Genomic DNA, 112,755 nt, shown 5'->3' on the forward strand with positions numbered 1-112,755 from the left:
TATTTCGAATCAACATCACGCATTTTAGAATATTTGGCTGCTATACATTTCCACATTGGGCTATCATTTGTGGCCAGGTCGCTTCTGACAAAAGAAGAAGCTACATAGCTCTGTGAGTCTTACCTGGTAAAATGAAGAAACCACAAATCTTAATATTTTAATACATTTAACAGACGTTGATGAGCAAGTGACACATCCTATTTTATAACCGCGTCTGCAGGGACCCCTGGTGGACACGTCCCGCTAAAGCCACCACGCTGGTGAACATCCTGGGCATTGACCCAGGATGTTGATTCCGTGCCTGCCGAGGACTCTGGGATGGTCTCATTGAAACGTTCAGCCGGCCCGTACACACACACACGCTGTATGGGGCAGCCGCTAGCAGTTAGCGAGCACCTATTAAGGAGACCGGAACGAAGCACGTGGGAGTGTGGGTTGTGGCCAGCACCAAGCCCGGCAGCCTTGGTGTTGTGATACGTTGACCTGGATTCGAACCCAGGTCACGTCAGCCACGTGTGAAAAGCGCAATGCCCCTGGCTGATCCAGCCGTGAATCATTGATAACTTCAGTGGGCTGTGATTTACAACGCTGCGGTTTGGGCTGTGGTAACAGCCCAATCATCTTCACCGCCCTAAGCCAATGTCTATCTACTGCTGGATGAATGCCCCTCTCACTGGCCCGTGCTGCTTGCCCCCTCCATCTCAACTCCTGCGCGTGGACCGAATCCGTTCGCTCCATCTCCGCTGCGGTGGTGCCTTCTTAGCTCCTGGATGCGTTGGTGATATCAACGCAAACTCCCGAAACTGAGCGTGGTACGGTACTGTAGAGTAAAACGTTACTAACCATTACGGAATAAGGTAGTCTGTGCATGTTGGGTAATTGCATAATAACTCTGTAAATCCACTTCTGGATGGAGACCTCTCCCACGCCACAGTGTTCGAGGTCAGTGTGAGTTGTTTTGCCCATATTTCACCGCCGGTCAGTGTGTTTTTTAAACATAAATTGGGATTGCCCTGGACCGGTTGGGATATCGCTTGCCACTGATGTGAGCCTTGGACAGGAATCGAACCGAGTTGTCCACGGGGGTCAAGTAACGGTAGGCATGTCCATAGAACTCTAACAGTGTTCACGGTGATGATTAAACCGGCTGATAAGTTGAGGCCGATTTCGACTCGGCACTTTGTAAACATTGGCTCTGGCCCCTATATATGGTCACACGAGTCTTGCCTTATTATAGGCACACACACCACCACCACCAACAACAACCGGGAGGATAGTCGCATCAGTGTTGTGCGAGGGCATGCCACGGGCAATTTATAAGTTGGGTCTGAAAATGTAAAGATTGCATGAATGTTGGCTCCTCTCAGCCCTCTCTCTCCCTGTGGCCGTATCCAAATTCTCTCCAGAGTTGGACTCCTGGATGATGGACAGGATGTCGCTAATACCACCGCTGCTCTGCTGTTTGCTGTCCGTGCTGGTGGTGGTGTATCGTGAGTATCTATTGGACACGCTGAGACTAGCAGGTGAGTGAACGTGATTGGGGAGTGTGCACACGTTTCATGAAACTTTAATTAATGTGGCGTTCACTTCGGCGCGATGGGGGCAGATATGGGCGGAAACCCGTTTGCTGTATGTATGTATGCTGAACTTATTTCGCACCGTACGTAGCCAACCATGCGAATCGGAGGTGCTGTCTCCAAGCTAGTATTCCCTTGAAAAAAGATACTCTGAGGCTGTGGTCTCATTGGGTGCTTAGCTGGACCTGAAGCAGCATGGTTTATCCTGGCATGGGTGACCAAGCACGGCTTCATATTCTTGGTTCTTTCGGTAAAGTCACGTAGAAGGGAAATAATAAAATAATAAAATATAATTTCCCAAGAATATGAATCCCTGCAGTCACGAAAGCTTTAAATCAAAATTCAAGCAGGGCTTATCAGGTGTTATAGGCATGGGGCTGCGATGTGGCAGGGATATAGTAATGCTGAGTGTCACTTCCTCGTATATGCGGTGGGTTTTCTCTAGGTTGTCTGATTGTAAATGGTAATTGTTTACCTATAAGATACTCGTGAATTTAACCGCTGCTGTCTTTCATTATGGATGAATAATTTTAAATTCGCAAAGTCCAAATTTCTTAGCCCAGACTCATTACAGTTATGCACAGGCACTGATACAATGTTTGGTTGTGTGGGTTGTTACTCAATGTGTTTAGGTCTGTGGTCGTTACAGAAATGCAGCTGAGTGTCTTTCGCGTTTAATACAATTCCATGCGATTCTGAAATATTATCGCCAGCCATTATCTCGCCACTGCTGTATGAAGGTTCTTTCCCAGACATTATTTTGTTTGGCTGCCATTACATGACCCGTCCCATCTATTGACTCCCACCCCTTCCAATGATGTGTCCTGCATGAACGTACCTACGCATATTGAACTTCTTTCGTACCGTACGTAGTCCCGCCCAAGCCAAATTGCAATTATTCACAGTGAATATGACGTCTCTGATTTGTGTTTGTCTCATGTGCAACTCTGTCTTATTGTGATGCCAAGTGTACAAATATTTTTCCGTGGTTCTTTGCTCACTTTTCAAGTTTTTCTTTTTTCTCTGTCATTGTCCATGTCCCTGACCCTGACCCATATGCCGTAGCTGACATTATGAACCGATTGAAAATATTATTGTTTAAAATTTTAGTTTTCCAAACGCTCGATCTTGCTATTGTTCACCTCTGATGTTTCATTGTGGATTTAAACCACATTCAATGTTTGCCCTGACATTGTATACACATTCTCCTGTATTTTCCACTTGCGTCCCTCCAATAATGATTTATTTTGTTGGGTAAACTTATTTTTCCATCACTTTCATTTTGCCCGTATTGATCTTGTGCCCAAATGTGGTCTTTTTCCGTTTAGGATGGTGATGTCATCGGAAGATCTGACATGGAGTTTCTTAAACATAAAAAAAAAACTTTTAAAGTGATTCCCAAGTTGTTGTAAATGCATTGTTTCGGTATTTTATACAGGACCGCTGATGTTGAACTGGAATTTTCCAACTTAACATCGCGTTTACGGAACTTGTGTTGAATTATGCCTTGCCAATTGAGGTGACACGTTTACGTTTGGAAAATTTATGCCGCTGACTTATTTGTATACACTGTACTGTACCTACACTTGTGCATAAATGGCCAGTGCATGCCTACTGCTCACCTCATAAAAAATGTCTGCGAATGTAACAGTAGCATAGCGGGCTTATATATTTGATGGTTATAGTTCGTGTCACTTGGGATAACGATCAGCGCGGTATTGTGGTTCATTTGTGGCGAGCACTTTGTGTGTGTAATGAATATTGTACGATATATATTGTAGTATCCCCATATCGAGGCAAAGCCAGGCCTCAAGCGGTATTTGCGCCGACTGACGGACGAGTGGTTGCAGGATCACGAGCGGGATCGGTGGCGGTTGGTCGCTACGAGCTCGTGGTCGCCATCCTCTCCGCGAGGGACAACTGGGTGCTCAGGCAGGCTGTGCGTGACTCCTGGCTGCAGGCCGTGACGGCCAGCCCCTCACTGAGGAAGCGGTGAGTGTGGCCATCTCCTTTTCAATTGCCGTGGGTCAAAAGGCAGTAAAGTCGGTGCAGGTGGCTGGGTTTAAGTTTCAGCTTATTTTGATTTGTTACATGGATGATCGCGTTTTGTAGAGTTGCCCGGCTGTTGTACAAGGAAGATGCGTGGTGCGTGAGCACAGCAACAATAAAAATAAAGACAGAAACATCAGTACGGTATTGCAGAGAACGAGTACAAGGAATAATGGGGCATCACGGTGGCAAGATGTTAACTACCTCGCCTGTATGCACGAGGTTGTGGGTTCAGTCCTGACCCTGTGGTCTGTATATTTAGAGTTTGCATGTTCTCCCCATGGTCGTGTGGATTTTTCTTTGGATTCTCTTCCCTCCACATTTAGAATCAACATGCATTTAAAGTGGTTGCTATAAATGTCCACGTGATAAGCCACTTCGTTGAGCTATCATTTGTGGCCAGGTCACTTCTGAAAAAGAGCTACATAGCTCAGTGGGCCTTACCTGGTAAAATAAAAAAAAGTTAGTTATATTGTGGCTCAGGGGTTGGAGGACTGAGCTGGCACTGCCGAGATCCCGAGTTCAAATCTGGAAAATGTGTACGCAATACAGCAAATGTAATAACCAGAATATTTAGAAGAATGTTGTCCAATCTGTTTCTAGACAAGAGGCAAAGCAGTGGCAGCAGCAGCAGTGCTGGAGGTGCGGTAGTCATGTGATTGTGTGCGGTAGGGTCCTGCCGAGGTTTGTGGTCGGAAGCCGCGCATGTGACATTCACCCTGAAGACAGAGAGGACCCATACTCCTGCTCTTTACTCAACATCACTCTGCCTGGTGAGCTCCGACAAACTTACATCGCTCCGACAAACTTACATCGCTCCGACAAACTTACATCGCTCCACTTAAAAGTCAAAAGGTTGCTTTCTGGAGGTCATCAGGTGGCCCAGAGGTCAAGGCCTTGAACTTGCACCTCTGAGATCATGGCTTTAAAATCCAGCCAGTCCCTTGTGATTAAAACTGCCTTCTCAAATCTAGTGAGTTGATGGTGTCAGCATGGTCATGCATTACTGCACGAAATAAGCCATCGTATTCGAGCAGCACGTTAAATGCGACAAGCGTTGCCCACGGTGTCCAGAGCGGGTAGGCAAGTGCTGCCCCTTTCTGTGTGGACCACGGGATTTCAGAGGTAGCTCTGTGTTATCTTTGTTCTTTGGGCCATTTTCTAACACCAATGATTGCACTACTCTATGAAATATGCGAATGGATTCTTTATCTCATTACATCGATAGCGCAATAAAAAGACAATTGAGAAAAAATACAATTATTTTAATGGGCGTTTTATTCCTTTATCATTCTAATGTTGTTTTGCTTGTTGTTTCTCTCATGCCTACTGTCTTTATTGTGCTTGTTTTACGTGATTGATTTTGTCATATTTGTGACACAGGTCACTCTTTTAAATGAGACTCTCTTGGTCTCTTGATGTCTCAGCAGATTGAACAACAAAAACTTTTATCCCACAGGTTCGGTAGGATAGTACATTTGTATATGGTTGCTGCTGCGGGTGTGTTGACCATAGAATATGCGCCGTCGCCTTCACAGTGGATAGTACATGTGTCCCCTGGCATCTTTCGAAATGAGAGGGCCATTGTGTGCTGGCGTCATGGTCCGCAATTGCCGAATTAAAAAACAACTCCCCGCAAATGGCCCAATTGGGGTTACACACGCAGCAGAAATGTATCGCCCCCCCCTACAGAGTAATGTCCATTTGCAGAGCAGATGCTGAGTTACTTTGCACCCGCAAGGGCAGCTGCCACTGAGGGTGCCCTTTCCATAGTTTTAATAAGTATTTTCATAGTTAAAATTTGTTTAGATGAGATTTGATGTAACTTGCATATAATGTGTACAGCACCTTGAGGTGCCCCGGTGTAAAGGGCACAACATAAAAAAGAAAACCACGATTAATTGCTATTATTATAATTGCCATTATTAATATTCACGTTTTCAACGTGTTTTTTCGCCCCGTCCCACGACCAGCGAGCGAGCGGGAAATCGAGGCGGTGACTTGGCTGGAACCGGGGTCGGCGTCGCCGGGGGCCGGGCCCCGGACTCGCGTGGCACGGCCAACGTTGCTGGGGCTCGACTTCCGGGTTCGCCACCCAGTGGTGGTGACGGCGCTCGGTGTGTTCGCCTGGGACGGCACCGTCCCCAACGTCACCGTGCGGCTCCACAACGCGGCCACCAGGGTGACTGCTGCCATTGCCACCACCGCCGCCACCACCACTGCCACCACCGCCGCCACCACCACCGCCACCACCACCACTTCCGCCGCCACTACCGCCTCTGCCACCACTGCCACTACCGCCACCACCACGAGCTACGCCGCCACTACCGCCGCCGCCACCACCGTAATCTTAATTTGGACTGGAAGTACAGAAAAGCACAAGGGTAATTCAATACGAATCTTATATCGGCGTCAACCGTCATATCGTGAATATTTATATTGTATCTTGAAATATGAAATCGTTGAAGTTGTTGTGGTGACAGCCACCCAGTAAACGTACACCATTCGGCAAACGGTCGCATGTGGTCGGAACCGTTTGACCAACGTTTGCCCAAGGGTTCCATGTTTACTAGGCAGTCATTATTTTGTTCCTTGTCGAAATTACAGATCAAAGTATTCTTTACCCGAGCGTTTTTTTTTCTCCGGTCAGCAATGACCTTGAGCGGATGACGACTGATCATGGAGCCCGATGATGGCCACGGCTGCTGGCCCGCCGTCAAAGATCAAAGCGCGACTCCTATCTGCGTGACAAAGACGGAGTCAACGGGCCTCAGTGAAAGGCGCAGTCGCAGGCCAACGGTCGTGTCCGTCTGTTCTCAGGTGGTGCTGGCCGTGGCTCACTTCGGAGCCCTGAGCCCCGGCGTGCGCGTGCGAGCCTGCAGGTACAAGCCCGTGCAGCAGTTCGTGCTCCCCAAGGTGAACGTCATTCCGCTCGTTCACCCATGAGCTCTGTGACTTTGTTTTTTTGCAGGGGTGGGGGGCGGGGGGGCGGGGGGCAATTGTTGCTGTGTACGATCCCCAATTGAGTAATTTTTGGATAGGTTTTAAAAAATATATAGACTGTGACGCCGACGCACAATGGCCTGCTCCTTTGAACGACGTCACGGGATGTTTAACGTCCGCTGTGGAGCAGACGCCACGGCTAACACACCCGCAGTAGTAACCAGATACAAATGTACTATCCCTATCGTAACCTATGGAATACCAGTTTTTTTTATTGTTTTAATCAGCTGAGATCTCAAGAGATGACGGATAGTCCCATTTACAAGAGTGACCTGTGTCACACATGTGACAAAAGCAATCGCATAAAACAAGTACACTGAAGACAGTCGGCATGAAAGCAAACGCAAGCAAAATTAACATTAGTATGGTAGAACCTAAAGGAATATAACGTGCATTAAAATAATTGTCTTTTTCCCCAATTTCATTTCAATTGTGCTATCCGTGTCATGTAATCAGATAAAGAATTCATTCACATCTCTCATAGAGCTGTGCAACCTTTGGTGATGGAGAACGGCCCAGTAATAACCAGGGCGGCCACTGATTTTGAAGAGGATAATAATAATTATTAGAAGTACTTAAGAGTCTATATAAATTCGCATTTCAGGCACGAATTTGTAATCCACCGCTGTGAAGGCAAGGTTTAGGGGATCAAACTAATGTGAAGCGTCATTTTCTGTGCGTATTGAGGTGCCGTACCCTCGACTAATCTCCATCTGTTCCATCTGTATGGGATAGTGTTGCCCCCTTGCATGCATGGGTTTTCTCTGGTGCACCCACATGTAAAAAAACTCAATAATTGGCTGAAGATATTTTAACATATATATAGCGGACTGCAGAGCTTGGGCATGAAGCCTTGCTGCCTCCCCGCTTGCCTGTGACCACGTGTGATGTGCAGGGCTTCGAGGGCACCGTGGTGTGGGACGGGGTCACCCCGGCGGACATCGTGCTCTCTGAACCCGGCGACTACACGCTGGACGCGGGAGGGGGCGTTCTGAAATTCGCAGCGGTGCGCTCGCGCGGTCCCCCGCTCCCGATGTAACGCCGCCCGGCTCGTTCATCTCAACTCACGTGGCTATCTTGTGATGTCGAGAGCGCCGCGTCCGCGTCCATGCACCGTAGCAAAAGATTGTGTCCGCGAAGGCAAAGGACCGGGGAAGATTGTAGCTGCGTTATCTCGTGTGTGCGCGGCCAGATCGACTCGACCGCGTTAAACAAAGCGTGACCATCGATAACGCCGTGTTGCTGCATATATTTATAAGGGCCAGCTTTAATGAACTCCGGAAGAGCTTCTTAATCAAGTGCCCACTTTGTTCAATGCGTTTACGCAGGGTAACTAGCGGACTGCGCAAAGCCGCCGTGTTTATCTTGGGCCACCCGATATTGAGTGGACGGATCGATCGATCGATTACTTAATTAACGAGTGGGTGTATTTACGAATGTGCTGTTCAGACGGGGCGGTACGGAGAGGTGGGGGACGAGTTCCCGGAGTTCAGACAGGAGCGGGCGGCACTCGCGGGGTCCTTCACCTTCGCCGTTCAAGGTTAGTGACAGAGACGCCGTCGGGGTGGGGTGTGGGGGGAGAGGACGGGGGGGGGGAGCGGCGGGGGGGTGTGGGGGGAGAGGCGGGGGGTGTGGGGAGAGAAGCGGTGGGGGGTGTGGGGGGAGAGTTGGGGGGGGGGTGTGGAGGGAGAAGCAGGGGGGGGGGGGTGTGGGGGGAGAGGCGGGGTTTTTTTCGATAAAATATGACGTGTTTATAAATGTTTCTTTATTAAAAATGTTATCCTTTCAATTTTCCAAGTAATCTTAAATAAACGGCAATTATACTTTATTTTATCAACCTTCGCAGTTGATAAAAAAAACAAGAAACTTTTCACTCGGTAAAACAGTGGTCACCTACACATGGACTGGCCTCCACTTGGGGAACGTGGAATTTCCGCCACTGGCTCAGTGCAGCCAGCGAGTTCGAGCGCAGCCCCATCGCCCGATTGAGCGAGGCGCCACTCGGACTCTCATCATTCGCCATTTCTTTCCGCGTCTCTCTCCGCGTGCCGCATTTCACCGGCTTGCACATCCAACCCTCCCGCTCTCACCTGGCCCCTCGTCCAGACGGCGGCTCCCTCGCCGCCCACGCCTCCGGCCGGGTGCGCCGGAGCGCCGAGTGGGCCGAGACGGCGCGCCGGGAGGCGGCCGCCCTGCGCGACGAGTCGGCGCGTCACGGCGACCTCGTCCTGGTGAACGTCACCGACGTCTACCGCAGCCTGCCCAGCAAGATGCTGCTCTTCTCCCGCTGGTGGGCGGTGCGCACCGCTCATTCGCGCGTCGTTATGCACCCCCCTCGTCATCCATCCCCTTGTCATCCCTTGTCTGTATCGTTGAATGGATTGACTATGGCTGATGATGATTTATTATTCATTATTACCTCTCTTTCAGGAGGGTCCTGCCGGTTTTACATGGGGGTGGAGGGTGGATGGGGGGGCATGTTGCCGTGTGTGATCCAAATTGAGTAATTTGCAGGTACTTTTTCAACCCATTGGGATGTTTGGCCAATACCAATGTCACAATGTGTGATTGACGCGATGGCAGCAGCACAAGTGGAATGTCGTTGCTTGCGTTAACAACTCTTGTTGCCCATTGCGCACAGCGCTAGGACGAGTGACCTCTTATAACGCCACACGTGGTTCTCATTGTTCCAGGGCAGCAGCATCTCTGGACTTCAGGCTGCTCCTGAAGACGGATGACGACAGCTTTGTGGACGTGGCAGAGGTGCTGAGGAGCGCGGTGCTTCAGGGCTACGACCAGACCCCGGGCCTCTGGTGGGGCAGGTAATGGCAGCTCACCCCACCACCCAACTCAACTCACCCCACCACCCAACTCAGCTCACCCCACCACCCAACTCCGGCGGTGACAGCGCCAACTTGCTTTGAGGTACATATGTGATGAGTTATTCATTAATTGTCATTTTTTATTCATGACGAATCTAAAAGATAGTTTCATGATATCACGGCCAACTAATAATGGAGGAGGCAACTGCTCCTTATAACTACCCCCCCTCTCTGTATGTAAACTCATTGAATAGTTTATTTTATGAATGCAGAACCCTATTTAGAAATCTTCACATATCAGGACCCCTGCCTCCCAGGGAAGCTTCTAGATCCACCTCTGCCCCATGCACCTCTGGTTGCCTGCAACCAGAACTGCCAATGCCACACCGTCCGGCGGTTGCACCGTCGATTTTACAACAACGACGACGACGACTACGACTGTGACGACGACGAGAGCGTTCGCTCTGGACGATCGCTCACTCGCTCGCTCACCCGGTCCGCCGCACGCTCGGCAGCTTCCGTCGGAACTGGGCGGTCGACCACGCGGGGAAGTGGGCCGAGCTGAGCTACCCGGGCCCGGCGTACCCGGCCTTCGCGTGCGGCGCGGCGTATGTGCTGTCCGCCGACCTCGTGCGGTGGCTGTCCTCCAACTCCGACGTCCTCGCTGCCTACCAGGTACGCTTTAAGTCAAAATTTACCCCTTAATCCTTTGCGAAAATCAGGATTTTATCCGGGTTTAAGTGTTTCTGGCCTCATGCTCGACTCATGACAATGGATGGCGTTGGCGGAGGAGTAGACTGGGGCCTATGAGCAGGAGGCGTATAATCTATGGAAACCTATAATCCTCATGTAACAGATATGACTTTGCTGATGAGATTCCGCAAGTCGAAACCAGCCCCAGGTTTGTCTTATTTAACAAATTCTGCTGGAAGACGTTCGTCCGGAAGTCCCATGATAGGCTGATTGATTAAGTTATTTTATTTAAATGTGCAGAAACATGGTCATTGTCTATTTATTATCAAACATGATAAGCCAGAGTTGAAAATAAAGTGCATTAGTTGCGAATGATACCTGATGCATTTTGTTGAGCCTCGTAGTGTTGTGTAATTTACAAGCTGCTTCTTGAAAAAAATTTTTATTGCAAGTTGGATACATTCAAGGTCAAGAGGTCATCATGGCCAATGCCAATGATGCCACCTCACCTCGCCATCGGTTCCGTTTGCTGGATGCCATATTTCTCGTGAAGTCGACACCCCGACCTTCAAGTCCTTCTCCCCCCAGTCTCCCAACGGGTGGCCTCAGCTCTTCCCCGTGGTCATTGACCTGTGGGTGCTTCTCCAATGGCCGTCACATTAACCTGCCCTCCAAAGACAAAGATCCCCCGTATAGCCCGAACAGACTGCTGGGGCAAGTGCCGTTAGCGAACACCTATGAAAGTCGGCTCGGCGCACGAGGGGGTGGGTGGCCAGCACCTCGCCCGGCCGTCTTTGTCTCCCCAGTGGCGATTTATACACACCGCACCGGGTACTTATTCGAGGCTTAGTCGACCTTGGGGGAGGCCATTATATAATCGTCACTGGTGCTGGCCGTGAGCGGGAATCGAACTCGGGTGGCCGGGTTCGTAGTGCAGCGTGATAACCACTACACTCCACTGCCCTCCTCCACCCTGCACAATGTCCCACCCTTCACAACCCCCTTTTCCTGATTACATCTACAGCACTTTCCACATTCGCATGATGAACTTCCAAGTTGCTTTACCCAACCAAGTCTTTCCATGGAATTCCTGTTTTCAAATTCCAGAGGTTAGTTTTCTGCTTGTGTTCTGAAAGCATTATCAGCTAAGCGATGACGAGTACATTGTGTTAATTGGGTGAATGGCGTGTGCACGTACAGGGTGAAGATGTTTCCATGGGCATATGGATGGCAGCTTTGGCACCAACTAGGATACAGGTAAATGGTGTTTACACAGAGAGTGTACAAGCAAATGGACAGAATTCTCTCATGCCACTAACGTCGCCATCTGTGCCAGGTTTGCCAGGATCATCTTCGTGTAAAGGTAGCTGCCATGGGAATTCTGTGAGTCTTCCTGGGATATTATAAAAGTCCCGGATTTTGTCAGTTGTGTAAAAACCACCTCTCAAGACAATGACTTGACATGCAGTTCTCCTCTCTTCAGATATTTAGAGATATTTTTCCCCGATACGTCTCAATTGTTTGTGCTTCAAAGGTAGCAGCGCTATACGCCACTTATTGTAAGAAAAGATATATGTGAAAGCGTCTGTGTTAACATAGACCTCCCCCCGCACCTCCGATTAGCACGGTTGGTTGCATATGTTGTGAAAGAAGTTCAACACGCATACATGAGAACCAAAAAACATATCCTGATAGAGGTGTATTGCAAATGATTATGGATCCATTGTATTTTGAAAATGTTCATTAAAGTTAAATATTTTCTTTGCAAAAGTATCACAGCATGCACACGATTGTATGTAAAGTTTCGTTTAAAGCATTGTGCACCCGAGTTATTACAAAATGAAGTATATTATGGATTCTGATGATTAATGAGAGGATTGCGTAACAAAACTAGACGACTCAATGTGAAGGACACGTCCAAACACATCGGCAACAGCGTGGAACTCATCCCTGTAGGCAGCCCTGAGTCCACGGTGGAAATTCCACGTTGCATTCTCACCACAGGACAACCACCGTCGACGTTCAACAAATAAATTGCCGCTCGTTGTCGTGCTGCCCTGCAGGACGACCGCTGGTGGTGCGACGCGGCCTGCGAGCGCGGTGCCCTCGCCTCCTCGCAGCACTCGCCAGCGCGGCTCGCCACCATGTGGGCGGCAAAGCAGCGCTGCGGTGACGCGTGCACGCCGTGCGACGCGCCGGACGGCTAGGACGGCGGGCGCTCACTTACCCCCCCTCCATCACCCTCCCTCGCTCTCCTCACCCGCTCTCCTCGATCGCCCTCCCTCGCTCACCCTCCCTTCCCCTCCTCGCTCGCCCTCGCTCGACCGGGCCCACTCGTACGGGACTCCCGCCAGCGTCTCTGCAACTCGCACGCGTTCGTGCAGCGTCCGATTGCGACTGCTGTTCAGAACTGTGGGCTGGGACAGGACCTGGGCAGGACGCGCCGCTTGAAGGGGGCGATGGTCCGAGGTCGAGAATAAGCACCGAGCGGCAGACGAAGGTGGGGAAAGCGCCCGAGAGGACGTCGACCGTGGAGGCGGAGCGACGGGATCGCCTCCTCGAGTGCAGGCGCCGGGCGGATTGTTGTATTGCAGCACAGTAAAGAATGACGGCAACTTGCGGAGGCCGTTATCCAGCAGTGGATCGATTACAGCCCGGTGATGATGATAATTAATGCGACTGCATCTCTGAATGTTGCTGTGAAAATTAGGTGCAACGTGTGAAGAAAGTAGATCGGCAAAAAAGTATTTTTTAGAGGATACGGTTAAGCAGGGCAGGGAAGTGAGATGATGGCACGCTGGAGTGTGACTGAAGACATTTCATCGAGAAGAAACGGATGTTCGCCGGCTGTACAGGAAAGGAAAATGTGAAGTCTGGATGCGAACAAGGAAATGATCTTAGCAGTGTGAATTATTTGAGCAAGAGATTTCCAGACCATGAAGAAAGCTGTGGAAAAGGAGTGATCTCCCATTGAGCGGTTGACTGCAAGCTGATGCGTCCGTTTAGATTGCACGTTCGCATGGAACGGCTTATGTGGAGCCTTGCCAAACCATTGTCATGGACTTCAGAAGCCCGAGCAGGTTACCAACAACCACTGTGGCACCGAGCCAGAGAAATTCACTGACGAGACCAAGAAGAACTTGTATTGAACTTGGCATGAGCCGAACATGAATTCCCCGGCCAGAGCACCTATGCTGTTCTGTTACCGATCCTGCCCACGACATACATTACGTAAAGTGAATGAAATAGAAGTACAGCTGATCGCTCGTGAAGAAAGTGGCCGTGAGATACGATCCGTCACCAACAGCCGAGTAGTAGCACGCAGGCCCAATTCCGCCAGCTTTTCTCTTGGTGATTAAAATATGTATATACGTAAAAAACGAACAGCTAATGAAGCAGGACTTTGAAACAAGTTTTTATTGATTAAAACGACAAATACTGGAACAAAAAACCCCGATATATAGCTTTGTGTGGCATAGTGAATGTTGTGTCGTGAGTGCCGCGTGCCACGAGCAGTATTAGTGAGTGGCAGCTGTTGTGTCGTCAGTGTCGTATGATGACAGTGGTTGTGTTGAGCAGCGGCTCTCGGAGTGTGCTCCCTGGGCTGTGATGCAATTGCACGTTGATCAGAAAATAATAAAATAACTCATTCATATTTTACCCATATTTAATTTCAAAATGTAGTTGGGTAAATGACCCTGATTAAACTACCAGAACATCTAAATGCCCCTCCCCCTAAAAGAAACTCCTTATAGCCGGTAATATGAATCATTTAGTATTAGTGGTATTTAGAGAGATAAGTGAAATGCGTTTTGTCACCAGGGGTGCGGGGGCTGGGTGGTGGTCCGTGGAAAAGTTTGAATCGGCTGAGTGTCTCACGGGTGGAGAGCGAGCGTGCGAGAAATGTTTAACAAGTAGCGAGTGTTGTATTGTGGAATAAAAATTGTGGGTGGGTGGGGAGGGAGGGAGCGGACTAAAGCAGGACTGTTTAAAACCAAAAACTGACTGAAAAAAAACTTTAAACAAAATCCCGTCAGGTGGCAGCCAAACCGTGCCCGCGTCCTCTCGGGCGACCATAGCCACCTCCCTGCAGACCAGTGGGTGCTCGATCAATTAAGTGTTTTGAAGTGCCAAACTCCACTTAAGGATGGGTGTTCCAAATCAACTAAATGCCTCTTTACGTTGTGCATCCTAACGCCCCATTCACCCGAGTCCTCGCGACAATATTTACATTATCACCGCACCAGGAGAAAAACAATTGTGTTATATCAGCAGAATGATTGCAAAATAAAACAACACAGGATTATTTAATGTATCCTTTATTTCTCATGCACAAACATACAAGTTATTTGTAATTTGAGTGTTCACAAGTATTGGCGTCACAGGATTTTATTGTGACATTGTTTACCGACAATTTTTCTTCTCGTAAAAATCTACCACGGTAACCTTGATATTATACGTCATTGTGGTCTAAAGAAAATATTTTCAAGAGAAACGTTGGCATATATCACCTTGAGTGTTACCGAATCGTAGTGTGACGTTAAAGGTGACGTTTTTGCAACAACAGTTTTAGAACCATTTAGCAGAACTGATAATAAAGACGATGGGAATAATGAAGATGATTGTTGATGATTTTATCACCGTTACCAGCGGACCACCAGGTTGTCTCCATCCTCGATAGAGTAAAATCTGAGTGGCCGAAGATCGTTGTCCAATTCAAACTCCTGCCCCTCCATCTGAATCCGCGCAGAAAGAACAAACGTTATCATTAAACATTGCCGTAGCTAATATATAAAGCCACTGTCAATTGGACAAAGCCAGGGTACATTCAAACAAACAATTCGTGTCTATAATGTGCACGTGCACGTATAGTCCTCGTGTGATTCACTGCTGAATGAGGGCCTCCACAGACCGTGCAGGTAGTGGGGATGACTTGACCATACTTCAAGCTGGTGAGTATGGGTTGGTGAAGGTGGGCAGCATAGACATGAGAGCACAGAAGTACAGTACAGCAATGGACTGCCCTGTGCTGCCTGCGATGTAGCTGCTGTTTTATCCATCCAGACGCTGTCCATGGCTCAGTGGACATCACCGATCTATTCACAATCTCTGTGACCACCATAACCTCCGTGTCAAAACTGTCGCCTTAATTATCGATCACGATAAAGTATATTGACAACCCAAATCCGGGGCGTAGAGAGCGGTAGGAGAAAGTAGTCACTCACCTTGTGGCTCGTGTATGTCAGCACCAAGTCTGACGCCTGCACCTTCAACAGCCTGCACAGCATTCCTTTAAGGTTCTGTACCGTCATCGAGTCTGCATGGAGTGGTTATCATTGCTCGTTATCATCGTCAGCATCACCAGTGGAATAGTCAAGGCATATCAATAAGGCAATGTATTTATTCCAACGTGGGTTATGTTTGCAGTGTTTGTTTAGCATTCTTGTATCTGTGCGCTATAATGGGATCCTAGTCTTCTTCGTACGATGGGCAGTTGACCAGCAACATTTGTGTGTTCAAGGCGAGGTTGATGAGTGAGCCAGTGGGTGGCTACAGGAACAGTCTGATGAATATCTGAAACGCTTTCCACATACGACCAAAGCCAGCAGTCGTGTTACTGCACGGCCTATGGTTTGAGATATACTCATAGATAGATGTATATAGAGACCCATAGACTCACACAGACACAGTAGACTCCCTAACCTGATGAACATCTGATATGTTGCAAAGTGAATCATTCAAGTAGGCAGTTGCATGTGGTCCACAGTTTGCGATTCGTGACCGCAGTCCCAGTGTGCAGTGTGGACCATTCTTTTGTTAGCATTTTTTATTGGTTTTTCAAGAACCCAGAATACAGTGGGAACATAAAAAGCCATTGGGGACTATTCTTAGTTGTATCATCATTGGTGTAATAGATCGCTGCTTCTGCCTTGCCATGTTCTGATGTGATTCAGTAAAAGACCAGAGATTCAAGTAAACTGGATTCACTAGGTCTACTTATCCTAAACAGAGTACCCAGAGAGGACTTTCACTTTTGACTTGGGTCCTGGTCATGATGGTTGACTACTCAAGTCTTATTACTCTTGCATGAAGGTTAAGTAAATAATTCCTGAAAGGTAAACGGTAATTGCACCTTGCATTGTTTTAGTTCACGCACGTTCCAAATACTTGTCTTCGCAGTGATGGCTACGGGAGAGTGTCAGTGGCACTGCATTGCGCAGACACGAGCGGCCACAACAGACAAATCATTTCCGACCCCACAAAGGAAACCCACTGGCTTCGATCTGGCTCGAAAAAAAATGGGACTCATACACAAATGCATGAAGGCATCACATGGGCCTCTGCAACCATCTCATGCACTAAGTGCAAAATATATTTTTTAAAAATCTCCAATTGCGACTGCTGCTCCACGTCGCACACCGAGGACCACGTCCTGAACCACTGCCACACAACATCGTGCAGCGGAGGAGAGGAGCTACACACGGCCTCCATAAATGCCAGAATTCGGCTCAATCGACTGGACCTCGATATCTAAATTGCATTTTGACGATTTACATTCAGCCACGCGCGATAAGAATAAGTGGCCGGTGTACTTACTTGGCAGTTTTTTCTCTACAGTCTTGTGGTCCGCGAGGTCGGGGCATGTGATGTTAATTGCTGCAAATGACAAAACGACAAAGATCCCCTATACAGTCTTTTACCAGACTGTTAGAGCAAGATCTATTAGCGAGCACTGATGAAGGTCAGCACTTTATGAGAGGGAGTGGGTGGCCAACACCACGCCCAGTCGCCTTTGTCTCCCTAATGGCGATGTTTACACACCGCACCAGGTATTAATTTGAGGCTGAGTCGACCTAGGGGAGGCCCAAGACCAGTTCAGATCATTGTCACTGGTGTTGGCCGTGAGTGGGAATCGAACTCGGTTCGCCAGGTTCATAGCGCGGCGCGCGACCGTTCCTCTGACACACACACACCCGGGTAGTTAACCCACATTTGCACAAGTGCATACATATATTTTATGTATTCAAATATTAGTACAGACCCCATCTTCTTTGGCTAAAATACGACAAATACTTGGTAAACTAGATGTTGATAAGATATACAAAATGTTTAATTGTTCTTACGTTTTAATAGGAAATACAGATCGAATAATAAAAAATATATATAGAAGTCAGTTTTCTCACCGACAAGTTTGCTCTTCAAAGTGAAGACTTCCTCCTTTAACTCTGAGTCTTCAGGAGCTCCATGCTCTGAGAAAAAAAAAGTCAAAGATGTAACAAGGCATAAGCTCACAATGCCCTACATGACCACACAGCCTGTGGCCAATGGAGACTGGGCACATTCTTCATAGTTTAATGCACCAAAACTACCAGTAGAGCAAGCAGGTTCCCGGCAAGTTATCTTTGCGTAACTTGAGTTTCATCTCTACATGAGTGTGTTTTCTCACGTCCCTCAAGTGTATTGCTGCATGCAAAAATACTACCTTAGAGATTTTTCTAAATATCCCAAACATTATGCTGCTACAAAAGTCCATAGATCAGGGCCGTACCCAGCTTGCGACTTCATTTCATACGGCCCGCTGTCACTTTCAAATGGTCCGTATACAATATTTATCAATATTTATCAATCGCTACAAGCATCATAGTCATGCTAATCAGGTACGAGAGGAGAACATTTTTGACCTGCAAAGGCTACATTTTAAATGTTAGCGTGCTCAGTCACTTCAGCACACATGTTTGTTTGCTGCGCTGGGATATTAAAAGCTTCACCGTATGTTGCGCGCGTGCCTTTAGTGTTTGTGCATACAACATGGTACAGCTTTTACATTCACAGAACAGCGCAAGTAACATATGCATCAACAGAGTTGTTATTACTTGGTAACGTGAAGGTGTGTGTTAACGTGTGGCCTGCCAATGATGTTTAAAAGTCATATTTGGCTCACAGTAAGGAAAAGGTCTCCCCGCTTTGCTTTGGATTCACAAGATGTTAACTACCTCGCCTGGTATACAGGAGGTTGTGGGTTCGATCCCGACACCGATGCCTGTATATTTGGAGTTTGCATGTTCTCCCTGCGGTCATGTGAATTTTTCTCCAGGTCCTTCGGTTTTTCCCTCCATATTTATAAACATGCGTGTAGATTATTTGACTGCTAGAAATTCACAAGTGATAAGCCACTTCTTTGAGCTATCATTTGCGATCGCCAGGTCGCTTCTGAAAAACAGCTATGTAGCTCAGTGGGCCTTACACCTGGTAAAATAAAAAATAGTTTGTAATTTTAAAAGTTTACTTTAAAGCTCTCTTGGGTTACAGATGTGTTGTTGTAGAGAGAGTGTGACGGATGGTCTCACTGTGTACGATGGACATGTAGCGTGGGTGAGCCGCCGTGAATTCCGTGCTGGCGATTGCCAGCTCTCCATTCTGGCGGCCACCGGCTTCGAGCCAAGCCAGGCCGTAACGCTTCAAGTAGTCACGCTCTGCTCCGCTCCGCTCGTTACTGCACACCTGAACCCACGTACACGTGCACGCACACGCGCACGCATCAGTTCCAGTGTGTCCTCAAATTATTGCACTAACTCAGAATCAGAATATTTATACTGGAGGAATCCGATGAGCCGTAAAGCACTTTTTCACAGATGTTCAGTCGGGGTGGGTCAGAACGTTATCACAACAAACAGGGCAACAAACATGATAGTCGTGCCAAGTACAAGAAAGGTAAACAAATCACCCAAACACATACAAATGAAAAAATCAACATCCTCATCCTACCAGGCAAAGCCCATTGAGGTATTAACTTATTTTTCAGAAGTGACCTGGCCACAAATGATAGCTCAACAAAGTGGCCCATCAATTTGGAAATTTAATACGCAGGCTTTCACGACCAATATCCATAATATAGGTTTTTTGGGTTAGATCGTGTAAATATGTGTCGTTAAACCCGCCATCACCCGACACAGCCAATTAGTAAGGTTTGTCACGTTAACAGAACATGCCAATTCGTTACTAGTACGCGATCTAACCCAAAAAGCCGATATTATGGATTTGGAAATTTATAGCACCAAAATAATCTAAATAATCTCAATGTATGTTTCTAAATGTGGAGGGAAAAAACAAAGGACCCAGAGAAAAACACCACTTTTAAACTTTATCATTACTCATACAAGAATAAAATAAATCAAATAAGAACCTTGGAGTGGTTGAGCACCCGCAGACGTGCGATTTTGGCGATGATGATCTGCCAAACCGTATTTGGATTTATCTCGGGCGTTTCAAAGTATTCCAGACTCAGATTCACCACCTCCAGGCTCTGCAGCTTGTCCAGCTCATTCATCGAGCTCCACTGCACAGAGAACGTTGAGAACAGCGGTGGTGGCATCAGGGCATGAGGGCATGGGAAGCAGCAGCACACCACAAGTAGAAGGAAGCAGCAGGGAAATCAGGATATTTATTGACACTGCGGAAATCCGATGAGCTATAAAGCCCTTTTTCACAGATGTCCAGGAGTTTTCACAAATGGCAGAACAACGAGAAAGCTAGATTTGACGTTTTCGTGACTGCAAGGATCCATACTCTTTGGTTCTTTCGGTAAAGTCACGTAGATGAAAAATAATAAAAATAATAAAATGAAAATAATTCAATTCAATCACGACGTTTCGGAGGCAACACAAGCTTCCGTCATCAGGAGGAACAGCCACAGCAAAATTACTGGAAATTTACCACATAGCAAAATTACTGTGGCTGTTCCACCTGATGACGGAAGCTTGTGTTGCCTCCGAAACATCGTGATTTAATTTAGTTATTTTCATTTTATTATTTTTATTATTATTTTTCATCTACGTGACTTTACCGAAAGAACGAAAGAGTAACGAGAAAGGTGTTGGTAAAAGTGCAGCCCTGCAATTTCTTGTTCATGTCACTGCGAGCAGAAGGGCCTCCACTAGCAGGAGCTCTAGAGCCCTTCTGGAAGGTATTTTGGACTCCTTTTACAGATGTCTCGGAAGATGTGAGTTTACCCACATTTTACTCCACCAAGCGCGCCCCGCCAATCTACTAATTGTGGTGTACCCATTTACACTGTGCAGGGGTTGTGGAAGGAGGCTGCGGTGGGGGGGGGGGGAATTTAAGAATGTTGCTTCAACTTCTGCACCCACAAGTCCAATGTGCTCACCATTACACCATGGCAGCATTCCCAGGAAAGGAATAGGAGTGCAAAAATGTGTAAGAAATAACATACAATTCGACACGTATCGGTATTTTTAAATGTCTTCTACGTCAATTGGATGGAGCTAAAACAATAAAAAGGCACCCCTGTTGAATAATATTCGTGGAAAGCATTGTTTTTATTGGTGACCACATACATACAATCGAAACACAATTGGGGTAAAACATTTTTTTTTATTTGTATGTGTACGCACTGCATAGTGTAATCTAATTTATTTGCAGAAGTTATTGCTGTATTAGAATGAATGGAATGTACCTCTGAAACCTTATTGTTGTCGAGTGATAAAAATTTCAGCTTGGGGAACATACTTGTTTGGCAGCCTGGAATGTCAAAGCAAAGTAACAAAAATCAACGTATACAGAAAAACATGTTATGTGAACACAGTTCATCAACCACAATAAGGAGGAGCTATTGTCTTTTTTTTATTCTACCAATGAAATAAAATCCAGGCTAAATCTTAACTGAAATTCCACAAGTAGTCGTCATCGAGATTAAAATGCTGACAAAATTATGATCACACACAGTGGGCGGCGAATTCCACGGTGGAAGTTATATTCGCTTGATTCGGACTCACCGCACTTGACGTCGTCAAAGTGAACGCTGGTCAAGCCACAGTCATTGAGCCGCAGTGATTCCAGGCTGGAACAGGGGACAGGAAGAGGTCAACATCGTCATTATTGGAGACCATCGGCAGCACTGTCACCAGCATAATTCCACAACGTGCGTCGCACACATCTGCAGTTACTAATCGTCCATAATAAAGGTTTTTTGGGTTGGATCACGTAAATATATAAATGCGTCGTTAAACCCGCAACCACCCGACACAGCCAACTAGTAAGGGTTGTCACGTAAACAGAACAAGCCAATTCGTCACTAGTACAGCACACCGGTGTGTTGGAAAGCCAAGCCACAACATTTACAATCTTGAGTACGACATTTTGCCAGTAGTTACAACGACCTTCATCACGCGACAACCAGATTTGTGGAGAAGTCCACAAATCATCACATCTACGCCTCTATATAAGGAACGAAACAGGTAGCAGCACAAATGATAGCACTCAAGTTATAAACCCCACCATTATTTTCTTCATGTGCACAACAATAAATCAGAACTTTCATCATGAAAATGATATTTTAAAGATATATAAACTATGATCATAATTTTGGCACTACATCCTAAAACAGGAGTGCCTTGTGAATGCTGAGATATTTGTTGGTGTATGCCACCCATGGAAATAAATGTTGTTTGGTCATACAGTAGTATCCCGATTCACATCTTCCCCTTTCCTGTCATTTTGAAAATACGTCGTCACTTTATGAATGCCACTACTGGATTTGCGTCGCCTCAACCTCACACTTACGTAGCTGACAGCATCGTTCGTCCTTTCTCGTATCCGTCGCCTCTCAGCCTTCGCTGCCACCTACAGCCTGTAAATCGCTTTGATTGACGTCGTTTCGATTTTCGCCGTCGCACCTTTCAGGAACGCATCCCCGACGTAAACCGGGGTATTACTGTATACAGATTTTGGTGAAGTCCGTTATGTCCCGCCTTCAGAGCAAAGAGGAGTTGCTGCCAGACATGTTAACTTACAATATAGGTATTGGTATAAAGCAGTGTTAATGAATGAAGTGGCAATAGTTTTTTTTATTCTAAATGTACACTACTGCCTACACGTCCTCTTCATTTAAATGATGTACTTTGAATTGTCTGGGTTTGCGCCATTCAACATGGGTGTTGCACCTTGCCCCACCTCGGCAACATTGCGATGTGATTGATCTGCTCATTGCCCTCCAAGCTGTTTCCTTCCAAATTCAAGCTGCGCAAGGTCTGCAGCACGCCCACCGGCCTGCAGATCACACAACCATCGTAAAACCAACAAGTTAGATCTTGCCAAAACATACGCATGGATTATGTCACGCGCTTGTCTTCGGAAGTATTTATTTAGCAGTATGGACACTGACGGGTAGCTGTCAGGGTAAAACACATTTGCAAAGTCCTTTTTTCTATGAAATGTTGAGAAAACCCTCCATCAATTTGGTTAGTTTGAAACAGGGTAAGCCCCTTATAGGAATGCAACTTTATACCAACGTTTTGTTTATACTGAATCATCTTTAAGTTCAATATAGTGCCCCCCCCCCCCCCATTACAGATGGACAGACAGGGATAAAGCATAGACCCTTTCAACCTTAGCTGGAAAGTGTTAGAAATGTATTAGTGTAATATTATAATGGGTGATTCAGCTTAAACACTCTGTCCTTCCAATCCTCACTTCTCGAGAGTAGTGATATTGTTCTTCAGCAACTCAAGGTGTTCCACATTTGGCCACATTTCGGCACACACCAGCACCTGCCGACACACACACACACAGGAGACACAGACATCACAGCGCTGGAATTTATGATGTTCACATCCTCTCCACTGCTTACAGGAACATCCAACAATAATACGGCTAACCCCGCCAGCTGTTTCATTTAGTATGTTGGTTAACGGTGAATAGCTACATTAACCCCCCTCTGGTCTTCGCACCTGATAGGCTCAAGGTGATGGTATCACCTTTACCCCCTCTATTTAATAGCAAAACAGGAAGAAGTATCCACAATTCTGGCTATTGCCTGATGAAGCTGGTTGTAATTACCAGAGAAACATCGTACTCGAATTGTAAATGCTGTGGGCTTACTCTCCAACACACCGGTTAGTGCTGTACTCATAACGAATTGGCACGTTTTGTTTACGTGACAAACCTTACTAATTGGCTGTGTCGGGTGGTGACCAGGTTTCATAACGCATTTATATTTACACGATCTCACCCGACAAAAACCTCAATTATTTTTTTTCACTTCACAGTAACGCGATAACCACGGTGTGCGTGGTGCACATGCAGGTGATTGCGCGCGTATGCACCCACATGCCCACCTGTGACCAAGTTAATGAGCAGGAATTGAGGACCAGGACTGTCAGGTTGGAGAAGCAGGGGGACAGCGATCTGGGTGTCTCAGGAATGTCGAGACGATTCTTGCTGCATGCCACGCAAATAGAACAAATACACTTAGTGCTTAGTCCGTTGCGTGCAACTAACACGTCGAGCAATCCAACTTGTTGTGGGTTTGCGCCATGTAGAGCAGCTGGGCTTTGTTAAAATGTCCATTTGGGTAAAGCAAATGCAGGAGCTACCATAAAGTACTTTGCTGTGCTGAAGAAGTTGGCCAAATACCTCACACAGAACCCTCCTGAAAAAGTACTGAGACTCATTGAGGCTTCCCTGGATTAAGTGCTATCACATGTATGTTATACCATTAGCCTGTATGTAATACTATGCATTGCATGTTGCAAGCCACATGAACAAAATGACTCATGTAAAATATTGGTTGTTTTATAAAAAAAGTATCGGTATGCGAAAGCAATGTGTAGACTGACTTCTTGTTTCGTTTAACAGGGTGATTAGCAACACTATATGTTGCTATTGGGGTTGGTGAGCCAGTTGTACGTATACTCTTGATGACGGAGACTTGTGTTGCCTCCGAAACGTCGTGATTTTATTGTTTTATTTTTATTAATTTTTATTTCATTTTTTACCTACGTGACTTTACCGAAAGAACTAAGAGTATGAATCCTTGCAGTCACGAAAGCTTCAAATCTACAGTTGTACGTATGTTGAACTTATTTCCTACCATATGTAGCCAACTGTGCTAATAGGTGCAGGGGAAGAACAATAAAAAAAAGTTGAGTGAATGAGCACTCATCACCGCCCGATCTGTAATTCAAGCTCAGCAAAACAATGTAAATACGTTTACTATATATATTCAAAAATTCCAACTGAGTAGATGAATGCATGTAGGTTCACCTGAGGATCAGGATGGACAAGTTGCACAGCTGCCCTGTGATGAGGGCCACCTCTTGCCACGAAGGCAATAAGCTCCGTGAGATGTCGAGATCTCTGATATCTGATGCCATTTCATGAAGGACCACGAAGATTAAAAGCTTTTACAATCATCGGATGAAGTGTGATATGTGACCCGCTAATGTCATCGCAATTGTGTCACCTGAACGTTTCTCTTATGTTTTCAATGATAATCCGTTTTTATGTATTTATGTAAACCGCAGGACTGAATAAAACAATAGTGATTCGATGCCCCAAGCATTCAACTGTGAAACACTATCTTTATCTTACAAAGTTAAAGAGTTAGGAGTGGAGCTGGAGCACAGTAGCCATCGCACTGTGCGATGACCTCGGCGACCTGGGTTCAGCTCCTGGCACCAGCTAACATCAGTGGCAAGCGATACGTGTGTATGTTGAACTTGTTTCGCACCATACGTAGCCAACCGTGCTAATCGGAGGTGCGGGAAAGGACAACAAACTAAACACAAAAAAGCAGTTTGAAATAAATGAGTTTTCAATCGAGATTTAAAAGTGCTAAACTCAAGGGGCTTCTTAATATTGGAAGAGAGTTCCAAATGGCTGCAGAAGAACATCTGAAAGTGCGCGATGCAGATACCGTCTTTCTTCGATGGCTCGCCAAAAGCCGCTGCGGGATGACCGAAGTTCGCGTGATGATTTATACTACTTGACGAGATCAGCAAGGTAGTGCGGTTCAATTGTGGCAAGCACTTTGTGTGTAATGAGTGTGACACCTGCCACCCCGCCCCTCTTCAATAACTGGCACTGACCCGTCATGGTGATGTGTGCTGAAATAACCCCCATAACCTGACAGGGCATGGAGAGGCCTTAATCCAGAAGTGAATTGACAATAGGCTGTACATCATTATTATTCTTAATGCGTTAAGCAAAAACTGCATTGATAGCCAAGGATACTGGGACATGCTTCTCGGATGGCCTCTGCTGGGCCAGGACTGTTCACCCCGAGTCCAGACAAGGCCACAATCTTCAGAGTCTCAAGGCAACTGCACTAGCACACAACGTACAATGCATCACAATCATCGCATCATCACCACCATCATCATCGCCACGTCAGTTGTCACGCCGCTGAATTCAATGTACAACGGTTTCCTCACCTTTGTTTCTGGAAAATCTTCTTCATTCCCACAACCTGCATGGGAATCTTCTGCGATGTGGAGCCGGCGGAAGACGTGTACTCCTGAGGGAGTTCTCCCGTGTCATCCTCTAGCTGTGCGTACTTGTCCCGCACAGCCGATAAAAACGGCACCCCTAGGTCTGCCTTCTTGGGCCGGATGAAGGAGCCCCCCGTCGGGTGTCTGCGAATGATGCACAAGATAAATGTGTGCAGAAGCATTCAATCACCTCTGTTTGCTCTATGCACATCTCAACAAACCTGCATGTTTTCTGGCAAACATTCCTAATCTCCATTGCTCTTAATGACACCACCAAAATGCACCTTGCAGTCTTTCAATTGCATCCAGTCTTCTCCGTTAGATCACATTTGTTTACATGATGGAAACCAAAATTCAAATGATTTAACAAAAATAGCCATGCAAACCAAGGTGAAATCAATTTCTCAAAGTGTTGCAAATTCTAACTCACCTCCTCAATGAGGTTCTTTGTATTATTATAAAACATTTTGGTCAACAGCGATGTTTTATTCTCGTGTACAGCGGGGCACATGAGTGTTGAGCAATGCTGTGATGAATAACTGTGGTGTGGGACTGGGTCGCTCCTCACTGGCAGTGGAAGTAACGAACGCCGCCGTGGCTCCCGTCATGTTTGCCGCGTTCCGGGTTGTCCCACTCCACACCAAACCACAGTCCTGTCCAGCAGCCAATACCAAAGCTCATGAAACATAATTTTCAACCAGCACATGAGAGTATCAATTCATAAACCATCGCAACACTAGCGCATCTCGAGGTGCTATATAAAAATGTGGGAAAAAACCATAGGGGCAACATTACGGCATGTTCCGGGGCACAAAAAGGTCTGGGCAGAAGCCAGACCCACGTAGTTAGAACAGGCTGTTGACTGTGCAGGCAGTGTAGCTGCACTAAGGGCCCAGTGACCAGATGGGCCTCAGGCAGCAGGTTACAAAGAGGGGTGAAATTGGACAGGGAGCCCCAGGGCCAGCGGCGATATTACACAAACTCTGCCTCAATAGAAACAGCTTTGTACATACAGCCTGCATGCAAAGTCATGCTCAGCTGTATGTTTAGAAGCTACAGGAGTCACCCAATACACATCACTCACATACGGTCCACGGTTCATATTTGGTACTGCAGGGGAGGGTTAGTGGAGGCCTGGTGTGGTGAAATCTTCTTTAATGAGGGCTGAAAAGGACCTTTGGTGGGCCACACATTTACACCTAAGCATCATTAAAAGCTGCAACAAAGTAAAACATTATTAGGGCTTGCATTTACTGAGCATGCTAACATAAGAAGCACATTGTTACTAGGTCAAAAATATTCCCACCGAGTACCCCATTAGTGTGTATTCTTGCAGTGACTGATATAATTATTGTCTGCAGGCTGGATCGAAGTGGTAATATCATTGGTCCGCGAGCCTTATAAAACGAGGTTGCGGGCTGTGGGTTTCCCCAGCCCTGGGCTAGCGGTAGTGGTATGAGAGATGAAATCCGGGTCGATGGGTCAGGACTGCGATCAGGGACGCGTACGGGCTTGAGACGGGAGATGGCAAAAAGGGGTCTTTACCCTGTGTCGGAGGCACCTCGCCTACGAAGCGCACCCTGCCGCACTCTCCATCGCTGAGCACTCGCCTCCCAAGCACATCTTCAGGCACCTCGTCCATCGCCCTGGAATGACAGTAGATGTGGATCGTCTTGGGAGTTCTTAGATTGTGACCAAAGCACCTTCAGGAATGCCCCTGATCTCGTCAAGATCTCTGGGTTGTTATAAGATTGCTCCCAGGATGCACGCAGTGGTTCCTCGGCAGGGCGGTGCAGCAAAATCCATTGCTGTCCTGTGCTAATGTACTTCTATGCTCCCCGCCTGCGACAACCTGGCATTGACCAGCGTGGCGAAGTATGGTCAAGTCACCCCCAATGACCTAACACACACCGTACGGGGGGAATCATTTCATCCAGAAGTCGAAATGACAGAGGGACGTGATGAGAGCAGTATGGTTAAGCAGGTCTTGTGATTCCCAGCGTCGAGACTGGACATCTGTGAAAAATAGCTTCATAGCTCATCGGATTCCTCCTGCAGTCTAAATAAAGATTCTGATTATGTATGCTCATTTGCACAAGGACGCGCGTCCCACTGTTGTGTGGGTGTCTGCTCTGTGAGTCACTGAAAGACAGGTCAGGTACACGAGGCAGCATCATCATCATAATCCACGATCAATCCACTGCTGGATGAAGGCCTCCTCCATCAGCCATCGCAGTGTCTCTTGAAGGGCCTTTTAAAGAACAATAAACTTGTGAGACCATGGCATCATCATCATCAACCTCATCAATCGCGATGTGTGTCACGTAATTCAAACAATACTACACGCGAAAACACTGTATGGAGATCAGTCGTTAAGTGCTGAAGTGTACGTGTCTGAGCTATACGATGATTGTACACGTTAACAACTGTTAGCAATACAATCAATACAATCAATAATAATTGTGCTGCCCGAATGCCAATCTGCTGCTGGATGAAGGCCTCGAAAGCGCGATGTCAACTCAAGCGGGGGGGGTCGTTCGACCATACTTCACCACGCTGGTCACGGAGCGCATAGGCCAAGGCGACTGCGAATGTTATCACGAACAAAAACAATTAAATTGTAACGCGAAATGTTAACAGCGGTAGGCGGAGGGCAACGCCGCCTTCTACGAATACTGAGACGGTGCCTTGCGTGTGACACAAATATAGAGAAATATGATGCGACGTTTATGAATAGTTGTAATTACAAGCGCGATCATGTAACGTTTGGTAAAGTAACGTTGTGTAAAGTAACGTTTTGCAATGTAACGTTATGTAATTTTAACTTACAATGCAGAGCCCGCGAGAGTCGTCGGTGGTTCCGGTCACGGTTTCCACCCGGAAGATGCGACGGGCGTGAGGTGAATAGCATAGACCGCATAGGCAGTATCGGCGCGTGAGAGCGTTTGCATTTCATAGAGCGGAACGATCTTTTGATTTAAAGCTTTCGTTGACTGCAGTGATTCATATTGTTGGTTCTTTCGGTAAAGTCATGTAGAAGGGAAATAATAAAATAAGATAAATATTTTTAAAAATGTGTTATTGTTTTATATTTATATAAAATAAAACAATAAAAATTGTTTAATAAATAATAAAATAAGATAAATATTAATTTTTTTTAGTTTTATACTTAGATAAAATAAAACAATATATATTTTTAAATTTTTATATTTATCTTATTTTATTATTTCCCTTCTACGTGACTTTACCGAAAGAACCAAGAATACGGAACGATCTTCCTTCCGATATGGAGCTGTGCGCTTGCGATTACATCGATAGATAACCCAGATTGAGAACTTGATTATTTAGAACTGCTGCTTTGTCTTTAGTTTGTTGTCCCGATTATTGCAAGTTGGCTACGTACGGCGCGAAAGAAGTTCAAATAACTATTGCAGGCCCTGGTGCCGGGTCACATTTTTGTTTTATTTTGTTACCCAAAAGCTGCCACTGGGGGTGCCCGCGATGAGATGTCAACTACCTCGCCGGGATTGCAAGAGGTCGTGGGTTTGATCCCTAAATTATTTTGTCAGTTTTCAGTTTTTCATTTATTTTGTATTGCCCTGTGAGCCATTCGGCTCTTGAATCGGGTGCAACCGTAACAACAAACAAAAGACAAAAACATGAACAAGAAAACATCTTAAAGTGAACATGTGTCATTTTGCACGTCTCATCTCCCCGTGGATTTTTCGCCGGGTCATTCGGATTTTCCCCTTCGCGTTTAGAATCAAGGTCACCCACGAGTTTGAACATTTGTTTTTTGGCCTCTTCGCCGAGCTATCGTTTGTTGGTGTATAAATTCGTGTTTAGTCTAAATATCCGAGATCAGCATGTACAAGGCATACCTGTCAACCCCTTAGCAGTGCCTAATTACAGACCAATTCAGACCTTATTGGTCACCCCATGCCCTTTTAAAATCTCAAAGTTAACCCGACAAAGTCCCATCACAAGGGAGAAACACAAAGACATTTTTTGCCCGTAAACTCAATTTCCCTGTACAATACGGGTACACCGTATGAGTTGACAGGTATGTTATATTAACATTTATGTTTCCCACACATCCGATTAGCACGTACGGTGCGAAAGAAGTCCAACGTGCAAGCAGTCTTCTACTTACGAACGATAGACTTCCTAACGGGTCTCAGGAACGAATTCGTAAACTGAGGACTGCCCGTACATAAATGTAACACCTCTTGTGTTTGCAGGAGTCATGCAAACCAATTAAACGTGTACATAAGTATTATAACACTCCTAGATGCGGTTGTTTGACCATACTTCACCACACTGAAGGGTGTGGGTTGGTAGAGGGGGGCAGAGCCGATTCAGAAACCATTAATCATTGAGGTTAGGCATGGCTGAGAATCAAATTACCTCCATACAACAGACGCATTGAAAATAAACAATTCCATAAAATAACTTATAACCGAAGAAAGATGTGAAAATGCTTCCAATAACTTTAAATATCCATACAGGTCATTCCAAAGGGTACACACAATGCAATGAGGCTTTATTTGCAAACAAAGATACACAAGTGAAAACAAAATCACGAACATTTGTGTACATTGCATTTATCACGTTGTATTTCAAAGCGTTTATTTAACTGTTTGGCATTCAATACAAAAAAGTCGTGTTCTGTGTAGAAAAGTTGCACAAGTACACCATTACACTCCAACACTAAAACGTAATTAAATGAAATATTGCAAAGCTAAACCATACATTTTTCAGTGTAAACAATTGTAAAAAATTCCAAATGTAATTGTTGCGGTATTGACTGAATCACAAACGCCTGTGCGTTTTCATAATTTGCACACAAGGTGTACACTTAACACTTATTTATGTAAGTGTTACATTTACGAGTGTACCAACTCTTTCCCTTTCACTTGAAAATGAGGCGTACTGCATCAAACTGGGGTATGTTTTCATCAGCAACGTTTAGGAACTAGTTCTGGCAACAGCAGACTTAAGTGGTTTTATGAGACTTCTCCAGGCAATGGTGAATCTCATATTAGTATGTGTCAACTCAGACAAATGCTAATTAAAGTCTGGCAAATGCAAGCATCCTGCGTGTGTATAAAATCAGTCGCGACAATCTGATATATCATACACCCCATGCAAAATAATGCAGTGTTCTTCTTTAGATGTTACGTTTTATCTTTTAGAATGGTGAGACTACCCTTCTGTTCCCGTTTTGCAATTACGTCTACTCATACAAGATGGATATTAAGGAAATTTGCTGCACTTCCTCTTAATGTAAGACTGATGAAGGGTGCAATTAACATTTGGCTTCCGTGTCACCATTACATTAAAATTGATTTTGCTCAATAATTGTATCGACGTGTGGAGTGGCAGCGCCGCAGTTTGTGGCGTTGCACTATGAACCTGTGAACCCATTTTCAATTCCCAGCCTTGGCTACGATCAGTTATTTTTGTAACTAGTCCTAGGCTTCCTCTTCATCAAGCGACTGACCAGCATAGCAAAGTCTCGCCAAACAAACCCCATGATTGATGTGGTGTGGGTTTACCTGCATGCAGCAATGAATTAACAGGTTGGAATTGTATTCATCATTTAGTCGATTGCATTGTCAATTGTGCGCCTCTACTTTTTCAACTTACATTTATTATTTCAAAAACATCCACTCATACAATGCCCTGAAGTACTAAACAAGAGCATGGTCAGAGCACCAAAGGGCAGAAACACCACTGGCATTCGAATAACGTTACCCTCCATCCGTGTTCTGTCCAAGTGCATTCCGCACGATTGCGTGTACTACTGCAATAGCTCGCACAGTGCTGCTTCTTCCGCGAAAGCCTTGCGCCTCGAGAATGGACGCGAACACCACATGCACTGAATGTACAGTACCAAGGGGTTAGTGCAGCGTTCCCTACTCCTGTGCATTTGGTTCCTGCTGGAAAATCTCCGCAAGGTGTTTGACCAGCGCCTCCAGGAGTGGATTCCCGCCCAGCTCGGCAATCTGCTTGTACGCTTGCTTCTCCAGTTGCAACAAAGTCTGCCTCGTGTACTCGAAGGAGCCCAAGCGTTCCAGATGCTCGACGCAGTACCGCTTGACGTCGATGTCTTCTGTCCGCTTTCGCAAGATGCTCAGCACCTGTCGGTGACGGAGACAATTGCAGGTTCAGGTTTGTGAAGGCTGAAAAAGTATGAAGACTAACCGTCAAGATGGGAGATGCAAGCAGAAAAACTAGTAGCTCATGAAGGTACATGGCGAGTACACATCCAACGTTTCAATTTGGACATTTTCCATCTATTAAATTCAATATTTTAGAAATGTTTCCAAAGAGACACAAGTAAGACCCTCAATTACCTGTGTGCAATTAGGCTCCGATTGTATGGCGTGGATGAGCGGAAATGAAAACTTTCCCTCAGTCAGGTCCTCGCAGTAACTTTTGTTCTCCATGTACTTTTGCGAGCGCAGGTTGGCGTAGTCATCCCGAATTTGGAAGAGCATCCCCAGCGTGTCAAGTATTGGCCGCAGGTTGGCTTTGTTCTCGCTGAACAGCTGCATAAGCCCCACCGCAAGTCCAAACAGACCGCCCGTCTTACGCAGAACCTACCAGGACAGAGAAACGCGTTCAGCATGTCAGGCAACCTGCACTAATGCTCTTATCACGGCACTCTTCTAAAAGGAAGATGCGGCAAAAAAAATATCAGCTCTTATTCTGTGGATACAAAGCAAGGATGTCAAACACGAGTTTTAACTTTTGTTAATGAGAAAAATAAATATAATAAAATATAGGAAAGCACGCCATTATGGCATTCTAGTGACATCACCCCAATAAGTGTTAATGATACATAATAACAAATGTCTAACAATGGACAATCCAGGATGCAGATCCTATATATCTACATAATACTAAAGACATGCTGTCGATTCTCTCTGGTTGGTGATTTTCGAAAAGTTTTTTGGTTTGGCCATGTTTGTTTGTTGTAGTACAGAGTTAGACTGATGGCCTTAATGTAAGTTGTCTTGTGGTTGTTGTTGTTTGACTTGCATCCCACTGGGATATTTGCACAGGGTTGGTGTATGGTGATTTTCTGCAATATTTTGCTGTCTTTTCCTGGATTTTCTGTTTGCACATAGTCACTTTAAGATGTTTTCTTGTTCATGTTTTTTGTTTGTTGCGGTTGCACCCGATTCAAGAGCCAAATGGCTCACAGGGCTATACCTAATAAATGAACTTTGAACTTGAACTTTGAAGTCCTCTCGATCTTCCTTTTTATATTTGCCTATGACTTTCTCTCTACGATATAAATGTTCAGTTTGTGCGCAGCATCTTGTGATTGACTTGCATTAAGATGCTATGGTGATCCAAATTGTATAAGAAGTTAATTATTTTTGGTCGGTGGGGGAAGGTTTGTATTCCTACGTAAAAAGACAATTCTTGTACCGTAAAATAACAACTGGAAGACACAGAAACACAAGCCATGCTACACAGGCGTGAGTGTGATGCCCAAGGCAACTTCACCATGCGTATGTAGTCCTCCTCGCTGGGGCAGGTGTAAGAGTCACGCCAGTAGATGTCCATGCCCTGGCCGCGGTGCAGCTCCAGCAGCTGGTTGGTGAACAGGGCGACGGCGTCAGCGTGGCCGAGCGTCAGCACCTTCTCCAGGCCGAGGAAGTAAACGTAGTTGGCGGAGTTGATGACAGAGGGAATGCCGTAGATGCTGTGCGCCACGGGCAGGCCACGCCGCAGCTTCGAGTTGTCCTCGATGTCGTCCACCAACAGACTCGCATTGTGCAGCATTTGCGTCACCTCCATTATAATCTGCGGCGGATGGGCGACGTGAACATGGACGCACGCAAAAATATGTTATAACAGCGGACATGTAAAGATTCACTGTGGATTTTTGAGGATGTGCTGTATGGCTCTGTGATGTATTTTCAGTTTGTACCGCATGCGTTGTTTGGCACGATGTCCGATGTTTTGAATTCAGTTCCTGAAGATGCTCCCAGCATGTGCAGCCAAATGTGAGACATCGTGTCGAACAACACGCGGTACACAACCCGAAAACAAATCACGGAGCTGTGTAAATATTCACCCCTCGAGGGATCAGATGAATTGTCACAATATACAGTTACAATCTCACTTGTACTGCGTGGCTCGTGTCTATATTCGAGCTTTCGTGACTGCAAGGATTCATACTCTCAGGTTTTTTCGGTAAAGTCACGTAGGTAAAAAAATAAAATTAATAAAAGTAATAATATAAATAAAATACATTAAACCTAAGAGTATGAATCCTTGCAGTCACGAAAGCTTCAAATCTAGAATTGTATGTTCTGCTTTCGCATTTGTACCGTCTACCCCGTAAATTATCTCATGTTGTCTTGTTTGTTCAGTTTATCCCGTACGTGTTTTTATTTGTGCTGTCTGTATTTTGTGCCATATGATTTGCTCATTGTCTTGTAGATACCATTATTCTCAATGTATATTAGCACACATTTGCATAAATCCTGAATAATCAACTCTTAAGCCCATGATTTAAAACATTTATTTGGAGCGTAAGAACCAATGTCAATTGCGGAATTGATGTATCTTTACATGTTTAGTAGACAATGTTTGCCAAACTGATAGCGAATAGAATGAAATACAAAAATGCATTGAGAATGCAATATAGTAATAGAATGGTGGTGGTGTAAGGATTATCAGTGGGGTGGAGCAGTGGCATAAGAGTTAGCAAACTGTGCTATGAACCCAGCAATCAGTTTTATTCCCGGCCCCGGCTGATATTAGTGGTGAGTGATAGCTAACTGGCCCTAGTCCTAGATACCACCTTCACCAACCCATACTGACCAACATGGCACAGTATGGTGAAACATCCCCTTGAGAAAAAAGACTTGGGGAGGCCTTCATCCTGCATTTATATAGGGCTGTATGACAAACGACTATCATACTGTGGTTATTTAACTCTTAATTGATGTGTCTGCCTACCAGCTGTATCAATACATACATGGACTTTAGACTAATAATTTTTAAGACTGATAGGTATGTTTCCGTGGTGACATTTTCCACCTGTAATTTGTCTTCAGGGATGTGTAGCCAATAGTTGAAAGCCTTTGAGAGCTTGGTCCTTATTTGCGCACCTGTATAAATGCAGCACATTGTACAATCCCATGCCAACATTCGTTGACAGTACAAGACAGTAATTGTAACAGTATTATTATATGGTCAATAAACCCCAACAATCCATATGGCACTCATCCAGCAGTGGACTAATACATGGCTGTACATTTACATTCAAGATCAAGATGTAATCATGGCCAAAGAGGGTGATGATACTGCACCATTTCAATGCGTTATACCCTCCGCCAAATCCTACAGCTGCTGCACAGTAGAACTGTGAGTTTCATTATTCAAGTGTGGCAACTTAAACTTTCTCCTCCATGTGAGAAATAACATTGCCAACTCAACTTTACTCACAGTGACATTAAATGAGCCCTTCCTCTCTCCATTACCAGTTCACTGGTTTGCCATAGTCTGACTATGCATTGCCAGATTTGTTAACGTGAAACCCAGCAATGCCTTCAGGACCAACCTGGCAATTGAAGCAAGTAGTTGTACGGCTCCATGAGGATTCTCTCTGTTTGATCTTCCTTTACGCTCTCCGCCATGCTGTCACGTCAGAGATTTAGTTGTGTCCCAACTGCAAGTACTGTAAGTACGAAAGGTTCAAAGCAAATAAAACGCAAGAATAACAGTACTTGTTTACAGGTGAGGAGTAAACCATTGTAAAACATATTCCAGTCCTACCACCTAAACTAATGAAATAGTTAACCAGCACTGAGCACTATTCAAACCTCTAAACCCACTTTGTCAGGTCCCTTTTTCACATCTTTGTTATACATCATCCCACCCCATTTGCGCTGATGCCAACTTTATAATTGGGGCGTTGTTTATGTGACAAACATTACTGGCTGTCGGGTGGAGGGTTACGACGCATTTATACTTACGCGATCTAAACCAAAAACCTTTATTATGAATATACAGATTGTACTCAAGACTTAATAAAATCACTGACCACCACTAAATAATGCCCTACACGAGTTCGATTCATGGCCACGGTTAAGATCAGTGGCAAGTTGATGCCTCAACTGAACGTCAGCATCCAGAAACCAGAACAAAGAATTCATACTCTTAGGTTTTTCGGTAAAGTCATAATAATGATTTTATTTCTAATATTATTTATTTTTTACCTGCGTGACTTTACCGAAAAACCTAAGAGTATGAATCCTTGCAGTCACGAAAGCTTCAAATCTAGAACAGAACAAAGAAGGCAGCATGAATTGAACATCTGAGCACATGACAGTTTTTAGTTTACGTGAACTTTAAGCAATTCATATTCAAAAGTATTGAGGTTAAACCATTCAACTTTTCCTGGAATAATATACCTATGAATACAGCACAATAACAGCGAGAGCAGTGATGCAATAACAGTACACTTCCCAATGAGGATAGCCACCTAAGTTTGACTCCAGGTCCTGGCTATCAAAATGTCCAATGCGGCACGATGCAACCGACCACCAACAAACCCGCATTGACCAGTGAGCATATCTATGGGACCCTTTTTACCCGTATCAAAGTGATACACAAAGTAAGAATAGACTTTACCCTTTCCGGCAAATTGTCAAAGTATTTTCTTATTGTTGCATTTAGTTTGGTCGTGACTGCCTCGTGACAGCTACTTATTAAACTAGATTTGAAGCTTTCGTGACTGCAAGGATTCATACCCTTAGGTTTTTTCGGAAAAAGTCACGTAGGTCGTGATTTAATTTAGTCATTTTCATTTATTGTCATTTTATTTTATTGGAATAATTTTTTTTACCGAAAAAACCCGAGAGTACTTATTAAACGTTGATTTTTTTTAATTTACCGAATCCGAAAACAAAAACCGGCTTGGTTATTTCTGCCTGCTTGTGACGAGCGACATCGCACCGCATACACCTCCAAGACATTCGCTCTTATCACGCCGCAACCCAGACCACCACCCACTACACCACCTCAGCCGGGTAAAGGGACGTTTATAAATGACCTTACCCCCCGAACGACCGCGTCCTCCCGCCTTGTGAACAACAACAACAACTGAGATCGTCTCAACAAATCGCGACTGTCGGCAACGAGTCCATTCACAATACCGGCACCGAATTTCATACAACGCATAGGCAGAGGCCACCCTCCCCCCATCCCCTGCCCGCGACTCCGATTGGACCAGAGCCGGCCACGTGGTGCGTCCGGCAAAATAAATTTGCACCAATGAGGGTGGCCGAGCTGCTTATGCGTGTTGGGAAATGCAACGCGAACACCGGAACAACAAAACAGCAACAACCCTCTAGCGGCTACCGGGGGGTTGTTGTTGTTGTTGACTCCGGGGAGGTTCTTCTTATTCCTCCTCCGGAAGACATCGCCGCCAGTTACAATGTTACCGACGGACGTTTTCTAGAGCTCCATGGGGTGTGTGTGTGTGTGCGTTAGCTACGGCGTTATTAAGTCGCATACGTTCACGCGGGGTTCCCCGTTGCGCGAGACGACACCTCTTGTACCCACCAACACCCATCACCACCCATCATCACCTCCACCACCCACTAACACCACCAACAACACCACCACCACCCATCACCACCAACCAACACCACCACCCATCAACAACCATCACCACCATCACCCACCACCAACCAATACCACCACATATCAACCACCCACCATCAACAACCACCAACCAACACCACCGCCCATCAACAACCATCCACCACCACCACCACCACCCAACACCACCCCGCTTCAGACCACTCGGCGATGTTCAAACTCACTGCGGATTATTTTTCTTTTTGAGTTTCAAATTTTGAAGATACGACAGCAACAACAGAGTGAGTTAAATAAAAGCGTGTAAGTAATAATAAACACTTATCGCGCTCCTCAACAACGCCCCTCGTGGCCTGAAATACCAGTCAATACAAAGTCGTCACGTAGAAGTTTGTGGGGAGTTGACGACCACTATACATGCGATAAATATTTTGGGGCATGACAAAAAAAAAGTGAATTTTTTTCCCGATCGTGTAGAGGTTGGTTTTAATTCGCACGAATGGAAGTTACACGTTTAAAGCCTAATGAGGGGAAATAAACGAAATTTCTGGAAATGAGCCACGTGTATGTCCTGAGGAATCATTGCCCGAAACGTCGCCCATGACTGTATCCTCAATATGCCCCCTCCCTTTAAAGCCACAAGCATGCACGGTGTGGTGATACTGTATGTGATGAACTGTGTGCTTTCAACACAGTACCGTATCCCAATACAGTACTGTCAATGCAGTACTTTATATCAGCACAGTACTTATATATACAGTGTTGTCAGCACAGTACTGTTAGTTTTGTTAGCCTTACCCAAGATGGCGGCGCCGGCTTCCGGCGAGCGGTCACGTGGCGGGCGGGGCTCCACCAGGAAGTGGCGGCGGCGTAAGGTGGGGTGGGCGTGGCTTGGTGGGGGTAGTAGGGGCTGGGCGGGTGGTAAAGGGGCGTGGTCTGGGGCAGAGGGGTGTGGTCTGGGGGCGAAGGGGCGTGGTCTGTGGGCGGAGGGGCGTGGTCTGGGGGCAGAGGGGCGTGGTCTGGGGGCATAGGGGCGTGGTCTGGGGGTGACGTCACGCGCGTGGTGTTGTCATCACGCCGTTGTTAGTTACTGGGAGCCGCCGTGGCCCCGCGGCCTCCCCTCCCGCCTTCTGTGTTGCCACTCGGCTCCCTCTCTCCCTCTCTCGCTCGCTCCGCTTTAACGTTTTGCGTGTTGACGACTTTGCTTCGTGTGGCGGGGGGGGGTTGTTTTATTTACGAAGGCGACGTTGTGCAAAGAAAGCCAATACACTAGCAATAGTCATAATCGAACGCGATTGTTGCAGCCCGCTGCTGCTGCTGCTGGTGGTGGTCGGTAAATAATTAAATAATCGCAGCCCACGAAGCGGTTTCGACTGAAATTTGTTGAACATTTTTGTTTGTTTTTGCTCGCAATCAGTCGTAGTTTTTATTGTTTTAATTCCCTTGTTATGGTCATCGGTTCAGTTTTAAACGGCGATTATTCTAAATCGGCAGCGTTTGCAGGAGTCGTTCGCCCCCGTTAGTTACAACGATGTAATTATTTATATTAATAACAACACGATTAAAACGTGTTGTGACGTTCTTTAAGCGCTGATAAGTTCACTCCGTATGCATGGAGCCAGGGAAGTGGATGGCCTGACCACGGGTAATTATTACTGCTACATGTGTCACCCCACACGAGACACTCACTCGTTGATTCATAAATATCATCACCACCCATTCATTGTTACAAATTATCATTGCAATGTGTTATTTTCGTGTTGCTATTATAGTTTAAAATATCGTGGTATGTTTCGTGACTGCAGGAATTCATCTTCTTGGTTCTTTCGGTAAAGTCACGTAGAATCGAAATAATAGTATTTTATTACGTTATATTTTTATTATTTCCCTTCTACGTGACTTTACCGAAAGAACCATGAATATTATATCGTGTTATGTTATACCTTACATCACCATGCATAAACCAGCACACTACCCCATTCATTCATCACTGATTCCTCATTTTTAAAAATAATTGCATTGCTGTTACATGTCTTTAATGCTATGATAGTTTATAACATGTGCGTTCATCTCTGTGTCCTCATCACCTCCCTATCCATTCATAATTAAATCTGCCTTGCAGTGGTTTTGCTATGAGCATGCATTGTTGGTCTTTTGTGTTGCAACGCTGTGACCTCATCCAGCAGTGGATTGATTGATCGTGGCCGATGATGTTGGCTATGTTTCGGATTTGTCGATGTTATTGTTTGTTCCGCTGTGGTTTGGCATCGCTGTGGGATTTATCGTCAAGGATTTCAGGTGATCGCATGTTCATCTTTCTTTTATTGCTGCTCCGTTGCTGCTCCTGCTACCACTACGGTATTATTTAAAGTATTTTTTAAAAGAAAAAAAAATCAAGATGATTACGGTGTATCCATCCATCCATCTTGGTCGTTTCGTAGCAGTTGTGCGCTGCTTGCTTTGGACACAAGACGTCGGTGGAAGGACGTGGTGAATGCAAGTACTGTGTACAGTGCCGTGTATTAGTAGTATTAGTAATAAGAAGGGTAATAACGTTCCTTTATTTACACGGGAAAAAGCCTTGCCGAGTCTCAGCACTCGTTCACTTTGAGAGCATTCGGTGGACGCTAAGCCGCCACGTGTGTTTGGAGGAGAGAGAACGTGAGAGGTTTGGAGGAGAAGGATGAGGCCGTACACACAAGTGCCGGTTCACGATCGAAACCTCCACACAGATACAATGGCCACCTGTGTGTGTGTGTCTCTACGTTCAGACACGTTCCTCATACGTGAGATTCTGAGATTCTGCGTGTCGCCCGCGCAATAATCTTGCACGCTTCGCAAGTCCGGAGTTGTATATGGTCGATACTATCTATCCCTGCAGTGAACACGCATGCAGGTCAACGCGCCACGTGTGGTATTAGAATGAGACGCAGCATGCACACGCAATGTCTGATTACAAAATAAACAAAAGCTAAAAGATATTTAGATATTGACACGTCGTAATCGGTTGCTTGCTCGAGTACTAGGAGCGTGTTGCAGCGTCAGGATATGGCACCGGCTCGGGAAGGCCTCATTCAGCAGTGGATTGAGCATGGCTAATGATGAGATTGCAGCAAGTACTACAACATCGTATGCACTGTAATATACACAGGACAGTATACTGTGTATTGTGACCATGAGTGCATCGGTCTGTTCAGCGATGTTTAGCATTAGTGCCTTACAGTGTCAATGTTTAACCCAACAGGGCTTCTATACCAAACATAGGATGACGTGTACGTGAACGCGAGACATTGTGTGAATCTCCTAAAGTATAAATCCTACTGCAGTATGCTACATACAGCCTGCGTTTGGTGTAATGTTTCACTTGCATAGTGTTTCACACATTGTACAACAGTGTGGAGGAGCATATTGGGTGGTAAATAACCATCCCACAATGTTATGGTAACACATGCATAGATCATAATGGCACAGGAACACTTGATAAAAAAAAAAACATGCATGTTGTATATTTAATTTGGTGTATCTGTGCATATAGTGGCTTTTCGAAGCATTGTTATTATCGTAAATGCACAGTCCGTATAAAACACTCTTCCACCACGTATCAGTTGTATCAACGACTCCTGCTCAAGTGCACTTGAAGCCATTGCAAATGTTTCCCTTTAAATTGTGAGTCAGATTTTTTATTCTCAGTCTCGTCTCGTTTGTAATCCAGGATTTAGAATCCTCCCTTTTTCCGTGCTCACTTTTCATTCGTCTGCTGCGTAACGCGTGTCGCCTTTTAGTATGCAGTGAACATGTGTCGGATAAATCTATGATTCGGCCAAAAGAAAATGTTCGTCTTGTTTTTGTTACATGTGCTTTTGTAGTTCGTGGTTGTAGGTATCCCGTGTGGAGACCCATCCATCATCTATCTTTTACTTGATAATGGCTCACTAAGATTATATTGTGGTTGTAGTCTATTTGGTCGTACCCAATTGTAGTTGCTGGCAATAAAACATATTTTATACCTACATGACTTTACCGAAAGAACCAAAGAGTATACTAATCAGAATCTTTGATTATTAAAAAAGGGTTTTGGTTTAGATCGCGTAAGTATAAATGTGTCATAACCCTCCACCACCCGACACAACAAGTAAGGGTTGTCACGTAAACAACGCGCCCATTAGTTACTACTTCAGCCCACCGGTGTGTTGGAGAGTAAATCCACAACATTTACTATTTGAATACGACGTTTTGCTGGTAATTATATCCAGCATCATCGGGTGGTGGAGGCTTACGGCACGTTTATATTTACGCGATTTAACCCAAAAACCTTTATTATCAATATAATATTGGTCGCGAAAGCCTACGTGCTAAACTCTTTTATTTATCCTGGAAAAATCCGATGAGCTATGAAGCTCGTATTCACATTTGTCCAGGAGGGCAGGTCAGAAAGTTACAGCAACAAACAATCACAAAAACGATTGTATTGCAAAGTATAGGAAAGGTAAGTACATCTAAAAAAATAAGCACGTAAAATAAATAATGTAAGCTAAAATTGCATAAATACACCAATCCCGCAACTCCGCTTAGCACGGGTGCTATGTATGGTGCGATAGAAGTTCCTGCATACAATTGCCAAGTTTGGGTAAGGCAGAAAAACAACAGCAAAAACAGTCCCAGACCACACAAAGACAACACACAGCCCCGCAATAAAATTGCACATCAACATTTAACTATCGATACTGGTTTTGGTCGTGAGTGGGAGTTGATACATGAGAAAGGTTAAAAGTTACAAATCACATTTGCAAATGCAGTCGTATCCAGCACTAATCTTCTCCTTCAGGATATATTTTAAAGGAAGATTTACGATGTTAAGGGAGGAAACAAGGTTGTTCCAAAACGTTAGTGCTGTATTGGAAAAGGTTTGGTCAACGTTTCTTGTTCTTGGGGTTAAAAAGCAAATAAATGAACGTCTTAGGTTTCTTGGCTTTGACAACGGGGTTAATAAATTAGCGAAGTATAGTTCCTATTTGCAAAGTAAGATTTTATGGATGAACAGGGCCCAGTGTATATTTATTTTTGCACCACGTGATGTCAGATTGGATTTTAAGTAGGGGTCACAATGGTGGGTCCTGTATGGTACATCCAGTGCAAATCGAAGAGTAGAATTATTTAAGCGGGTTAGTCCGTTTTGTGTTTCATTAGTAGCTGATCTATAAGCAGTGTCGCAGTAGCCAAGCAGTTGTAGAATTACGGCTTAAACTATTTCCATGTGCAATGGAATGAGAAAACAATGTTTTTGTATAAAAACCCTATTTTTTATTTTATTTTAAGATGTGCTGATTATGGGATTGGAATGTAAGTTTTAAAATCAATCCATAAACCCATTTATATGAAGCACTCTGTTCGTTGATGTTGTTTCTGATATCCGTAATAGGTGTAGGCAATTAAAGTGGAGTTTTATTTGAAGAAAATGGCATGATCTTCCTTTGGGGATTTAGGAGCAATTTTAGTGATGATGATACAGCTCGACTTATGTTGAAGGAATTTGAATGATCAAGTGGTTTTCCTGTAAAAGTGGCTGTTTCTGTGGATGCTGGAGTTTTCTGCCACATGTAAAAACATACTAAAGAATAAGTAGGCCAAAGATCAAAAGAAGAACCTCAAAGAATAAAAGATGATTGAGTCTCAGTGAGGCTTTCCTGTATAAATGAGAAAATTCACTACACAAAAATGGTCAATGAAATTCTCGAGTTGAGAGCATTGACAATTTTAAAGCATATGTTTATCAGTTGTTTTTGTAGATGTTTCGAGTAAATTTATTTTAAGTAGGTAAGAGCTCTTTGAGAGGCAGCATCTTTTTAAATTACAAGTTTAAATTGCCTGATGGTACTTATTTTGGCTATTGCCTGTAACATCCAGACAGCACTGCCAGTTATGTAGTCATTTGTGGCACGCCAATGGCTCGTTCAAGTACAAAATCCGTGTCACGTTAAATAGCCGAGAGCAGAAAATGTTGACCTTGAAGGCATTATCAGCTCAACAGTTGATTTTTTTTTATCTTTTACGATGTTGAATGCACAGGATATGCTGAGTGATGGCACAGTGCGTAGTGTACTATGCTATGATCACGGTAGCCTAAGTTTGAATCCTGGCCACAGCTAACATTAGTACCGAGTTATATTTGAACCAATTCTGGCCCCACCCATTCACCATCCTGCACTGACCAGTATGGTGAAGTATGGCTAAGTAACCTCCGATGACGGAGAGTTCTTCATCTAGCAGTGGATTGACAAAGGGCTGTGAATTATTTCAGGCTATGCTGCGTCTGCAATGTTGTATTTAACAGGGGACGGGACACTGCAGTTGTCCGAGGTTGTGAACAGCATTGTTAAAAATTGTGATGGGGATTCTGAGCATGGAGAGAATTGGGTGCAGCCTGTCTGCGCCTTCCTTTAGCCCTGGTTGCCATCACGCCAGGCAGCACATTGTCCACATAGTGTGTGTGTGTATTTGAGCGTTGTGGGTGACGAGTTGTGTGGTCTCAGCAGATGGTGTGCGACATATTCTTGTAGTCATCTGCACACTTGCACACACGTACAACTTTGCCATTTTCCTTTGTTCCTTCTGACCAAGTCTTTGTTTTCATTAGGCAAATGTGTTACATACTGTGTGTGTAACATGACAAATATTTACTATTTTTTTAGAGAGATTAAAAAACCCTCTGAATCATAATTAAACCTAATAGAACAACTATCTATTGCAAGGGAGATCCTGGAAAAATTATTATGCCATGATAATGTAAGAGTGAATGATAAGGTGTGTCTGTAATCACGTTTTTTTTATTTTTGCATAAAGGAAAAGAAGACATTTAAATGAACTGACCTTCAGGCACAAAGACATGAAGGTAAATGAAATGCATTTCTCTCTTTGTCACCTTCTCCCCACCTAATGCAAGTTTCACTTGGTTCAAAAGGGGTCGTTCCAATCAGCAAATTCCTTGTAAACAAGAGGATATGCTGGTAACACCACCAGCATTGCAGTGTTGGGAAAGTGTCCACTGTACATGCTCACAACCTAAGGACTATAGCTAAATGAGTGGTGTACATTTTCAATAATTTAATGGAAAAAGGACCTGATAGATTGCAGGTTTTATGTTAACAAAATGATTGGCTTAATATACGAGTGGGATGTCTCTAAATTGAAAACTCATTTCTTGATAAATGCTTTTTGTGTTTAGTTGTCCTTCCCACACACCTCCGATTATCACGGTTAGCTGTGTAAGGTGCGAAAGAAGTTGAACACACATACATACGTTGCTCGGCATGTGGCAGGAGGGAAGGCATGGGGCGGCCTTCATCGAGCAGTGGATTGACAAAAGGCTGTTGATTATTGTTTTTTGTAAAATTATTAAACAGCATGGTATTTACACAGACATAATGTTTACAATATTTGCATAAATACACACTACATTTTAGATGCATTTTTTATGCATCAATACATGACACATATATACTTCCTGGAATAAAAGCTTCTGAGATTAATATATTTTAATTCCGCTAAATGAGTACATATTTAAAATACTGATATTTCCATTGTTACATTTCCATAATGACCAGCACTTTAGCATGCTCCTGTGCAGTTTTAAATGGCGCCTTAAAATTGACACTCGTCATGTTCACTTAATTCGAGATTGTGAACATGGAATGGCATTTTGGTAATTTTACGAAACAAGTTTTGTGAGCAAGAGCATAAAAAACGATTTTGAAAGCAAAAAGTTTGGTTTTGTGTGATCTTTTAATTTTCTTTGTGGTGCATTGCTTATTGTGTGACAGACAATGAATGAACCTGCCTACCTCCTGGTCGGCACAGATGTGAGTGCCAAGTATCGGGGGGCCTTTTGCGAGGCCAAAATCAAAAGTGTAAAGAAGCTGGTCAAAGTGAAGGTGAGTCAATATATTTCTGTATATAATGGTTTAATATTTGGCTGTCTCTGGCTGTCTGATGAGGCTGGTTGTAATTACCGGCGAAACATCGTACTCTCATTGGAATTGTTGTTGGTTTACGCTCCAACACACTGTTGTGCTGAATTAGTAACGAATTGGTGTGTTCTGTTTTCGTGACAAACCTTGCTTATTGGCTGTGTCTTGTGGTTGCGGGTTTAACTACACATTTATCTAACCCAAAAACCTCTATAGTTTTGTATATGTATTACGCGGTCCTAGTACACAGTAAAAATGGACGTAAAGATGTAGTATACTATGACAGTGAAGGCGGCACACTGCTGTATTCTTAACGCTTTGGAGGCAAGGGTTGGTGGGTCACAGTTGGTCGACCACTTAGAGCGATGAATGAACTGGTCTTGTGAACCTATCTGTGTGGATTTGTGCATGTTGTCCTCCTTGTGTGCGTGTATTTCCTCCAGGCGCTCTGCTTTCCTCCCATGTGCAAAATACTCCCTAAATACGAATTGGCCAAATAATCCTAATGCAGCAAACATGCTTTAAAAAAATGTTTGAGGCTGTCTTGGATATATAGCAGCATTTATGTATCATATATAAATGATGAAGTGTGTGTTCTTTGGTTCATTGTTTGGTGTCTCTTTAACCGCTTTAATAACGTACACGTTATATAATGCTTGTTTGCCCAGGAAAGTCTCGCTTCTTATTTCAGAGGGTCCTGTCAAGTTTTTGCAGTAGGGGGCCAATGATTGTTCTGCATAATGCATTTGAGTAAGATGTACCATTTGAATGCTTTTACAATTGGTTAATTTGTTATATAACTTATTGATTCTTCCTTTCGTTCTAAAATATGGTCGATAGATACATGACGATTCTCTGAACCCTTTCCGTTATCTTGTGGATGATTACTTCTGGATGTATTTTGGTCATTCAGGAAATATTTTCTGAAAGAATGTTAGCCATTGCAATCACTTCCCTTACTGATGATGTAAGAAGACATCTGGAGGACATGTAGACATTCATTCGTTAAATGTCTTTCGGACGGTTGTTACAAATGTATTTACATTCACTTGAGAACGAAGATAATTTATGGATGACGTTTGTGGTATTCAGAATATACTTCCATCTAGATTTGAAGCTTTCGTGACTGCAAGAATTCATACTCTTAGGTTTTTTCAGTAAAGTCACGTAGGTAAAAAATAAAAATAAAATTAATAAAAGTAGCAACCTCAGCCGCACCAACCTTACCATAAAAAAAGCTCCGATCCAGGGGCCTACCCTGGCTCCTCCCCCCTCAACCAGTATATATACAAGGTCGGGTCTCTTGCAATTTCTCTTTACTTGATATAGCAATCGTGCTGTGACGGTTCCACCTGAAGACGGAAGCTTGTGTTGCCTGCAAAAGTCGTGATTTTTTATTTAACTTTTATTAATTTTAATTTAATTTTTTACCTACGTGACTTTACCGAAAAAACCTAAGAGTAAAACTTACATCATCTTATTCCAAATGTCACATCCAAATGGTGAACTTCTGGTGAGTGGCCCCTGGAGGAAGGGTTAACAGGGAAGGAAGTTTTGGGCCAAGCCGCGCACAACGGCTCACGGAGAACGTCCACTTGGTAGCACGGGCTACATTTGACTCTAAATATTTACAGCCTTTCCAAATCCACTGTTGAATGAAGGTCTCCCCATGTAATGTCGCTCATGGGGATCGTTTGATATTGGGGTTGTTTGACTGTTCTTCACCACTCTGGTGAGTGTGGGTTGGTGAGAAGGGTGGAAGGGCATGACTGTTTCAAATATTACTCGCTAATGTTGTTAGTCTTGGGTGGGAATTGAACTCTGTTGCTGAGTTGATGCCGCATTCCACTCATAACTGCAGCACGGAAGCTCCACCCCATTCTTAGGTAAATAAATCACTTTATTAATATTGAGTGAAAAAGTGTCAAATATAATTTTCCATATTTCCCACCTTTTGTTTTGATGGCAGCTCATTTGCGCCTGCCCACATTGCGAGACCGTTACCTCTGATGCATTGTATGCACGCTTATCTCAAAAGAAGGAAGTGTCAAGTCACCATTGTTACTCCACTGCTTTTCTGCAGGCTGCTAAGCCGTGCGCCGTTATTGAGTCTCGTCTTCGTGTGACTTTTTGCCAGGTCCTGTTCAAGCAAGACTCCTCATCTCACGTTGTGCAGGACGACCAGATCAAAGGATGCCTCCGGGTTGGTCCCTCGATATAACGCACGCGCACACACGTACGTACGGACACACGCACGTACAGGGCGGTGACCTGGCCGAGCGGGAGCACTTTCCCCGCCTGTTGTAGGGGTTCGCGGTTTTAATCCAGCGGCCAAGCCTGATTATATTATCACTACTGGCGTAATATTAGAGATCTCCTAACATGATTCCCGAGAGTGGGCCATTGTATGCTGGTGTCAGGATCTGAATTTTTTAATATAAAATTGCAATCATTGCCCCCTACTGGCAGGCTAATGCCCCAGGTCATTTGCAAAATGGACTCGTTTATTGAAAAATAAACTTAACTTGAACCCACTTACACACATTCAGCTGCTAATTCAACCCGCTTTGAATTTGCCGAGTGCAAGTTCACACTTTTATAGTGAGCTTTTAAAGTTTTGATGGGATATAATGAAATCATTTAAAAACATCGTTTAATACACACACTCTCATAATATAACTTTACGGCCCTGGACACATTGTTTCGCACTGTGAGCCTTCGACCATTTGGCAAAAAAAAAAGAACGGGATATTATAGGCTGCTGTGGGGTTACGTTGTGGCAGCAGAGGACATTGAAGTAAAAATGCATTGTTGTATTGTACTATGCTACTACATTTGTTCTCACCTTTAGTAGCCCACGTAAGGCAGTGTGGTGAAGTATGGTCGGACAACCCCCATGGACTGCAGGGCTCGGGCTGGCTGTCTGCCAGCAGCAGATTAACAAAAGGGTTGTACGTGTACATATGCACACGTACATTGATAATTAGATGTGTACCTGAGCATTTTGTCTCTGTATAGGCATGTGTTCACATATATGGTACATGCATTCGATGCAGTATGAACCTGGACTTTGTGGTGAGAGACAGATGTGGAGAAATGCGATCGTGTTGTTCTTAATAGCTGGAGAGCACATGGATGGTCACCTCACCTGACCTAGATGCGGTTCATGTACGTACGCAATACGTAACTGACTTTAAGTCATGTGTCCTGTTCCTCCTGATCCGTCCAGATCGGTGCTGCAGTGGAAATCAGGATGTCAGATGGAACTCTGCAGGAGGGCATGATTAGCAAGCTGACAGATGCAAGCTGGTACACCGTTGGTGAGGATGTCATGCAGTTGCACGCATATCTTGATTATTTTGTCATGGTTTATTTGTCTTTGTCCCCAATTATCTTCTGATTGTGAGATGAGCAATACATTCATACTGATGTTTTTTTTATTCTCAGAACTGGAATTAAGCCAGACAAAGTGCCAAACTGATTTAAATGTGGTGATATTTTATACAATGATTTGGTGACTTGGCTGAGACCGCTAACTCACTACATTTTAGGAACCATTTGAATAAGAATCGGCTCCCTGGATTCGAATCCAGGTGATGAGCGCTCTGAGCCACCACGTCACTGTTGAATGAAGGAAATTAGCAAAGGCTGTAAATGATAATTATTAGCCGAGGGCAGTTCGTCTTATTGATGATGACTCGTTTCTCTGTCGGCTATGCTATCCACCACTTGGCCCAAAGAACAATGATTAGAAGCACTCCAAATTGCACGTAAACAAGACATTCTTACACGGACGATTCTAACGCACGTGTCAAGAGCATAACGCACGATTTTCATTGACAGCTTGTAGAATAATTACATCCCGAGTGTTGGCACTCCAACTGCTGCTTACTCACCAACCCCTCCTCTTCTGTATTGTCCCAGTTTTTGACGATGGCGACGAAACTGTGCTGCGACGATCTTCCTTGCGACTCAAAGGAGAGCGACACTTTGCCAAAAGCGAGGTAGGAGCTTGAGCTCGTCTGTCGCCACTCCGTTGTTTGTTTTTTCGATGCGTAGCCACTTGCGTTTGATAGTGGTACGGTTACTAAAAGTGCGCACCAACATTTTTTTTTCTCTCTCCCACCACCCCATTGCGTTGTGCTTGGCACTGCAGAGCTTGGACCAACTCCCGCTGACACATCCGGAGCACTTTGGTACGCCAGTCCTTGGAAGAAAATCCGTTAAGGGCAGGAGGTCGGGTCTGACGTAAGTAATGCACAGTGCTCCGTTGCTAACCCCCAGGGTGTGCGCATGCTACTGGGTGTCTACTCATGTAAAACTGTGTCAATTTAAAACTGGTCATTTGTCAAATTTCTTTTAAACGGTTCCAGTTTACTCAGGGTGTCACCAGTTTAACTTGCGAGATCTAAATGGATGTGAAAAGATCTTTCTGTCCTCTGGCTCTGCTCTGAAGATGGGGGATTTGCTGGAAATGTTAGCCTGTTATTGAATTTTGAATTTAATAGGCAGTCCTTGCGTATGATGGCAATGCGTTCAGGAGCTAAATGCCATTGTCAAGGTCTGCTAGCTACAACAGGGCTTCAGGGAGAGAGTTACGTAGTTTTTCTATTCCTCCATTGCAGGGGCAGTGTTAATAATGAAATCATAATAATAAATGCGCTCAGATTTGTTTACTTTACTCCAGTAAAAACGCATTGTAAAACAGACTTTTATTCGAATGAGTCAACTCTTTTAAATGCTCGTACTATATTGGCTTGCAAATTGTGGGCACACGATAATTGTCTATCTCACAAAAAAGTAAAATAACATTGTAAAGAGGTGAGCACTTGTATTTTTTTCATATCGCCAACAGCACTTGCCACAACAGCCCATGCAGACTACATGAATGATTTGTGTGTGCCCTTATAAGTACAGCAGTGCATGGTTCCAGTACCGTTAGCATCAGCAGTCTGCTGAACGACCTTCATTCATCCACAGGCCATGTAAGATGTGAGCGAAGTGGATAAAGAAGTTATACCAAATGGCAAGAGTCTGTAATTGGCAGATATGAATAGATCAAATGGCCATGTGAGGGTCCACTCGGAATTCAGTGCACAACACTAGTTGTGTACTTCAATCTTAGTGTCTGGTAGTAGAGCATTCTGCTTGTGATGTAACTGTCTCTCATTGCTTTTGAAACAGCCTGAAGAGCATTGATTTTTTTGATCCTGTGTGTTTAATGATTCAGTATACCACCACATTAAATAACAAGTCTGTCCAAATGTTTAATAAATGTGCTTGCAAAGCGTGGCATGAAACGAAATGCAAATTTCGGTTTGTTAAAATAGATGTACAGCATTCAGCAATGCTAATTCAACTTTTGTTTATCAAAGTACTGCTCATCATATGAAATGTGTGTTTACATTCATTGCATTGACTTAGAAGTGCTGTACATGCAGCTCATTCACATGAGCATTGAGCCTTCTTGGGGAGAATACATCACCAAATTGCCCTTGGCAAGATATTGACAGAATTGGACCCTTGCATTGGCACACAATAGATTGTTGTAGAAAATTGTTGTAGCGCCTTCATGGCTCACTCCACGGTAGATGCCTAACTTAGCATAATGCCCTTCACGGTTGGTGGATACCAGGTAGGGTTTTATCCAATTGGCCAGGGGTGGGAAGGTTTTTCCTTACCAAGGACATGAATACGACTTTCATATACCCATATGTAAATGAAATAAGACTCATTCTGCTGTGGGTGCTTTATTACACAACCATAGCTCTTGCTGTTGTAGCTCTTTGGACAGCCTCACTCTGTTTTTTTGCAATACTAAGTTTTACATCTCAGTGTATATTAACTGAGGTGGGGGGGGGATCTACATTGATTTATTTCGTGATTGCATTGCATTGCATGAGAATTTTATAATAATGTTATTTTCAATTGCTACTGTATAAAAGCCAGTTGAGTGCTCTCAACCACAAATAACCACTGCACTGTTTACTTCAGTGTTTGAAAAATGGTCAGGCATTAATGTAGTTTTGCAATTTGTACTTATATGCTTTATATTTAGTGACTTGCTTACCTTTCCTATACTTCGGACTCCGATGGGTTTTTATATTGTTTGTTGATGCAATTTCCTGACCCGCCCTGACTGGACATCTGTGTAAAAGAGCTTCATAGCTCATCGGATTCCTCCAGGATGGTTAAAGATTCTGATTCTGTTTCAAACATGGCCGCAGGCAGCATTTTTAGTTCAAAATTGCACACGAGCATTTTATCCAGCAAAACAGTGGCACGTCCATCTAAAAGCATATCCGTTATCGACATCTGCTTGCGAGGCTGCCCACACAAGATGAACATTGCTAATGTTTACGTATAATAAGAGAGAGAGGAAAAAAACTATCGCTGTTCACTGGCACGTTGGGAATTGGCATGGGATTGGTGTTTGAAGGAATTGTGGCCAAAGGTTGGGCTAAGGCAGGTGTCGCCGCAGGGTGCGGTGTGCGTGCCAGCATGCGTACTCTTTGTCATGCGCACGCCTGGTTCTTCACTCGTGCGCAGGTTTGGTCCTTCGTGCTTTCAGTTGGTGTTTGTGCAGAGGCTCGATTGAAGCGTGCGCACGAAGTTTAGTTCGTGCGTGTTGGTGTGCGTGTTGGTGTGCGTGTTGGTGTGCGTGTTGGTGTGCAGTGCCGGAGAGGAGAAGGAGGTGGCGGAGTGGAGCGAGGAAGACGAGGCGGAGCGAGTTGTGGCCGACGACGGCACAGTGGGACACGTGGTGTGTGTGGAGGGTAGCGCAGACGACAAGAGGAAGGGCTACCCGCTGTTCCCCGCCCTGGTCAGTTTCTACGGCAGTCATTCGAAATATTTTGGAACTTATTGCAACAGTTTCTTGATGAATGTAATACAAAAATTGTACCTTCCTTTGTCAATCCCCTTTTGGATGAAGGTCTCCCCCACACCATCTGTGATCATTTATAAATAAAACATTTGGTTTTACTTTGACGGGATAAAACGTGACTGCAACAGAATGTTCAGGAAAGTGCATCGCCCACAGTGTGTGAATAAGAGGTCACTTGAAGGGATCTCAGACAGTAGTCCTGTAATGCCACCTATTGCAGTGCATTCTCTAACACATGGGGATGCACTGCTCCACGACCATTTCAAAAGGATATCTTCCGTCTCATAACATGACACCAGTGGCACAATTGCAATACAATTTTGAAAAAAGACTAACACGTGCAAAATCCTAATCTACAAGTAAGTTCCAGGAAATGGTTTTCACACGTTCCAGTTTTTGCCACAAGTTGGCAGTCTTAAGCAAATCATTACAACGTAGCTGCTTGGTGTTGTCGGAGGGTTATAATTTATTGTGTATTTTTCTAGAGGGAAGCAGAGCGATGCAGTGTATCATCCTTCAATTGGTGTTTATTTTTTAAACTAAATTACTGCATTTTTCTTTGTGCATGATAGGTCGTGTCCCCTGACTGCAACGATGAAGTCACAGTGAGAAGAGACCAGTGCTTGGTTCGATCTTTCAAGGACGGAACTTTGTAAGCCGTTGTTTGACTTTTCGTTGGTTCCTTTTGCAAACCCACTCGTCCTGAAGATTCCTGTTTGGGTTAGGGTTCAAAAGACCGCGCCAATTTACTATGCCATTTGGTCTTTTGTGCAGTCACTGCGTGGCACGGAAGGACATCCGCGTAATGGACAGGGAGTCCTTCCCAAAGCCAGAAGCTGCATTGAAGCAGGGTGAGTGACAGCTTTAATTAATGCCAAGGTCAAGTATATATATATTATTTCTTATTAAGCCACTTTAGCCTCAACTGTCTCACTTATTTTGGTTCCAGCTTTGTTGTTTTAAGTCTTAAACATGAATAGAATTGGCTGTGGAAATAATTGAACACTTCATCTCACCTGTAGGTGGTTCACAAATTGTAAGGTAAATATTGTAAATAGGCTAGATCTGCACCACGTTGTTTATGCTCACGCGAGGTATGCAATGCAATTTTTATTTTTCTCTAAATTTAGTGGTATGTGCTCACTCTTCCAGTATTTCTCGGGCCCAATGTTTAGTTACGCTATAAAATGTTTGCTATGATTGGACTACGACCTAGTTAAAATGAATAAAAACCGGTTTAAATCTGGAATAAACAAAAAATCTCCAAATAATATTTCACTGGGTTTCCATGAATGAGTAGAAAAATAACTTGGTTGAATCAAAATATATTTCTGGGAATTTAAATAAGTTGAGTAGCCCTTGCCATTTTCAAAATAGCCACTGATGTCTTCATGGACTGTGATCCATATATTTTGTTTAGAGTAAGTCTCCCAAAAAAAACATGTATTCGGATAGAATCGATCACGTGTATCTTATTCGTCTTATGATGTATTGACTACATTCTTTTTATTTTGATTCAACAATGTACAAAAGATGTATAGACTCTTATTTAAATAAACAATATGTAATTGGAAACTCAGTAATTTTACCACTCGTAACACACCAATGTGTAGATGTTATTGGGTATGCCAGCTCATAACACTGGTCAATAAAAACAAAAAGCATTTTTTTCTGGCCTGGACTTTTGCAGCTGTTTTAGACTAATTTCAGGGTGCTGATTCCAAATCTGATCTCAGATTTACTCTATCACATCTCATTTTATGCTATCGGCATACCCCATTTTCATTGATTCTACCAGAAATTAACTCTGTCACTTATGATTGCAAGTTGTTGCGAGTCAGTGACTGCTTTAGTGTTAAAATATGGTGCTGTATTTTTATGATGGTGTGTTTATAATATAATTTTATGTAGATATCCACATTCATTTAATATTTTCTTTTGCAGTTTTTATTGAAATTGCAATATTTGATATCTCAAAAACCTGATGTGATAGACAAAAACTGATGCCAGATTTGGAATCAGCACCTCAAAATTACTTTAAACCCGTTGGAATACCTTATGCCAGAAAAAGTGTGTTGACCGGTGATTGCCATTCATAACGATAGCATTTCTTGCATCTGTTTTGTGGTGTTCATGGTTTTCACAGCCTTTGAAGATGCCCTGGGCTTCTTGGAGGGCAAGGAATCTCCTGCCTCCTGGAAGAAGGATCTCAGCTCAGTCCACCAGGATGACTCGGGCAGTGAAATTGGAGGTGATGAGCAGACGGTGGAGCATGAGGAGGAAGAAGAGGTGAAAGACCATTTGCCTCATTCAGTCACATCCGCAGCCTCCTCCTCCTTGTTGATAGAAGCAAGCCTACTTTGTTGGGTCACGTGATTATGGCGGATTCAACTATACTTTAATCGTGCTCTTTATTTAGTAACGCCTCTGAGTCTGTGGACTTTAAGGTCAGTTTCATTAATAAGTGTAAACTGTGCGGAGAGAAACCATCTATACGAGGGGATCAACACTGTGTTCTGCACAGAACCAAGAATGCATTTGCGGTACTTCCCTTCTCCTGGCAATCTCGCTGGTGTAAGGGTTGGGGAGCTTCAAAAGTCTGACAAGCGGTGGATTATAGCCATGTGCCACCTCTCCTTGCTGATCTGACGAATAGCCATTGCCAGCGTTACACAAAGCTTGTATGATTTACACCAAGATTTTGTATCGATTTAGTGTGTTTGTTTTGGTAGATACACTAAATATTCAAAGCACATTTTTTTATAACTTTGTTTCCAACGCAAAAATAACTTAACAAAAATAACTGTCACAAAAAAACCACTTGATTCAAATGATTTCCAATTTGCTTGGGGCAATATCTTTTGTTTTGTTGTGTGTCATTACAAGAGTTGAATTTCTGTCTTGTTAAAGGCTGAAGATGAAGAGTCTGATCCTGAAGAAAGGGATAACTTTCTTCAGCAGCTCTATCAGTTCATGGAGAACAGAGGTAATATAAATGCTGTCTTGCAATCTAGAATGTGTTCACATATAAATGTGAGGACCGTTCGTTTCACCAAGTGTTTAAACAGGTTATTTTATATTTTATTGTCGATCCTTTGTAGTCGTTACTATTAAGTAAAATGATCTACTCTTAACCAATAGACAGGGTGGAGTGGTGGTGCAGTGTTTCAAGCACTCCGCTATGAATCCGGCGACCTAAGTTTGATTCCCGGCCACGGCTAGCATCAGTGGTAAGTGATGCTTGAACCGGTTCTGGGTCCCGTCCCTTCCTCAACCCGCACTAATGAGCGTGGTGAAGTATGGCAAAACAACCCCTGCATCGGGGATGCTCTCATCCAGCAGTGGAATTTTTAAAAGGACTGCAGGATATTTGGATTATTGAGATGTCAGTCTAGCCATTTGTGCTGTAACAATGCATTGATTTAACATTGATTCTTAAACATCAATATATGCATCGAATCACATGCATAATAATTCATGCTTCCAATTTGTATGCGTTGTATGTAAATGGCTGCGTGTGACCTGCATCCACTTGAGGGTGCTAGAGTTCTCACCTGCTTAAACAAAATACACTTTCTATATTTGATGATTATCTTTCGACAATGGGGTTTGCGTCATTGTTATCGTCTTGGCTGGTTTTGACCGGAGGTTCCATGTGTGTGCTGTAGGGACTCCGATCAACAGGCCCCCAGTGCTCTGCTATAGGAGACTCAACCTGTTCAAGCTGTACAGGCTGGTGCAGAAGAGAGGAGGATCTACCGGCGTGAGTTTACACTGGCAGGCAGCCGAACCACAGTGCCACGGTTCGTACACTGGACTTGCGATTCGGAGGTCGACTGTTCAATTCCATCTCCCGGCGCGGCAGATTAAACAACTGTGCAAGTTTATTAAAATGCCCCCGGCTCAGTCTACCCAGCGGTATAAATGGGCACGCCGGAGTTAGTCAGTCGGCAGAAGAGGTGGCTAATCCCACTTCTTCCCAGACGTCTGGCCAGCCTGGAAGAGTAGGCCAAATACTATGTAGAGCTGCCTCTATTTGATGCCCGACAGCTAACTTTAACGTCAGCAAGAAATTGCAAGGACTTTATCTTACCGAACCCTCGGGTTTCCGTCGGTGGATTATTCTGGTTGTGTAACAACCAAGCTTCTGAAAATATAAATAAGGGGTCACTGACTCGGTGCCCATGTGACCACAAATATGTCAGCAAGTAAACCGCTTACTTTGAAGGAATAAGAACATGGCATAGTCTATGTTTTTAGATGTACGTCTATGTAAACATTAAGTAAGTATGTTTTAATTACATTATTTACATTTTTAGCATTATCTTTTATTTGTTTTATCTTGGCCACCATATCCCAACCCCATTACCATGGATAATTGAGCATTGGCTATAATTCTGTTTGTATGCATCATTGTCAGCCTTGCTACGCAGGCATTAGTTATTCCTCGTAAGCTCTCAAGTGTTTTAGGGTTTAATCCACTTCATGGTTCTTTTTTACAGATCCATACCCTCGTCTGTCTAAGCCACTTGGTCAATGCTCATTGCTCACGTGGTGATGCACTGAGGTTATCCACCAGCTTTAAACCACCGTCATTGCGTTCAAAATAATGTTGTCTCATGAAAATCCTGGGGTGGAGCTTTGGCACAATGGTTCAGGTACTGCTCGATTGACCGAGCGATCTGAGTTTGATTCTTGGTCACGGCTGACATTGGTGGCGAATGATATCTGAACCGGTGTTGGCTCCCCTGCCACTGCTGCCCTTCTCTAACACGTGCTGTCCAGCGTGGTGAATTATGGCCAAACATCCCCCATGGCCGACAAGGCATGGCAAAGCTAACATGCCGCAGAATATTGACAGGGATGAAAGTTATTATTTTATTACTATTAAAACTGCTGCCTCATGTAAAATAGATAATTAACCGTGGCTCAATTACCTTAATTTGGTGTTCAGTGTTTGAAGTTGGATGTTATTCAATGGGTAACACCATTCGCTGATTAAGTAACCATTCTGAATGGCTTTGTGCCTGTATCATCTCTGCAGCTGTTGTCGATCAGGTCATGGCTAAATGTGCGTGATTATATGAACGGAGTTTAGCCTAGACGGGACAGTTTTGAAAAGGTGCCTTCGTGTGTGTGGGTCCCTCTACAGATAAAGAGTGGGACCACGTGGAAGCAGGTGTACAAAGAGCTGGGGGTCCCAGTGTTAAACTCTGCTGCTTCACACAACATCAAGAGCACCTACAGGAAGTGAGTGACCTACGCTGTCTGTAATAACAGTGTGAGTGCAATTGCAGCCTCTTAAGTCGGGGGTTGGGGAGCCTGTTGACTTCGTGGCGTATGGACCCACGGCCATATAAAGCCTACCACTTGGAGGCGGCCCTCAAACGATTGCTTTTATCAATCGCTGCAATCATCTTGGTTGCATTTATCAGGTACTCGAGGGGAATGTTGTTTTTTACCTGTGTTTCTATTTTTAGCACACTTAGCCACTTGCAGTGACAGATGTGACAGAGGTCTGTCTTTAATGCGTGGGCCGGCAAAAGTATTTGATGGTCATATTCGGCTACGTATGGTGCGAAAGAAGTTCAACATAATATTCAGCTCTTGGCATGGAAAAGGTTCCCCATCGTAGCTGTAATTCACGCTGGGTATGGTTGCCTCGGAGCGTAAATGTGTGTGTGCTCACATACCTGTGCATTGGTAGACTTACACTGCAGGAGATGAGCAGCTTGAAAGTTAACGCTGTGCGCTGCACGCCCACGGATGTAGATTTCATTTTTAGAGATGCATGTAACAATTCTCGTACCTCTTGTTCTTTAGGCCAACATAAATTGTAATAATTAAATAAAAAAATGAATTAAATTAACCGGTAGCCCGAGCAAATTTTCCCTCATTCCATGGTTGAACTTGCATGTCGAGTGGTATCTGAATCGACTTCAGCAAAATAACCGTGGTAAAATGCTTAGCTAGATTGCCAGGTAACATCTGTATGTGGGTGCTACATGTAAGACAAGACTAATTTCTTGGGAGATTCCCTCCCTTTGTTTTTTTTTGACGGCCCCGTTCCTCTGATCGATTGCGGTCGCAGGTACCTCTTCGGCTTTGAGGAGTACTGCCGCTCGGTCCGCATCCGTTTCCGGAGCGTGGAGTACGCAATGGAGGCCGAGGGCCGGCAAGTCGGACGGCGCACGGGGAGGAGGAGGGAGGCGCCCGCACCCCAGCCCGACCCCGAGGAGCCATCGGCGGCAGACGAGGCCCCAATGTCCGACAAGAGAGAGGCGACGACGACGACGACGAGGAGGAGGACCAAGGCTTCTCCTGCCGCTGTTGCCTCCGAGGAAGAGTGCAGCGACGAAGGCACGGAGAAAAAGGAGGAGGAGGAGATGGATGATGGCAACGCGGCCGCAGTTGAAGAAGGAAGCGAGAAGAAGGAGGAAGAGTCGGGCATCAAGGAGGAGCCCGACGGCCAGACCGTGGCGGCGGTGGTGGCGGCAGCGGCGCCGGTCGAGGAAATGGAGGAGAAGCTCGTGGAGGTGGAGGAGAACGATGAGAGGATGGAGACGTCCGTGGCAGAGGAGGTGTCCCGCAGCGAGAGCGAAACCAACGTTGCGACCGGCAGGCTGGTCGCCAGAGCGGAGTTAAATGCGACGCCTCTGCGGGTGAGTGATTATTACAGATGTAATGTTTGCCATCTAGTGATTCTCGTGCAAGAGGTTTTTTCGGGGCTCAATCGGCTCTCCTCTAGGTTTTAAGTATATTTTGTATACCTACATTCCGTGCAATAATTTTGTCTCTTCCTAAAAATGGCCATGGTCAGCTTCAGTATGGTGACATCAATATGTGGGATGCATTTTTCTACTTTTTAAAAACATGCTAATTAATGTCGGGGCATTGAGGTGCATAGATTTTCGTACACATTTCCCCGTTGCATTTTAAGGACCTCTTATTATTTGTTCCATTTGTTTGGCCTATTACCAAATCGCCATGACCAAATGGAATGGGCCGTATCTTATCAGACCTTGGAAAGCTAACCATGGTTTAGCCTAGGATAGTGCTCGGATTGGCGGTTGTCATAGGCTGCCGTGGGGCTACCTATTGAGTAACGTAGGGCAGTGCAAAAAATCTATTGTACTGTACTTCTGTGCTTCCACATCTATGCTCCCCGCCTTCACGCCACACTAACGAGCTTGGTGAAGTATGGTCAAATAACCCCCGTGCCCCGCACGGTCGGGGGGAGACCGCATCCATCAATGGATTGAAAAAAGGGCAGTACATTTCCGCATGCACGCTGTACAATGACGCTCTTACCGTGTCTGTATGTGCATCTGTGCATTCTCAGATATACACGCAGGATTGTGCTTGTGCATGTTGAAGCGTGTGTTGTGCCCGATTTGCTCACAGGGACGCCGTCGGAGTGGCCGAATTCCCTCACCGGGCCTGCCGAAACCGACCGAGATGACCGAGACGGCCGAGACGACTGACACGACCGACACGACCGAGACGACCGAGACCACCCAGACAACCGAGACAACCGAGACAACCGAGACCACCCAGACAACCGAGACAACCGAGACAACCGAGACAACCGAGAAAACCAAGACCACCGAGACAACCGAGACAACCGAGACAACCGAGACAACCGAGACCACCCAGACAACCGAGACAACAGAGACGTGCGAGACGGAAGAGAACAAAGGCACACCGAGAGACGTTAAACCGAACGTGGAAATGACGGATGAGCGGTGGACGGGATCGGAGGGTGGTGCCAGCAGCAACGGCGGTGGCGACGGCGGAAACGCCAGCAGCACCGCAGCGACCGCCGTCGCTGCCGAGGCTGTGGACGTCCCGGACGATGAGGACCGCGAAGAGGATGACGACGAGGCCGACGATGACATGGAGGATGACGACGGAGACGAGATGTCGGAGCGGAGCGGGGAATCTGACGCCCCGGGGGTGCCGTCGATGCGCGCGGTGCACCACAGGGTGGACACTGATGAGCAAGGCGATGAGAAGTGAGTGCTTCTCCGTCGTGTCCACCACCACCACCATCGCCACGGCACAATCATCATTACCATCATCATCACCTTTCACGTTTATCATCTTCAGAATCGTCACTGTCACCATCATCATCACTGTCTGCATCATCATTGCTGTCATGGTAGTTATTGGCATTGCCAACAGTCATCGTCATCAGCAACGTCATAACATTGTGGTTAATCTCTGTACGAAAATTGTGCGGCTTGGTTCATAGGATGGGAGCCCAGGACCGGTTCAGATATCACTCGCCACTGATATTAGCCGTAGCCGTGGATTGAGCTCAGGTTGCTAAAATTCACAGTGTAGTGCATTAACTATTGCACCATCTGTGCACCCCTTTAATTTTATACCACACATTTATTGGCTTGAGGATTGCAAACCGTAATTTTATTATTGACAGAAAAGTGATATGAGCAAGACGTGTTTTGCCAATGTTGGCCATCAACCCGAAAATGAAACGATTATGATGTGAAAATAAATAAAATAAATATACATCCTTTGTGTATTGCCAGGACTACAAACACAATCTTGCTTTCAAGCTGTGTAAGATGATGGACTGAGGCAGTCTGAGGACTCCAAGCCCAATATTTCAAATCTTTTTTTTCTTATGTTGCAATATAATTACGGAAATGAATAGGTCGCTGCCGTATGCAAGTTACAAAGCGATAAACCTTGAGAGAAAATACGGGAGTGCACATAAGTGCATGTTTGGACAGTGCGAGCAGAGAGAGAGGGGAATGCACACTGTGATCACCCAAGCATCGAGGGTGGGAAACGGACGACATTTGCAGACTCTGCTACCCTAGTGAGACAGCGTCAAAGATGGCATGTTAGCTTGTCGGTGATGGGTGGCTTGATAGGTGGTATGATAGGTGGCATGGTCCTGGTTTGGCTGTGGTCGTCAGAGCCGCTGGCTGTCGTTGTAGCAGGGACTCTGATGGAGCGGACGATCTGGAGGGCTACCCGCTGGGCACGCGGCTCCAGGTGAAGTACGGCCGCGGCAAAACGCTCAAGGTGTACGAGGCGAGCATCCGCAAACGTGGCGTCGAGGCCGGGGAAATCATCTACCTTGTGCACTACTTTGGCTGGAATAGCAGGTATGTGCGACTTGCAAGTGTGCGCCTCTGGGTTGATGTGTGTGGGTTGATGTGTGTGGTTTGATGTGTGTGGGTGGATGTGTGTGGGTGGATGTGTGTGGGTGGATGTGTGTGCATGGATGTGTGTGCATGTGTGTGCATGGTTTTAGCCCACAACCACCCTCTTGTGTGCTGTGTTGGCCTAAAAAGCTGCTCGCTAATAGCACTTGCTCTTTGTCTTGTGCAATTGCGCATCCATATGTGCGTGCAGGTGGGTGTGTGGGGGCATGTCGGTGTGTATGTGCAGGCTTAGGTGTGTGCCAATACAGGGACGTGTCTGTGTGTGTGTAAATATTTGTGTTCCTTTGTGCACCTGAGTGTGTGTACATATGTGCGTGTGTAAGTATGGCAGAAGTAGTCGAGCAATGGTGAAGCACACTGTCCTGTGATCTCAGCTACCTGGGTCAATAATGGCAAAAGTTAACTAAATCTGTCCTGAGCCTCCTCGAGGTCATCTGTTCATCTTTTGCAGTGTGAAAACATCATCATTGGGGGGGGGGGGGGGTACTGACCATTACCCACCACACCCCCCTTGTATGCCAATGCTTGTCTCTTCATAGGTGCTCGACCAGCAGCACTTGCCCCATTAGTTAGTCTTTAAACTTTGGGTGATCCTTTTGCGCAAGCTTGAATGTTACTTTTTTTCACTTTGCCATGTCACGTAATTTACACGCAAATTTGTGTTTTGAGATGAAGTTTTAAAGGTTGACTATTTTATACCTGAATTTAACATCGAGTGTCATTGTTATTTTTCGGAGTGTTTTTTTTTACCTCTTGGCTGATTTTAACAGGTATGACGAGTGGATTAGGGCCGACAGGATTATTCGGCCCATTGATAAGAATGTTCCCAAAATAAAACATAAAAAGAAAATAAAGGTGAGATTTTACACAACTTTCCTGCCCCGGTTTTTGTTCAATTATAATAGACATTTTAAGACGTAACTTTGATTTCCTGTTATTTTGCCTTCTATGTGAGGGGAATTTTTTCTTAAAAGTAACAAAAAAAACACGCGCGATTTGATGCCCGCTTGTTTACGTTATCCGCAGCACAAGCATGACAAGGAGGAAGAAAAGGGGGGCGAAAAGCAAGAAGAAAAGGCCCTCACGCCGGCACGCCGCGGACGCCCTCCTTTACACGCAGCCAATCGCGTGCCCGGGTCCGGTGTCACGAGGACCCCCTCGAGAACCCTGGGCAGTGGCGGCCGTGGCAGTGCCCGAAGCACTCGCAGCACGCCAACGTGGGACTCGCCCAGCGATACGTCGGAAGGTAAGACAATTGGGATCGTGAGAAAAATTGTCCGTCGCTTAGAAATATTTAACATTTCAAATGCGTACATTTTATCAATATTTATTCTTAAATGCTTTGCCACAGAAGGTTAAGAGTGTTGTTACGTGAGCTATAGTGTCCGTCTGTCTCTATGTCCATCTGTGACGGTGATCCGGTATGAATGAGACTTTCACAAAGTTGCGTGGCCCGTGCTCCCCCAAGCAGAGCTGCCCTCCGAGCCACGTTGTCTCATTGCGGCATACAAATGTCGCACGAGCACGACTGTTATTTGCGCGAATTATTTGCGTTGAAAATCATTACAGAAGCCATGCGTACGCACGATTTTTCTCCCTCGTTTAATAACCAATGTTTTGCAGGACATTTGAGGAGGCATCGTGGACGTCAAACCGCTACAGAATCAGAGAAAGGCTCAAATGGTGAGTACTTATTTTCTTAATTCAATGTCATTCTTTTTCCCCCCTGTCATGAGCAAAATGTGTGTCTGCTCTTGAATATCCCGGGGTAATGACGCCGCTCGCCTCTAATCCAACACTTTGGAGATAAGGGATACATGACGATGTCAATTTAAATATCATCTAAACGTGACCACATCTCAAGATACTGTACAGAAGAGGTGGGCATATTTATTTAAAAGAGAGAGGCAGTTGGTCATAGGCCATGGTGAAAAAGATATGGATGAGTTAATCTCTCCTATATGTCATGATTTTTGATTTATTAAGAAAATAAATACATTTCTGGTCCATGTTTACAAGCTTTGAAACCAAACCACATTTGATTGTCATAACCCTTAATTTACGCTCGTGTTGAATGTATACCACACTTCCGATTAGCGCGGTTGGCTACGTACTGCGTGAAAGAAGTTCAACGTACATATATTCGTTGCTCAGCATGTGCCAGTAGTGAAGGCATGGAATATGAACATGGGAACATGGGAATGTGTCTGCGATGAACATTGTCGTGCGTGCCCAGACTCGGGGAGTTCCATGGATGACAGCGAGACGGAGGAGGATTATTCCACGACAGGCTCAGTGTCGCAGGATGGCGGCGGAAGCCGCAGCTCCCGTGGGCCCTCGGAGGGCGGCCCCCACAGAGCCCGCTACGCCGAGGATGGCGCCAGCGCGGCCTCCAGCGAAGCCGGCACCGCCGCGACGGACGCCCGGGGGTCGAGCGCCGAGAGCGGGAACGCCAATCGCACAGAGGAGGAGGAGGAGGATGACGATGATGAGGACGAGGAGGAGGTGATTACCGCCGAGGTGCGCACGCAAGTCCCGGCCTTGAACTGTGCCTGCTCCGAGGCTGAGCCGACGGAGGTCGTGGAGAAAGCCGATCCGTCTGACGAGCCGGCTGTGAAAAATGAAGTTGAGGTCGAGGCAGAGAGCGAAACACAGGAAGAGAAGGTGCCAGAAAAGGTGCAGGAGAAGGTGGAGGAGGAAAGTGACGTAAGGGCTCTCGACATAGATGATGCCCCTGATGCTCCGTCTCTCACGGAGGACGAGAAGAGCCTTGCGCTCATTGAAACGTCGGCCCAGGTCGTGTCTGCCAAGGGTCAAGAAGAAACTGAATCTGAGGTTGCGGCAGCCAAATGTGAAAAAGAAGAGGATTTGGAATCGAAGCTGCTGTGCCGCGAGGAGTTTTCTGACATTTTGGACGACAAGCGGGACAGCGAAGATGAGCGAGCTCCGTGTAAAGAGGAGGCCGTTCAGAAGAAGACTCCAAAGGAAGAAAGGAGGGGGAAAAGGAAAACGGATCAAAGCACAGTTGCCAAAAACCCCGTCAAGAAACCTCGAGGGGCTATCCTGGACGATGAGAAAGTGAACCGCAACAGCATTCCAAGTGAAGATGCCAAGATGCCGCTCTTGGAGGAGGAACGGGAAAATGTCTCCGATCCGAGTGATGTCGGGCCGGAGAAGCCACCAGAATCGGGAGTGGACGAGAGCCCTCCGAAACTCAACAAGGCAGGCGGCGGCGCCAAGGCAGCCGACCAAACGGCACAGGCGAAGCAAGTGACCTCGCTGTCCTGCGTGAAGAAAGCGTGCGCCGAGGAGAAGCAGGCGGGGGAGGAGAGTGGCGTGGGCGCGGACGCCGCTTGCCCGTCGTTGCCGGTTTCTCCTGCTCACGTGCGGGGAAGCTCCCCGCCGAAGAAGCGCGTGTTTGTGTCGCCGCCCCAGTGCGGCGTGCTGGGCCTCTCGGCTGGCCAGGACTCGCCCCTAGAGGTCGTTGGCGACGAGAAGGACAGCGTGGATGAACCCCGGGCGGACGACAAGGTCACCACGGAGGTGGACACGCCCGGCGTGATGGTTACGGAGTCGGCCTCCACCAGCGCTCACGAACCCGAGGCTCAAATCGAAGACGCTGTAGACGTCAAAGAAAGCGGCGACGGTTTGTCTGAGAGCACGGGGACTCGGAAAGCTGACGAGCCCTTAACCGCGGCACAGGATGAAACGAGCGCTCCGAGTTCCGCCTGCGCAGACGAGCAAGAGCAGACCACTGACGAAGACAGCAAAAACTCTAGCGGCGGCACTGAACCCGAGAGCCGCAGCGACGCAGCCGAGAGTGAGAAGGAAGACTCGAGTCCCACGAATGGCCAAGAGGCCGGTAAGCAGAACTGGGAGGTCCGGGATGACAGCGGCTTCACCAGCTCCGCGGCGGAGACATCCCCGCCGGCTGACGCAAGCGCAGCCACGCCCGCAGTCGCGCCCGCAGTCGTGCCCGCAGTCGCTGTCTCGACGGCTCCATCTCCCGTGGCATCCCCGGCAGCCGTGGTGGTGGTGGCGGCAACGGAGACAGCGGGGCGCCCGCGGGAGGCTTCCCCCCCGCCACCGCCGGCACGCGAGACGACGACGACGACGACGATGGGCACGTCGTACGGGCGACGCGACGTGACCGGTGCCAGCTCCAGCTCGAGCAACACTCCCGAGCCAGAGCCACCACAGAGAGGTGAGAGGATGGAGACTCCAAGGGGGGGGGGCAGTGTTGTATGTGTTTTGAGTTGTGATAGGTCGCGTGTAAAAAAAAAAATTGCCAGTTATTTATACACGTCACGATGAGCCATGGCTTCGCCGCCACCTCGATGAAGGCCTCCCAATAGGAGCATCATCGTTCATGGTACTGCGGTGCCTGAAACCCATCTCACTATCTGCACGTGAACTGCTCTCATCACTTCATCTCCATGGTGGCTGTCCTCTGGGGCTATGTTCTCTCCGTTGGCTGCCATTCCATTGCCAGTCTCCCCTGTCAGATATTCCTTCTGGTGCCTTCTCAATTCAGTTTTTTTTGTCAATGCCTTTGCTTCTAATCGGTGTCATAGCAGGTAATATGCACCGATTTAGTACTTCTTTAAGCACATTGTAGGATGCTTTTCATTTTCAAGTTAAGTTTTTCAAAAACACTCCATCCTGTTCTTATCCGCCTACTGTTTGTATCATTTTTAAACCAACCCACCTTCAATAACTGTGCTAGTTGTACGTAATCTTACGTCTTGTTTTACAGTTCTTTCCCTTCAACAGATATTTTTGTGTATCAATTTTGTTTTGCTCATTTATTGAATAAGTTAAAGATGGAGCACTCTCTTTACTTACTCACAACACTGCTCACGGCAAGGGCCTCCACTAGAGGGAGTTCGAGACAGCCCCTCCTAGAGAATATCTTGGACTACCTTCCAGACATCTGTAAAGAAGTGGAAGTGCCCACGCTTTAGCCGACCACATGTGAGCTGACGATCGACTAACTGTGGTGAACCCATGTACACTTCTGGGTGGATAGAGGCTGCAGAGGGATTTAAGAAACTTGCACCGTTGTTTCAACTGCATCACCCGGAGAACGAATCGAACCAGCGACCTCTAGATTGCAAGTCAAGTGTGCTCACCATTACACCACTTGTGCCAGCATAATTTATTGTTTACCTGCAGTCAACAACGTGCATTAATTCATTCAAACTTAACTATGATTCTACGTTGCCCGGTGGGTGTGGGGGGGTGGTGGTGGTGGTGGTGTGTCCGCACGACCCCTTGCAGAAATGCTGCGCGGCGAAGTCGTGAGCTTCAAGCCTTCGTTTCACCAAGTGGACGCGGTGCCCCGGGGCGGACCGGCCACGTGGGGCATCTCCGTGCGCATGGGCTCCAGGCGGCGGGTGTACGTCGCGGGACAGAAGCGTGCCAAGGTTGGCGCTGCTGCAGCGGCCGCCGCCGCCGCCTCCGTCGCCGCCGCCAAAAAGCCGCGACTGAGCCCGAAGCACACGAGGAACAGCCCGAGAACGGAGCGCCACAGAGTCGGTAAGAGCGACGCGAGCGCAGGCACGGTGGTGGTGGTGGTGCTGGCCGTGTAGCCGTGTAACGATGTAACGGTGCACCATTCCATCGACTAGGGCCACTTGTTACGTACGCACATATGTTGAACTTCTTTAGCACCGTACGTAGCCAACCATGCGGAGGTGCGGATTACACTCGCAATGTGTGCGTTGAATCGTGTGTGTGTGTCGGTGGGTTCAATCGGCCAATCAATCTTTATTTTCCGTGCCAGCATCGCCCTGGGTAAAGTAGGCGTCAGTGCAGATTGCAGCAAAACGGGCATGGTGCAGCGATAGCAAAACGAATGCCAGATCAAGCCGCTGCTGGCCGCAAGGCATCCCCACTAGAGCGAGCTTTAGAAAGCTCCTCTAGTAGAATTGTGTGTGTGTAAGAATCGGCAATTTGTGAGTCAGAACACGGAGCAACCACTGCTGAGATTCTGGGTTTGAATCGAGGGAAGCCAATCGTGGCCCCTTCCGCCAACCGTTTGGTGAGCAAGTAAATGTCGGTCTGCACCGTTAAACAATAACGGTTGTGAAGTTTAACGAGTTGACGATCTCAATCCAGTTACCAATGGCTGCACCAAAACATTTGAATCCGTTCCATTTTTTTTCATGTAATTAAGCATACTTGAGGTCTGAGAACCAACAAATATTTGGTTTTATAGCAGGGTATGTGGAAACATGCATCACCTATTAATAATAATAATAAGAGCCAGTTAAAGTGACATACATATTTCCGTGGTGTAATTGTATCGATCGTTCTCTAGCATGGGATTATGCACTGCTTTCTGTGAGAGTTGCAAATGCTGCACACACAAAATCCGTGTCGTGATGAATGAGGTATGAGGACAGTGGACGTTACTAGAGAATAGACGCGGGTTATACGCACGTGGAGAGAGAAAATCCAAGCAGCCAGACACATGCACCAATAGGACTTTCTGCTTTAAAGAAGAGTGAAACTTACAGCAATTTTTTAATATTATTAGGGGAGAAAAACATTAACATTTTTTACTCTTGGTCCATGGCAATAGGAATTTTTTTTCCTGTTCTTGCGAATGATAATAAGCAGGATTTAACATCCACTTGGCTCATGGACGAAACAAAATAAGACGTGAAAACTGAGACGATACAAATAAGCTGCTAAAAATGAGACAAAATAAACTAAGAAAATGAAATGAAAGAGTCGATATTTGAATTGAATCACAGCCACGAATCATAACGCTTTGAATCAGTCAGAGAGGTGGGGGGGGCAGTGAAGCATTCCATGACTGACCAATACCAGTGTAACAAGTAAGGGAAATCATGCATAGGCAGGGTTTATTTAATGCATTCCAGCAAGCATTTGTTTTCAGGAATACTTAATTAATTGTTGGGGCAAAAACGCATTTGCAAATTTACAAATAGTATTTTATGCTATGGTTTTGGGTCTACAAGTTTTGGGCAACAATTTGATGAATTTGGCCGGTCTTCCAAGAGGGCAAGTCCCTAACAGCAACACGTTCTTATACGACATCTCAGTCCGTGTTCGATCGTCTGTACGAGAGTTATCGGGTCCCCCTCTCCCGCAACGGATGGACGGAGATAACAACAATAATAAAAGTACACTCCACCCTTTCCAGCCTTCCGTTTAAAAACGCTTCTCGCACGTCGACGACGCAGGCCAGAGCAGCGACAGCGAGGAGCTGCCGCAGAACGAGCCGATGGGGGGCAAGAGTGCGGCGTCGCATGGCAAGCACGCGGCCGCCGGCGCGGCGAGCAGGAGCACCCGAGCCGCGCGCTCTCCCCCGGGGGGCTCCCCGCCGTCCCTGCCGCTGGCAGGGACCGCCCACGGCCGATCGGGCGGTGAACGCGGGGCCGGGGAGAGGGTGGGACGACCGCCGCGCCTCAGCCTCCAGATCGGTATGCTGCCGCTGTCGTGCGGCTGACCGCGGCGGAAAGTCGAAGCTTTTTTTTTTGCCCTTTCCTCTGCTGAATCTCGGAACGCGCAAACGGTTAGAGCCGTTGTTTTCTAAAGGCGTACCGCAGAGAACTGCAGCAACGTGAGCGCATTGTATGGAAGCTGGGGCCAAACTGCGCCACACGCCCTCCCGCATGGCTTTGTGGTACGTCTTCAGGTCGGAAGACGTACCGATAAAGTTGTTAGTTTTAAGGGACTTGCATCCTTTGAGTGACCAGCTTGAAATAAGCTTGACTGGTAACACGTGAAAGGTAAAGTTTATGCAAGGATGTGGCTGTTGATCTCATACGCGTATATAGCGTTTGTGTCTGCACTGTGTGGGGAGCGGTAGTGTAGCGGCCAACACCAGTGACGATTATCTGAATCGGTCCGTGTCTGCTACTCGGTCGACTCGGCCTCAAATGAGTACCTGGTGCGGTGTGTAAACATCACCACTGGGGAGACAAAGGCGGCTGAGCGTGGTGCTGGCCACCCACCCCCTCGTGTGCTGTGCCGGCCTTCATAAGTGCTAACAGCATTTGCCCCAACAGTCTGTTAAGGCTTTATGGGGGGGTCTTTGTTTCGTATGCTTATTAGCATTTCTCATTTCTCTAGAACTGGTGGGGATGAGCGGCGCGGAGAGGATCTCGTTCCTGCAGGAGCGCCTGCAGGAGATCCGCACGTACTACCTGTCCCTCAAGACCGAGGTGGCCACCATCGACCGGAGACGCAAGAAGCTCCGCAAGAGGGAGCGCGAGGGTGAGCCCCGTTTACACCCCCATCGCACCACATTTGCCAACGTCAGCACATCCACTGCTCCACCGCTTGAACTGACTGCAGGACCACATCCAATGCAGCATCTCTTCTTCTGCTGCTGCTGCACCACTTTCACTGCTGCACCACAATGTCAACTGCAGAACAACGTCAAGTGGAGCACCACATCCAATGCAGCGTCTCTTCCACTGCAGCACCACATTTATCAGCCGTGGCACATTCATCCGCAGGAGCACGTGCACCTGCAATACATCATCCACATGAATGTTTATATTTGGTTAAGCAATTATGTCAAAATGGCCTTAACCACGAGGTTTCCTGTACTGTCTGCCAGAGAAAAGGAAAGGGGAGAAGAGAGGGAGTTGAGTTGACGGCAACAGGGAAATAGTAAAATACTCGCACTCGCGTACAGGTGTCTGGGTCAAAGCTCAGGCATGTGGGGGAAGCTCCTCATAAATATGGGTTTGTAAACGTGTGTGCATCTACCAATGTGACACCGCTTTTATATCAGCAGTGCCACATCCACTAGAGCGATCACCTTCTGCTTGGGGCACCACATGCTTGTTGTGTGTATGTTTTTTTTGTTTGTATTAATCCTGCCTTCTTTCGGCAGCTACGAAGTCACTGACGTCATCCGAATCGTGCACAGGATCCCTGTCACCGGCCCGGCCTGCCCTGGCGTTGGAGCTCAGCTCGTAGCCGCGGCGTGTCGTCGCTGGGATATGCGAAAGGAACAAAAAACTCTTTAGAAGTGACCGTATCAAACGACGACAGCAACAACTATATCTATGTGTGTGTGTGTGTAGCATTTCGGGTGCGTGGTTCGTTGTTGCCAGAGACGGTTATCAGTGCCGTGGATTCTTTCACGGAACGTGCTGGAAAGTTAAGTTAAGGTTCAGAACAGCCAGTTCATTAAAATGTGACGGTGACAACGCTACGTTTTCATATCGCGCTCATGACGCCGGGGGGTGTCACCGGGAGCGCTTTACATCCACGTCTAATTTAAAACATTTGAAAGAGGGGACCCCCCACCAGTGGCAGCTGTGTCCCCTTGTGGGCACAAGGTGACTTCAGCACCTGGCTTGCAAACGGGCATTAGTCTGCCAAGTATGAGGGTGATGATTGCTTTGTGTAATCCCAATCGCGGTAGGTGGCAGAGATGAATTCAAAAGGGAGCGTTGTTGTGGGCGTCTGTGTACGTGCGTGGTGTGTGTGTGTGTGCGTGTACGTGTGATGTGTGTGCCATGTGCATCCTTCAGAGAAGGTGGTGCAAATAAGCAAACAGCCTCCAGCCAACGACAACCTGTTTCACCCGGTATGAATATGGCTGTCCCAACTAAGAGCGCGGAACAAACGGTGACGCAAAAGCTGTGCAAAGCAAAAAAAAAAGGCCCCTTTCCCTGGTTAATGCTACTGTGCGAAAGCTTTTTAAATAAAATGTGACATTTTTATCACGGTGGAACAAAACGGCCACGCAAGTGTTTAGTTGGTGCTCTGTCGCCTTCGAAACGTTCCATTGCGAGCGGTTCTTTGTGTTCGTGTGCACCTTTTGCAACTGCCATGTTTGATTTTAGTGGGGGGGGAAATCAAGGCAAAGTGTGTCTTCCTGATTACGGTGTGTTTGTATATGTATACAATGTGCAGCTTGTGGGTAAAGCGTTATGGCAGCTTCGTAGCCTTACCCGAAGACGAAACTTAAACCAAAAGTGTGCACACTGCGATTTCGGACGGCACCCATGGAACATTTTACACGCATTAAAGTATGGATTCTTATACACTATTTATACCCTAGTATTTATACAAACCAGTCTGGAAGCTAATTATATGAACCTTACATTTCTGAGGCTTACAAATTTGGTTAAATATAGATAGTTGGGGAAATTAAATGACACATCGCAAAATCCCGCGTGTTAAATGAAATGCGTTTTGGTTGCTTGATGCACTGAGATTCAGAATTGTTTTAAAAAGTTTGTTGAATTTTTTTAAATATCTAAAGTGCCACTGACCATTTTGGCTTAGTCTTAATGTGTTGCCTCTTTTGCAATTAAGACCAAATAGCAGAATATTTAACAGAATAGTATTTTTCCCATAATTCATGAGCCTAATGTTCAAAGCATGTGTTTTTATCCTAAGTTCTCAAAGCCATAATTCATCCCGTTGTTTACGTTGTTCCAAAGCTTGGATTTGTTCATTAAAATAACACGCAATTTATCATGTACTGCAGTAGATTGTAGTCCGAACGTATGTAGGCTTTTTTTTAAACATGTACTTTTTAATTGTTCAGAGTACCCGCTTACAAGTACCGATACTTCACCATCAACCCGTGTGCGTTCGTGTAAGCGTAGGAATTTCGGGGAGTGAAATGGTGACAATGAAGTGCTCATAAGTAGATCAATTAATTTATGAAATTGTATTTTTTAGCAGTTTATTTTTTGCGGTCCTCAGAGCCTGCTGGGTCTTATCGCGACGCGTTATTTGAATGCACTGTCGGCCTCTCAGATTCGTAACGACGTGCCGCGTCTTAGGGCATCCGGGTTGGTGTAAGGTGCCATCGGCAAACGAACCTAGTCAGGACACCGCAGCTGTTTTGCAAAACCCAAAACGTTACCAAAAAATAACACACAACTCAGATTGTTTGCATTACCAGGGTTCATTACTACCAACGATGCTTTATAAATGCATCGTTAATCCTTACAAAACCCAAAGTTCGCTGCATTTCAGTCACGGTATGCCGATAAGGAGTGGCATATGCACGGTCTCTACATTTCTGTCCGGTTTTCGTCGTGTTCTGCTCCGTTGATGTTACTGAACCATCTCTTGGTTTTATCACCCCAAGGTGCATTTTCCGTTCTTCTACAGGGTCCGGCACTTCGAGTGACTATCAGAACCACACGCCATGCCACCCATCCCCTTTTATTATCTGAAAACCGGCCTGAAAGCAATTATTTTGATACGTATAAGTATAAAAAAAACAAAAAAAATCAATTCTACAAAATTTATGACTTGAAAATGTTTCTCTTTCTATGGAGAAATGGTTTGATACATTTATTAAAAAAAAGTTATGAGAGATGTAAATGAACATTTTAACTTGCCTACGGTGAAATCTACTATAACGCATATTTATTCTAATAACGGTATACGTGTGTTGTTAGTGGTAGGGATTTTTTTCATGATGCTGTGCCGAGTATTATGTGGCTTTTTTCAGGTTCTTCCACGTCTTAGTATTGCATGTCCGCTTGTGCATGAAGCGCCATAGAGAGAGGTGGTCGAACATAGCCGGTTTTCACATCGTGTTGTGGACAAAGCCTGAACTATTCTGACATCAGTTGTTAATGCAAAAAAAAACCATTGTACTTAATCGATGTGCCCAAGTCATAGTTTTCAAATAAAACTATACTTAATCATACAAGAGGCCAAGTGGGGTATATATGACTTGTAAATAATAGTTTAAACTAGATTTTTTGTAAAAGGCCGGACGTCCAAGATAGCATTCATAACATATTTATCTAAATGTTGCGTCTGTTTCGATTACGGCATGACATTAAAACTGGGGAACTCCCAGAAAAGTTTTTTCAATAAATTGCCTTCCCAGTTAAAAAAAAAATACACTTGCAAAGTAGACAAGAATGCAATGACAGTATGGTATAGATTGAGGGCTTTTATTAACAATTCGAGCAGCCAAAGGCATGAGAACGTAAGGGTATTAAATTTAGTGGCGAGTCTGTGTGCTGTATACAGACGGACACATGCTTGAGATGATGCCTGCAGTGAACAGACTTAAGGAACCGTGGGACGTTTTAATTTTTTTGCAAGCAGGTTTATTATAGCCAAGACAAAAAAAATGTTCACGTTTTTGTACTATCATTGTATACTGTGATTTTGATGGAATTTCGTTGCTAGTTTTTTTACTGGTTTTGGTTCATTTTTTTTCATCGCGTACGATTTTCAGGTCGTTGATGATACAAGCATTTGTTTTCCTTCCATGGTGCGTACAGCAGAAGAGATCCACAATGGTACTTAAGCCAGACCTTTTAATCTTTGAAAATGCAGTTTGTAAACGAGTTTTAACGGTGCGTGTACTCGAATGAAGAGATAATGGGATTGTTTCATTTGCAGTCGGCGCTTGCCAACATGCTTTCTCATGCCTAGTCTCCCTCATGGGAGATGACAAGAGTGTCTTTATAGCTGATTGTACCATTTCCTCCGAAGCCACGGGCCAGAATTGTGACTTTTGAGCCAATGAGAAAGAAATGTTGTGCCTCTGTAGAATGCGAAGTCGTAGAGTGTTGTGATCCGTTTGTATTTAAAGAGTGGGGGCGGGGGGGGAGTTTATATATGGTAGGTGATTGAAACAATACTGTAATTGCAGTGCAATAGGCTTTTGTTCAAGAGAGAATGATATTAAGTCACACATTGTGGGCTCTGGAAGTATAGAGATGGTGGCATATTGTTTGAGTAAATAAAATCAGCAATATACAGCACCGCAATGTATTTTAAATAAACATGTACAGTATAAACCAGCAGACGATGGACATTTGCAAAAAAAAACCCAAAACGTTGTATTTTTATGTACATTATGACATATGAACCGAATGTGCATTTGAAACAATCCTTGTTGTAATCAGTGTTTCGACTTTGAATGGTTGCTATATTAAATGTGGTTCCCCCCCAATGCGACAAAGTAATATCAGCTTGGGACGTGTTGTTTTGCTGTCGTTGAGATGAACGCATTAATTTAGTAGATTCTAGTAACGTTTTCTCTGCAGCGTACGACATATTTGTAACGAGCGTAGGTTCATATTAAGCACAATACATATAATTTTTAAAAAATACATTTATAATTCCTGCTGTAATCGGGAATAGCTTAACTTATCAGTACACGAAATAAAAAAAAAGAACGAGATGACATTGTGTCGATGCGACTCGCGTTTATTCAGCGCCGTGATTCGCTTGCACTTGCCACCAGAGGGCGCCAACGCGATTTCTCTGGTCACCTGGTCCACGTGGATTTGTGAGTGCTCCAGTTGGTTTTGTTCAACCAGGCGAGTTGTTCAATGACGGCAACAAGAGCATATCTGTCAACCCCTTATCAGTGCCATACCTTATTACACACCAATTCAGACCATGTTGGTCACCCCGTGTCATACATCTAAACGTTCAAACTTCAAAGTCCCATCACAAGGGAGAAACAAACAAATTGACACCTTTTTTGCCCGTAATGAAACGGCTGTACGCCGTATGGACCTGTAAATGCATTTTTCCTGTACAAGAATACGGGTAAACCGTATGGATTGACAAGTATGCAAGAGGCCCTCTGTTTCCACTCTTGTTTCACATCTGCAATGTATTCTCGCGAAGTCTGACTCAAAAAAAAGATATATCTCTACAATTCACCCGGAATCAATCGGGTTTGAGCGTGTATAGTGATGGGTTGGGTGGCCACGATGCATCAAAATACGTGCCGTGGGTTTTTACAGGGCCACACGCTGTCAGACGAGGGCAGTGCAACAACATGTACTGTAGTTTGCTCCCAACGTCTATGCTCCCCGCCTTCACACCACCCGACACGAACCAGCATGGTGAATGATGGACCAGGCGCGATCAGAATCGGTGTCTACATTTGTATTGAAGGAATCCGATACGCTGTGAAGCTCGTTTTTCACATATGTCCAGCACACGGGCGGGTCCGCAACGCTACATCGACAAGAAATGCAACGAAGGGTACACGAGTAAGATAGAGAAAATGTAATCAAGACAATCATGAATATAAATTAAGCGTGGAAGTACAAATTGCACTCGGTACATTCCTGCACATTTGTCAATTTGAGCGCAGGCTGACAATCCGCACGGCGTGGGGAAAGAGGTCCTCGTTCAGCAGTTGATTCACAAAAGGGCCGCACTTTTACACAGTGCAGCAATTCGTGCGGTGGTGCGGGGGGGTATGAGCTGTGCATGCTCGCCGTCGACTCTGTTCCGCACCGACCACGGAGGGAGACGCATACCGGCACCACCACTCCCGTATTTGTGATGCACTCCGCGTTTTAACAATCCCGCCTCCCACCGGGGGTATTTTAACCGCAGCATTTCCGCTCCATGCACGCGGTAAACATTCGGCAGCTGCAGTGAATTTAGTTGTGGCATCGCTGAGCCACGCGCACCGACAAGCCCTGACCACCGTTTTTTTTTAAACCTTCATCTCTCCCCCGGTTTAACCGAGCTATTGTCTATAGTCTATAAAATGAACAAGCAGACACTCCGCCTCATTCACACGTGCCCCCTTCACACAACCAAAGCAAGCACCAATACACGAGTGTGTTTTACACATCCCATCGGCTGCACGTTTTCTGAGCAGGAAAGTCTGGACCGGTTTCTGATTTCAATGACTCGTCAGGCTTGCTTGTCCCAAATGCTGGTGAACTGCCAGATGTTTATACTGTATATCGGCAAGGATCCTCGCTTAGATACGAGCCCTTAGTTCGATGTAAAACTATAATATTTAGCATTTCACGATAGAGTATGCGTTTAATATGAGCAAGTGTGTGTGACGTTCTGCGTACCGAGGGTGTATTCGCAGTCTTTTGTAAACTTGCTGCTGGACGGATGAAAGCCTTCCCAAATGCGTTGTGTGACCATACTTCACCACACTGGTCAGTGCGAGTTCGTGAAGGGGGCGGTGGAGTGGGGGGGGCATGACCAGTGTAGACATGAACTCGCCGTGGCGGGGAATCGAACGCAGGGTATAGTGCTTCGAACTATCGCGAGCAGGCTACACTGAAGCACCCACCAGGAAAGCCCACGTGGTATTGACATAATTGACCGAGCGCTCAAAGAAAAATATATTTTTTAAACGGCGTCGAAAACGTGGCACTCGAGTACCCGATTCGTGCGGCTAAGATGCGGTGACGGACACCCATCGAAGTTGTGCGCCACGGCGCGTGGGGTTGTCGGGTTTATTTGACCATCCATCAGACGCGATCAGAGTGAATTGGGGCTGGTGCGCTCATCATCTACAATTATTCATGAACTGGTATACGTACAGCGCAACAGAAATTGGTTGTATGGTACTGCCCACAACTTCGCCTAGGCACGACGCAGACACACCACGGACATAACCACACTTACAAAAGACAACGATACCCCGTATATAGCCTGCAGACTGTAGGGGAAAATGCTGTTAGCGAGCACCTATGAAGGCCGGCACGGCAGACGAGGGGGTGGGTGGCCAGCACCACGCCGGGCCGCCTTTGTCTCCTCAGTGTCGATATTTACACATCGCATCAGCTACTCGTTTGAGGCTGAGTCGACCTAGGGGAGGCACAGGACCGGTTCAGATAATCGTCGCTGGGTGTTGGCCGTAAGAGGGAATCGATCCTTGGTCGCTGGGTTCGTAACGCAGCGCGCTAACCGCTACACTACCGCTTTCCACAGCAAAGCTCCCCCGTATAGCCTTAATAGACTGTAGGGGCAAGTGCTGTTAGCGAGCACCTACAGCACACAGACAGACACACACAGACAGACACACAGACAGACACACATAGACAGACACACAGACACACACACAGACAGACACACAGACACACATAGACAGACACACACAGACAGACACACACACAGACACACACACAGACAGACACACAGACACACACACACAGACAAACACACAGACACACACACAGACACACACAGACAGACACACACAGACACACACAGACAGACACAGACAGACACACACACAGACACACACACAGACACACACACAGACAGACAGACAGACACACACACAGACAGACACACACAGACAGACACACACACACACAGACACACACACGTGCGTGCATCGCGCGGTGACGTCAGGGCTAGGCGCTCCGGCCGACCCTACGTCACGTCTCCTCTCATCCCGAGCGCGAGACGCGCCTTGGCTCGCGAGAGCCTCAACAGCGAGCGGCGAGAGACGAGGCGGGGAGGATTAGACGGCAGGAGTCGCACCGACAACAATAACAACATCAGCAACGGAGACACGGAGACAAAGAGTAGAATACCAATTGCAACAATAGCGACAATATTAAGCATTACAGTCATCATTGCCAGCACCACCATCACCATCACCTTCATCACAGCAAACACCACCACTTTTTTACCATTTGCCCAGTGATGTTATTATTATATTAATCTTGGGCTCGTTCGTGTAAGCGAGTGGCTTGTCCAGCCGTTACTGTAAATCGTCACCATCGCCTTCATTAACCCCGTGTATATTTAACGAGGGTGATGATTTCTTGGTGAAAGATAGCCACCCGTGCATCCATTCACTGCGCACGATCGACAGTTTACATAGACTGTACAACTTTACACACACACATACAGACCATTGTGGACAATCACCATGGTTGTAAATCAATTAGAAGACACCCACGAATCGGAACGAATAACAACGCATCGGTGTTGCCATAGCCTAATATAAGCGACGATACTACACCGGCATCGATAATAATATCGATATATAAAGTCGGTGGATGACACGGACATCGACCGGACAACACATCCCCGCCGCCGCTGTTAAATCATTCGAGGCGGAGTGTAGCAAGCACGAGGATGTCTTCGTCTCCGCGGAGGCAGTCGTGCTACCTGTGCGACCTTCCCCGCATGCCGTGGGCCATGGTGTGGGACTTCACCGAGCCGGTGTGCCGAGGCTGCGTCAACTACGAAGGAGCCGACCGGGCCGAGCTGGTGATCGGCACGGCCAGGAGGTTGCGACGTGCACACGGACTCCCTGTCCCAGGACCTGATCTCTCTCATCATCACCACCATCAACAACAACATCATCATCAGCAGCAGCATCAGCAGCAGCACCAGCAGCAGCAACATTCAAAAGCGGAGTCGCCCGAAGCTACGGCGGATGGAGCGGAAGCAGCGGAATCAGGACGAGAGGATGCGCGGAGCAGCAGCAGCAGCCTTCATCATCATCAGCAGCAGCATCACCAGCATGCTCAGCAGCAGCAACATCGGCAGTCGCCAGCTATGATCAGCAGCAGCAATTGCAGCTACGGCGAGGGACGTGGTGCCTTTGTGCTGCGCTATCCCAGCGTGGAGCGCGGTGGTGCGGGTGGTGGCACGACCATCGCCACCACAGCCCACCCACGCCAACACCCGCTGCACGGAGCCATGCCTCTGGCGCTGTCTGGATCTGTCGCCTGCTCTTCGTCGACCTCGTCTTCCTCCGTGCCCTCCCCGCACGCACACGGCCGAGCTTTCAGCCACGCTGCGGCCGAGATGGAGGAATCTTCACCCCCGAGGGACTCAAGCCTGGATCAGTCGAGGAGACACCTCCTACACGCGGCGAACTCGACCAACAGCGGCAGCAGCAACTGCGGTATCAACTCTTCGAGCGCTGCCGCCACCACCATCACCACCACCACCACTTCCCCCTCCTCCTCCTCGTCGACTATCCTCTCTGCACAAGCTCCAAGCGGAAGCAACGGCTCTCGCTCATGCTACTCGCTGATGATCAGACGAACCGGCTCTCAAGGCCAGTCTCACTACAACACGACCACCTCCGCCAGCAGCAGTGGCAGTGGTGGCGGTAACGCTTTGGGAAACAGCAGCAGCAGCAGCAGCGCCGGCAGCGTTGGCATCAACCCGGAGATGCTTGTGATCGGCGCACAGGAGAGGACATCGGCCAGGGACAGGCAGAGGAACGCCGAGGTGATGGCCGAGCTGTGCGAGAGCTTGCGCAACCGCGCCGAGAGTTGGGCCAGCAAGCCGGCCACGGTGCGAGACACCTTGATGGCGCTGTCTCGGAGCTCGCCGTTCGAGGTGCGCTTCAAGAAGGACCACTCCCTCGTGGGCAGGGTCTTCGCCTTCGACGCCACCGCCAAGCCGGGCACGGAGTACGAGCTCAAGATCTACATCGAGTACCCGAGCGGCTCAGCCAACGTGTACTCGAGCGCGTCCGGCGTGGCCAAGCAGATGTATCAGGACAGCACCAAGGACTTCGGACGAGGCCTCTCCTCGGGCTTCAAGTACCTGGAGTACGAGAGGAAGCACGGCAGCGGCGACTGGAGGCTGCTCGGAGACGTTCTGCCCGAGTCGGTGAGGTTCTTCAAGGAGATGGTGGCGGGTGACCTCTTGCCGCTGCCCTTCCTGGACAGCAGGTGGCCCGTGCTGCCCTCGGCACTCTGCGAGCACCCGCGGTCGATGTCCGCTCCGGGTAGGGGCGCCGGCTCACGCAAGCGCAAGTCGTCCGTCCACCTCCACCTCAGCAGAGACGGCAAGATGCAGGCGGGCGGAGACGACCATCAGCAGCAGCAGCGACTGCGGCAGCACTGGCTGATGCAGCCTCAAGCTGACGTCCTCGTCAAGGTGCACGGGTGCAGGACGTCCGGTTCTGGCTCGGCAGGGTTTGGGCAGCAGCAGCAGCCGCCGCCGCCGCCGACCTCATCAACATCGTCATCCTCATCCCCGCGGCCGAACTGCTCGCCGGAAGTCACCGCGTGCAGCAACCTCACGGCCACCACCACCACCACCACCACGAGCACCACCACGAGCACGGGCGCGCTGAACTCGTTCGCTCAGCCCACGATGGAAGACGACGACGATCCGTCGTCGACGCACTCGCAGCAACACGCGGCGTCCACGCGCCCTCAGGGGGCCGGCTCGGAGGCCGAATCCGGAGGCCCTCTGCTCATCATCTCGCCACCGGCATGGCGAGGCTCCTCCCTGCGCAATGGGGACCAGGGTTCGCCGACCCCCGACGTCGCGTCCCAGGTGTCGCTGCACGGAACGGATCCGTCGGCGCTCACCCCGACCTCCGCTACGGCCTCGGCGGGTGCCACGGGCCCCTTGCACTGCGCGCTGTGCCAGGAGCGGCTGGAGGACACCCACTTTGTCCAGTGTCCCTCCGTGGCCGCGCATCGCTTCTGCTTCCCTTGCTCTCGGGGGAGCATCAGATCCCAGGGGGCCTGCGGCGAGGTGTACTGCCCCAGCGGGGAGCGCTGCCCATTGCTGGGATCGAGCGTGCCGTGGGCCTTCATGCAAGGGGAGATTGCCACCATCCTCGCCGGCGATGTGAAGGTGGAAAAGGAGAGAGACTGAAGATTGAACTTGAAACGTTTTGCTCCTTTGCGCGCGCGGATGTCTGGTTTATTAAAAAGCGACGTGTGATAATGTACAGCCCACATTTGTCAATCAATTACTGGATTAAGACCCTCACCACCTCATGCTGTATTGGTTGTGCGGGGTTGCTTGATCATACTTCACCACGCTGGTCAGTGCGGGTCGTCGGGAGTGCGGGTTGCAGACAATGTACAGCCGTTCGTCAAACTGTTTCTGAACGCAGACTTCTCCCCACTCTGTATCGGTTGTCGGGATTGTTTAACCGGACATCATCATGCTGATCACTGCCGGTTGGTGAATATTGGGGGATGTGTGTCCAAGACCGATTTCGGATATCGGTCAGGTCGCTGGATTCACAGTGCAATGTGATAACCGCTGAGCCACTTCTCCACCACCTCGCCGACAAGTCCAATATCCATGTCTGTGTAAGTCATGGCATCGGCTTTGTGCTCAGTTGAACCCATATCTGGGTTATTGATGTGACGCGCTCGCTTTGTGCAGCTTTGCTAAGGCTTACTTCGTGAGAAGGTAAAACCATGTTTTTTGTTTTGTAAAAGTCAAGGTTTGTTTCCCTACTCAAAACGGATGATAGGGAGGGGGGTCAGCCCTTGGCTCAGTTTGCGGGCATCAGTGGCTCGGTGGCTTGAAACGCATGGAGGTGAAACGCTCCCTCGGTTGGCAACGTGACTGTGTGTGGACGCTGGGGGGAAGTTCGCCTAAGGAATTGCAACAAATGGCCACAGACATCAAGGAGGTTTTGGGGGAAGAAAAAAAAACGTGTAAAGTCCCCCCAGCGTCCACCCAGTTGTATACACACGACGCAATGGCGCATTTATGTATTAATGTTCGTTTAAAGGCAGCGCTAATTACGAATGCGGTGATGGGGTTTTTGTTGTTTGTTCATTTGTGCTTGAGCACCACTGCCAACGCAGTCACTTCAAATAATTTTTGTTTATTTCCCCGTGTCTAGTGATGCAGTTATCAGAATCAGTCGGTATACTGGAGGTATCCGATGAGCCGTAAAGCTCTTTTTCCACGGATGCCCAGTTATGGGCAGGTCCAACCCCGACCCTGTGACTGAGGTATTCCCCCAGATCATAAGAGTCGTATAATACGTTTCTTTAAATTGCGCAAGGTCGTACGAATTCGGGGAAAGACACGATTGGAGGATATTCCAAAGCAAAGCAGTGCTGGATATCATGGCTCATCGGATTCCTCCAGGATAAACACAGATTCTGATTCTGAGAAGCAGAACGAGCAGGGGTGTGATCTGCAGGGTGATGGTGGTGGTGGTGGTTGAACGCAGTGTGGATGAGACGAAACAGTCCGGCTGACAGACCGAGTCCTCAACATGGGTGGAGGAATCAAGGAGCGAAGTTTGCGTGAACCGCACCCACGGTAGTAGCCATAGAAGCGTTACTAGAAAGGGGGGTGGGAGAGACTGGCGTCGATGAGTGTGACGAGAGTGCAGCGGTGAGTGCCGACTCGGGCCAGACGAGAGCGAGAGTCGTGTGTCGGGGTAGAGTTGACTCTGTGCGCATCCAGGAATTCATGGACTCACCCTGCTGGTCCCTTGCTCCCCATGCCGTACTCGTGTCAGCGTGCGGGGTGACGAGAGGTGACACGTGCTGGCCACGCTAATTGACAATGCGATAGGAGACAGCGGCGTAGCTTGCTTGGTAGGCAATAGGTCCTGGTGCCAGGATTTAAATGACCCCCCTCCCCCCACCACCACACACTCCACATCACTTTTTTCACCCAGAACCTGGACCCCCCCCCCCACACCGGCACGTGAGTTCCCGGTGCAGTTGCACCGCCGGCGCACTCAACAGCTAACGCCGCTGTAGCTGCATGTACGTGTGTGTGTGTTGGACTTCTTTCGCACCGTACGTAGCCAACCGTGCTGATCGTCGGTGCGAAATTTCACTTCATGCAAATCATTATACTCTCGATGATACTCAATTTCACACACAGAGACAAAGCTCTCTCCCATGTAGCCTCCAATAGGCTGTTGGGGCAAGTGCTGTTGCCGAGCACTTACGAAGGCCGATACGACAGAGTAGGGGGTGGGTGTCCAGAACCACGTCCGCGGCCGCCTTTGTCTCCATCGTGGCGATGTTTACACATCGCGCCAGGTACTCACTTGAGGCTGAGTCGACCTAGGGGAGGCCCACGAGCGGCTCACCGCTCCTCATAATTCCATGCAGACACAACGAAGACGACATCCTCAAGCGCGCTCAATTGTAAAGTGGCACTTTACCTGTCCCCCTCCCCACCTCCAAAATGTGAGCGATATAATGGTATATATGGTGCTTCATGTACACACGTATTCATAAAGGCTGCAGTGCCCTACTTACAACGTTGTAGTGTACAAAATATATATATAAACCGAGTTGGGGAAAACAAAGTATGTGTGTGATATGTCAGTGCAGTGGGAAAATGTTCACAAACCACGTGGCGGTATTGAAATACATACACGGGAGCTTTGTGTCTGTGATCATTCAAATGGGCTGGCTCTAATTAACGTTCTTATGCTAATGTTGTTAGTTATTTAAATTAATTACCCGTGTCTGTCGGGTTATAGTGATTCGTCACCTCGCCAGCACTTCCACGAGACGTTTGCGATTTGTTTCAAGGCTCGATTCGGGTTTTTTTTTTCCTCCCTCCATGAACATTGTGGGCGAATGTAGCGGCCCCTAGTGGCTGGAGGGGATCACTTGAACCCAATAAATACCAATGTATACGAATCGAAAAACATCGATTACTGCACAAGAGATACGACACATGGTGAAATCGATAGTAATCGATGGATTGCGTAAAGTATTTACACCCACCACTGTTCCGTTACTTTTACGAATACATCAACAGACGTGCTCACGATTGAGTGTACTGTACAATACAGCCCTTTTGTTGTCAATCCACTGCGTGATGAGAGCTTCTCCACGCCGTTGTCGGTCGTGGCACTTAGTTCGACCATACTTCACCACCGCTTGGAGCGCAGTTCGAGTCGACAAAGCAGCTGGGACCCAGGACGGGTTCAGGTAGCGCTTGCCAGCTGATGATGTTCAGCCGTGGCAGGGAATCCAACTCGGGTTTCGATGGGATCGTGTACCGCAGTGCGATAACTACCGCAGTACGTATTAAATAATCGAATGCACTCGTGAGAATAACGTACACAACGTGGATACACAGGCGCGTCTCGCTTAACGAGCCTTCGTTGTTTTACGAGAATTCGCCATAACGAGCAATTTTCGCGGAACGCATCTCGCCCGTTGAACGAGACGCGCCTGTGCGGAATTGTGTTTCGTATGGGTTGCGCGCACGGTGATGTCTGTGGCGAGTTGATGGGATTCACGGTCCCATTGTTGTACATTTCTGCACGAATCATCACAACACACGCATTTGCTAAATGACGTCGACGTGTCGCTGTTTTATTTGATGGATCTTACGAACGAATGACTGTTAAGCCGAGCGATTCTCATGTTTGTACGATACCTTGTTTTTATTTGTAGCGGTCGCCAATGTTGTGTTTTGTTATTTTAAATTGTCAGTGTGTGTGTGTGTCTTGAGAGTTAAATTTGATATTTTTTTTCATGATTTCAGAACATTGCTGTTTACACGTTTTCTCCTTTTAACGACGATGTTTGGTGCCTTGGAGATTTTTAAAAAAGAATAATAAACATTTACCAGCCTCCGTTATCCCTTGTGAATTATTTTTAAATCCTTTATATTAAGTTCACTTGCTTGCTTGCTTGCGCGCTTACGACCGTGCAAATCTTTCGGTCGTTTTTAACCCACTTCCCGTGATCCAATCGAGCTGACATTTTGCACACAGACTCGTTGTGCGTGACAATTATTTTCGTTAAAAAAATTTCCTAAATTTTACACTTTTTAGGAAAAAATTAATTATATTTAATTATCAATTGCTTAATGGTGGCAGGCACTCATCTGACCCATAGGTGGCAGCCATCTCAAGCCAGAGGACGAGAGGACTCTAGCCGCCACGCATATAAAGGCTTTATAGTGAAAAAGTTTGTTTTTACGGGTTAATTTTTTACCGTCTGATATAGGCCACGCTTCCACGTATACTGTACAATAACAAATAATACGACTAATTACATCAGAGCTGTAATGTGCAGGCTCATTGTTTCCAAAACTCCAGACCCTCCCCCATCTCCTCTGTTGAGAGAGAGAGAGAGCCGATCCAAATTAAGATTGATAGGTCAGTGCGTGTGTGAGCACGTGGTCCACGTGTTAGACGCAGACGCAGCGTTAACCGCGTCGCGCGCGTCACGTGGGAACGTGTTTAACAAGCATCGGGCGCGTGCAGCGTGGAACGACTGTAATTTGTATTTCATTGACAGCGAATTCGCTTGGAAGCTGAAGAGACCTGTGTCGTCATGGGAGACTGCTATGGAATATCATTGTTATTGGCTTAGGCTGAGAGGAGAACAGCAGATGGTAGTAATACAGAAGTTGATTTTGGAATCTATCCGCGCGGAGCATTGAGTGTCCCACCCCTTCAATTCCCGCTCCCTCCCCCCTTCCCCTATGCATCGGTGGGTTTTGTTCTGGTTTTAAACGTATTGCTTCATTTGCTCATATCATTAAAAAGACAATTACGTGTAAAGACTTGAAGATAGTTCGCAGTGTATTCCAGTGCACTCGAAACTCTGCAGCGTGCATGCGTTACACGCGCACTCCACAGAGAAGGCTGCAATATGCGAGCGATTGAATCCTGGCATTTGCAAAGCCAAGAGTGGGGTGGGGGGAGGCTTCCAGACTTCCAAGGATGCTCGACTTTCTGCTGACCTCACCGCCACAAAGAATGCCCCCGTTGTGTTTATAACCTCATGCTTGGCAGCTCAAGTGGCAGAAGGACACCGCTTGCATGCAAGCCAGCGAGCGCACTTGCACACTCACTCGCCTTAGCGGACATTGCTTCCCAAATGTACAACGCAGACACATCTTGAATGACTAGGGAGAAGGGTTTGGCGGAAGTGGAAATGTGAACATTATAATGATCATCAGCATCCACGGTCCATCCGCTGCTGGATTAGACGCCCACCTCTTGCACGCATCCGCCAGACACTCACAGCAAGGTATTAGTTGTAACAGGAATGCTCATCATGTCGCAATATTTCAGCGGCAGTCACCAGCAGCAGCATCACCAGCAGCATCAGACGTGGCACATCTACTGTTGGATGAATTCCTCCACAAGGCACCACTACTACCTCTTTGGAAATATTTGGAGAACAAAAATTCAATTTGGATTGCATCTTGAGATGCAATAATTTACTTAGCACCTGCACACAAACTGATTTCGTCGCTCCATCTCCTTTGCGCATGTGCTCTCGGATGCGTTCCACTCGTTGAGAAAAGACAAGATTTTGTCTCTGGACACAAAAAAGTGAAAATTTACTTTTTTTAGTCCAATAGTTGATCGGTCTCTCTGGATTTGGATTGTGTGCGATGGGGTAAAAACGTCTGGCCAGCATGGAAGAGTAGGCCAAAGTGCCCTCCAGAAGCCATCTTTATAACGCCCCCTCCTCCGGTGGAGGGGTTCGCTCTCTCTCTCTCTCTCGAGTGGAGGCCCTTCCGCCGACAGTATAGAGAACCACCATTGCAGAGCTGCACCTTCATGGTTTATCAAGCGACGTTTGCTGGTGTTTGGTATCGGGCTGCTCTGTGCTTTTGCATCACAACTCCTCGGGAATCTATCGGTGATCTGATGACGGGGATTGTATATTTCTGATGACGGGGATTGTATATTTCTGTACGTGTTTCGCAGGAGACGTGACACTATGTAGGCCGTTGGGTTTGGAACTCGTGGGAGATCCTAATTCTAGAAAAATACTTTCGAAATGTTCTCATTGTGAGCACACACAACATGAGAAGGGCCAGTGCCCGAAACGACGTCTGTGATATTATTTTTCTGTTAAAGCAGGGGTGCCACGGTGGCGAGATGTTAACTGTCTCGCCTGGTATACGGGAGGTCGTGGGTTCGATCCCGATCCCGACCCTGACGCCTGCTGCTGTATATTTGAAATTTGCGATCTCTCTCTCCCCGTGGTCGCGTGGAAATTTTCTCTGGTCCCTTCGGGGTTTTCCTCCACATTTAGTAACACGCGTTTAGAGTATTTGGCCGCTATACATTTCCACACGCTAGGCCACTTAGTATATCTATCATCTGTGATAACCAGATCGCTTCTGAAAAAGAGCTACATAGCTCTGTGGGCCTTACCTGGTAACAAAAAAAAGGAAACGGTTTAGTTATTGACGAATGTGTTACATCGTTGTGTGTGCTTGTGTATCACTACCAATGCAGGGTCACTAAATAAATGTTGTCTTGCCCTTCTACAACATCATTACATCAAGCCATCACTCAGTCGCGATATTCATCATTTCAGCCCGGAACTACCTCGGTCAGTGGCCCAAAATACATATATTTACGCACCCGGCATACCACATCAAGTATCAATTTCGCTACGGCCTGTGGCTACTAAAAACCCGTGCCACTTTATACTCCGGCTTTACCAGCCAAGGAAAAATTGCAGACACGTTCGCTGTCTGTGTGCATCAGCTATGCACGCAGGCGCGTCACGGACTCACGTGGATAGTAAGAATTCACTGCAAAAAATTCACTGCTAAGAATTCCTCGCCGGCCTCCCACCCCCTGTCTGCTGATTGTGCACATTTTTTAAGAGGCACCATTCTCCCGAAGCGGTAAATCCACTGTATGGGGCGTTGTGTGTTCCCACCCCTCGGGAGAGAAGCGAAAGCGAAGAGCGAAGGGCAGAGAGAGGGAGAGAGAAAGAGAGATGCGTGGATTTGAGAGACGGGAGATGGTGGAGAGTTATGCATTTATGTTGAACTTCTTTCGCGCCGTACGTAGGCAACCGTGCTAATCGTACTGGGGATGGGAGGAGGGGTGGTGGGGCAGGCAGACTTGGCGAGGCGGGGGATGGTGGAGGGGTGGGGATGGTGGTGGAGAGACAGACGCGAGGGTGGAGAGAGACGGGGAGAGGCGCATCAATGTAGACGGGTAAGCATAGAAACGGGAGGATGTGGAGAGAGAGAGAGAGACACGGAGGGGTAGAGAGACGGGATATTGTGATGGAAAGAGAGAGTGGGGGAGGGGAGGGCAAGAGACGAGAGCGAGACAGGAAGACACCCCCCCAGTGAGCAGGCACCACCAGTGGCCACACTATATTAGTATGACCCGATAAAGCAATTTCACCGTGTACTGTACGGGGGGGGGGGCACAGACGCTCCGTGCGTTCAATAAACGGAGCCGCGCGCGTCGTGAGCTGATTGCGCGATGACTTTGCAGGACTCCAGCGGGCATGCGTGGGATGCTTGCTGCTTGCTGCTGCTGCTGCGTCGTGCATGCCAAAGCGATCCCGTTGCCAGCACGCACCGCCCCGCCGCTGCTCACAGCCGTCTGCCTGTCCAGCAAAGGGGGCTGCTTTAACGTCCAGGAGATATCGTGTTAGGCGGAGCGCCATTCCCGCAGTGATTTTCGGCATCCAGAGACATCCATCTCGCCTGATTTTGTCATCATCTGTTTTTTTTGTATGTATACTGCATGTGTGTGTGTCTGCAGGATACACATACATATGCTCGCCGGATTATACAATAGGAATATAGTTATATAGTTATATATATGTATTTGTAGGGTCATCATTAGCATCATCACGGTGCATTGCCACATAGCCCGTCGGTGTCCACTGGGCATCTCGTCACGTGTTTCCACTCGCCTCTGTCTTGCCAATAGTATAGCGTGCAATGATATCTATGAATGGTATGGGTTGAATAGGCGTGTCTCGTGCTATAGTGATAGTGCCTTACGCCGATAATCCATACTCCACGCTAGCCTAGCGGCGTTGCGGGAATTATTGAGTGAGATATTAAGTCCTGGGGATATCGACGCACAGGGTAATGTTTTCAATACGAGCTAAAGGTGCAGCCCTGCACTTGCTAGCTCACGCCCCTGCTGGTGAAAGAGTCCCTATGATAGCGAGCCCTCAAGTGCCCATCTAGAAATTCAATAAAGGTGGAATTAAATAAAAAAAAACTTAGTCAAAAAATATAATGAATGTATTCATTGACGTAAAAAAGGGAGCGTCATTGAGTTATCACGCCTCTTGCAATGATCATGATAACCAGTGAGCACTCGATTATCCGTCATCATTTTATTATCTGCACCTGACCAATCGCATTTATATTAACCACGTGTCGAAAAAAAAATTCCACGTCAAAAACTATCAACGTAAAAAAAATGGTTCGTTATTTAATTACATATCATATCTGTATCTCTCAATCAGACATCCATTTGGTCACATACCAACAGTCAACATGAAGATCATCGACATCATTAACATCTTCTTCATCATCACTATCACCATCCTGATGACGATCAGCAATCACTCAACATCATCTTGGTGATCCAAAAAAATAAACAAAACCCGGGAGTGATCATGAAGCAAATCCTGCACGGGAACAAAACTCCCAAGGAATAGATAAATGAGCGGGCACTGACAGCACTCAGTCTGCAAGTAGCCGAGAACGAACGAGACCTCGACTCCTGCACGGACACGCGCCGGCCCTCTCTGTGCCCAAAGCGCGGCTCTCTGTCTGTCTTGGCACCTGGCACCGGAGTGCGCTGAGATCCCGCTGTGATCTCGCCTGAGTGGTGACCTCAATTCCAGGCGCGCGCGTGCGCGCAGAGCTGCGACTTCGTCTCGCTTCATCCGGCGCCACGTCACTCTGTGCCACTGCGTGCGGCCGGCACAGATAACGTCTGGAATATGTAATAGCCTGGCTGACTGGCTGCCTGGCTGCCTGCCTGCCTGCCTGGCTGCCTGGCTGGCTGGCTGCCTGCCTGCCTGCCTGGCTGCCTGCCTGGCTGCCTGGCTGCCTGGCTGCCTGCCTGCCTGCTTGGCTGCCTGCCTGCCTGGCTGCCTGGCTGCTTGCCTGGCTGCCTGCCTGCCTGGCTGCCTGGCTGGCTGCCTGCCTGGCTGCCTGCCTGGCTGCCTGGCTTCCTGCCTGGCTTCCTGCCTGCATGTCTGTCTGTCTGCTTATCTGCATGCCTTCCGGCGTGGCTGCCCAAGCTATCACATGCCTACCTACCTGTCTGGCTAATTAGCTGAATGATTGCTTTCCCAGCTGGCTAGCCAAGTGGCTGATTGGCTGCCTGCTTAAATACTTTCCTGTTAGCCTGCCAGTCTGCCTAACAATTCTCCCGTCTGTATAGTTGTCTGCGTACCTGACAGGCAGAATGTCTGCCTGCCGACCTAACTGCCTATTTACCTGCCTATTTGATGGCTATCTATCGATCTACCTCCCCGACTACTTGCTTAATTAATTACCTATGTCCGACTACCTATCTGCATACCTGCCTGCCTACCTGCATGCCTACCTAGCTATCTACATGCCTGACTATCGGTCTGACCTAAGTGCCTGACTAACCTGTGTGCACGTTGCTGCGGTTGCATGAGCAAGGCGCTGCTGGAAAGTCCGTGAGTCTCTGCGCTACATCTTACTCAGCCGCCACCCCCGTCTAAATGCCTGAGAACAATCGCTGAGATCTTGTGATCACCCCCCCCGAGCCCCCAGAGTCCCGCCCCGCACGCCGTCTTCATTTCTGGCGGTCGGTGCCAAGAAAAGGGCAGAAAAGCACAGCGAGGAGAGAGGCGAGGAGGGTGGTGCGGGGTGCGTGGTGCGTGGTGCGTGGTGGGTGGTGCGTGGTGCGTGGTGCGTGGTGCGTGGTGCGTGGTGCGTGGTGCGGGGTGCGTGATGTGTGGTGCGTGGTGCGTGGTGGGTGGTGCGTGATGCGTGATGCGGGGTGCGTGGTGCGTGGTGCGTGGTGGGTGGTGCATGATGCGTGGTCCGTGGTGGGTGGTGCGTGATGCTTGATGCGGGGTGCGTGGTGCGTGGTGTGTGGTGCGTGGTGTGTGGTGCGTGGTGCGTGGTGTGTGGTGCGTGGTGGGTGGTGTGTGATGTATGGTGCGTGGTGTGTGGTGGGTGGTGCGTGGTACGTGGTGTGTGGTGCGTGGTGCGTGGTGCGTGGTGTGTGGTGTGTGGTGGGTGGTGCGTGGTGCGTGATGTGTGGTGCGTGATGTGTGGTACGTGGTGTGTGGTGCGTGGTGTGTGGGGGGTGGTGTGTGGTGCGTGATGTGTGGTGCGTGGTGTGTGGTGCGTGGTGCGTGGTGCGTGATGTGTGGTGCGTGATGTGTGGTGCGTGGTGTGTGGTGCGTGGTACGTGGTGTGTGGTGCGTGGTGTGTGGTGCGTGGTGTGTGGTGCGTGGTGTGTGGTGTGTGATGTGTGGTGCATGGTGGGCACGAGCTGTCGTGGCGGACGCGGCTGGGAAGACGATTTGTAGGCTGAGGGTTAGAGAACAGACTGTGCACGAAGCTACACAGAATGATCATCATCATCGTCAGTGTCATCCCACAATCATTATAATAATATATACATATAAATGCATCATTCATCATCACAATGATCATCATCATCATCATCAATTCATCCATGACTCATTCATCGATCCGCCATCATCATCTGCGATATGAACCAACGTTAACATGACGCGCTACTGTTGTGGATGTGTTTTTATTTAGGCCATTGGCAGTATGTGCATCTGGCTTTGCTGCTGATCCATAATTAGAGCGGAGCGCGTCTCCCCGTGCTGCACGCTGAGGACGAATCCGTGACTGCCGTGGAACGGTTCGGCTGTGTTTGTGAGTAAGAACACATTTTTGTAGAAATACAGTCGTACCCCGATTTACGTCTCTCCCTTTCACATCGTTTCGCAAATACGTCGTCACTCTATGAACACCGCTACCCGATCTGTGTCGCCTCAACCCCACGGTGACGTCGTACGTCCTGTCTCGATATCCGTCGCCTCTGAGAGTCTTCGCCTCCATCACTCGCCCTGTAAATCGCTTCTTTGATTGACGTCGTTTCTATATTCGTCATCGTACCTTTCAGGAACGCATCCCCGACGCAAGTTGGCTTATCGCGTGCACGTTAAAAGCAGCCAACTACTCTAAACGCGTGTTGTTGATTCTAAATGTGGAGGGGAAAACCCGGAGAGGCCCGGAGAAAAATCCACACGACCACGGGGAGAACACGCAAACTCCATAATACAGGCGTCAGAGTCGGGATCAAACCCAGGGCCTCCTGCATACCAGGCGAGGCAGTCAACATCGCGCCACCGCGGCTCCCATGGTAGGTAGCTGCCTGAGTACAATGGTTTAGCATTACACCAAGATCAGCAGTAGGCCAAACACCCTCGAGAGAAACTATCCAGAGCTCCTCCTAACAGAGGCCCTTCCTCCAGCAGTGGAGTGAGCAAGGTTTAAATTTGTCACTCGATATTTTCCGCAAGGCTGCTATGAATTGCCTTGGCTGAGTACGGATTATCTGTGTAAGGCCAAGCCTTATGCAAAGTCGTTCACGTTAGCGTAGCCGAAATTCCTCCACACCGAGGACAACGGAGTGCGAGCAAGATGCGGAGTGCTCTCAAACAATTAGTGGAACGGGCGTTTCGGACTGCAATGCAATCCGTGAGGGCTGATGTACCCCCCACCACACCAATACCCCCGTTATTATGTCGCTTGCTCACCCAGGGGACAGCCTGACCGGGTATCGCGACTCTTTTTCATTTCTCCCGCGAGGGAGTTCTGGCTTCACCTATTGCAGCGGCAATGGATCACCCGGCGCAGTCCATGGTTGGAGGCACTCTCACTCCACCAACGAATGAAGGATACACACACACACCATACATCAACGGGCACTCCCCGTAAGGTCCGTGAGTGGCTCGCCGTACATACTGAGTGGGTGGCAGTGGCTTCCCATCGCCCTCGGTCTCCTGCCCGCGTAGCGACTGCGCTCCCAAGTGACTCGGCTGCATCGTCAAAGGGCCTGTCGGTACTCGGCGCGCGTGTCGAGCCGTCGGTACGGACGCGTCGTTGTGTGTGTTTTTGGAATTATTAACTATTTAAAGAGATTTCAATTTGGGAACTCGCCCTCCACCACCCCCCCCCTCGTCTATGCGGAAGATTCAGATCCGCTGCTGTGGCCACCGATGTCCTCACTTATATTACACCCAGCGAAGTCACAGGATGGATGGCGCTACATTATAATTGGGACCAATAGCACGGTATACTTTTTGGCTATGGGATAAATAAGAGCCCAGGGAAAAACTCCACAGCGAACATACAAACTGCACCGCAGAACGGCCACCGCCGAGTCAGCAATGAGACCTCCCCTAGGTCGACTGAGCCTCAACTGAGTATCTGGTGCGATGTGTAAACATCGCCACTGGGGAGACAAAGGCGGTCGGGCGTGGTGCTGGCAACCCACCCCCTCGTGCGCCGTGCCGGCCTTCATAGGTGCTGCTCGCTAACAGCACTTGCCCCGACCGTCTGCTCAGGCCACAGGGGGGATCTTTGTCTTTGTGTGTGTTGTGCGCGCACGAGTCATCGTTGCGTGTGCGCGTGCGATCGTGATGGTGGCCGCCGCTTTCAAACACGGCCTCAATTGAGCCGCACGCCGGGCAAATGCCCTCGTGTGCGATGGGGAGGGGGGCGATTGGAATGCGGGCATCGGGATGCGTGGAGCGGTCTTCATCCGGAAAGCGAACAGAACAATGGCTGGTGATTGACGCGTGCCGTACTTGTGCGTGTTTTTAATAATTGATTGGTATTATCATCATCATCATCAATTCATTGATCAGAGACAACTATTGTATTGTATTCATCGTGTAATCGGCATGAGTAATTGCTCGATGAAGACGAATTATGACGATGATTACGGTGGTCAAACGGCATTGAGTAAACACCAAAAATCGGAGGTCGGCTGTCTGTCCGCCTGCTGTCTTTCGCCGTTGTGTTTAATATCAAACGATTTTGCATCACTTAACACACACGCAGCCCTCCTTCCCTCCCTCCCTCCTCCATCCCTCCTCCCCTCCCTCCCTCCTCCATCCCTCCTGCAGCTCCTTCACCCCCCACCCCCATCCGTCACCCTCCGTGCGCCCGCGCGCATGCAAACATCTTTCTCTCGCTGTCTCTGCTCCCTCCTTCGTCAGCACCAAACAAACTAAAACCCGCCCCCCCCTCACCACATCCTCTAAACAACCACTCCACCCTCCCACACACACAAAGCCCCCACCCGCCATCCCATCCCGTCTCTCTCGCTGCTCCCAACCATCTCGATCGCCGTTTGATTTGTTTTTATTCAAACGGCCACCATCAGCGCCATTCCCGCACACGCGGTGCGTGCGTCCCAGCTTGTGGGGGTGTAGGTGGATGTGGGTGGGGGGGTGTGTGGGTGTGTGGGTGGATGTATGTGTGGGGTGTGGGTGTGTGTATGTGTGGGGTGTGGGTGTGTGTGGGTGTGTGTGGGTGGATGTGTGTGTGTGGATGTGTGTGTGGGTGGATGTATGTGTGGGGTGTGGGTGTGTGTGGGTGTGTGTGGGTGGATGTGTGTGTGTGGGTGTGTGTGTGGGTGGATGTGTGTGTGTGGGTGGGTGTGTGGGGGTGTGTGTGTGGGTGGATGTGTGTGGTTGTGTGTGTGGGTGTGTGTGTGTGGGTGGATGTATGTGTGTGTGTGTGTGGGTGTGTGTGTGGGTGTGTGTGGGTGGATGTGTGTGTGTGGGTGTGTGTGTGGGTGGATGTGTGTGGGTGTGTGTGTGGGGTGTGTGTGGGTGTGTGTGTGTGTGTGTGTGGGTGTGTGTGGGTGGATGTGGGTGGGGTGTGTGTGTGTGTGGGTGTGTGTGTGGGTGTGTGTGGGTGGATGTGTGTGTGTGGGTGTGTGTGTGGGTGGATGTATGTGTGGGGGTGTGGGTGTGTGTGGGTGTGGGTGTGTGGGTGTGTGCGGGTGGATGTGTGTGTGTGGGTGTGTGTGGGTGTGTGTGTGTGGGTGTGTGTGTGGGTGTGTGTGTGTGGGTGTGTGTGTGGGTGGATGTGTGTGTGTGTGGCTGTGTGTGTGTGGCTGTGTGTGTGGGTGTGTGTCTGGGTGTGTGTGTCTCTGTGTGTGTGTGTGTGGGGAGCGGTAGTGTAGCAGTTCGCGCGATGCTGCGCTATGAACCCGGCCACCCGGGTTCGATTCCCGCTCACGGACAACACCGGTAACAATTATCTGAACCGGTCCTGGGCCTCCCCTAGGTAGACTCAGCCGCAAATGAGTACCTGGCACGGTGTGTAAATGTCAACACGAGAGGGGGGAGACAAAGACGGCCGGGTTGCCATCGATGCTTTCCGCTCCAGCACCCCCCTCGTTCGCTGTTGCAAACATTAATTCGTAGGCGGTGCTCGCTAACAACAGCGCGCTGCGCTTACCGCCGAACTGCCAACGCGAGTCGGCTTACACGGCCGGTGGGTGGGGGTGGGGGTGGAGGAAGGGGGGGAGCTTTGTCTGCTGTGCGCAAGAGTGGCCCAGCCAGCGATGTGACACGCGTCCCGAGTGCTCGTGACGGCACTTGTCAGCAGAGACACGTACGGCGCAGATGCCGACGCCGCGTGGAATCAGCGGATTTGCGGCGCGCTGGGAGGGAGGCGCGCTGAGACGCCCCGCGTCTTGCCTGCACGCATGAACCACACGATCACGCGCAGCAAGCCATCCGGTTGCAACAGGAATGCGTATTTTAGTTGTGTGTGTGTGTGCATATAGTGGGGAGCGGTGATGATTATTTGAACCGGTCCTGGGACTCCCCTAGATCGAGTCAGTCTCAAATGAGTACCTGGTGGCGATGTGTAAATATCGCCACCGAGGAGACAAAGGCGGCAGGGCGTGGTGTTGGCCACCCACCCCTTCGTGTGCCTTGCCGGCCGTCATAGGTGCTCGCGAACAGCACTTGCCCCAAACAGCCTGGTAAGGCTATACGGGGAACCGTTGTCTTTTGTTTTATCTAGCGCAATATATGAGCAGCAGCGGATGTAGCAACAGTAGCGGAGCTGCAGCCATGGTCAATCCACTGCTGGACGAAGCCCCCCCCCCCTTAAGCAGCACGCCGCCGTCAACTCATCCCACGGCGATCCTGTTGAGATGAAAGCAGCCAGCGCCTCTGTCGCCAACTGATTTGCTAGCCGCATTTCATCGCTCCATCTCCTCTGCCGACGTGCTGTCGGACGCGTTTCTCTCACTGTGTGTGTGTGTACAGTGTACGCACGTGCGTGTTTATCGTTGATGCGAGCACATGTGGACTGCGGCCCGGATAATGCCTCTTGCGTTGCGTGATGTTGTCGCATGTTTATTTCATTTTTCTTGTTGCAGTCCGCTGTGCATGCAGACATATTCGGGAAATATAAAACAAAATTAGTCATTAACGGCCGCTTTGTCATTCTATTGTTGGGTGAATGGTTTTTTCTTCTTTCTGCGATGTGTGGGCTATATGGAGGTTGTTTGCCTTTGAGCAAACTTCCCCACAACTTGTCAGTGATGGATGGTGAAGCTTAGTTGGGGGGGGGGGGGGTGCGGGACGGATGTAGAAATTGCTTGCTACTGATGTTAGCCGTGCCCGGCAAGTATCCAGCTGTAGAGTTCAGCACGTTCATCGCTGCGCCCTAATGCATTCACGATTTTTTTTCCATCAATTAAAACCATATCTGCGTGTTTGTGTACGATGATGATTGCGTAGTCATGCTGCCCGTGGCCTGTAATCATCCGGCACTGTGGATGCAGCAGCGGGGGTTAGTGGATCACCGCACACAAGGAGGAGCCGTACCCAGGCTTGGCCACGAGAAAAATCAAATGTGGACTCCACTTGTTCCGCCTGCACGTGTGTTGAACTTCTTTTGCACCGTACGTAGCCAAACCGTGATAATCGGAGGTGCGGGATAGAGTGTTTCCCCCTCGCACTCGTGGCCTTTCACTGAGTGTTCCGGTTTCCTCCCACAGGCAAGCACTCGTGAATTGGCCATTAACAACTTCATATGTCATGTGGAGGACCGCAGAGCTTGGGAAATTGTTGGCGCCGGCTCACTGCGTGGCTGGCAGACTTCCCCCTCATCTGACATTCCTCCTTCCCGCTCGTCTAAGAATCCTCCGAGCGCATATGAGTCGTTCTCTCTCGACCAGAACGAGCGAATATTGTGCTAGCACGAGTTGAAACTATTATTAGGTTCACGGTCTGTGTGCAGTAATTACCATAGTGTTGTGTATGCACTGAATGCTGAAGTTCTTTTGCACCGTACGTAGCCAACCACGCTAATCAGAGGTGCGTAATGAATTATGAATTCATAATCGCTGCGTATGCATACGGATACGATGATAACTTGCACATATTAAATGTTGCAATAAAAAACAAATATTCCGGCACTAATTTTTACGTTAAGAGGAGCGCATCTCTTTTCGTGTCGCCTGTGATGGGTGAACGCGTCTGTTCACGCGTTCACATTCTCCATCGTTGTGCAGCAGTTACTTTGGCGATAGACAAAACAAACAGAGCAATTGCACTGCCAAATCGTCTCGCGGTCGCCGGATGTTTCAATGCGATGATGGCAATTGTTATCATTGTTGTACTATTTCACGTGGGAATGATGTCCCGTGCAACAAGGCTAACAATTGCATGCAATGCCTATCGCGCAGACAGTGGCGGGGCGCATGCATCACTTGTTGAATGATGCGTGCTGGTGTGGGTACCGTGTGTTTGAGCGACGCTCACAACAACGAGGGAGGGTAAAACACAGCAAGTTGGCACAGTAGGGGCCAGAGATGGTGCATCTACCGGTCATCTCAGTCAGTCGACCCATGGCACGTGCTGGGTCTGTCCCGCGACCTCCTTCCAGCGGGCGTTCGACACTCCACGTAGTTTTAAAGTGGTGCACCTCGCCTGGCACAAGCGCCGTGGGGACGTCACCGCTACTTAGTGGCGAATTGCGCTTGTTGTTGATTCTCGCTCACGGCCAACACCAGTGACGATTATTAGCACCGGTCCTGGACCTCCCCTAGGTCGACTCAGCCTCAATTTTGTGTCTTGTGTGCTATGGAAACATTGCCATTGGGGAGACAAACGTGGCCGGGCGTGGTGCTGACCACCCAACCCCCATCGTTTAACGCACTGTCCTCCATACGTGCCTCGCTAACAGCACTTGCCCCGAGAGTCTGTTGAGGCTACACGGAGGAGGATCTTTGTGCGCGTGCACTTGCGTGAGCCGCGCTTTACTTATTCATCCCGACGCGCTGCTTGTGAAACCTTCCACGTGCGCTCGGAGTGCGCGCGTTGCCGCCCCCCCCCCCCAGTGAAGCAGAGTCGTGGCCACGCCCTGGGGAGCATCTCATCGACAGGCTCATCCCGTCGCATCCTCCTCCTCCTCCATCTCATCCTTCCCTCCATCCCCTCCTACCCTCTTCCTCCTGCTGCTACATCTCCTCCCTCCCCTCCTCCCTCCCCTCCTTCTCCTCCCGCCCTCCCTCCCTCCCTCACTCCTCCCTCCCCTCCCTTCCTTACCTCCCTCCTTCCCTCCCTCCCACCCTCCCCTCCCTCCCTCCCTCCTCTCCCACCCTCCCCTCCCTCCCCCTACCACTCTCCTCTCTCGCGCCACCACCTTGTAGCACGTGCTACGCTGTCCTCAGCTGCGCCTGCAGACAGTGCTGGATGAGCGCTCTGCAGCGGCAGCACCCCCACCGCCTTCCTCCCCAAGGTCAAGGAGACATCGCGGTCAAAGTCGTTGATTCATTTATCGCGCGCATCGCTTCCTTCCTCCTGCCAAATCTCTCGGCTCGTTTGCTCAGTTGACAATCGACCTCCCCAGGTGCGCGCTCTCGCCGTTGTGTGGCGGCCGTCATCATCGTCAGCACCGCCTGACCTGACGTCTTCCCCTCGTCACACAGTGCACGTGTCCTCTGATGACCCCCTCCCCCCAGTCTCACCACCACCACCATCATCATCAACGCCGTCTGGCTTAAGGCGTCGCCTTTGACATAGGCGACGCGTCCTTCAAAGAGCGCTCCCATAGCGCGATTACTACTACCACTACTACTACCACTACTACCACTACTACTACCACCACTACTACTACTACCACTACTACTACCACTACTACAACGACTTCTATCACTACCACTACTACTACCACGAATTCTATCACTACTACTATCACTACTACTACTACTATCACTATCACCATTTGACTCGGCGTTGACCTGGTTACTCTGTTGATACCTACTGCAAGGGCTGTTGTTATTGTTGTTGACACCTACTGCAAGGACTGTTGTTGTTGTTGTTGACACCTACTGCAAGGGACTGCCGTTGCAGGTCTTCTCGTCCCCAGGGTGCCACTCCAATGCCCCGTGCCGGTAGCCTGCCCTGCTCCACCCAGTCACACGTGTCCCACCCTACCCACGTGTCCCACCCAGTCACACCCTCCTCTCTCTCCCTCTCTGTGTGTTGAACTTCGTTTGCCCCGTACGTAACGAAGCGTACTAATCGGAGGTGCGGGGCAATATCGACGCTTTTTTGCCGCATTCTGTTCCGAAAGCCAGAGTTGTTCGCCCTGACATGTGCCACGACATCCCCATACCTATCTGCGCTCGTGTGCCGCACCTCCGATGAGCACGGTTGGGTACGTACGGTGCGAAAGAAGCTCACTTAAAATCCCAAGCGTGAACCACAGCGCTACGTCTTGACCTTGGTCATGTTGTTGATATTGTTTATTTAATCGGGACACCATCCTTCAATTTAACAGCTTCGACTTCACAGTGTTGGTTGCCATGATGAGGCTTTCACGTTTCCGTCACGTCACAATTGCGCGGTTGTTCCTTAGCCCGACATTTGGTTCCTTGCTCCAGGGCCCATTCGAACCGGCCAACACCACTCCACCCACCTCCCCTCCTCTCCTCTCGCTCCACGTCGATTCCCATCCGCAGCCACAGCCACCGCAGCTCGCAAACCCTTCCGGGACCGGGCGGTAGCTCTCAACGTCGCGCCCTCGTTCGACATCGAGTCGCACACCGAGAGCACCGTGGGACAATTGCCAACGTCCCAAACAAGACCCATCACCAATTCCATCACATAACCGCCCCCCACCCCCCATCAAGAAATGAACCTACCAAGGAAGACCTTGGTCCACGTTTCACCAAATCCCCCCCCCCCCCCAGGCCACCTGTGACTGCCACAGCCGGGCTGCATCGTCCACCGATGAGCGCTTCTCTCAACTTCGCTGGCGGCATCTCAGAACATTCACAGAGGGCGTCGCTCCCCACTGGCTCCACAAACCTCTGGGCCACCAATGTTGCACACCGACTGATTTATCGCCCAGGCGTAGGACGAATGGAGGCCGCCTTCTCGACCGCGCTCCAGTGGAGCGTGCTGGTAGCGTGCGGACCTCGGTACTGCAGCTGCATTCACACGCCGAAAACTACAGCTACGAACATGATACCAACCCTCGGATGCAACCTTGGGTACAAGAGACCTGGAGTGATTAGAACTGCGTACATGGTTACAGGAAAGATATAAATCATTGAACATATTTGTACATACCGGGATCAATAAGCCATCTTCTTTGTGTAAATGTTTGTTTTTGTTCCGCACGGTGACATAGGAAAGCCTTGCCGAATCTCGTGACTCGTTAAATAATCAAAATCTTTCGTTGTTCCGCAGCAAGAATCCGATGAGCTATGAAGCTCTTTTTCACAGATGTCCAGTAGGGGCGGGTCAGAGCGTTACAACAACAAACAGTACAACAAACACGACAGGAGTGCGAAGGATATGAACGGTAAACAGATAACTAAAATACAGATAAATAAACAAAATTATTTTATTTTACCAGGTAAGGTCCACTGCGCTGTTAGATTATTTTTCAGAAGCGATCTGGCCACAAATGATAACTCAGCGAAGTGGCTTATCACGTGGAAATGTTTCGCTGCCAAATAATATAAATATCCTAAAGGCGTGCGGCCTTACCTGGTAAAATAAATAAAAATTAGTACGTATAAAATTAGTGAATTACAACAATAGAAGTACAACACAGTACCGCCATGGTGTTATCGGCTTCAAGGATACGTATAAACAATACGTGGATATCTAATTATCTATACAGCATTCGAGAGAACGTGTGGAAGGACTTGCATTGTTTTTATTTCCTCCTAAGAATTGTTATTTTATTTAAATTGATTTCAAAGCAAGTCAATACAGCTCCTATGACCGTAGCGTGGTGTGAGCCGGTCGTGCACGTGGGGGAAATCTCAGCGTCTGCCATGCTGCCACGAATATGATCATTGTTGACACTGGCAAACAATACCACACACACACACACACGATGATTACTTCAGGTTGATGAAGGTTGGTGCAGTACAACAATGGAGTTTGCTGCACTGGCCTATGCTGCATCTCATAACGCCGATTACGTTTGTCTTTTTGTGCAAGGTTGTAACCAATCAAAAGCACCATCCAAGCTAAAACCTCGCTTAGCTTACTAGATCTCACGAGATCGGGCCCATTCCGAGTGATGTCGGTGACATCATCATACTCCGTGTACAATGCGTTGTGGAATTCCGTTGGCGTGAATTAGGCGATGTAAAAGCGCCAGTATTAGTATTAAGGCACACCGACCTTGGTTTGGACCACCACAATTCAAAGCGGTGGCCACGTTAGTTGCATTACTATTAGGAATCATCAGTACGGTGTTGTCATCATTGCCTTCTGCTGCCCCGTGTCTCAGGGCTCCGTGTGGACAAAAGCTCCCTCATCGACGCTCTCCGATGTGTGTCCCGGTTGTGCCGCCGCGTGTTGTTCGGCATGTTGTCCGACGTTTCGCCCAGCCTGCTGGGAAGGACTTGAGAAAGCACGCTGCTCCAGTCGGCTCCTGCAGAGGGTCCCAGCGCTTGGCGTGAAACGGCGGACAGCATCCCGGACCACACGCAGTGCAATCCGACGACACAGTGGACATCGACAGAGGCACAGCCGCAGCAAAACAACAACAACACGCGCTTAACCGCTCCTGATGAGTGTCGTTCAGAAGGGGAGGGGGTGACGGGGGTGGGGGAGAGGGGCGCCATCGGGGCTGGTGGTGGATGTTCGCACCTGATAAGAACAGACAATTATCGCTCATTGCGCCTCCATCACAAGCACGCACGTGTTTTTTTTAATTAGCGAGTCGAAGCGCGAACATTTTGGAGCGATTGTCGAGTCGAAGAGTCAGCAGTGGTGAGGGTGCAGCCCTGCAAATGCTTGCTCGCGGCACTGCCGGCGGAAGGAACTCCAGTCGACGGAGTTTTAGAGAGACGGCCCTCGCTGGAGGGAGGGTATTTTGCCTACTCTTCCACGTTGGACGAGATGTGAGTGCCCACGCTTTATCTCACGACGCACGACTTGCCGAACGGACGAACTGTCGTGAACAAATTTACGCGGTGCCGTTGCGGCTGAACAGAGACGGTGGGGGGGGGGGGGAGCAGAGGAGTTAAGAAACCGATCGATCGTGTCAATTGTCGCACCTGGAGATCGAATCGGCGGATTGAAAGTGCAGAGCAACGCCACACGGTGTCCCGTGTCCGGGAGGAGAGGAAGGGTTAATACAACGGCACCACGGCGCATGCAGCCCGTCCCCACGAGCCTCATTCCGAGTCTCGCTCAAATTAGCCACGGGCGGAACGGACTTGGTTTCGCGCCGTGGAAAATGCCAAACGTTTTAATCTCGAGTTGTTATAGAGCCATTAAGCCGTTAAATAACCGCAGGTATTTAAAAACAAAAACACACATTCTCCAGTGTTTGCCAAGCGATCTGTGTCGTTTAACACGTAGGAGGCTTTTGCGATCAATGTATCATCCATGATAGAGGGTTTTTTGGGGGGAGTTATTTCGCGTAAATATATAAATGTGTCGTTAAAACCCGCCACCACCCGACACAGCCAACTAGTAAGGGTTGTCACGTAAACAGAACGTGACCAATGTTGTGGCTTGGATCTCCAACACACCGGTGTGCTGTACTAGTGACGAATTGGCCACGTTCTGTTTACGTGACAACCCCTTACTAATTAGCTGTGTCGAGTGGTGGCAGGTTTTAACGACACATTTATATATTTACGCGATCTAACCCCCCCATAAAAGCCTCTATTATGGACGATCTGTGTCGAATGCACGAGGAACCACGACGAAGGCGCGCCGCGTAGTCGGGTGGTGAACTCTGTCCATGCCCGGGTACCAGTTTTGTCGTGGGCTGAAGCCGGCGAATTGGAGTTTGCGTGTCTCTCTCTTTCTCTCTTTCCCCGTGGTAGCGTGGGTTTTTTTCTCCGGGTCCTCCGGGGTTTCCCTCTACATTTGGAATCCACGTCACGTGTTTAGAGTATTCGGCTGCTATGAATTTCCACTTGATAAGCCGCTTCGTTGAGCTATCATCTGTAGCCGGGTCGCTTCTGAAAAATAATTATGTAGTTCAGTAGGCCTTACCTGGTATAATAAAAAAAAAATCGAGATTTCTTGCCTATGACATACCATCATCTATTAGCCATCAAACAAAGACGATCACTGCGTCGCGCGCTTTCAGATGCGCTTCTGCGGCCGTCTGGAACGCTCTTCCTTACGATGTTAGGAATCTACTGGAGCAATGCATTTTTTAAATCCAGATTGAAAACTCATTTATTTAGAAAAGTTGTTTGTGTTGGTTGGCTACGCACGGTGCGAATGAAGTTCAACATATATATATAGAGGCTAATACAAATCTACTCGCTGTGCTGTCTCATGCGTGCGCGTGCCAATCATTTCACTGCGTCATTGTTGGCGTTCAATATCCCCGCGCCATCTCGGTGTGAGCCACCAACCAGACCTGCTCTCATTGAGGACAACAACAACAACAGCAACTCGAATACTCACCACTGACCCGAGTCTCGAGACTCATTCTCGGGAGGGCACTGCCGCATTGGGAAGTTTTGGATCAATTTCATTCAGGATCGTTTGGTTTTACCTGCCAGGTGGCCGGAGAGCGAACCCGGAGAAAACCCACCGATGTGTCGAGATAACGCTGCAAACTCCACACAGATGGATTCGATCTGAAAATTCGGCCCGTACAGTCTACGTAAACCAAACCCTGTCCTGTGCTGCCATCTGCCGCTCCGTGTCTGCCTCAACCCGTGCCCGTGTGACCACGTGGGTGTTCGTGCATGTGGGGAGGGAATTGTGGAGCGTTTAGTGCGCTGCTCTGCGCTACGAACCCAGCTGTGATGGGAGCGATCATTTATAAATAGCAACACACATCTTATGTTAAATGCACTAATATAGCTTCTTCATCCCAGGCGCTTTACAACAATGAAAACGTTTGCTGCTGAAACAGACGAAACAATGTTCATTTATTCGTCCATTCTCGCGTGCGGTTACGATCATTTATGAGCTTTCATTTGTGATGAATTTACGAGCTCGCACAAGTAATGTCTTCCCATTGCTGCTGCTCGTGATGGGTACTCTTAGTTCTTTCGGTAAAGTCACGTAGGTAAAAAATGAAATGAAAATTAATAAAAATAAAACAATAAAATCACGACGTTTCGGAGGCAACACAAGTCTCCGTCATCAGGTGGGACCATCACAGCCAGATTTGCTGCATAAAGACTTGTGTTGCCTCCGAAACGTCGTGATTTTATTGTTTTTTTTAATTAATTTTTATTTCATTTTTTACCTACGTGACTTTACCGAAAGAACTAAGAGTATGAATCCTTGCAGTCACGAAAGCTTAAAATCTAGCTCGTGATGGAGTCTTATGAGCTAGAGTCGCTGCTCATAGGCAGACCCAAGATGCGACGAGAGTCGGGAGGCACGGATGTGACTTTTCTCGTCTTCGGCAGCAGGAAAAGGGATATGAACTGCTACAGCTGCTGTTTTGATTTCGCCAGGTGAGGTCCACTGAGCTATGCAGCTCTTTCAGAAGCGACCTGGCCACAAATGATAGCTCAACGAAGTGGCTTATCACGTGGACATGTATGGCAGCCGAATTCTCTGAACGCATCGTGATTCTAAATGTGGAGAGAATGACCGGAGGACCCGGAGAACAATCGAACTCACGACCTCCTGTATACCAGGCGAAGTAGTTAACATCTCGCCACCGTGGCGCCTCCGAGGCTGGAGGCGTGCGGTAACCGGGTAAGTGGGCATCTGGAGTGCCATCGAACTGTATCCCTGCTCAGTAAGATGTGGGCTAGAAGAAGACGCACGTATGTACTGTACGGTGAACTTCTTTCGCGCCGCACATAGCCAACCGCGCTAATCGGAGGTGCGGGGGAAGGGCGGAATGCGTCGATTGTCGGAGCCGGGTGCGGATCTGCTGGTGCCACGTGACAGCTCCCCGGGGGTACTGGAGCGGCGCGCATCCACGCGGGGGCTAGAGGGCACTTAGCCTGGGCTGGAAATGGGAAGAAATTACTGTGGAAACTCATACATGATTCCACCCCACTCCCTACTAGTGTGTGGGTTTCTGTGTGTGTGGGTTTCTGTGCGTGTCTGTGGGTGTCTGTGCTTGTGTATGGGGTTCTGTGCGTGTCTGTGGACCTTTCTGTTCGTGTTGTAGTCTATCTTTGAGTCAAATAAATAAAAAAAGACGAATCCTGGATTACTTCCGGAAGGTAGTCTGGTTCAGATTTTCATTCCCACCACGGCGTTCAGAGGCGTTCCAGCCCCATTTTCACCACCGGTTCCAGCTGAACACAGAGAGAAGCTAACGCCGAAGAAGAGATCATCGGAAGCGACACATCCCTTTACACAATCTAGCGCTACAATAATCTACAGCAAAAAATATATTACAGGGTGTTCAATCTAGATTTGAAGTTTTCGTGACTGCAGGGATCCATATTCTTTGTTTTTTTCGGTAAATTCACGTAGGTATAAAATACAATAAATTAAGTCACGACGTTTCTGGCGCAACACAAGCGTCCGTCATCAGGTGGGACAACCACAACTTTTTCCTGCTGTGGTTATCCCACCTGATGATGGGCGCTTGTGTTGCGGCCGAAACGTCGTGATTTTATTTATTTTATTTATACCTACGTGACTTTACCGAAAGAACCAAAGAGTATTACAGGGTGTATCAAGGTTTGCAGGTAAAGGAAATTAAGTACCGGATAGCATTTTCATCTCGTTTCCTTGTCCATACACATACATGTCGTGTAGAGTTAAATTGCAACGGAGATGTGTATCTCCTTATGCTCTCAGTTGGTTGAATTACCGTAGTCTGAAATTGGTTCACAACGTTTCCACATTGATACGGTTTGATGCAATGATTGAATACACGACAGGACTGGCCCACAGATAGCATCTTGAGTGGGTGACGCAGAGGCATCTGCTGGAGGCTTGCACGCAGTGCCGGATTATCCCAGTAGCACAAGTAGCTATATATGTAGTAGCTACTACATATGTAGTAGCTACTACATATGTAGTAGCTACTACATATGTAGTAGCTACGGGCCCCGCACTTTCAAGGGCCCCGCGCTAAACGCTTTCAAACTGTCAATTCCGCTTCAGTGATTCTGCACTTGCTCTATTACTGTAGTACTATACCGCCTTCAACTTTTATGAACGACCGGGTGTTTAAGGTTAGCGATTTGTCGTATTATCCGGCTGTATATAAAAAAAAAATACTTTACTATGCAAGTAAAAAATGTGTGTTTTAATATTTATGTGTTTTTTCTTTTTTATTAGGGTCCGTTAATACCATATGCTACAGGCCCCGCACTAGCTTCATGCGGCACTGCATGCATGCTTGAGATTCCCAAATAAATACGCAATGGGGAACAATACTTGACAGGTATGGGAGGGTAGTGAATGCGTGACGCTTTTCATTGCTCAACTCTTCAGCATCTTTGCACAGGTAATGTTCCGCCCTCTGCTGTTAATAATCGTGAACTGCGCGCGTCCATCGGTGGCGAGGTTTGTATTGAAATATTCAAACAATATCGATGTTAAAATGTACAGAGCTTCATCCAGCCACTGCTGTGCCCGTCACGGGGGTTATTTGACCGTACTTCACCATGCTCGTCAGAGAAGAACATGTGGGAAAGGAGGGGACCCAAGACTGGTTCTGATGTAACTCGCCACTGATGTTTGTCGTTGCAGGGAATTAAACTCAAGTGGGCGGGTTGACAGTGCACCGCGATTAATAATTCACCGCTCTTCCAAATTAGCTGTCAGCAGTGGGGAGACAAACGGGAAGCTCCTTTCAAAATTTTTCAGGTGAAATATTTGAATAAAAAAAAGAATGCTTCTGTGCTACCAGATGTTCCTGGCCATAGCACTCAATCTATGATATAGGGTGCAGCAATTAAGTAAAAAATGTCTATCGGCCTATTGGTGTCTCAGAGCAACATTACCCAGCGGCATTTGTTTAAAAGCGAGAAAACTCTGGGCCGAGTACGACCGTCTGGGTGTCACCAGCGGTGTCAGGCTTGTTACACAGGACAGGACACCCTCTGAAAAGAGATGTCCTGCACCACGGCAGTCGACATGCACAGCGCCTTACCCTCCCATATGTTACCCACCCCACTCCTTCTTATCTCCCCCCTATCTCGCGTATTTATTAAAAAAAAATCGCAACAATGAGCTCTGTTATTAAGTGCTCGTACGACCTGTGCATGTCAGTCAGCGTGTTTATTGTTGCTATTTACCATGCGTTGGGAACGCGAGAAAATAAAAGCTGAAACGAAACGAGATGTTTCCATCTGTGAGAGACATTTTTGTTTTTCCAGGTGATATAATCTCCTACCCGATTACCAGATGTGCTGGACAAAAGAACTCCACCAACGGCAACCTCCTCCTCCCTCCTCCTCCACAGCTGCACTGGCAATTGTGCAGCACTGTATCCCCTCGGGGGATTTCCTGCACCCTTCCCCAAAGCCTCGTGGGGGAGGGTTGGGTGTCGAGACGTCGACTACGCCGCGCCGGATGGCGATATGACGCGCTTGCATCGAACGCGTCCTCAACTGATTTCCCTCGAGTCGCGTAAAAATACAGAGGTCGTAGTGCGTGGAGACGACACCCACCCCCCACTCCTCCTCCACCGAATATAGACCACGCGGAGTGACGCGTTCATGGCCGTTTATGACGCACTCGGGTCACGCGACCGCGTGCGCCCGTCCAGTCACGCGACGCTGATTGGGCGCGTGTTGAGTGTCGGGGGGAGCTGTGGCGCAGTGGTTAGCGCACTGGGCTACGGACCAGGCGAGGCGAATTCTATTTCCGCTCGCGGTCAATAACAGTGGCGAATGTTTTGAAGCGGTCCTGGGCCTCCGCCTAAGTCGACACAGCCTTAAATGAGTAGCTGGTTTGGTTCGAAAATGTTTGTTAAAACGGTTTAAACTCTATTTTACTAGATACGGCCCATTAAGCTGGCCACAAATGATAGCTCAACAAAGTGGCTTATCACGTGGAAATTCATAGCAGACAAATAATATAAACGCCTGATGTTGATTCTAAATGTGGAGAAAAAAAAATGGAGGATCCCAGAGAAAAACCCACGTGACCACGGGGAGAAAGACACTCAAACTCCAAATTACAGGCGTCAGGGTTGGGATCGAACCCACGCTCTGCTGTATACTCTCAGACAATACCACTGGAGAGACAAAGGCGGCTGTGCGTCGTGCTGTCCACCCACACCCTAGCAGCCTGTACCAGCCGTCATAGGTGCTCGCTAGCAGCACTCGCTCTCAGCCTGTGTGGGCTCTATGAGGGATCTCTGCTGGGGGTTGAAGGCGGTGATGTAAACGGTTCCAATGGCAACGTTGGCTCGACGTTGCCCTCCTCCCATACAGACGCGTTGTTGTGAAAGAGCCAGCGCAGAAGATCGCCTGGGGTTTGATCGTCCACGAAGCTCACGGTCCACCCTAAACCGCATCCACCGCACAAACCATGGCAGTAGATGCGGAAACTCGATGTACAAATGGGAAATAAATACACAAAAATTCTCCAGCAGAACAGAGCGGACACAACGTAGAGCGACGCGATGCCCCGATCCACAAATACGAAGGAGACGTCACAGCGACGACGATGATGATGATGATGCACTACTCCGCCAGCTTCTGACGCGGTTGTCTGTGCCTGGCCACCTTAACGTTGACATCGGAGTTGTTTGCCCTGCGCCGACATCATCAGCAGTACGAAAGACAAGAGAGCGAGAGAGGAAACCGCATCGGCGAGCGAGCCCTCTGATTGGCCAGCGGATTGGAATTCGTTTAACGGACGAGTAGGGACGTGGGTTGGAGGGTCATTGAAGGGACATGCAACGGGACCTTGGGTTCCCTCTTTCTCCTTCCTACCGCTGTTGGTGATGTCCACATATTGCTCCGCTAAAGACTCCAAGCCGCGCGTGCTCAGCCAACCCGATGCAATCGCAACAACGAGCTGCGTAAATAATAAAGACGCGCGCGACCTGTCACGTGTATTGTTGTACCGTGCTGCACGTCAGAAGTGTGAATTAACACAACGACAACTACCCACGTGTTCTGCACGGGTGGGTCATGGCGCAGTTGCACCGCCTGCGCACTTGGCAGCTCCGGTACTGGCAGTGTGGTGTTGGAAGAGTGCATGTGTTGGGTTCTTTTTGTGTGTACGCATTTCCACGTGGTGGCTCGTAAATGCTCCCGTGCCATAAACTGTGATGAGTGATTTGAGGCTATGTTGACCTCCAAGGCGGTCCCATCTAATAAGTCAGCCTGAAGTTTCGACATATCGCAGCCGTGTTCACCTCGTTATTATTCCCAGGCGTGGCATTGGACGTACTTAATAACGCATGCCATCGGCGTGCGTTATTAAATACGATTTTGAAATATGTAATTCACAGATGTCATTTATATGCTAACTCTAACCTTGAAGAGAAAATAACATTTAAAGGCCTCGACTGCACATGCGACGACGCAGGATGCTATTAACATGGCGGGGGCCGGCGAGGGTGCGGTGTGGCAGTGGTTAGCGCACCGCGTTATGAACCTGGCCAACCCAGGGTCGATTCACGGTCACAGATACGTTCATTGGCGAGTGGGACATTGTATCGTCTTCAGCGGTGGATCGATAGGAGGCTGTGAATTAAAAGGGAAAAGATCCCCCCCCCCACCACCCTCGCTCCCGGCTCTGGTAAAGTGAGTGACGCCACCCGCTTCGGCAGCGCGGGTGCCGAGCGAGCGAGTGCCGAGCGAGCGGCAGGCGGCCGTGAGGCGCACCGCCCTGGGCCTCGTTCTCACGGACCGCGCCGCCACCGCTTGCCGAGGGGACCGCGGATGCGCGTCGTTGTTGCGATGCGCATGAACAACTCCCGGACGCGTGAACGGTGTTCAATTGTCAGGCCGCCTCCCTCCCTCCCGCCCGCCCCCCCCCCCCCCCCCCGGATAAAGACCACTGCCCCCCGTGATAGACACCACGGGACATCGAGAAGTCAGACGACGTCCACGCCTGTGGGACAAACTGTTTCATCTTGTGCGCGAGTTTATTTTGTCGCCGCAACGTGGCGCTGATGCTCTCCGCGCACATTCAGAAGATTCCTCCTGCACGGTATCCATGCCGTAGCATGCGCCCACCCCCTTCCCCTCCCCTCCCTGGCTAGGCAGTGACGCCCTCTTTTGGTGGGGAGGGGGCTGGGTGGGGTGGGGAAAGATCGACGGATTGAGAACTGCACATCTGACCCCTTTTCTCCACGTGCACTTCACTTGCTTGACAAGAAAAAAACAAGCAGAGGAACAGCACGGAGCGAGGCGTGACGCTTCCCTTGCGCCGTGAAAGCCCAGCCCAGCTGCTGCTGCTGCTGGGGCACCCGTGAGCCATAAGCCGCGAGCCCCCGCCGTGAGATTGGGCTGGGTGCGCTGGGCCGCATTGTCGCGGTCAATCAGCCGACGCTAATGGACTCTTTAATCGCTCGCCGTGTGATCTAATCAGCTCCGATCCCACGGCAAGGGGGGGGGGGGTCTGCGTGCCCCCCCCCCCGACGTCTCACAGCTTGTACCCCCCCAACACCCCCAGACAGCGTGGCTCACGCGAACACGAGAATAAATATTTGTTGTCGCGTTAAAATTGTTTTTATGCATTTCGCGTGAATGGTTATTAAAGTGCAGCCCTGACGATTCTTTCTCACGCCGCTGCTGACGGATGGGACCTCCAAGCGAGGGAGCTCGAGCGAGCCCCTCTCAATGAAATGTTGGCCTACTCTAAACTCATTTTTTATTTTATTTTAGCAGACAAGGCCCACTGAGCTATGTAGCTCTCTATCAGGAGCGATCTGGCCACAAATGATAGCGCAACGAAGTGGCTTATCGCGTAGAAATGTATAGCAGCCAGCTACTCTAAACGCATGATGTTGATTCTAAATGTGGAGGGGAAAACCGGAGGACCCGGAAAATGTTTTATGTGGAGAACGCGCAAACCTCAAATACACAGCAGGCGTCAGGGTCGGGATCGAACCCACGAACCTCCTGTATACCAGGCGAGGTAGTTAACATCTCCTAGCTACCTAGGCGCCCCTTCTCTTCCAGGCTGGCCAGACATGTTGGATGAGGTGTGGAACACCCCACGTTAAACTCCACCACAGGGGAAGCGTCGCTTGGTCAAGACTAACAACGGAGTGGCAGCAAAAAGGTCAGAGCGTGCCCCGAGAGGACATCCACCGTGGAGCTGTCGCGGTGATATCAGCTCGTGTGCAAGTTGCGAGGTGGATGTCTACAGCACAGGATGGCTCGGGGAGGCCTTCATCCACCATTGTGTTGATCAGGGGGTGATGGCGATGACAAATCATCACAAGCATAAGTGCGTCATCGTAGTCGATAGATATTGAATTCAACCTTCGAAAAGGAATGTCGGGGCAGATGCCGTGGGCAAGCACGTCTTTACAAGCACCCGATCACGTATTGCCATCATCGTCATCATTGTCATCGTCGTCGCGTTCACCGACAAAATCATCTTACCACTCACTTATCGCGTGAGTTAACAAAACGCACTAACGCGTCCCAGCATTGCTCTCATTCTGCGTCAACAGCTGCATCGATTTCTGCGCCGCTGCGTTTTAACAGCTACTGCCCACGATAAACAATCGTGTCGCCACGCCGTAAAAAAAAACCCGTCGCTATATATAAAAGAAACGATTTCCAACATCTCTCCTCTCGAGCAGAATGCATTTCACAATAAACACGGCGCGACTTACTTGCACGGCCGTCCGTTACACGAGAGAGCGATGCGTCCAGAAGCGGACACACCGAGAGAGACGGATTACTTCAACTCACCGCACCGATGTCCCTCTCTAAGGGGTCAGGGGTCACTTGGAGACAGCAGTGAGTTTCGCAGCTCACAGAAAAACGCTGTAACATTTATTTTTGTTTCGAGAAGGGAGGGAAAGAGAAAAAAAACATCTAAAAGGAACACGCGAGATTAATGCGGGGGCGAGATAGGATCTCGCTTTCAAATCGTTAATCTTTTCATCGCTGTAAAATATTTGTTTTCTGTAGCTCTCGTTCCGCAGATCTCTCTCGCTCTCTCATGCTTGCGTTGAACCGCGCAAGACATTGCAATTGTCATGAGAATCGCAGTTATAATAGCGGTACTGTCGTCGTAGTAGTAATAACGACGTGGTGTATTTACCCATGAAGGAGGTCCAAATTCCGTTCCAAAGCAGCAGTTGTTTTGCTTTGTATGTACGTTACACTTATTTCGCACCGTACGTAGCCAACTGTGCTAATCGGAGGTGCGGGGAAGGACAACACACAACAAGCGTTCTGTTCAAGGAGAGTACAGTCCAACGTCGTAATATATCCGAACGTCAAACATTTGTCCTGACCAATTAACTGTCCACACCCAATACAGAAGCCATGCACGGTGTCACTGTTCACGTATCCGACATGTTCACATGTCCGCCTATACCTCGGTCCACCGGTAAGTCGGATTTGCGAATATGTACGGCACATGAAAGCAAATGCATCATGCGTATGGCGGGTTCACATTCAAATCAGATCTGCACGGTCGAGTTCACCAACCAACTTGCTGTACTGCCATCTTTTGGCCGTCTCTCAGCTCGGTGGATTCGGGCGTTTCACAAATCTCCATGTGATCCACAAACCCTTTAGCCTGCTTCACACGTTTGGAACGGTGTGTAGAGCAACACCGCATGCGTTTAGTCAATATTGCTTGTTGTATTAAACAGGCCTCCGTCGTTTGTATGGAGTGCTCTTGGCAATGACATCGGGAAACCGAGCAGCCTTTAGCGAGCCTGACTGCTGATGAGACCCATAAGGTCGGGACCTGTGGAAATTTTGCTCGCTTGACCAAATGCCGGTTTTGTATTGGTCTGGAAATCCAATAGGCCTATGGACTTAAATATA

General features: G+C 47.7%; 4 protein-coding genes across 10 annotated transcripts; 2 read left to right on the forward strand and 2 right to left on the reverse strand.

The window, feature by feature from the left end:
• The first annotated feature begins 309 nt into the window (after positions 1-309).
• On the forward strand, positions 310-13,604 carry B3GALNT2 (beta-1,3-N-acetylgalactosaminyltransferase 2). 4 transcript variants are annotated; one of them, XM_078870315.1, is made up of 13 exons: positions 310-812; positions 1,407-1,523; positions 3,428-3,569; positions 4,299-4,399; positions 5,600-5,808; positions 6,447-6,542; positions 7,525-7,635; positions 8,079-8,169; positions 8,736-8,919; positions 9,323-9,451; positions 9,967-10,126; positions 11,345-11,401; positions 12,208-12,487. In XM_078870315.1, exons 2-13 carry the CDS (start codon positions 1,421-1,423, stop codon positions 12,349-12,351), a joined length of 1,527 nt encoding a protein of 508 aa, XP_078726441.1. In that variant the 5' UTR covers positions 310-812; positions 1,407-1,420; the 3' UTR covers positions 12,352-12,487. The 4 variants fall into 4 exon arrangements, with proteins under 4 accessions (XP_078726441.1, XP_078726440.1, XP_078726442.1 ...); XM_078870314.1 differs by lacking the exon at positions 310-812 and having other exon boundaries at positions 1,273-1,523; XM_078870316.1 differs by lacking the exon at positions 310-812 and having other exon boundaries at positions 1,296-1,523; positions 12,149-13,604.
• A 481-nt stretch (positions 13,605-14,085) lies between these two features.
• On the reverse strand, positions 14,086-28,313 carry TBCE (tubulin folding cofactor E). Of its 2 annotated transcripts, none has more exons than XM_078870312.1 (17): positions 28,261-28,313; positions 26,977-27,077; positions 26,000-26,084; positions 25,375-25,575; positions 25,175-25,263; positions 24,206-24,305; positions 23,278-23,380; positions 22,634-22,710; positions 22,115-22,210; positions 20,938-21,002; positions 20,619-20,683; positions 19,329-19,481; positions 18,493-18,646; positions 17,329-17,394; positions 16,742-16,801; positions 15,370-15,461; positions 14,086-14,880 (listed from the first exon to the last, which is right to left on the reverse strand). In XM_078870312.1, exons 2-17 carry the CDS (start codon positions 27,071-27,073, stop codon positions 14,788-14,790), a joined length of 1,596 nt encoding a protein of 531 aa, XP_078726438.1. In that variant the 5' UTR covers positions 27,074-27,077; positions 28,261-28,313; the 3' UTR covers positions 14,086-14,787. The 2 variants fall into 2 exon arrangements, with proteins under 2 accessions (XP_078726438.1, XP_078726437.1); XM_078870311.1 differs by lacking the exon at positions 28,261-28,313 and adding an exon at positions 27,979-28,072.
• A 1,646-nt stretch (positions 28,314-29,959) lies between these two features.
• GGPS1 (geranylgeranyl diphosphate synthase 1) lies at positions 29,960-36,622 on the reverse strand. The gene is made up of 6 exons (XM_078870317.1): positions 36,520-36,622; positions 35,021-35,137; positions 34,498-34,568; positions 32,953-33,252; positions 31,791-32,036; positions 29,960-31,574 (listed from the first exon to the last, which is right to left on the reverse strand). The coding sequence occupies exons 2-6, from the start codon at positions 35,094-35,096 to the stop codon at positions 31,350-31,352; spliced, it is 918 nt and encodes a 305-aa protein (XP_078726443.1). The 5' UTR covers positions 35,097-35,137; positions 36,520-36,622; the 3' UTR covers positions 29,960-31,349.
• A 1,531-nt stretch (positions 36,623-38,153) lies between these two features.
• LOC144943122 (uncharacterized) lies at positions 38,154-81,009 on the forward strand. Of its 3 annotated transcripts, none has more exons than XM_078870321.1 (25): positions 38,154-38,707; positions 43,903-43,951; positions 44,880-44,990; positions 47,164-47,229; positions 48,256-48,346; positions 48,951-49,030; positions 49,183-49,274; positions 51,702-51,849; positions 52,485-52,564; positions 52,687-52,763; positions 54,059-54,201; positions 54,823-54,898; positions 55,581-55,675; positions 57,065-57,162; positions 58,004-58,574; positions 59,317-59,927; positions 60,879-61,049; positions 61,880-61,964; positions 62,136-62,355; positions 62,733-62,792; positions 63,346-65,313; positions 66,390-66,647; positions 68,324-68,563; positions 69,216-69,351; positions 78,689-81,009. In XM_078870321.1, the coding sequence occupies exons 2-25, from the start codon at positions 43,946-43,948 to the stop codon at positions 80,460-80,462; spliced, it is 7,257 nt and encodes a 2,418-aa protein (XP_078726447.1). In that variant the 5' UTR covers positions 38,154-38,707; positions 43,903-43,945; the 3' UTR covers positions 80,463-81,009. The 3 variants fall into 3 exon arrangements, with proteins under 3 accessions (XP_078726447.1, XP_078726444.1, XP_078726446.1); XM_078870318.1 differs by lacking the exon at positions 78,689-81,009 and adding an exon at positions 69,988-74,243 and having other exon boundaries at positions 69,216-69,359; XM_078870320.1 differs by lacking the exon at positions 78,689-81,009 and adding an exon at positions 69,988-74,243 and having other exon boundaries at positions 60,882-61,049; positions 69,216-69,359.
• Positions 81,010-112,755: the final 31,746 nt, after the last annotated feature.

This window comes from Lampetra fluviatilis, chromosome 30 (genome assembly GCF_964198595.1).
Source record: "Lampetra fluviatilis chromosome 30, kcLamFluv1.1, whole genome shotgun sequence".
NCBI classification, from domain to species: Eukaryota; Metazoa; Chordata; class Hyperoartia; order Petromyzontiformes; family Petromyzontidae; genus Lampetra; species Lampetra fluviatilis.

What these genes read in the sequence shown, in the direction of transcription:
- B3GALNT2 (XM_078870316.1), top strand. Translation starts at nt 1,421, where the DNA reads ATGATGGACAGGATGTCGCTAATACCACCGCTGCTCTGCTGTTTGCTG. An exon ending in CTTCACCTTCGCCGTTCAAG is followed by an intron (nt 8,170 to 8,735) that starts GTTAGTGACAGA and finishes CCCCTCGTCCAG; the next exon opens with ACGGCGGCTCCCTCGCCGCC. An exon ending in CCGGGCCTCTGGTGGGGCAG is followed by an intron (nt 9,452 to 9,966) that starts GTAATGGCAGCT and finishes CACGCTCGGCAG; the next exon opens with CTTCCGTCGGAACTGGGCGG.
- GGPS1 (XM_078870317.1), bottom strand. Translation starts at nt 35,096, where the DNA reads ATGGCGGAGAGCGTAAAGGAAGATCAAACAGAGAGAATCCTCATGGAG. An exon ending in CTACTTGCTTCAATTGCCAG is followed by an intron (nt 34,569 to 35,020) that starts GTTGGTCCTGAA and finishes GCATTTATACAG; the next exon opens with GTGCGCAAATAAGGACCAAG. An exon ending in TCCCTGAAGACAAATTACAG is followed by an intron (nt 33,253 to 34,497) that starts GTGGAAAATGTC and finishes CATCCGCCGCAG; the next exon opens with ATTATAATGGAGGTGACGCA.
- LOC144943122 (XM_078870321.1), top strand. An exon ending in GGCAGGAGGTCGGGTCTGAC is followed by an intron (nt 49,275 to 51,701) that starts GTAAGTAATGCA and finishes GTTGGTGTGCAG; the next exon opens with TGCCGGAGAGGAGAAGGAGG. An exon ending in AGAGAGGAGGATCTACCGGC is followed by an intron (nt 55,676 to 57,064) that starts GTGAGTTTACAC and finishes GTCCCTCTACAG; the next exon opens with ATAAAGAGTGGGACCACGTG.
- TBCE (XM_078870311.1), bottom strand. Translation starts at nt 28,004, where the DNA reads ATGCGCTCCGTGACCAGCGTGGTGAA. An exon ending in TCCGTGACCAGCGTGGTGAA is followed by an intron (nt 27,078 to 27,978) that starts GTATGGTCGAAC and finishes CTGTCATTCCAG; the next exon opens with GGCGATGGACGAGGTGCCTG. An exon ending in AATATCACTACTCTCGAGAA is followed by an intron (nt 22,211 to 22,633) that starts GTGAGGATTGGA and finishes TGTGATCTGCAG; the next exon opens with GCCGGTGGGCGTGCTGCAGA.